Source organism: Rhineura floridana, chromosome 6 (genome assembly GCF_030035675.1).
Source record: "Rhineura floridana isolate rRhiFlo1 chromosome 6, rRhiFlo1.hap2, whole genome shotgun sequence".
Lineage (NCBI taxonomy): Eukaryota > Metazoa > Chordata > Lepidosauria > Squamata > Rhineuridae > Rhineura > Rhineura floridana.
The window spans coordinates 107,712,451-107,834,576 of NC_084485.1; the positions used below are offsets into that span (position 1 = coordinate 107,712,451).

Below are 122,126 nucleotides of genomic sequence, written 5' to 3' on the forward strand. Positions count from 1 at the left end.
CTAAGGCATAGCCTTGAATTAATTTTGAGTCTAATGATTGGCCTGGTGGAGGATTGACTGTAAAATGTGATTTGAGCAAGAAATGACTGGAAGAAGAGAGATACAAAGGTGAGCGTTTTTGGCAATGTAACACAGATTGTGGGTAAAACTAACTGACAGATTGTGGGTAAAACTAACTGACATTAGAGACAGGATTCCACAATACAGGAAGATCAGAAACAGCTTGCCTGGTGGGGCAGAGCCCTAACACTAGCTTCCTGGCAGGGCTGCTTACCTGCAGGGAAGGGAGGAGGAGTAAGGTGCTAACCTGCCCCTCTCCTTGCCAGTAAACAGCAAAGACACCACTGCCAGGAAGCTAGTTGTGGCTCCGTCACACTGGAAAAGCGGCTTCTGAAGATCTGAAAATAATGGATTTTAGCAATTTAAAATGCCAATCATTTATCAACAGAAGATAGTACTCTTATAACAATCCTGCTACTGATGGAGTTCAGGGTGTGGATTGTCTCCCACAGGGCTCAATGACACCCTCAGCAACTGCCTTTCCACATGTTTTTCTGAACATGCTGCAATTCAGTAGAGCCGTTCAACAGCAGCTGAAGCTTTCCTACATTTTATTGGCTGCATCCTATTTGAGGCTCTTCCTTAGGCTCCCTCACAGAGCTCTGGTCTCACAGGAGTGTACCCTAACTTGTAATATTGAGACTCAAAATTCAAATGCCACACTGGTTGTTCCCTGAAGGGATTTTTTAAAAATACAATTTTTTTTGAAAAATTCAATGTAATTCAATAGAATTGGTCCTTCTGGACAAAAACGATAGAATATGAAGGTTCCAGGATAGTAGTGGCAACTGAATTATTCATTGCACATCATTTATTCAACATATTTTTAGTTTATGATATTCAATAATGCATTCAACATGTTTTGTTCATTTTCTGACCAGTTCTAGTAATGTTATTGGTGCCTCTCTATGATGTAAACTGTGGATAAAATGCTAGCTCTGAAATTATTATTATTATTATTATTATTATTTATTTATTTATTTAATTTGTATCCCGCCCTTCCTCCAAGCAGGAGCCCAGGGCGGCAAACAAGGCACTAAAAACACTTTAAAACATCATACAAACAAATCTTAAAATACATTAAGACAAAACAGCATTAAAAACATTTTAAAAACTTTTTTTAAAGGGTTAAAAACATTATTAAAAACATATTAAGCAATTCTGACACAGACACAGACTGGGATAGCTCTCAACTTAAAAGGCTTGTTGAAAAAGAAAAGTCTTCAAAAGGTGCTGAAAAGATAGCAGAGATGGCGCCTGCCTAATATTCAAAGGGAGGGAATTCCACAGGGTAGGTGCTGCCACACTAAAGGTCCGTTTCCAATATTGTACAGAACAAACCTCCTGATAAGATGATATCTGCAGGAGGACCTCACCTGCAGAGTGCAGTGATCGACTGGGTAAGTAAGGGGTAAGACAGTCTTTCAGATAACCTGGTCCTGAGCTGTATAGGGCTTTGTACACCAAAACTAGAACCTGGAACTTGGCCCGGTAGCAAATGGGCAGCTAGTGCAATTCTTTCAGCAGCGGGGTGATATGTTTGTGATACTCTGCTTCAGTGCGCAGTCTCGCCACCTCATTTTGCATCAGCTGCAGCTTCCAGACCAACCTCAAGGGCAGCCCCTCATAGAGCATATTACAGTAATCCAGCCTGGAGGTTACCAGTGCATGGACAACAGTGATCAGGCTCTCCCGGTCCAGAAACGGCCGCAGCTGTCTCACCAGCCAAAGCTGGTAAAAGGCACTCCTAGCCACTGAGGTCACCTGAGCCTCTAGCGACAAAGATGGATCCAGGAGTACCCCCAGGCTACGGACCTGCTCTTTCAGAGGGAGCACGACCCCGTCCAAACCAGACAACTGACCAATTATCCGAACTCAGGAAGCACCAACCCACATCACCTCCATCTTGCTAGGATTCAGACTCAGTTTACTGGCCCTCATCCAGCCCACCACCGAGTCCAGGCAGCTGTCCAGGGCTTGCACGGCCTCTCCCAATTCAGATGTTACGGAGAAATAGAGCTGGGTATCATCAGCATAGTGCTGACACCTCGCCCTAAAGCTCCTGATGACTGCTCCCAAGGGCTTCATATAGATCTTAAACAGCATGGGAGACAAGATGGTACCCTGCAGCACCCCACAGCACAGCTGCCAGGGGCCGAAAGACAGTCACCCAATCCTATTCTCTGAGAACGACCCTGGAGATAGGATCGGAACCACTGTAAAACAGTTCCCCCAATACCCAGCTCATCAAGTCGGCCCAGAAGAATACCATGGTCAATGGTATCAAAAGCCACTGAGAGATCAAGTAAGAATAACAGGGTCGCACTCCTCCTGTCCTTCTCCCTATAAAGGTCATCCATCAGGGCAACCAAGGCTGATTCAGTCCCATAACCAGGCCTGAACCCAGACTGGAATGGGTCAAGATAATCTGTTTCATCCAAGAATACCTGCAGTTGCTGTGCCACAACCCTCTCAATCACCTTCCCTAAAAAGGGAGTATTTGCAACTGGTCGGTAGTTGTCACAAACCGATGGGTCCAGGGTGGGCTTTTTCAGGAGTGGTCAAATCACCGCCTCTTTCAAGTCAGCTGGAACCACTCCCTTCTGCAATGATGTGTTGACGACACCCTGGATCCACTCGGTCAGACCCCCTCGGCAAGCTTTAATAAGCCAAGAAGGGCAAGGGTCGAGAAAACATGTTGCTGGCCGCATCATTGCAAGCACCTTGTCCATGTCATCAGGCTGCATCAACTGAAACCGTTCCCAAGAAATTGCAGCAGACATTGCACTGGACACCTCATTGGGGACTACAGTATATGCAGATGGGGCATCAAGACTGCTACGGAGGTGAACAACTTTACCCTCAAAGTGTCTTGCAAACAATTTACAGTGGACCTCCGAAGGGTCTAAGACTCCATTTCCTGGAGTTGATGTCAACAGACCCCTGACAATACGGAAAAGCTCCACCGGACGGCTACATGAGGATGTGATGGAGGCAGAAAAGTGGACCTTCTTCGCTGCCCTCACCGCCACACAGTAGGCACGGTTATGATGTTTTACTCGTGCCCGATCAGCCTCACAGCACGTCTTTCGCCACTTGCGCTCTACCCATCATCCAGCCTGTTTCATTGCCCTTAGCTCACTGGTGTACCAAGGTGCAAGCCAGGCTCCACAGTGCCAGAGAGGGCACTCAGGAGCAACTGTGTCGAGAGCCCGATGTGCCTCACTGTTTCACAGCATGACAAGGGCTTCAACAGGGTCACCTGCTCTATCTACTGGGAACTCCCCTAGGGCATTCAGGAATCCAGTGGATTCCATTAGGCTCCAGGGGTGGACCATCTTAATCTGTCCACCCCCCTTGCAGGGAAGGATTGGAGCCATAAGTCTAAACTTCACAAGGAAGTGATCTGACTATGACAATGGGGTGACATCCACCCCCCCCTATCTCCAGACCACCCCATCCTTCATCTGGAGCAAAAACCAAGTCGAGGGTGTGCCCTGCCCTATGTTTTGGGCAGTGACAACTTGAGACAGCCCCATGGTCGTCATGGAGGCCATGAAGTCCCGAGCCAGAACACTAGTGGCAGCCTCTGCATGAACACTGAAATCACCCAGCACTATCGTTCTGGGCTGCTCCAATGCCACAGCTGAGATGGCCTCCACCAGTTTGGTCAGAGAAGCTGCCAGGCAGCAGGGTGGATGGTACACCAGCAGCAACCTTAGTTTGCTGTCTCCTCGGCCCAACACCAGGTGCAGGCCCTCACAGCCAGCTCCAAGACAGAGTGATTTCCTGGTGACAGAGATGGAAGTTCTGTAGACCACAGCAACTCCTCCCCCCTCCCGTCCCTGCAGCCTGTGCTGGTGCTGCAGCAAGTATCCAGGTGGGCAAAGTTGGGTTAGATCAACTCCTCCAAGCTCACCCACCCAGGTCTCGGTAATACACACCAAATCGGCACCTTCATCCACAATCAAGTCATGGATGAGAGTGGTCTTATTATGTACCGATCTGGCGTTGAACAACAATACACACAAGCCAGTGGGCACAGCAGATGAGCAACGAGGAACCCATCCATGAGAGGAGTGGCAGCAAGGAACAAGGTACAGGTAGCCTGTCATAATCAAGAGTTCATTGGTTACAAAAAAACTTTCTGCTTTTCTTGATCTCACACAAATAATGTTGGCAAAATGCACTGTAATGAACTGATTTTTAATGAAAAAGTTATATCATGCTCCTGAATACAGCAAAAGCTGAGCAACATGCCTTTCTGGAGTTCAGCTGCAATTTTAAATGACCAACTGAAGCCTCTTTCATCAAGCAAAATTCTGATTTCAGTATGTTTGGGAATGATATACAAAAATAGAGTCTAGCTGAATGTTTTCCAGCAAACATTCTCAGTGTGAAAAGGGGGCTTTCCCAAGTTCTGATGTTGCTGTCTGAATACAAAGTGTGTGGGGTTGTGCAGGTTGCCTGAATGTATTTTGGAGCGGCATATCACTGGCTGCCTATTTGCTACCAGGCCAAGTTCAAGGTTCTAGTTTTGGTGTACAAAGCCCTATAAAGCTCGGGACCAGGATACCTGAAAGACCGTCTTACCCCTTATATACCCAGTCGATCACTGCGCTCTGCAGGTATATATTTTTAAATATATATTTATATATTTTTTAAAATATATTTTAACGTTGTTTTGTTTTAATGTATTTTAAGGCCTGCTTTATGATGTTTTAAAATGTTTTTAGTGCTTCTGTTTGCTGCCCTGGGCTCCTGCTGGGAGGAAGGGTGGGATATAGATCAAATAATAAATAAATATAACATCACCTTCCTCCTGCAGGAAAAAAAGTGAAAAAAGTTCCTTGCATTTTTCAGTTTTTAAAAGAAGGAGTATATTTTTCACAGTGGATAAATGTTTGCAGAATATATCCTCAGACCCTCAGGATCTGATCCTGCTTTTGTATCCTGATTTGAAGTCTGAGATTCAATTATAGTTTATTGGTACTGATGTAACAGGATACTATGGTTTAATAAACCCCAGAAATCTTCCATTCCAGTGCATGAGAAAGGGCAGGATGGAGGAGGAACATGTAGATAAAACTGAGATTGTTACATCTGAAATGTGCCAAATATCTTCTTTGTCAGCCAATACCTTTGTTTACAGTGCTAACAAAAAGTAGCTGTGGAGCTGCCTTGTTACTCTAAATGAATGTCTAATAATTTAAAGCACAGGGAGAGTGAAAGTTTATTGCTTTACACATTTCCTTGGTGTAGTGGTTAAGGTGTTGGTCTACGACCTTGGAGACCAGGGTTTGAATCCCCACATAGCCATGAAGCTCACTGGGTGACCTTGGGCCAGTCACTGCCTCTCAGCCTCATGAAAACCCAATTCATAGGGTTGCCATAAGTCGCAATTGACTTGAAGGCAGTACATTTACTTTTTTTATGATAAGAAACGCCAAATAGAAATTTGCCAGTTTCTGTTTTTACACTGGAAGTTGCCTTTTCGACAACTTAGAACTTTTTTTGTTGATCGTTTAAGAATAATAAGGCATCTAATGTCATAGGCAACTTATGCCAGTGGCATTAATAAGCACAGTCTAGCAAAATTTTAGCACTTCCATTGATCACAATAGGTCAAAAGTGCTTAAATTTGGCTAGACTATGCTCACCGTGAGCCCAATACCCCCGTCAAAATCAGTGGAACGTGAAAATATTTAACTTTGGTGGAATCATGCCCAATATTTTTGACACATTCTCAAAGGGAATACCTTATACTGAACCATAATCTGTCTTTGAGGAACTGAACCTTTGAGATAGGTTAATAAATATCTATTTTAGATCAAGGGGCATTCTGATCTGCAAATTATCATTTGTTGTTTCTGCAATTATAGTCCAATAATATTTCGCTTTCAAGTGGTAACAATTATATCTTCATTTTTTATATTTCTAACAAGTATCAGTTTTATTACTATGTATCTTGACCAATCTCACTGGTGGTGATAAATGCATTGCCATTGCACTAACAATTTCAAAGAATTCTCTATTAAATAATTGGTAGCAGTATATTTATACAGATTTCTATATATATTTCCAACAATCCTCCATTAATCCAACTCCTATGAAAGTTTCACACTTATTCACAAATGTTGGTCCCCTATTATTATTGTCTTTCTTTGTAACTTGATATATTTTTGGGCTTTTGTTTTGTTTTGTTTGCGTTCCCTCCCCCATAATATTCTTTCAAAATTACTCAACTTCCTTAAACATCGTTCTTCAGTTCTTAACCTTATTCATAATACATTTCTAATATGTACATATATAGGTGGGAAATCATTAGCCATTTCCTCCAAAAAATGATAATGAATCTTAATTTGGTTGCCCATTATCCAGTTCAGATATTTGTATCTTCCTCTTTGAAGCCAGTTAATTAAAAAAAGAATTGCACCATTAAACTGCAGATCAAAAGTGACCACAGCTATTGAGGAAATGATGGACTGCCTTCAAGTCGATTCCGACTTATGGTGACTCTATGAATAGGGTTTTCATGGTATTCAGAGGTGGTTTACCATTGCTTTCCTCTGAGGCTGAGAGCCAGTGACTGGCCCATGGAGGGACATAAATTAGCCTTGAATTTGTCCAGACATTTCACTATTACTGTCGAGCTGATTTCCGTCTCAAGGGTTCATCCAAAGTAAAGCACTGAGTGTCATGTTAGTAAAGCTTTGTTCCAAATCAAGTATACAGTTCTTTTTGTCATACTGAAGCCTTAGAGATACCTATGATAAACAAGATGCATAATAATAAAATGTTATGTCTGACAAAGAAAAGCTGCTATTTCAAGTGAAGCTTGAAAATACTTAACTTTGCTGGAATTAGGCCCAGTATTTTTGAAACATTTTTAAAGCAAATAGTGTTTCGTTTTTCTTTATTATATTATTTATTTATGCAAAAGTAAATGCAAAACAGAAAAGGAAACATATAGCAATAATATAATTAGTGATACACTATATGAATTTCCTAAAATACTTCAAAAGTGTCCTTTGAGTGAGGAAATAATGGATTTCTTCTACAGTAGTCAAACAAAATTTTCCAATTCAATGTGAAATTATTTCTGCCCTTGTCCTTTTTCTTCTACCAGCAGATAGTTTGTCAACTTAGCCATTAGGACAAAATGCCACATTTCCCCAAACAATGTACTGTCAGTACATTTTGCAGCCTCCATTCCTTTGCATAGAGTGTTCTTGTCACACCTAACACACATGAAGTTAACTCCTAATGCTCCTCTCTTGCTGAGCCTTCTGTGTAATTCAGTAAAAATAATAGTCCTTCTCCACAAATTCTCCCAAACTTCCAATGGTTTGTTCTTCACTATATTTTTTACCCGTTTAATGGTGTTCCCTTTTAGGTGCATGGGCTATGTATCATATTTCAAGAGTAAAGCATTTATTTTTTATAACAAATGCCTTTTTTTCTATTAATTTCTCAAAACAAGTTACTCCTCTCATTATTTGATTATCTCATTACTTGATTATTTATTACTGATCTTATTTGAAAATACTCATAATGTGGTGGACTGGTATGGTTTTAATGCATTCTAATTACTGAGGACTCAATCATTCTATCTTGTTTGTATCTGAAAAACATTATTTTCTCTCCAAATTTTAAAACCTCTATCCACATATCTATCTAAACATTTTAATGCTGATTGCAGTGGTGAAGTTTGTTGGCCGTTATATAATAGTCTCATATAATGATGCCATATTCTCAGCCAATTTGAAATTGAAGAATTGTTCCTTTGCTTGCTTTGATCTATTTTTATTACCAGTTTATAATATCTTGTGGGGAGTAGCTCTTATTAGTTATTTCTCAATTTTGATACTTTAGAGTCAGGGTCTATTAGCCAATATTAACCAATTAATATAACTTGCAATATAATACAGTTTCAAATTTGGAACAACAGCATCTCAACTATTTTTTTCCACATAAACATTTAGTCTTAGTCTTGATCCTTGGGGTTTTTATTAATCCATATGAATTTCAATAATAGTTGTGGCCACTTGTTAATCTGCTGCCCTATTCTTTAAATTAGTTAATATGATGTAGACCCTACAGTGTAGAGTAATATAGAGTATCTAGATCACAGATATGAAGAGTTTATAAATGTGCATTTCTTAACAATGGTATCTTCTTTCCTTTTTGACCCCTCCTCCATTTACCTTTTCTGTTTCCACATGCTGAATATTAGATTGTCAGTCCTCAGGCCAGGGACCTGTTTTCTTGTACTCCATAAAGCATCGTCCACATAGGTGGCATAATCATGATTGTTATTGTAGTTACCATTCACAAATGCACTGCAGGAAATGGTCCACAACTGAATTTTGTTGTTGTTATGTGCCTTCAAGTCGATTACAACTTATGGCAACCTTATGAATCAGTGACCCCCAAGAGCATCTGTCACGAACCACCCTGTTCAGATCTTGTAAGTTCAGGTCTGTGGCTTCCTTTATGGAATCGATCCATCTCTTGTTTGGTCTTCCTCTTTCTATTCCCTTCTGTTTTTTCCCAGCACTATTGTCTTTTCTAGTGAATCATGTCTTCTCGTGATGTGTCCAAAGTATGATAACCTCAGTTTCATCATTTTAGCTTCTAATGATAGTTCTGGTTTAATTTGTTCTAACACCCAATTATTTGTCTTTTTCGCAGTCCATGGTATCCGCAAAGCTCTCTTCCAACACATTTGAAATGAGCTGATTTTATTTTACAGCTAATATGCACAGACATAAGGATATTGCAAAAACTGACAGCTCAACATGGATATGGTCCTCCCTGGAAAACATTGTATCTAAGGTGATATTGAGTTTTCTCTGTGGTGCTTAGTCTGGGCTGGTACATTTCCATGTGCAAGCTCCATTTGATGCTGCCATCATCTCTTGATGGGTATGCATGTGTAAACCAGCCCTTATAATTTGATCTCATATTTACAATCACTCATGAGGGTTAGAGGTAGAGCTCTACCATAGATGTTTATTAAATGACTGGGTAAAACCCACTATATACTACATAAAACTGTGGTTAGGAAAAGGTTAAGTTTTTTAAGAGGTGACACCTAATGTTTGAGATTTCAAACTCATTCACCCCCAAGGGCAAATATTTAGGACTGGTTCGCAAAATTATTTATTATTCCACACTCTCTGCCATTGCCTCCCACCTTCAAATCTGGTAGAGACTGAGGGTTGCACCATGTTATAGAGAAGGTGATTGATGCTGATTTCAGTACAAGATAATTAGATGCTAATGTCACCATTGTGCCAGGATGAAATGAATGTCACTTAATAACACTTCAGTGTAATACTAATTTCAGAGTGACTATAATGTCACCTTGAAGCTTGTTTGAGGTATTATGATTGTGATAATGATTATCCAATTGCATTGTTACCCTGTATGTGTAGGTGTTCTATTTTGGGGTGGGAAGAAAACCCGTTCACTGTTTTAGAAATACAGACTAGACAAATCCATAATTCCAGGCAGAATTCCATAAAAGAAAAATTCCCAACCATAAAGCAAAAGAAAACATGTAAAATCCTTTGTATTCATCAGCTGTTATGATTCATTCAGAAATCAACTAATTCAGTAAGAATTACTACATTATCGGATCCCTGCTTTGTTACTCTGGAGATAATACAGCAAAATTTAAGCTATTGAATGCAGTAGAAGAACATTTCCAGTTAAAATAAATGCAATTTGAAAGTGCTTATCTTTGGCTCGGATGTGCCCGATATATTTTCATTCGGGGGGGGGGGACCCTCATGAAGTGATGGCAGCCAGTAATTGGGATCCAAGAATTTGTCTGTACCTTTAATAACTGCAAGCTATAGATGTTTGGTGGATCCCAGTTCTCCAGCAAAGACAGCAGATTGTTCTGCTAAGCAGGGATGTAGTCATCCAGGGCCCTAGGGGGTCTTAGATACCTTACTAAGGGATCTACTAAGGTCCCAGCAGGGTCTCTATGTCTTCAGTGTCCTCTCCTGCTGATTGGAGCTAATTACAGTGAAAGGAGGCAAGTCAGCTACCGAGAAGACTATTCTCAGTAGCTAACACGCTCCTCTTTAGTCTTAGTACGGCAATCAAGAAGGAAAACTCAGCAAAGGAAGTTCCTCACTTTACACCATCTTAGTACATTTTCCTAGTTATGTGTACAAAAAATGGTAGATCTAGCTGAAGGGCAAACCATGGAGATCTGCATTAATTGTTGCAATGCATCACTAAGGGAACATACTCCAAACAAAGTAAGAGACTGAAGGTCCATTTTATTGTATAATCTTAGAGGGTTGTATAATGTTAGAAGGGGGAATGGGTATGAGGGAGTGTGGTGTCCAGACCATTGCACAACACACAAATTCAGCAGAATCTACCTGAATGATGAGAACAGCATTTGCATTAGCAAGTTCAGAGCACATTGTATGGACATAGGGCACTGCATGAGGGATATAGAAGGTAGTCATTTGCACCATGACAATAGCAGTGATATTTATACTACTTGCATATGGAAACCTGTAGAAGCTGCTCTGCATTGCTGTTGAATGTGTTGTTCCTAATAAAGAGAAAGATGTTTATGAGCCTTATAAGGGTGTGGGAGCCTGAGTGAGTAGTAGGGCTGTGCATCGGGTTCAGCCAAGGCCTATGTCCCAAGACAGATCAGGCCTATTCAGAGTTTTTGGGTCCTTGGTCAAGGCATGTTGAGACAACTATGGATCACTATGTGTTGGACTGGATGACCCAGAGTGAGCTGGGGCTGTCAGGGGGTGGGGCATGAGGCAGGAAAAAGAGGCAGCCATCAAGCGGAAAAACCCACAAAAAGCCAAGACTAAGAAGGTAAGCCAAGTGCTGTAGCTCTCCATCCTGCCTGAGTCCTGTCCCACAGGATCGAGGCCTCCACTCAATAACTGAAGAGCTGAGGGAGTGTTCTTGTGGGGTGCGGGTGCTGCTTTGTAAGTATTTTCCTTGAAGGAAAGCTGCTTGCAAAACAGCACCCTGCAGAATTGTCTCCTTCCCCTGCTACCCTAATTAAACATTAGCCCCATCCCTGAACTTATTCCAGAGTGGCTCTGAGATGGTGCAGGTGGTCCCCAGGTCGACCCAGGATGGGTTGATCTGATGCTCCCCCCCCAGATCGGAGCCATGGGGCAGATTGGGGGGGGTGTTCACATCCCTAGTGAGTACTCCAGACATTAGGGTTGGGTGAATCTCTCAGTTTTGGTTTCTTTAAGTTTCTCATTTTCCCAATCTTAAGTTTGGTTCTCCACATTTTCATAGCATTTGCTGGTGTGATTTTAAGTCCTCATGAAAATTCATCCGCATTTTAGTGTACATTATTTTTGTATGTTATTTTCACTAACATATACATTTTAATGCACATCATTACCCTAGTCATGCATTTTTGTCCACATTACCTAGGTGAAGAACTGCACTGCAAAATTGAGAGAAGTGCAAATTTAAAAGGATAGCTGTTTTGTTTTGCATATTGCTTCAGAAAGTGTAGATTAGGTATATTTGCCTTTAAATACAAACTGAATTGAATTTTTCCCCGATCTCTAGTTGAACCCACAGGCAAAGAGAGAATATTCACTAACAGGCAAAAAGAACCCTTGCAGTTTAAGAATGTACCTATAGCTAATAGATTTTATAGCCACGCCAGCATGGATTTTTCGCATTCTGCAATGTTAAATTGAAAATACCTCCATGCCATTCTGATGCTTTCCATTTCAAAACAAAACCTTACAAAATATATAGTCCTGAACTCAGAAATGCTTGCTTAACAACCCTCTAAATTTTCATGGCAATACACAAAACAGTCAGAGAGAATCGAGAGTTCAAAGTCTAAAAAGAGAGAGAGAAACCCCAGAGCCCTTTTGGAGTTTTTTCTGCCAGAGTTCTCATAATCTGTTGAAATTCATTAAAAATCAGCCATGTTCACAGAGTACCTGTAATCCTAATACTGACCTTGCCCCATACTCTGACCTTCCTCTTCTGCAGTTTAAAAGTTTTAAAAAAATGCCTACCTGAGTTTTAATTAATTAAAGAAATGTAACATTAAAGTCAATGATAAGCCCGAGCATGCTCAGTAAGAACCAACTGTCAGTGTTCTAAAAGTCAGACTCACAGCTGTTTGGCTTGCCTAATCAGAGGGCCACACCCACGCCAGACTTTTATTTCACGTGAGACAGTCATGGCTTTCCCTAAAGAATCCTGGGAAGTGCAGTTTGTGAAGGATGCTGATTGGAGACTCCTATTCCCCTGACAGAACTCCAGTGGCCAGAGTGGTTTAACAGGCAGTTGCTCTGATTGAAGTTCTGTGAGGGTGTCTCCTAGCAACTCTCAGCACCCTTCGCTAACTACACTTCCCAGGATTCCTTGGAAGAAGCCATGACTGTCTAAAAAGAAATAAAGTTCAGGTGAGAATGTGGCCAGTGACAACTTTGGTTTAAATTTGGGTGGGAGGCTACATGTGCCTGCTGTAGAATAAAAAGGTGGGGGAAACCGTGAAAAACAATGATACTGTTCACAATGTTTTCTTTTTGGAAAGGAAAGGGGCTTCCCCTCTGCCCAGTACCCACCCATCCAATCTCCTCCTGTCCCCTCCCCTTCCTCCTTCCCCCTCCCCCAGGTCGGTTTCACCTATCCTAAGCATGATTGCACAGGATTAAATCCAACTGAACTCAAAAAGCATGCAAATGATCAAACCTGCCCTCCCCTCCTCCTCTCTCTTATCTCCTCCCTCTTGCCCCTTCCCTCCACCTTCCTTCACCCCTCACCTCTCCACTTCCAATCCCCTCCTTCCTCTCCCCTCTTCCCTCTCCTCTTCCCTCTCCTCTTCCCTCTCCTCTTCCCTCTCCTCTTCCCTCTCCTCTTCCCTTCCTTCCTCCTTCACTGTCCTCTCCCCTCCCCCTCCTCCTCCTCACTCATGGTCAGTTTTACCAATCCTAACCATGATTGCATGAGAGTAAATCCCACTGAACTCAATAAACATGCAAATGATCAGATCTCCCTTTCTCCTCCTTCCACTCTCCCTTCCTCCTGCCTTCTTCCTTCCCTGCCCACTCCAGCCCTCATGATTTTAATACCTAGCTTTTAGCAATATGGGTGGTATCCAATGCTAGTCCTACTCAGAGTAGACCCATTGAAGTTAACAGACATAACTAACTACTCTGAGCTCAACCTACTTGAATACAAGGGGTTTTTTTGGGGGGGGGGTTCTACAGTGGTTGTATTGATATTCCAAGGTGTTTTAATATATCTTGTAAACCATCCTGTAAAGTGATAATGAAGGACAGTATATAAGTGTTTTAAATAAGTAAATTAGAACAACACCTTTTTCATTCCTACCAGGATTTATTTGAACCAGAGTAGTGCCATCAGGGGAGCTCAACTGAAAACTATATTATAGGATGTTTTACTCATAACTCACTGCTGCACAAACCTAACAAACATCTATGAAGCAAAGGGTTTCATCAATTGTAGTCCTCATGCAGTAATGTTGAAACCAATGTGCCAGGCATAAAAGAGGAGAGAGAGAGGGGGGGGGCCTTATGGCCTGATCCTTGCAGCCTGACTTTACTTAGAAGTAAATCCCAGAGTGTTTAATGGGACCTGCATAGAAGTGTGTGTAAGACTGCAGCCTAACAGAACTGTTTGAACAGACTGAAATTCCTATGACATACTGTAAATTAGCACTCCTTCAGTGGGCTGGGGAAACACTGTTCTGGTACATGCAGCAAGGTCACAAACACCTCTTCTTTCTCCCTGCCACTTCTAGATGTAGCTGTTACTAGAGTGATGGTTTTATGGAGAGGACCGGGGGTGGGAGTACTACCTGTCTTCCTCCTTCTCTTGGAACTAGAGTTTCTTTCTTTCACCTTTATCACAGTGGTGTGCGTAGTGCCTCTCGTGTATTAATGAGGTTTTCCATCATTTTTTTGGAGTTGTGATTTACAATGAAATAATACAAAACTGATGTATTATTAGGAGGGATAGATAAAACTGTCAGTTTTGGTTTCTCTCAATTTTTCCAATTTTAAGGCACAGTGGTTAGAGTATTGGACTACAATCTGGGAGACCGGGGTTTGAATCCCCACACAGGAAGCTCGCTGGGTGACCTTGGGCCAGTTACTGCCTCTCAGCCTCAGAGGAAGGCAATGGTAAACCATCTCTGAATGCCGCTTACCATGAACACCCTATTCATAGGGTCGCCATAAGTCGGGACTGACTTGAAGGCAGTCCATTTCCATTTTCAAGTTCAATTCTCCACATTCCCACACCAGTTTGCTTTTTTTAAAAAAACTTCTCATTAAAATTCACCAGCATTTCAGTGCAAATTTCTCTTAACATTTTGTATGCAATTTTGTTTAACACATACATTTTTGCAAAGCATTTCCCCCTAATATAAGGCAATTTTGTATGGTATTTTTCAATATTCTATGCATTGTTATGCACACTTTACCCTAGTGAATGTATTTTTGTATACATTGCTTGGCTGGAGAACTACATTGCAAAATTTGGAGAAGTGCAAATTTCCAGGGTCGGCTGTGTTTCAGTTCACATATTGTTGCAGAAAGTGTTTGCATATTGTTTCAGAAAGTGCAGATTCGATAGGTTTGCTCTTAAATGCAAAGTGAGTGTGCAGATTAGGTAAAGTTGAATTTAAATGTGAACTGAATCAAATTTCTCCTCTAACCCTAATTACTATCCCTAATAGCTAACCAGATCCTCCATGTTCTGAATATAGCTCTACCAGATCCTGAGGAAGGAGTAACAGGGGAAGCCTTGTGAGCTTCCTAGACACAGCTGACTGGCAGCCATTGAAAATAGAAGTTTTTATCCAAGTAGGCTTCCACTGATGGCAGTACCCCTTACGTAGAGTTCTGCTCACAGAATAATTCCACAGCTGAAGCAGAGGAACACGTTTAAATTGATTTCCCATTCCCATTGCAGACCCATGTGCCCCAAATATCTACTTAGGAGGGCCAGAGGGTCATCCAGAGCAGCATGAAAGCAGCACAGGGGGCCATGAGGAAGGGGGCATTAGTGAAAATTATTTCCCCCTTCTGCCAGAGAGACCTTCCACTGGAGCTTGGTCCTGTCTATGAACAGAAGGAGCCTGTCCATTTGCAGATGCCTAACTAGGGTCCAAGCCAGGATGCTGGACTAGATGAACTTTTGACTTGAATCAGCAAGGCAGGTTGAATGAGTTTATGTATCCTCTCTATAACACATTGTTGTGAGCAAAAATGAAATTCCAAATGCATAGTCCTGTGTGGTGGACATACTTCTACATAATCTTTTCTTCTTTTTCTCGCAAGCCAGAGGTCTCAAAAGCCAGGAAAGGAAATGGGGGGAGACTGGAGTGGGGAATCACTCCCCATCCTCTAATACTATCTAGATTGGACTACTGTCTAGGAAGGAATTGTCATCTGTCAGTCAATTTTTCTTTGTTCATTATCAGTAATGAAATGAGAGATCCACAAGGTCTGAACATACCGTATGTCTTTTAGATGTCCACAAACGTTGGCTGGCCTTCCTGGCCTTCCAGTTGAATCCAGAAAATTCAGTATTAAGCTGCATAAAAGAACAAAACAAGCAGCATTTACTTCTAAGGAATTAATGAGAGGTCATTGTCCAGAATACAGTCATTTTTTCTGCCTTTCATGGAAGATGCTACACAAAATCTGGTCCCTTTTGCTGTTCCAAACAAAAATATCTTTTAATCTCAGCTGGATTCATTTCTAGTAACCTGCACCGACTGTTATCTCTCATTTTGACACAGAAATCAAGGGAAGTACTCAAAATATAACAGAGACTAAAATGAGAGGAAGAGAAATTTAGTAAACATGTGTAAAATGTATTCAAATATATCTCTAAGCACAAAAGCTGTGCTTTCAAGAGCCATTTCACAGGCAAATCATGCTTGATGTAAGTAGATAAACTTCCCATACTTTTGCCTTGGGCCTTGAGGACTGACAAATGCTGTTTCTTCATCTTCTTCTCATTATGGCTGGCATGTAAAGAAGGGAGAAAAGCCAGTTGAATTGAAGACTAGCCTGCCATTTTGCAGCAGGTCGCATGGGGGCTGAAGTGAGGGAGCAATCTGTTTCTTGATTGGTCAGTGCCATGCCATCTCCTGGGCTGGCACTGACCGCAAAGAAAAAAAGCAGGGGGTGGCTAGCATCCAAAAGAGAAACCAAAAAAGGGGTCAAAGACCAAGATGCTGGAAAATAGGAACTTTTATTATAGATAAAACCCAACGCGTTTCAGCCTATTATCTGCAGGCTTTCATCAGGGGCTATGGTAAGGGACAAGTTAACTCTACACACATATAAAATTATACACACATACATGTCTGAAAAGGAAGAACCCAGCTGACTGTGGAAATGATGAGTAATTTGATTGATAACAAAGAAAACAGTTGCCAGAGTTATTCTTGTTCTTGCCTTGTGGACATGTATATACAAGTATTTAAAGTAACACTTGCTCAATAATTTGCTTTTAATAATGTTATTTGTTATCTAATTTTAAGAATTGTTATTTAATTTTGAGAATTGTATTATTTTATTGAAGTATTATGTTCTATTGATGTATTGTTATGTTCATTTTCTTTTGTAAGCCGCCTTGAGGGCCTTTTGGCCATAAGGCAGGGTATAAATTTAATAAATAAATAAATAGTACATATAAGTCTTTAGGACAATCTGATACTCACATGATGGCTTATAAGATTATAAGACCAGCAAATCGCTTTCTGTACTGTGTACTGTGTCAAAGTCAAATGTCTCAATGAGTAATGCAATTGGATTGTCTGTATATATACACAAGCAGTCCAAAGCGAAGTACAGGTGAATACAATAATGTTCCCTGTAGCATGAGGAACAGCTAACACCTGGATGCAAGAAACAAATGAGGGACTAAGGGAAACTGACCGCAAAGGCCAACAATTGTTTTGCCTGACCTTGAGGGCGGAAGGGCTTGTGGCATACCAAATTCTGACCACTGTAACCACGAATGTTGTGGCCATGTTTGAGCATCATGCTTAGATGTGCATGGCGCACAATAGAGATTGCTGGAGTAAAAGGAGCAAGTGCAGATGTGCAGTGCCCCCACCCCCCTGTGTCTACAGAGTCCTTCTTTTGATCCTGGCATCTATCTTTAAAACTTTCTTAGTTACTGAGCACTTTCAAGGTTAGGCAAATCAAGATGTCAGTAAATAGATGTCCCTGTGGGTTGTGACAACCAAGCCCATATGGTTGAAGCTTAAATGTTTTCTGTTGGGAACTTCATAGAAAGCCTATTTTTGAGAATTAGATTATTTCATGCCTCATAAATTTAATACTAACTGGCAGAAATCAAAAGGAATTAAACTTTTCTCTCTCTTCACAACTGTGTCAGAAGTTGTGCTTCCCTCCCCCCGGTGTGCCAAAAACTAATTTTAAACAGACAAGGGAGTGCAGTGTTAAGTACTTGGTGCTGCTGAACTGCAAGCAATGACATTGTTGTGCACCTCAGTAACGGTTTATGTACCATGCAAAAGGGATGGAATTCCACACTCCAAGGACAAAATTAAAAGCTTGTGTAAAGTACGAGGGCACATCACAAAACCAGCTGATGCCAACAGTAACAGTTATGCTTTTAGAGAAATCTATGGCATAGCCACATTTGAATACTGTGTATAGATCTGGTCACCCCACCTCAAAAAGGTAGGATACAGTTGGGGGAAAAAGAACAGGAAAGGGCAAACCAACAATCAAGGGCTTGGAAGAGCTTGAAGCTCCCCTATGAGAAAAGCCTAAAATGTTTTGAGCTTTGTAACTCAGTGGGATAGGGAGAGAACTGCAGGAGAACAAATTAAAGGTTTATAAAGTGGACAGAGACATTTTTCTCCCAGTTTCATAACACTAGTGTTGACTGGCAGTAGGTTCAGGACAGACAAAAGAAAGTACTCCTTCATTTAACTTACGGAATTTGCTGGCTTAAGATGTGATGGCAAGTGGCTGCTGGTTTTTAGGAAGCTGCCTTATTGAGTCAGCCCATTAGTCCGTCTAGCTCAGTATTGTTTATACTGACTGGAGCAGCTCTTCAGTGTTTCAGAAATGTGTCTTTCCCAGCCCTACCTGGAGATGACAGGGACTTTCTGCATGCAAAGCAGTTGCTCTGTCTCCCTTTTAAAGGGTGTTCATGGAGCATCAGTCAATCGGCAAGTGCAGATGTGTAGTGCCCCCACCCCCCTGTGACTACAGAGCCCTTCTTTCAATCCCTGTCCTAGAGCCTTGGAGTGTTGCTGCCAATCAGAGTAGACAATACTGAGACAGACCAACTGTGTGAGCATGTGTTCAGAGATACAACTATGCATGAAACACCATGGCCACTTCCTCTCAAAAGCAGGATCCTTCATGCATCACCTTCACCCACATAAATCCACACTGCAGCAGGCTACAAACCTAACAATGAGCCTACATGCAGAGGAACTGTTCAGATATTCACTGGGCATTTCAAACCATTTTCTTATTTCAATAATAAAATGCTGTCTTAGCTTCTGAACCCTTCCACAAAGATAAAGGGCACTCTAATACCCAGGAGATGCCTAAATTGAAAGCAGCATTCCCAGATGTGCAGAGCAATCCTTGTAGGTGCCAAAAAACCCATGCACACACACAAACTACACAACTTTTCACAGTTCGTCATATTTGTGCATGCAGCTTTTCATATCAAAACAATCAAAGTAGCCATTTGCACATCTTTGCCACAGGAATCTACTGGGTAATTTGGAGTCTTCTTTGCTCTAAATCAAGAGAGGACAGCACACCCGAGAATTGCTAGCACTCCCATCATAAAAGAGACATTCAAAAAGGGTAAACATAAAGTCATCACCACAGGTATGTGACCAGGTTTGTAGTACAATAGCATCCCACTCCTTGAATGGAGAAGTATTTTGTTTTGTCATTTATATTGCCAAAGGAGTCCTTTGCAAGTTTTTGTTATTATTTTTCTTTAAAAAAAAAATATTGAACAATTCTGGTTTTGCATTAAGCAATCTTTTATATTTTTATGAGATTTCCACTCAATTCTTTAAAATATTTATTCTCTCTCTCTCTCTCTCTCTCTCTCTCTCTCTCTCTCATTGAAATGCCTCTTGGCTCTTTTGTATGAAGTGTAGAAGATGGTATTTAAAAGTCTTGTTGGATTTTCATTTTCTTTATCCTCGCTGTGAAGGTGCCTGATGCCTATTTTCTTTTTACTTAAAGATGTCATAAAAGGGCAAACACAAACATCCAGTGTTTTCATAGGAAATGCCACTGATCACATGCCTTACCCTTCACACTTCTAAAAAAATCATAAATCATTACTGGACTAGATTTTGAAAATAAGCTTGAAACCACCTTTTAGGCTTTCAGAGTAAGAAAACATTTAAGAAATATAGCTTGCAGACAGCCAAAGATGGAACTTGTTGTCCCCAAAATAATTGATAATATTTCATTATTGATTTTCTCCACTTTCTTAGAATTAATGTTAGGTTGCTAAATGAGTTATAACTTTTTTCTCCTTTTTGTAAAATGCATTTCTTTCTATTTTCATGGTCTAAACATATTGACAGCTTTCAGCAGTGCAATATATCTGATATATGAAAAGGAAATTTTCTGTTATTCACCTGATCTCTCTGTGCCTTATACCACAAAAGTGGGTTTCATTACACCTCCAACAACCTCCTCTCCAATGCTGGCAGTTTAATTAGGGTTTCCTATATTAACTTATATAATGTTAAAGTGGGGAAATGCTTCATTTTCTGTACTTTAAACAAAAAACTTCTGTAAAGCTATAACAAGACAACAGCACAAGTTCAAACAACTCAGTGATCCTAAACACAATGGGATGGCTCCAGACTTCACCTTCATGGACAGAAAGAGTCCTTCCTTCCCTAGCAAAGGAGGAAAAGGAGGCTTTTGATTATTCCTCCCTTCCTCTGCAGATTTCAGTATGTCCCTGCATACCCCAAGTCTCCCAATCCTCTAGAAGAATGTGGGAGGTGGTGCTGGAGACTACATGGGAAAGGCGTAATTGACAAAAAAAAATCACCTTCCTTCCATCTGTTCACAGGAACAACATCTGGATCCAATCCAACAAGCTTGACCAGAAGGTGACACCATTTTTAGAAGCTTCATTCAGAGTGGTGGCAAAATGAACTTTTAGGAATAGATGACTCACTTTTAGTGATGACACAAAGTTTGTAGATGTTCATGTTAGATTCTGTTCTCACTCTCCTTTCCCCAAGCTAACTGAGGAAGCACATAGTGCCATAAGCTAAAATGCAACTGGGTAAGAAAAAATGCAGTACAGTGGATCCAGACTAAGCGGCACTTAGCTCCCACTGAAATCAATAGGATTTAAGTTAGTCATGACTTAACTTTTCACATTGATTTTAATGGGACGTAAGTGCAACTAACTGGATCCAACAAAATGTGGTTGACTTACAGTAGCCGTGTTGGCAAGAGTTCATTTTGTCCCGTGCAATACTTACCATTTACAGTATAAAGCTTATTTCAAATGTTCACCTATCCAGTCATCACTGCATCCAGTGATCCTTACAACAGCCTTGTCAGATAGCTCTGTATTATTATCCCTATTGTGGATGAGGGACTGAAGCTGAGACAACAGCAGTTTGTGTAAATCTACCTAATAAACTCATGGAAGGAGTCAGAGCTGAACTGAGAAGAGAAGGGCTTCTTTATTTAGGTACTTATATTCCACTTTTCCAGTCAAAAGCCTCCACAATCCAGCTTCCTGGAAAGTCTATCACCTGTAGCATCCTAAAGTAAGGCAGCTCATTAAAAATCTTACATAGACATTAACTATGGAGAGAAAAGAGGGTTGAGTGGCTGGAGTGAGCTTGAAAAGGTCTCAGAATATCCAGCCTGCTGAGGAAACCCTGGGCATGCAGAACAGATAAAGCAAGATGAACTCACAAGATAAGCGATGCATTGGTTAGAGTGCCAAATGCTCACTTGGCAATGAAATTTGCTAGGCCACCATGTGCTAGTCACTATCTCCCAGGGTTATTATGAAGATAAAATTGTAGTGGGGGAGAACCATGTACATTCCTGTAAAGGACTGGCAAGGACTGCCCTGCTCCACCCTATGGTTCCCACTTATGTGGATGCAGGATCAGGGCCTTATTCTGCCTGGTAGGGCATCTGATCAAAAACACCTAGAGTTGGATACAGCTGTGGGGAATGACCTTGAAAATGCCTCAGAGCCTTCTATAAATCTTGTTCTGGCAGGAACCCCTATCAAACCAGAGACTGATAGAGAGAAGTCTCCTGGGAGATGAATGTGGGTGCCCAGTGATCGGCTGTCCTTTTGTGAAGAAATGAGCTATCCTGAATCTCTTGTTACCTCAATGTTTGCTTACTTAGAAAAGTGGGAAGGTACTGGCATGGGCTGCTAAGAGGATTTCCCCCTTGTTTGTGCCTGTCCCAATAAAAGGCTGAGTTAGAACTGCCAGGAAAGGAACTGCCTTGCTTGAATAAGTAAAGTAAGGACTGCACTTACTGTTTGCAGAACTCTTGAGTGGGCTCACTGGCATGGACTGGGGTACTGAGTGTGTTCTGTTAACACCTAATGCCTAGTAAAAGCTGTTGAGTCTAGCACAGCCTTTCCAAACTAGTGGACCACCAGATGTTGTTGGACCACAATTCCCATCTTTCCTGACCATTGGCAATGCTGGCTGAGGCTGATGGGAGTTATGGTCCAACAACATCTGGTGGCCCACTAGTTGGGAAAGGCTGGTCTAGTATTGCCTTTGATTTTATTAATTTGTTAATTTCAAGAGAAAGGCAGTAGCAATGGAAGCAAGACCCTTCGATGTGCCCCTGTCCATGAATGCCTAACAATCTCATTGAAGGGAAGACAGGATACAAATGTAACATAATAGAATAAAGGAGTTTCTTCATATAAGACTGATTTGCTTTTCTTTCAGTAAAAGAGTGTTGAGGCCAATTCAAACCTTTAAAGTCAAAGTGTTTATATAAATCTCAAGAAGGGATAGACCAGCACGAGTTTGACCATCGTTTTGGAAGGCAGCCTTTTATAAGCAGCCTTTTGCAAGCAGCTGAAAGTGCAGAAAGAATCATGCTTGGAATCTGAGGTGAGATTAAAGTTCTCTTGTGTTGTTAGATCTGTGTTGGTTCAGACATATGCAAGCCCACAGCCTTTAGGGTGTTAATTTAAAAAAAAATGAAAATGAACGGTTCTTCTCTAACTCATGTTATGGGGGGGATGCAAACACAGTAGCCACATTGAACACAATTTTGACAAAGTGAAATAACACAACAGTTCAGCCACTTTTTAAATCTGAAGACTCTGTTGGCAGTTCAACAAATCTAGACTTTTTCAGAAGCAGGGTCTTCGTCTGATGACAGCCCTGAGGAGGAGATGGACCCACTCCTTGGTGTATCCAAAGCGTTTCAATCAGTTTGTGAACTTGGAATAGGCTTATGGTTGCTTTTATAGCATTACAAGAAGCTGCTTGGGATAACAAAGCCCTTGTCCATGTCCACAATAAGCTAACCAAGTTTTAAGCAGAGCTCTGCGGGCAAATAACCGTCAAACCTGGTTTGGCAGTGTGTTACATTGTTCCCTATAGGACAATGAATCATGTTAAGGCAGTTCGGGCCAGGGAGTTAATGCACTCTCCGTCTCTTCCATCACTGAAATGGAGCTGCGTAGAAGTAAAACATAAAACTACGGAGTGAGAGTTTAAAATACTATATACATTTTGATGGGACAACATTTCCTAAGTTCCAAATCTTTTGCTGTCTTGCTATTAGGATTGGAAAGGGGCTGAGGAACGAAAGTAGGGCCTTCTATACCATGCAACAAGCTAGACTACTTCTTTACATAGTCCTTGATGCTAACAAGTTGGATATTTGTGCAATCCTTTACAACCCTGATCATTCATGAAGTTGTCCAAAGTAAGAGGGGTTGTTCACTTATTATCTTGTACCTGTGTTCAGCTGCTCTTAAAAATCACTACAGGCAGTTGTTCACTGAAGAAAGGGGTGTTTTGCTCACATGTGGCCCTGTTTCTGCATGCTCGCCATGTGGCACTGACAGCGTGCAGTTTTTTAGACCTAATCTGCAAAGGGAACTTGTAGGTGGGTCCAGGTTTATCCTAGCTTCACTACTAAAATGACAGGGAAACATACCAGCAAATTAAATGTGCATCTCCTCTTGCTTCACACAGGATGTTTCACCTTTTTATTTGTTAAAAAGCATCTTACCTATGTTCCTTTGTTTAAATATGCGTTCATTGTCTGTTGTTGTTGTTTTTAAAAACTACACATCTCTGAATTTAAATATAGTTGTGAAACTGATGTGTGTGCTGATGAATAGGGATGCCCACCACCACCAATAAGTGATGGCTCAAGCAGAGGGGAGTTAAGCAGCGGTTCCAGACTGGAAGGCAAAGCATAATCAGCACCTTGGGGAAGTACATATATCTGCATTTCAGAACCATGGTTAGCGATCTTGCAGTTAAGGCATTATATATGCCCCAGGAGTATCCTAGAGCAATTGGCAGCTGTTTATTGCCTAGCCTAGTTATTTATCAACTGGAGATCCCACCCCAAATACTGCATCTGCTTAGTTAAAGGCTTTCTTCTGCTGCCACTCACTTTTTTCCAGACTCTGCTGTTTCATATTGTGGGGATATATCCTCAGGACTCTGATTCTCTGAGAAATCTGTGGGTTAATCATTGGAGTCTGATGGCAAAGATGTTTTCTCGGGGTTTAAGCGAGGAGATTTGGGCTTTGGATACACCAAGGAGTGGGTCCATCTCCTCCTCAGGGCTGTCATCAGAAGAAGACCCTGCTTCTGAAAATTCTGGGTCTAGGACCATGACACTGTGGGGATTAGGAGGTGGTTTTGTGATGGTACAGGCTAGGGATGGACAAATATCAGTTTTGGTTTCTTACCCCATCCTTCACACATGCACTAGCTAATCAGCCACACCAAGAAGAGCTGTGGCTGAAAACATACAGAACTGGTTTTCTAAGGGCTCAACCCTGGAAGGGAAATGTTTATTTGGATTAAACACAAGTAGGGTGCTTCAAGATTGGCCTCCCTGCTGTAAAAATGTCAAATCTGTCTTCTCACCTCCTCTTGTGTGTTCTGGTGCTTCATTAGGTTCATCTGTGGTAAAAGGCATCACTTCATCTAATGAATGATGGAGTGGGTAATGGTTTGTATTGTACGTGACAAAGGGAAAGTACTATACAATAGGAGGGCCATTGTCCAGGTGAGCACAGACATCTACCTGAGACCCTGGACAGAATGAATAGATAAGACTAGCCTAGTTAACAAGATAAGGCAGTTTTTGTTTTTACCTTAAGATTAGAAACATCTGTGTGCTTCCTGGAAACCAGTCCAAACCCAAACAAGTATGCATTTCATAAGGGCATAAGATACTTTTCTGAGTTTGTTTTCTCACTCATCTGCTGTGAAATTCATTAGAGATTGCTCTGACCAAACTCAGCTCTCCTCTATGTGCCTCCATGTTTCTACGGTCAAGGACATGACTATTAGTATCATTTTCAGAGTGTTTCAAAAGGGCAGAAAACAGGACTGCAAGGTAAACAGCATTATTACCATGATGGAAATAAAACAGGAACAGTTATCCTCCCCTTTTTAGTAGATTTGCTACCCTGAGGTCACACAGATACATTAACATTTTAAAAGACAAAACAATCACTGTCGTAGATTGCTTCTCAGACAGAGCAATGAAAAGGAAACTGTGGCTTGAACCAAAATGTGTTGAGGGAGAGATTAAAAATCTCTTAAGTGGTGTAGAACATAAAAATAAACAGTACAGGAGGGCCTGCTTTTCAGCGCCCCTTTTGGTGTTCTGCTAATACGGCACCAGCGGGGGAAAACTGCTGTAGCACGAGGGGCTGCAGCTACTGCGCTCCAGCTGACAGCAATTAGCTGCAGCGCAAGATCAGCTGTACTGTACAGCTGACCACACGCTATGTCCCACTTTATGGCAGGTTTCGCTTTTCGGCAGGGGCCTGGAATGTAACCCACCATATAAGTGGGGCCCTACTGTATCATTAAAACAAAAATACAACATAAAACTTGTAAAGCAGTAGTATAAAAGAATAGAATAGCTAAAGACTGGACTTCAGGGAATTCAAACACCTAAAACAAAGCCTGATCTTACAGGCCAGGGAAAGCCTGGGCAAAAATAAATCTTTACAAGAGGCTGAAAGTAACTAACAGATGATGCTTAATGCATGACAGACTGAAGGGCAGGGTGATAGCTGAAATGCCCACCCTGTAATGTGCTGTAGGGTGCGGTACCTGGAGTGGAATTTCACCAGTTGATCAAAGTGATCTTACAGGTTTATACAGAGGCAGGTGGCCTTTCAGGTAGCCTGGTCCTCTGTAGTTCCATGTTTTATGTTAGGGAAAAACATTCCGTCCAGCAAAGGAATAAATGATTCCACCCTAAAGAAAATGTTCAGAAATGTGATTTTGGCTTACTTACCACATTGAATATGGTACCTATGGCTCCACAAGCTAAAGAAATAGTGGGAACTGAAGAGATGCTATGTGGCGGTAAGCAGAACCAAAATTACTACTTATTTTAAAGTTCTAAATGGCACATGATGGATAAATTCACTAATAGGCAAAAAAAAAAAAGCCTTGCGGTTTAAGAATATATCTATAGCCAATAGCTATTTCTATCAAACTTTAAAAAGCAGAGAAATGGGGCAGCTATAGTGAATGCAGAAGGGGAGCAGGAGACCTGACCTCCTCTGAGATATTGTACTGCCCTAAAAATCTGTAAAAATGCAAACACAATTTGGGTTGGTCTTTCACCGTCCAATCCACTTCCTGTGTAGCTTGGAAGAATTTGGTAACATGTGCCTCTGAGCAAATGGTGAGTGGTGGCAACACCTGCCATCTCCAAAGATGGAGAATTACAGTTTTGTATGCTTGTTGGTGGTGGTCTTACTTTGCTTCTTTCCTGTGTTGCTACTGTTTCTACAGAGAATCTGACATAGAAAATTATATTTCTTTCATTATCCTAGAAATCTGTGTCAAATTTATTTTTATTCATTTCAAAGCCTTTTTATTCGTCAGTGTCATATGATGGTAAAGACAGAATTTTGTGTTTCAAACTGGAAGTTATGTTCTATTTGTATGTTGGGTGCATTAACAGTTAAATCTGAAACTGCAGTTTGATATAAAATCAGACTGATTATAATATGCTGCTACTTATGCAATGTATCTAGCTATTGGAAAACACAAATTTAGCCTGCCCAAGATGCACGTTTTCAGCCTGCTATGCTTAAACTACTTCACTTAAGGAAAGGTGGGCATGGTCAATTAAAAACACAGAGCACACCTAGAAATTTGCTAGAATATATTTCATCTCCCACTGTTTTATCTTGTGCAAACCAAGACACTCCTCATGTCCATTGGAAACTATTCTGCAGAATAGTCAGTGCCATTATTCCATAATTGATTTTGGAGTCATTTTAGTATATATTTTGCAAAGTGTTGCTGTACTTCACATATTCACAGAAACAGAAGCAAACGAAAATGATTTCCTATAGGAAACTTCACTAAAATTGCAAAATAAATCAAACATATTTAAAGTGTCTATCTGAATTATATCAACTGTCTTAATAATGTTGCTCCTTCCCTGCTAAAACAAGATTAGCACAGCACATGTCTTGTTTCTGTTATTTGGGCTGATTGCAGGTGTTACCACCACTCACCATATGTTCAGAGGCACGTTACCAAATTCTTCCAAGCTACCCAGGAAGTGGATTGTACTGTGAAAGGCCATCCCAAATTGTTTGCATTTTGACAAATTTGTAGGCAGTACAATATCTCAGAGAGGAGGTCAGGTCTCCTACTCCCCTGGTGCATTCACTATAGCTGCCCAATTTCCTTGCTTTTTAAAGTTTGATAGAAATATCAGTTGGCTATAGGTATGTTCTTAAACTGCAAAGGTTTTTATTTGCCTATTAGTGGATTTCTGTTTGTTAATCTGGGAGATAAGAAATGGGATCCTGTGCAAGGTTTCTGAGAATCTATTGATCATTTGCATACTTACTGAATTCAGTGGGATTTACTCCCCTACAATCATACTTAGGATAGCTGAAACTGACCACAAGTGGGATGAGGAGGGGAGGAGGAAGCACAGGGGGAGAGGAGGGTGAAGGGCAGAGGGGAGGATGGGGATGGAAGCAGGTAGGAGGGGAGGGGAGGAGGAAGAAGGTAGAGGAGAGGGGAAGGAGGGGAGGGGAAAAGCATGTCTGATAATTTCCATGCTTATTGAGTTCAATGGGATTTAATCCCATGCAACCATGGTTAGAATAGGTAACACTGATGGTGGAGGAGGGGGAGGGGAAGGGGGGTGAAGGAAGGGTAAGGGAAGAGGCAAAAGGGAAGGTATAGGAGGGAGGAGTGGAAGACAGTTTTGATCATTTGCATGCTTTTTGAGTTCAGTGGGATTTACTCCTGTACAATCATACTTAGGATAGGTGAAACTGATCTGGGGGAGGGAAGGGGGGGGAGGGGAGGGGAGGGAGGGGGGGAGATTGGGTGGGTGGGCACTGGGCAGAGAGGGAAAGTCCCTTTCCTTTCCAGAAGGAAAACACTGTGAACAGTATCATTTTGGGGGGGTTCCCCCACCTTTTTATTCTATAGCAGGCATATGTAGTCTCCCACCCAAATTTAAACTAAAGTTGTCACTGGCTACATCCACACCAGACCTTTATTTCACTTTAGACAGTCATTGCATCCCCCAAAGAATCTTGGAAAGTGTAGTTTGTGAAGGGTACTGAGAGTTGCTAGGAGAGGGCCTATTCCCCTCACAGAGCTACAGCTCCCAGAAGAAGAGCTGACTGATAAACTGCTCTGGCCACTGGAGCTCTGTCAGGGGAATAGGAGTCTGGTGTTGGTGTGGCCCCGATTAGCCAAGTCAAACAGCTGTGAGTCTGGCTTTGTTAACACTGACAGTGGGTTCTTACTGAGCATGCCTGGACTTATCATTGAGTTCAATGCAAAATTTCTTAAATTAATTAAAAATCAGCCAGGCATTTTTTTAAACTGCAAAGATGAAGGTCAGAGTATGGGGCAAGGCTGGTAAGAGGATTACAGGTACTCTGTGAACATGGCTGATTTTTAATTAATTTCAAGAAATTATTAGACCACTGACAAAGAAGTCCAACAGAGGTCTGGATTCCCCCCCCCATTCTGCACTTTGAAGTCTTGATTCTCTCTCACCGTTGTATCGCCATGAAAACTTAAAGATTTGTTAAGCATTTCTGAGATCAGGACTACAGGTTTTGTAAGGTTTTGTTTTGAAATGAGCTTATGGGAAGTAGCAGAATGGCATGGGGGTATTTTCAATTTAACATTGCAGAATGCAAAAAATCCATGCTGACTATAGTATACAGCCTCTCTTGTAGCTGAATAATAAAATGTATGCTTCTGCTGAAGGGAAGGAGGCAAGAAGCCAGATCCTGCAAGGTCTCTCCTGAATCTCCTGTTTCCACGTCAGTGAGAGGTGATCACTATCACACAGATTAGAGTCCAAGCTTATCAGGTTGTCAAGAAAAACACATCTGCTTAACATATTTTATAATAAAAGAACAGGAATTTTTTTTACATTCAGGCTGTCAAAATCTTAGAGCTTCAATTTGTGCAGCATGCATTTCCTATTTTATGCATAGCGCCTGTGTAAGAAACTGCATATATTCAACATGTGCATTGTCTGATGTGATGAATGCATTTGTTTTGCTTCATGTACATGCTGCTGAAAGCCTCAGATTGCAGCAGCTCCCTTTTTCATGCACTTTCTAATTCCAGAAACTAGTGTAGGAAATGCACTGTTGTGATAGAGTTTGTTGCTACAATGTCACATTCTGCGAGTAGAAGGAATGAAATATTTTAATTATTTGAATAATCCTCCCCTCTTTAAAGCAACAGGACTTTTCAAATTATATGCTTCTAATGAAATCTGAATTAAATACTTCCTATAGGTAACTACAATTCATCATAGCTTATGGAATTATGGAATGATATACCTGATGAGGTGCGCCTGGTGCCAAGAGTTATCTTTTCGGCGCCGGGTCAAGACTTTCCTCTTCTCCCAGGCATTTTAGCATGTGTTTTTAAATTTGTATATTTGTTTTTAATGTTTTTAATTGTTGTAAACCACCCAGAGAGCTTAAGCTATGGGGTGGTATACAAATGCAATCAATCAATCAATCACTAGCTAGCTTGCTTGCTGGTTGATCTTTAAAATAAATCTCATCTATAAAAACAGCAAATTTCCTCCTGTTGTGTTCATTCTTGTTACACAGTATCAGGCTTTTTAAAAATCCTGGTCAGGCAAACAAAGATTCATTTTACAGGTAACTGCAAAATCCTATTATTGTAAAAGTACAGATCTCTACCAATCTGCCCAGTTGTTTATTAACACTAAAATCCAATATTTGGAGACTCCATCAAGCATGGATACCTTTAGCAAACTGCATCTTAATGGCTGTGTTTCTGGACATCTATTAACATTTCCTTCACAATTAAGGGCCATTTCTTTGCAATTTATTCAACGCAGACTTTTAGAAAGACTGAATTTATGCTGCCATCTACTGGAAAGCTCTACTGAAAATTCAAATCTAAAGATTAAAGCTACATCATTCAAGTATATCCTGTCCTATCATATTACTTTGAATTTAAAGAACACAGATATAACACTGGGCTCTGGAAAAAGAATTGGCACCAAAATGTCATCTAAAATGAAATCCAAAGCAAGTTTGGAAACCCCTCTGAAGATGAAACATCTGAGGAATTTTAAGAAATCCTCAATTAAGAGTTTTGTAATAGTGAAATTTCTTAGGGGCAGGGGGAGTCAATATGCTTAGGTTAAAATCAGATCGTATTCAAGCAACATTTGAGGGAATTCAGATGTCCCTTTTCAAGAGTGCCCAATGTGTTCTAAGGCGAGCCAAAAAAGTTTCGATAGAACTAGTGAGAAATTACATTGTAACTACCTGTGGAAAAATATACCTATTCTTGTAAACTTTATTACTTTATACCATATAGCTTTGTTGATCTCATCAAGAACATTTGCATTTTAATTGTGTATGTGGAAATAAGATGTTTCCTATTTTGACTGAGCCCTTTAACTGACTTAGAATGAAAGCCACATTTCCATGTCAATCAAGAACTGATCTGGAGTGAGATAAAGCAGGCAGCATATCTACTGTCCGCATATTATTTGGATGTGTCCCTGATGGCACTGGAATCTCTCTGGGGAACGAGAGCACAAAGGAAACGCTCATTCCTTCATAGGGATGGATAGATTGCTCTATTTCTTATCTGTGTCAACTGTGTATGTGTTTATGCATAAGCCTGTTCTATCCCATTTCTATTTTTTCTTTTTAAAAATCCATATTTAAAATATATCTAGATACCTGTTTATCAAGATATGTATTTAAATGTCTATTTTATCTCAATGTATTTTATATGAAAATATGCATCTGTTTACACATTTTGATTTTTTGAGCCCAGAGGTGTATTAAAAATTCAGAGAAGTGTGAATGTCAAATTATGTTCTGATCCATATATTAGTTGGGGAGGTGTGAATTGAGTTAGTTCACTTAAAAATGCAGACCAGATGAATTTTTTTACAGAGTAGAAAATGGAAAGAGAGAATAAGAAGCCCTTGTGGTATTCTCTTGGATCAAGGAGGATGGGGGAAATACCAGTTCAAACTCTTCCTGGCTTCCAACAAGCCTTCTGTATCATATCCACAAAACTAGTGTCACTCTATTTTTCAAGAATTTCAAATCTTCCTCACAGTAGGACAACAAAGGGAGTCCAAGCTAAGTTCAAGGTCCTGATTTTGGTATATAAACCCTGTGCAGCTTATGACCGGGATACTTGAAAGATCATCTCACCCTTATATACCCAGTTGATCTCTACACTCTGCAGGTGAAGGCCTCCTGCAGATACTATCTTATCAGGTGGTATCAGACCTGGCTATGGGACAGAGACGGCTTTGGTCGCCTTGGTGGATGACCTACGCAGAGAACTGGACGGGGGGAGTGTGTCTCTGCTGGTTCTACTAGACCTCTCAGCAGCTTTCGATACCATCGATCATGGTATCCTTCTGGGCCACCTTGCTGAGATGGGACTTGGGGGCACTGTTTTACAGTGGCTCCAGTCCTTCCTGGAGGATCGAACCCAGAAGGTGGTACTGGGGGACTCCTGCCCGACCCCTTGGCCATTGACCTATGGGGTCCCTCAGGGTTCTGTTTTGTCCCCCATGCTATTTAACATCTACATGAAACCGCTGGGAGAGGTTGTCCGGGGTTTTGGTATTTGGTGCCATCAGTATGCTGATGACACTCAACTCTATTTCTCTTTTCCACCTGAAGCCAAGGAAGCCGTACAGACCCTAAACCAGTGCCTGGCATCAGTGATGGACTGGATGAGGGTAAACAAGTTGAGATTAAATCCTGACAAAACAGAGGTACTCCTGGTCAGTCGGAGGCCGGATCAGGGAATAGGGGTTCAACCGGTACTGGATGGGGTCGCACTCCCCCTGAAGTCTCAGGTTCGCAGTTTGGGTGTACTCCTGGACTCAGCTTTGAATTTGGAGGCCCAGATTGCTGCAGTATCCAGGAGCGCATTTGCCCAATTAAAACTGGTGCGCCAGCTGCGCCCGTTCCTGGACCTGCCTGATCTGACTAGGGTGATGCATGCCTTGGTTACATCCCGTTTAGACTATTGTAACGCGTTCTACGTGGGGCTGCCTTTGAAGACTGTTTGGAAACTTAAACTGGTACAAAGAGCTGCAGCCAGAGTACTAACTGGAGCTGGTTACAGGAACCATACAACTCCCCTGTTACAACAGCTCCACTGGCTGCCAATTTGTTTCCGGTCACAATTCAAAGTGCTGGTTTTGACCTACAAAGCCCTATACGGCTCAGGTCCAGACTATTTGACAGATCGTATCTCCCTACATGAACCTGCCCGGGACTTGAGATCTTTAGGTGAGGCCCTTCTTGTGCTCCCTACACCTTCGCAAGCATATTTGACGCGGACACGAGATAGGGCCTTTTCAGTGGTCGCCCCTAGGTTATGGAACTCCCTCCCGAGTGAGGTACGATCAGCTCCCTCCTTGCCGTCTTTTCGGCGACAAGTAAAGACTGTTTTATTTCAGTGGGCATTTGGGACAGAGAACGACCAGGATTAATGTCTTATAGGCTTGGTGATCATATTATATGGTTTTATTATTTTAAATTGTTCGCTGTTTTAACCTATATTTTGTAGTTTTTAACTTTCCCTGATAGTTTAATTCTTTTTTAATAATATATTCTGTATGTTTTAACGATATTGTTTTTAGTTGTAAGCCGCTCTGAGTCCTATTGGAAAAGGGCGGGGTAAAAATAAAGTTTTATTATTTATTATTATATATTCTGTACAATGGAATCAAGCTTATAGTGTTGTGGCATCTACCCTTTGGAATTCTGTCCCCTTAAATATTAGATAGGTGTGGCCTCTATCTTTTTGGCACCTACTCAAGACTTTCCTCTTTCTAAGTAGATACCTTTATCCTAGTCTGCATCTGTATTTAATTGTTTTAAATATGTTTTTATTGTTTGGTGCCCTGGGCTCCTTTTGGGAGGAAAGGTGAGCTATAAATTTAATATACAGGAAGTGTGGACCTGACTTATATGCCAAAAAGGTTCCTATGCTTTAGCATCAAGAACAATATAGTTTCAGCTTGATGGAATAAAATTTAAGACAATTGTTCTCTGAACCCAACACCAAACACTAAAAAAAAAGGACCACAGTCTGCTTCATCTGGACTGCAGGGCCATTTGCCACCTGATGCCCTGTGGGAAAGAAATAGTAAGGAGGACAGGCAGAGAAGTTATCACAGCCCTCCTCCTACAGGGCCATCTACCACTAGCTACTCATCTCTGTAGGAAGGATACTATTACATCTATATTTTGACATTGCTTATTAAGTTTTAGCTTCTATTTCTGTTGAATTTTAATGTATATTTTAAACTGCTTCTATGGGATGATATCAATGGCTGCAAGCCAACCTGAGTATTCCATACATACTGGAAGGGCGGGACAGAAATTTCTATGGGTTTGTCATACTCAAGCAGACTATTAAAATCAATGGGCTTAAGTAACTTCAGTCCATTGACTGCATTGGGTCTACTCCAAACATGACTTAGTTGGATGTTGCCACACACACATGCACATATATAAAAATATATGGTTTTGTCCAGGAATTGGACCAGATGCTGTGCATGTGAATGTCTTTTCCCTTCAGTGTTTTCCCTCCCAGAGGGTAGGGGCAGGTACACAAGTCAAGCAGCTAGATCATAGTATGGGTGCCTGGCTTAACTTGGCTACTTTGATGCAAGATCTTCCACTGACAAGGGTGGAGGGAGGTCCACCATTTCTGGTAGAACTATCCACCCTGTGCTGTATTTCCCATGCAACATCTAATTTGATTTGAGCCATTAGTAACTTGACCAATCCACATTCTGATGAGTAAGGAAAAAAGAAAACACCATAAAGATACCGAATCACCAATTTATTAGGATACATAAAAATCAATATTCCACTGGTAGTACCACTTCCAGCAGTTAAATGAAAACATTTGGGAAATGTAATTTCCACAGTGGCACTCTCTTTACCTCAAATTGTTCTGTTTTTTCTTAACAAGGCAAAAGATCCAATACAATCAAATTTCTTCTTTTTGTCATTAATACTACTTATTAGAGACACAAATTCAATTTCAATGCTATACCCAGATTAGAAGCTATGATGTGGACCTAGGAGTCTTAATATTTTATAGCCAGCTAGAAGGAAAATGGGTTAAACAGACCACAACTTTATTAAAGGCTATTCATTATTGTCAATATATGCCAGGAATGCAAGTGGACATGTTCATCAACCTTATCCAAAAGTCAGAAGTGAGAGGAGACATGTCAAGAATTAGTTTATTGACAAGATATAAGGTTTTCAGTACATTGTCACAGGAAGCCATACTCAATTTCTTTTGGCTAGAATGGCTGGCTGGAATGAACATGAACCCAACCTGTAGTATTGACAATCCCAAAGATCTAATGGGCAATAATAAAATCCAATGAAAAAAGCTGAGATCCCCTACTGAAAGTACTGGCATGGTAGTAGCAGTAGTCCAATTTTGTTTGTAAAGTATCCACAAGAAAGTAGGACAGGTTTATCATATCAGTCCTCATCATACAAATTTAACCAGACCACCCATGTATACAAGTAACAGTCCATTCCTTCAACACTATGAGCACTCCTTAATAGTTCATGACTGCATAACTAATACCTTTTTTGTCCCACTATTTCAGACATTTTCCTTTTTTAAAAGATTACTCTGTACAGTAAAACAAAAAAATTGAAAATGTGTACATTTTGATAAAGCTGGTCATTGTTAGAAAAATTAACAACATGTATCAAATTATTTATAAATATATATAATTTTTGTTATTTCTTCATGACACAAACAGCTGATAATTGTTGCCATTTTTGCACAGTCCAGTATTTTTATCAGGCCAGTCTCTCACAGCTGGAATCTTCTTCCCCGATACTTCACATAAACAGTTCTCTTCACTCGTTATTACAATGTATGATATTAATTTTCTATCCATTTCTACTGTGGGCAGATTCCACATTCACATGCTCATTTTTCATGTCCAGATAAGGTTCACTTGAAATAGAGAAAGAAATTATTCATGAACACTGCTTTGCATTATTTTAAAAACATATTTAATAACAAGCTGTGGAGCAGACTATAAATAAATTGGAATATTGGAATAGAAAACCTTGAAAGACAGATGTCAAAATGTAACAATTCATCACAGCTTTCTGTAACAATGAACAATAATTCACAACAGTTCAAAGTAAGTACGCCACATACAATGAAATCTAGCTTTGGAGTAAGTTAGTTTAGCTTCACCTTAGAGAAAAAATCAGAAGGACTAGGGAATCAGAAATGTTCTCCTGTTGCTCTACAGGAAAAATACAACAATAATTAGTTCACAGAAGGGGTGTGGTAGCTTGTTACTGAGAGAATTGGGATTATGAAGTGCATTCTCTACAAAAATCATTGGGAACTGGTTTGACAACAGTTTTCTTTATTCAGATACTGGAAACATTTGATAGGAGGGGTACCAAAAATGTACTTGCACAAGGACAGCTAGCTACTCAGCAGGAATTACTTTAGCAGAGAGCATGCAGGATTGCTTTAGGAGTCTCTTAATGAAAATGATGCATTTGCCCCGAAGAATTATTTCCCTCGAAATGCCATGGTCTTTCAAGGACACCCTTTGTGGTTTCCTCTTTTCTTCATACCTTTATAATATCTTGGTACACTCGAATATTGTGGGTCTGTCCCTTTGCAAATAATAGGAGGTGCCATATATATACTATAATACTATAGTATAAAGTAGAACAGGGAAATTCCTTTATACTAGGACTACAGGCTAGGAATATGAAGGAGAAATCATCTTCAACATGGACAAAATATTTTCAAAAATGGCATATGTGAAGGGTGCAGGAAAATTTGCATAGATTGAGATGCTCAGCAGAAATGTGGCTTTCAGAATTGTATCTGGGGACAATAATTAGAATTTCTGTGGCCGAGTAACAAGGAGGTAAAGGAACAAGATCTGAAGATCTGAAATAACACCTTTATTCAATTAACAGCAAAAAGGAAAAATGCTAATTATGAGCAATCAAACCATAATGACTAGTGAAGATGCATCATAGTAAAATAGCAATAAGGAAATTAGGAAGGCATATCTGTTTAATATTAAACATCCAGATCAATACACAGTGTATATACGAGTAGAATATATTATTAAAAAATGACCAATTATGTGGGAAAAGTTGAAAAACAAATCAGAAGGCAAAAGGCAGGCATTCATTTAAAAAAGAGATTTGATGGTCAACCTCATAGATAAAAGATTAGAACAGTAAGCAGGTCTATGCTACCACCCTTTTCTCAAAGACAAAGCAAGGAACACAATGCTGGAGACCAGTACTTAGATTTTTTGGTTTTTGATTTTTTTTTAGAAAGAAGCAGTTTCCCTGATTTAAATCCCATCCCTGGGAAACAATTGGCTAAGGAAGGGGGAATATACAAGTACCTATTTTGTACTGTAGTTTCATTGGCCTTGGTAAATATTGTCTAGAGGAAAAGAATGAGTTGTTGAAGGTACGCAAGGTGAGCTAGGAAAGAAAGAATGTAAGGAGGTGCATGGGTCAAGAAAAATGTTGTTGAAGATATTGTTGAATTTGGCCTGAAAAGGACCACTGGAAACTGTAATAACAGCTCTTGATATGTGGGGTAGAATGGGCAAAGCTGGATTGGGGAATGAGACAAGCTTGAAGAAAACATGAAGCTGCCTTTTATTAACTCAGACCATTCCTCCATCAAGTCCAGTAATGTCTACTCTAACTGGCAATGACTCTTCAAGGTCTCAGAGGTCCTTCTTCCTGCTTACAGATTTTTCCCCCCACTAACAATACCATGGACTAAACCTGAGGTTCTACCACTGATTATGTTAGATAATTGGCAGAGTGGTAGAAGTCAAGGCAACATATATTAACCATTCATTCCATTTTTGAGATGGAAGGGCATAAGCCATCCAACACTTCTTTTAGGATCAGTGCTACAGTGGACAAACAAGGTCTGAAGACTGAAGGGTTCTGATAAACTGTGGAAGGAGACATAATTGAAACAGACAACAGTGTAGTTCAGTGAAAAGCTAGAGTTAGAAACCATGAAGACATGCAGAAGGTCCCAGGTTCAATTCCCACAGCATCACCAGATAGGGCTCTGATAACCCTGTCTGAAATATTTGAGAGCCACTACCAGTCAGTGTAAGCAATATTGAGCTAGATGGACCAATGGCCTGACTCAGCAAAAGACAGCTTCCTACATTCAATGTAATAAAGTGGTGGCCCCAGTGGTGGCCCCCGAATTGTGGAATGATCTTCCTGACGAGGCACGCCTGGCGCCAACATTACTATCCTTTCGGCGCCAGGTTAAAACTTTCCTCTTCTCCCAGGCATTTTAGCATTTTAGTATTTTAGTATTTAGTATTTTAATATGTGTTTTTGTCTGTCTTAAAATGTTTACAATTTTGAAATTTGGATTTTTAAAATTGTTTAAATATGTGTTTTAATTGTAGATGGAAGTTTAGTTTGTACACCGCCCAGAGAGCTTTGGCTATGGGGCGGTATAGAAATTTAATAAAATAAAAATAAAATAAATAAATAAAGGTTAAAAAAAAAGACAAAAGAGACCCAGAGCTGGTCAGGAATAACAAAGTTCAAAGGCAGACAGGCAATCCATGGAAGCCAAAAGTGGAAACTGGAGACTGGGGAATGATACAGACTGGAAGCCAGACCAAAAGGGAAGCATAGGAAATATATCACAATCTAAATATAAGGTCACATGGCCAACTACACTGTTGATCTAGTTCTGACATGGAAGCTTTTATTGTCAGGAAGAGTGACCAATCAAAAGAGCATTGGGCAGAGCTGGCTAGGCAGATTGGGAAGGGAGAGCAAAGATTTCTGTTGGTGAATCCTGCAACCCCAGTGACTCAGTCGGATGCTTGGGGGGGGGCATGATACAGGTGTATAAAATTATAAACGGTGTGGAGAAAGTGGACAAGGAGAAGTTTTTATTTGTCTCTTATAATATTAGAATCCAGGACCATCCAATGAATGTTGGAAGCTTCAAGAAAGATAAAAGCAGATACTTTTTCATATAGTTATATAGTGTAGTTTCATATAGCGTATAGTTAACTATGCCATTTTCTTCCCAAAAATCTAGTGACGGCCACCAACTCAAATGGCTTTAAAAAAGAAGCCAAATTCATGGAGGATAATGCCTACTTGCCATGATGGCTATGTTCTACTTTCAGCAGAACCAGTACTAGTAGTACCAGTTGCTGGATGTCACAAGTGGGGAGAGCTTGCAGGCTTCCCATTTGGTTGGCCACTGTGAGAACAGGATGCTGGATTAGATGGACCTTTGGTCTGATGCAGTGAGGCTCTTCTTAAGTTCTTAGAATGGACCATTGGCCTCACCTGAAGGGTGATTTTCCCAGGTATCCTGCCATCACTTTTTGGGGTATTAGCGCCATCTAATGTCCAAAGGCAAGAATGCACTGAAGTCAAGACCTGGGGCATCAAGCCCCTCCCACTCCAGTTCATTCGCAATGAGTCCGAAGTGGTATATCTGAGAAGTACAAAAGGCCCAGGGGCCTACCAGCAAGGAAAATAGAGACAATGTCCCTAATAATAACACGAAACCACATGCAATGTAACAGATCTAGAAAGGTCTTGACTTAACCAGACAGTGCAAAACAGTACACTTTGAACAGAAATAATTGGAAAGGTGGTACAAAATATCCAGACATACTCCAACAGGAAGGGCCGTGATGGCAGGATACCTGGAAAAATCACCCTTCAGGTGAGGCCAATGGTCCATTTTCCCCAGGTAGCCTGCCATCATTTTGGGATGTACCAAAGCAGCCCCCCAATAGGGAGGGACCACCACTGATTACATGTCAGAAAGAACCTGTTGCAGAACATGCCTCCCCAAAGAGGCTTCGGCAGAAGCGTAACAGTCAACCTTATGTTTTCTAAAGGAATCTGGAATAGACCATCTGGGGCTCTTTTCACCAAGGTGACCGCCACCAGGAACAAGACCTTGAAGGATAACAGTCGCAATGGTGATACACTGGTGAAGAAAGGAGGGCAGCTGCCTATGGAGAACCTACGATCATCGGATGTGAGCCCATTGAAACACTCAAAGGGTAATCAAACCAAGTCTGGTGAAGCAAGGTGTCAGTCTTAACTGTCAGCCCATCTTCTGCACTCTATGAAGACACTGTCAGACTTGTTGTAACGTGGCTCGTGAAGAGCTGTGAACGCATACCGTCAGAGAAGACGGGCCATGTAGCTTGGCAGATGTGATTTGTTGACGGTCTTCTAGACGCCGCCAGCAAAGTATCAGCACACTTCCGTGATAGGCCTGTGCAGATCAACTGTGTCCGCTCCAATGCCAGAATGTGCTATTAATAGGACAAGTCGATTGGAGAACCGCAGTCAACGCAGCCAGTACATAAAGTTCTACAGTGACGAAACTCCACAGTGCTCTGCCCAGGAGGGAACCAAATAGGAAACCGCCCAGTCAGGGAGTCCCAAGGACCTCTTCGGACTTTGTCCTTGTGTCTAGGTACCAGGAGAAGTACCAAGGAAACCAGCAGGTGCACTATCAAACTGTTGAAACTAACAGGAGATGTAGTGTCCAGACCACTGGGATCACTTGTAGCCTGCTCATCTAATCTGATGAGTCCAACAGAAGTAATCTCTCTTTGAGGACCAGGGATGACTCGTGGCCGAATATAATGACAGCATGATAGCACAGTCTCCACGCAAGGGAAAGGAGCTGCCATGCCCCCTTACAAGCTGTATGTAGATCCATGTCGGAGCCGTCATGACTGAAAAATGCATGTGTCAGGTGGATTGCTCTCAGCTCGAAAAACACAAGATAGACACTGAAAGAGCCTGACTAAAATGCAATGCTTAGTAACTGTAAATAAAAACGTTAACTGTTAAAGTTAGCCGGGAAAGAACTGACAGCGGCACTGATGGGCAAAACTCGAGTGGACAATCCCCACCTACGAGGAGAACTGCACCTCAGAACAGACATGACTATGAAGCAGCCGAACTTGGGCTGCGAGACCAAGCTAGAGGGAAGTTACGCAAACAGCCGAAGCTTGAACTATGGGACGAATCTAGAGGGAAGTTACGCAAACAGCTAGTGGACAGGGTCCAGTTTGCTGAACATTGGAATGAGCCTAATAAGGCTGCATGGAATTTGAAAGAGACAATATCCCCCAGGGAACTGCAGGTAACGAGTTCCCTAGCCACCAAGTTCATAGTGTAATTCTGCTAAACATCATTTACCACAATAAATGCTACCCAGTCAGTCTGAGGACCTGCAAGGTACACACAGAGATAGGGAGGGCTGAAACGTAGAACTGAGGCTGATGCAAGTTGAATAACTGAGGCCCCTAGAGGAGGCACCACTGTTGCCCCTGGAAGCGACCTGCTATAGTTCAGGCCTAAGGCAAAAGTGGGAAAAAACGATATTGCTTTGCATGCAAAAGATTGGACAAAATTCCAGCCGAGGAGATTGCCATCTCTCCGGCCAAGGCTGGAGAGATAGCTGGACGCCTTTCCCAGTCACTAGAGAGAATGGCAGGAATTCCTCAGCAGAGTGCTATAACGTTGTCTGCCCAAGGAGACTGGGCAGCGAGCTAGGCCCCTTTGCCAGGGTTCTGAGTAAAAGGCTAAACCCTTCCACAGTCACTGGACAGGCTGAGAGAGAGCCCATTACGTTCCACGAGCAGTCTGAACACCAACCTTGCTGAACACCAACCTTGCTGCTCAGATGCAATTGCAGAGGAGGAATACCTAGAAGTTCCAAGTTTGGTCACTATACTCACCGTAGGACTGCCTCGCCTACCTAAGGGTCAATGTACACCTTGTGAAGGCCAAACTGCATGCAACGTTCCTCCCCGCAGAATTCTTTCTGATGTGGGCTGTGCAGGACATAGAACTGACGGCTGCTGAAAGGGCTACCGCTGCATATCACTGACTGTTGCTGAAGAGATTGCTGCTGCCTATCACTGCCAGCTGTGCCTGAATAAAAACAATTAGAAACCAACACAGGATGATCCGGGCACAAAAATGCCCACACAGTAGAAGGAAGCCAGCCCAGACCATATAGCAACATCCGCAGGGGAAGATCAGCGGAATGACAAGGAGCAAGATAACTCCACCCAGGGAGTGTGGAGGTCTGATCTTTCATGAGCTGTAAATGCAGGCAAAAGCTGTATTGGAAAGGCCAAAAGGGACCCAACCCAGGAGAGGGGAGAGGTCGGGGCCCAAAGGAACTCTGAGAAAGCTACCCAAGGTAGAGGGGAGCAGTAATAGCTCAGAAACTGCCCAACAGAGGCAGAGGAAGCAGTTTGCCTCTAATTAGTTCCAAATACCAGGAAAGACAAACACATAATCACTTCGGTAGAGGGAGCATTGCCTCACAAGGCCAGCCGGGGCAACCTCTGAGGGCCAAAATAATTGCACTCAGTGGAGAGGGGCATGAGAGTGTCCTTCCACACTGGTCTTGTTTCTGGCCTGACAGGAACCATAGAAACCTAACATGGTTCGTGAGAGGAGAGGAGAAACTCCTAAGGGCTAAAAGAATCTCATGCAGTGGGGAGGGACATTGAGAGTGTCCTTCCACAATGGTCATGCCTGTGGCTTGGCAGGAACTGTGGACATTTATCATGGTTAGAGAGGAGAGTGGAACCACCACTAAGAGCCAAACTAATTACACAGTGGGGAGGGACAGAGAGAGTGTCCTTCTGCACTGGTCTTGTATCTGTCCTGACAGGGACCGTAGATAACTTATCCTGGTTCTGCAGCAACAGCAGCCCACTTGTCTGGATATGTCAGCAGTTTGCAAGCTTCGCCAAGGTGCCCCCTTTAGAGTTGTAGATGCCGCCAGGAAAACCAGCCAAGGAATAAAACAATTGTGCACAGTAGATGGGATCGGTTAACCTGTGAATGTAGCCCAGAGATGTATCCAAGGGCGATATCCAAACACAAACTACGGTCCAAGCAAGGAACTTGCTGCCAAGAAGTGCTTCTAAGAACCACAATAATCGCACACCTGTGGCCTGGCCTGGAGTACACTCACCTGTCGCCTGTCCTTAGTGGGTGCGGAGTGAATAGGGAACATCAGTACATGTCCACGGACAAGGGAAGAGGTACAACCTCAGCTGGGTGGTACCTCGAGTGGGCACTGATCCATCATAATATACACACACGGGAAAGTATTTGTTGTCAACCCACGTCTGGCAGCTGATCCACCATCACATACATCCACAAGGTGGGGGTGCAGTATATGTCACCAACACATGCACAAAGGTAGGGGGTGCGGTGTGGAGGGAGACCAGTACATGCACACAATGGGGAAGGTGCGGTACTGCTCCTGTGTGCTATGTCTCAGTACACGCCCATGAGTGAGGGGGGTGTAACAACCCCAAGTGCACTACTGGTGACGAAACATCATGAAGAAAAATGCAGGAACAAGCACATAGAGGAAGGAGCACAGTACTGCTCCTGTGCACTTATGTATCTGGTCACCTCTGTGGCTCCTTGTACTTGATTTGTTGGATATCCAGGCCAGGGAAAACAGTCTTGATTCAGGATGGCACCAGACAGGTAGATACACGCACACAATGGGTAAGGTGCAGTACCGCTATTATACACTGTCCAGGCAGGAGTGCCAAAAGAAAGTCTTGATTCAATATGGCACAAAAGCAGTTAGTCACATGCACACAATGGGTAAGGTGTGGTACCATACAGTGTTAGCCACTTCAGCTCTTGATTAGCTTCAGCTCCTTATTAGATTGCTGTAGCCAAGTATTATAATATATTCAGTAAATGTAGCCACTTTAGCTCTTATTAGCTTCAACTCCTTATTAGATTGCTGTAGCCAAGTATTATAATATATTCGGTATATGTAGCCACTTCAGCTCCTTATTAGCTTCAGCTCCTTATTAGATTGCTATAGCCGAATATTATATCTATATCTTTTTAATAGGTAAAAAACAAAGGAGAGACTAAGGTGAAGCTGGGAGGGGGAGTACGAAAAGGGCGGGAAAGGAGAGGAAGTGGCAGGCAGCAAGAAGGGCGGGAAAATACGAGTAATGGCATTCGCCAAAACTCAGCCGCTCAAACAGGAGACGACTGAAGTTCCCCTTTAGACTGCCACGAAAGGCACAGTCAGTTTCCAGTAAAAAAAATAAAAACTTATTGCTTGGGGAAAGAACAGGCAAAGAGACAAAGGCACTGCAAGTGCGAGGCCCAGCCAAGTCTACTCCCCTGCGGGTGGGAGGGAGAGTGGGCGCCGCTTACAGCGGAGAAAAGCCGCATCGCGAGCTCCTGAGAAATAAGGGGGAAACGGCCGCAGCCAGCGAGAGCAGGCGAGCCGGCACTCGAAGGAGCTCTTAACCAGCCGGGAGGGAGGCAGGAGCTGCAGCCAAGCTCCTGGAGGGGGAGAAAGAGCAACGGAGTCCCAAAAGTGGCTGCTGCAAACTGAAGAAAAAACAGGGAAATGTCTGACGGGTGGGAAACGAACGCTACACCGCCACCTCAAAGGGGTTGGAAGGGAAGGGAGAGAAAAAACAAAAGCTGGAAGAAAGGACGTACAAAAAATAAAGGATAGGGAAACCCAGAAAGGGCCCCCAGTCCGCCCACCCCTTCAAACACAAACACACTTTCACACAAACACACACAATAACACAAACTCCTAAAAAAAATTCCTCACACAGAGAGATATGTTTAGCCTCGGACGAAGGCAAGAATGAACTGGAGAGGGAGAGGCTTGATGCCCCAGGTCTTGACTTCAGTGCATTCTTGCATTTGGATGCTAGATGGCGCTAATACCCAAAGTTATGGCAGGCTACCTGGGGAAAATTACATCGTTGCTGGAGCCAAAAAGACTCACTGAGGGCCCTCTACCAAAATCACCTTGCCACAAACGCATACTGACAAAAATAACAGGCAGTAAAAACTAAGCATTAAAAGAGGCTACTTCAGACATAATTAATTTCCTACATAGGTATCACTTTCCCATAGGGAATTGCATGTACACCATCATGTGGGACAAATGCACACAGTATCTACGGTAGCAGTGAAGGATGCTGCTCAGCTGAAGTGTATGGAGAAATTTTGAGGGAAGTTCCAATGATTTTAGCCACATTTTGGGGGTGTTTAAGACATCCATTGTCAACTGGGCTTCATGTCAGACACATTAAGTTGCATTAGAATGCACACTGACTGTATTATGAGCATCTGCGATTTCATCCAAGAAAGTATTATCTACCTAGAAAATGCATCATGTTGAACATTCCTAAGAAAAGAGAGCTTTCAAATACAGACAAAATCATTTCCTTTGGAAATGTGAAACAATGAATAGAGACCTAGTTTTGTTTTTTTCTGATGAGAAGCAATGAGAAGTAACAAGAGAGTGTCACTGTCTATCTTACATTTTATGGTCTTAAAGCTCTGCAAAATGTGGGAAAACACTCAGCTAGAGTGTAACCTCCATTTTATTTTCCTAGTCTCCCAAATCTGTTAGGAGTTGCATTTACTCCTAACTTGTTTAGCAGCTTCTATGAAAATCACACCCCTTTATTAGCCTTATCCCCCACCACCCTTATCCTTATTTGTTTTTACCAAAGTACACATTAAGAAAGACTGCTTTGATTTGTTGCTGTTTCACAGGTGGCCCATCTTTTACAGGAGGAACATACAAGTGAGATGCTCAGAAAACTGTATTCAGTTTCTTTGCTCTTCACCCTAACACAGCTCAGGACCCTTCTGAGGCCCTTCTCCAGGTCCCCCCTTTGAGGGAAGCTTGGAGGGTGGTGATAAGGGAGAGGGTCTTTTCAGTTGTAGCTCCCGATCTGTGGAATATGCTCCCCAGTGAGATTCACCTGGCACCATCACTGACATCTTCTCAGTGCCAGATGAAGACATTATCTTTTCTCCCAGTTTTGAAAGATTGAGATGTTTTGTTTTAATATGCTACCAAACCTTTCAGTGGCTGTGTAGGGGTAGTTATTGTTATTGTTTTACTGTTGTTTATTGTTATGTTTTTATAGTGTGGTGTTTTTTTTTCATATTGTGTACATCGCTTGGGGACCGTCAAATAATGATGCACTAACAGGCAAAAAACCTTGCGGGTTTAAGAATGTACCTATAGCCCACAGATATTTCTATCAAACTTTAAAAAGCAGGGAAATTGGGCAGCTATAGTGAATGCACCAGGGGAGCAGGAGACCTGACCTCCTCTCTGAGATATTGGACTGCCCTACAAAGCTGTCAAAATGCAAACACAATTTGGGTTGGTCTTTCATACCCCAATCCACTTCCTGTGTAGCTTGGAAGAATTTGGTAACATGTGCCTCTGAGCTTATGGTGAGTGCTGGCAACACCTGCTATCTCCAAAGATGGAGAATTAATTTTTGTATGTTTGCTGGGGGTGTTCTTACTTTGCTTCTTTTCTGTGTTACTACTGTTTCTACAGAGAATCTAACCTAGAAAATTATATTTCTCTATTATTCATCCTAGAAATCTGTGTCAAAATTATTTTTATTAATTTCAAAGCCTTTTTATTGGTCAATGTCATATGATGGTGAAAACAGCCTTTTGTGTTTCAAACTGGAGGTTCTGCTCTATTTCTATTTGGGATGCATTAACAGTTGAATCTGAAACTGCAGTTTGATGTAAAATCAGACTGATTACAGTAAGTTGCTACTTCAGGAATGACTCTAGCTGTTGGAAAAAACAAATTTAGCCTGCCCAAGATGCATGTTTTCACCCTGCTATGCTTAAACCATGCCACATAAGGAAAGGTGGGCATGGTCAATTAAAAACATAGAGCACACCTAGAATATTGCTAGAACATATTTCACATCCCACTGTTTTATATTGTGCAAACTGAGACACTTCTTATGTACATTGGAAACTATTCTGCAGAACAGCCAATGCCATTATTCCACAATTGTTTTTGGAGCTTTGCTTTTAGTGTTGCAAAGTGTTGCTGCTGTACTTCACATATTCACAGAAACAGATGCAAACAAAAATGATTTCCTATAGGAAACTTCACTAAAATTGCAAAGTAAATCAAACGTATTTAAAGTGACTATCTGAGCTATATCTACTGTTTTAATATTGTTGCTTCCTCCCTGCTAAAACAAGATTAGCACAGCACATGTCTTGTTTCTGTTATTTGGGCTGACTGTAGGTGTTGCCACCCTATGAATAGGGTTTCATGGTAAGCGATATTCAGAGGAGGTTTACCATTGCCTTCCTCTGAGGCTGACAGGCAATGACTGGCCCAAGGTCACCCAGTGAGCTTCATGGCTGTGTGGGGATTCGAACCCTGGTCTCCCAGGTCGTACTCCTAGGATAGGTAAAAATGACCATCAGGGAGGAGGAGGGGGAGGGTAGAGGCCAAGGGAAGGAGGAGGAGGGGGAAAGAGGGAACTGGAAGGGGATAGGGAGGAGATAGGAGGGAGGAGGAGGGTAGGGCAGGTTTGATCATTTGCATGCTTTTTGAGTTTAGTGGGATTTACTCCTGTACCATGATGCTTAGGATAGGTGAAACTGACCTGGGGAAGGGGCAGAAAGGGGAAGGGAAGGGGAGGAGATTGGATGGGTGGGCACTTGGCAGAGGGGAAGCCCCTTTGCTTTCCAAAAGGAAAATATTGTGAACAATATCATTCTTTTTGGGGGTTTCCCCCACCTTTTTATTCTGCAGCAGACACATGTAGCCTCCCAACAAAATTTAAACCAAGGCTGTCCCTGGCCACATCCACACCATACCTTTATTTCTCTTTAGATAGTCATGGCTTCTCCCAAAGAATCCTGGGAAGTGTAGTTAGTGAAGGGTGCTGAGAGTTGCTAGGAGAGGGGCTTCAATCAGAGCAGTTGACTGTTAAACCACTCTGGCCACTGGAGCTGTCAGAGAAATAGGAGTCTCCTCTAAACACCCTTCATAAATTACACTTGGCAGGATCCTTTCGGGGAAGCCATGACTAACTAAAGTGAAATCAAAGTCTGGTGTGGGTGTGGACCCCTGATTAGGCAAGCCAAGTAGCTGGGAGTCTGGCTTTTAGAACACTGACAGTTGGTTCTTACTGAGCATGCCTGACATTATCATTGTGTTCAAGCCAAAATTTATTTAAATTAATTAAAAATCAGCCAGGCATTTTTTTAACTTTTAAACTGCAGAAAATGAAGGTCAGAGTATGGGGCAAGGTCAGTAATAGGATTGCAGGTACTCTGTGAATATGGGTGACGTTTAATCAATTTCAACAGATGATGAGAACTCTAACAGAAAAAAGTCCAAAAGGGGTCTGTTTTTTTCTCTCTCTATTTTTACATTTTGAACTCTTGATTCTCTCTGGCTGTTTTGTGTATCACCATGAAAATTTAGAGGGTTGTTAAGCAAGTGTTTCTGAGTTCAGAACTATAGGTTTTGTATTCAAATGAGCTTATGGGAAGCATCAGAATGGCATGGGGGTATTTTCAATTTAACATTGCAGAATGCAAAAAATCCATGCTGACTAAAGTATACAGCCACTCTTGTGGCTGTATAATATTTATCTTAATTGCCACTGAAAAGTTGTAAGCATTATTTTGCATCCAAATAATCCATGACTATTTCTTTACAATTAGCACTTCTCTTCTTACACCTAGAGACTTGTAAGACAATATTGGTTTGGCTTTTTAGAAATACTCTGTATCTTACATAATAAAAGAGCTTTCCGAGGAAGAACAGTGGGGCAAGAGCTGCCCTGTCCTCCTGGCCTGGATGTTGTCACCAGCTCTGTTTCTGGATCTGATGTGAAAGTGTTTCAGGTGAGAGACTGCTCTTTATCAAGGCCAAGACAGCCAGAACCACCACTAGCATCAGTTGTAACTGTAAGAACTTGTGCTTGAGCTTGCTTTCCCCTCCTTCGTACCATTCTTTCATCCTTGAGTGTTGTGATTTTTAAGATTGTGAGTCTGAGGGCAGTGAGGATCTTTGGATATTTTTTAAGTTGCTCTGAGAGCCTTTTTTGGCTGTAGGGTAGGATATAAATGCTATAAATAAGTAAATCCAAAACAAGAAAAATGGTCAGGATCCATATTTGCAGTTGGACAAAGTGGCAGTTAAGGGCTGTGCAGAGGTACAAGGAGAGGGACACAGCCTGGGGCAGTGCATACCAAACGGAATGCAAGTGAAGCCTCAAAACATGCAGGGGGGGCAGTTGAATGTTGATTTTCTGTAGCCTGTGCAAGTCAAATTGTTATATAAGAACATAATCTGAAGATTTTTCAGGTTTTTAAAATGTAAAATGGTTATTATTAGAGATGTGAAGGCCCAGGAAAAACCACAAACATGGGGGGGAAATGGCACCCCCTCCAATTTTTCCATTTTTTTCGCAGGCCTTCACATCTCTAGGCATGATCTGAAAATATGGAATGCACATGTCTACATTTCTGAATTTGCATGGAGGAATAAATGAAGTTGATTGCACTAGGAGGAACACAGAGAAGAAACACGAGGATATGCACAAACATAAAAAAATGATGGTAAGAAAGTTTGGGCAAATATGAGATTGCTGGAACTGACAGGCAAATAATTTTTTTGGGGGGGGGAAGCAACAGTTAATCACACCCGGTATACACTCTGTGTGAGAATGGATGCTTAGAGAATGAGGCAGAGACAATTGCCTGAAACTGAGCAGGATGGTGGTGGCAGGGATGAGTACAGAGATATAAAATAGTCTACAGGCTGTAGAAAATACAGCTTTTTTTTTGCTTCCAATACAGATAGCAGGCAAGGGGCCTCCAATCATCAGGATCACAAGAGGGAGCAAAGAGATATAGCCCCCCTTCCACACCAAAGCTCTGATTTGGAATGGGTCCCTTTAAACTGTTATTTGCTTTTCAAAAACCATTTATGAAATTGTTAATTGCATGAACGGTGTTCACATGTAGTTTAGCCCTAGTTCTCTAAAACACTATTGCATGTCTCAAGTGTCAGATGGAAGCAACAATTAAAGGAGATCTCACCCCATCTACAGTGCCATACCTGAATTATAAAAGGGTGCACTCCACAAAAAATGCAAGGCATATATAAAATTATAGAAATTTCTAAAGAGACTGTTTAAAATAAAGATTTTCTGTTAGTGAGCTGGGAGGGATGAGGAAAGACCTCACACCTCTCCTAGTAACTGCCCAAGTCTGATCTCCCTCTGGCTCAGCACACACAGAGAAATATATATACAAAGAATTAAAGTAGAATCAACTAGAAGCATAATTAATTACACATAGGAAAGCAGCTAATGAAACTAATCAAAGTACACAGCATGTTAATGAAAGTTAGCAGCTGGGACCAAATTATTGCATTAGGCATAGCCAGAGAGCAACTGAAAATACATTCTACCGAGAGCTAATGGCTTATGGCATTGTTGTATATACAGTTACTGAGGAATCACTGAGGCAAAGCTCCAGCAGTCCTGTCTGCAATAAGTGTAGTCAACATGCTTAATTGCACTCATGCTACTTGGCTACATTAACAACCAGTGAATTCTTCCCCAATTATTTTTATATGGCATTGAATAATTTAATTTTAAAGCTAAATACAGAGGTAATTCTATGTACACTTGAAATGTTTGGTGCTTAAAAGTCAACATTTGCGAACAATTAGCACAACAGTCTACAACTATTTTCTTCTTCTTCCTCACATGGATATACCAAAATATTTCAAATGATGTACTATATCTGCTCATCAAAAGGTCTTGTGTTTCAAATACCTGATGGAACGCCTCTCCCGGCATGAACCCACCCGTACACTACGCTCAACATCAAAGGCCCTCCCCCAGGTGCCTCCTCCGAGGGAAGCTCGGAGGATGACAAGAAGGGAGAGGGCCTTCTCAGTGGTGGCCTCCAAATTATGGAATGATCTCCCTGATGAGGTGCACCTGGTGCCAACACTGTTATCTTTTTGGAGCCAGGTCAAGACTTTCCTTTTCTCCCAGGCATTTGAGCATGTGTTTTTAAATTGCTTTTTAAAAATGTTTTTTTAAAAATTTGTATATTTGTTTTTAATGCTTTTAATTGTTGTAAACTGCCCAGACAGCTTCGGCTATAGGGCGGTATATAAATGCAATAAATAAATACATACATATATACATACATACATAACTAACTAACAAACAGAAAAGCAGATTATAAGTTTATAAGACACTAACGTTTTATCTGGATCATTCAAAGAACAAATCCCAACTTGGCTTATGTTCACTTCCCATATTATACATTACCATCTTAACCAGCATACTCTGCTACAGGCACTGCAGTGCCAGAACTGCCAATCACAGGCAATGTGTACAGTTTTGTCACTCTGGGTTTCTTCATAGCTTCAACTTTTGCCTGGGCTTGCTTGAATCTTTCTTTAGCCATTTCATGAGCCACACATTTCCTAAACCTTTTCTCATCTGTGCTGTGTTTTTGCAACATATTTTGCCTGGAGGGGGAAAAGAGGGAAAAAGAAGCCTCCATAGCCTTTCATCACTTCTAGACTGCTTGTATCTACATATCAGTTCTTGGTTCTGTTTCTCATTAATAAATTTTTTCACATTCTTTATAATATACAGTACTTGGCAACACATATAAGTTCAATGTATGATTTTTCTACTTCTCCATTTTAAGAAAGGCCACATTAGAACGATCTCACCATCCGTGTAAGCCTTAGGCAACAAATGAGAGGCAGGAGCAACCACACAGCACATCACAATGCTGCTTTCAGTTTCCAGTCTCAAAATTCTTTTCTGAACTCTAGAATGCGGGATGCCTTTAGCACATAGTCACTATTTGTCAACGAGACTCCATTTCAACAGCTCTTTTGCTGCACCTTTGAACTATCCTTTAAAGAAAAGGTCCCAAGGCATGGTCTGGGGTTACATGATGCAGCCATCTTGCTGAAGCTAAGCATATCTAAATCTAGTCAATGTCTGGATGGGACACTATCCAGGGACCCCATGTATGCTTCCTTGACTTCCATGATGGAAGAAAAGAGGAATTTAAATGGACTAAATAAACAAATTGCTTGGGAACTGGAGGGCAGTGCCAATGAAAGAACTCTACTGTGGGCTATGCCTGTGCTGTTCTGAGTCAAGTCCAGTGCCATATAATGAGACTTTTTCAATAAAAAAATGCAAAATGTGAAACATCTATAGGGGTAACAATCTTGTGCAAAACGACATTTCTTGAATGGGAAAATATATTAATCAAGTCTGAAATTGATGTCTCATTCCTCTATTTGCTTCACTATTAGGGTTGCCAGGTTCAATCCCTGAGACTGATCCTGTATCTTTAGGAGAAGAGAAAGTCAGCCAAGTGCAGGTGTTCTTGCAACTCTGTAATGGGAGAAACCACAAGGTGGAATTCTCCCTTCCCCCTGCACAACTTTTAAAGATACAAAACACCTTTTGTATCTTTAAAAGTTGTGCAGGGGGGAGGGAGAATTCCACCTTGTTGTTTTTCCCCATTACAGAGTTGCAAGAACACCTGCACTTGGCTGACTTTCTCTTCTCCTAAAGATACAGGATCAGTCTCAGGGATTGAACCTGGCAACCCTATTTACTATTAACCTGTAATCAACTATGCAAAAATATAACAATAGCATTCAGTTAATTAAATTCACCTTTATGGTCTTATGCTTGATTTTTAATCTGACACACTACATCAGTGTTCTATTAACTTCCTTTCCCAAAAGTAACAATAAATGCAGGTATTAGCTTAATACATTCTCTACAAAACACAACCAGAAAATTATTGCACATGTTTCCTATCACTAGGGAACAAGCAAATGCAGGAAGTGTGGAGAAAAATGTATGCCAGTTCATATTACACTCTAGCCAAAGATCACTCACTGACGTGCTTCAGCTAAATAGAATCCTGCTGAAAACAGCAGAGTTGCCCAGATGTCACTAAGGTCACAATTTAAAGATAATGTGATTGTTCAGGTGTAAATGGGCCTAATTTGACATGCAAGGCCTTTGTTGTTTGCAAGGATACAGAACCTGAAATGTTACTAATTCTGAGGTCAAAGATTGCAGTTAGAGGAGAAAAAAAACCCTCGTGGATACTTGTAAATCAAGCAAGAAACTAACAGAAAAACAATGGCTATAAACACACTAGTTGCCTACAGCAAAGCATTTCCTTTATCCACACCTGGAGGGAGAAGGAGTTGATCTGCCCATCAGTTGCGAAATCTTTGAAGCTATTTTTAAAAAAACCATTCAACCTGCTCCCACAAAGTTTTATAGTAAAAAGGGGAGGGGACTGACTAGCACCGTGCAATGAGTGTGTTTCTACCCTTATTGAGATCACTTCCAAACACCCTGCTTATTGAGCATTCATGCTGATTTGTTTATGGGGAGTTTAGATGACATTGATCAAAGAAAATGTTTCCTGGATGTTTTCCCATGATTTTCCTTATCACAAAAAATCCACTATTTGGGGGGAGCAGGTTTGTTGCACAACAGCTCCAAAATGACTTTAATTGCACAACCTGAATTTGCCAGTATGCAATTGAATCCCACACGAAAACAGCAACAATCTGGAAGCGCCCTGAGTCAGTTTGCAAGACAGAATTACATGCACTCTTAGATTGCAAAGAGAGGCTGGGAAAGAGGCTGTGTCCACACTATGGCATTCATGCATATGTGGGATGTTGTTTCTGTCTGTATGTTCATGCACCTTCATCCATACATGAGCACTTTCCAATTTTATGCCTCTGAAATCTCAATGTTTCCCACTCAAACTCGTGGGTGGCATTGATGGGATATATTCATGCTGTGAATTCGACTCAATTAATCCTTTCTCACTAATAGTGATATTCAAACCAATCAACAACAAGAAGAAATAGATTGTTTCATTTAAGCCAGGGCAAAGAAGAGCACAGCAGAACATATTTGCAATGCATGGCTCAGTCCTGAAAATGTGACATAATATATCCACTCATGTACAGAGTACATCACACCAGAGTAATCATAATCAGCCTCTTAACATCTGAGATTAGGGAGAATATCTTCTAGGTTTGGGGAAGAATGTGGAGGCAGTCAGTGAGGTATCCAGACAGGCACAGAGCCCAAACATTTCATTTTAGAAATTCACTGGTAAACCCACAAAAAAGCAAGCAATAAACAATAGCAGTTTTTTTCTCCGTTGTGCATCCAAGATATTTTGAACTTAAGCTAGGGAAGGGGCCTGTTGGAATCAGATCCACACATCTTTTCTGAAAATACTCTGGAATTGTACATGGCTAAGATCAACCTGCCCTGCCTCACCAAGCACTTTTAATGAGTGAATGCATGTGAATGTTTAATACAGAGTTTGTTGCAACACATACACAAGCCATCTGCCATTTCTCCTTCCAATACTGCTGAATAAATGCAAAGGATTAAGTAAAATAAGAAACACTCCCTGGTTACCAAAACATGCTAAAAGTTATGAGAAGATGTGACCGAAACAGCTCTGAGCATGCTCAAAATGGATATATGATTCTGATACGCTTACCAGATGGTGCACAAGATTTCCAAAGCTTGTGTTAAAATAGAAGTAGGGACATAGAAAACAGAGGTCACTCAAATTTCCTCTTTCCCATCTTCTTTGTAAAACCTGCACTTGTTTTAAGTTTGGCAGTCTTTCACAATCAAGAAAAACAATCCTTTACCATAGTAAATGCAATTAAGTGATGTCAAAAATTCCTAAATTCACAGTGTTTCCTGATAAAATATTATTCACTAAACCCTAACATTTATGCTTGCTGAGTCTTGTCTAAGAGATGCAATGACAACTTTATAAAATAGCATTCCTAGCTGGATATGAATTTTGTACACAAGGCAAAAAAACTAAGGCAAGGAAATTATCAGTTGAACTACAATTACAATAAAAGATTTTAAAAAAGGAAATAAGTAAAATGATTTAAAATAAATACATTTTGTATAGTCCTGCACATATAATGCATGTTCTACAGAAACCACACTACCTTATCCAGCTTTTGAAACAAGCTAAGCTATTTGTCCTTGTCAAAATCAGTATTAAGGAACAATTTTTCCAAAAGGTTTACCCTATCTCAATACCCATGAGACAGATGCCACATAAGAACCCATGATATAGATTCCCATGAGAATGCAACATTATGGAGTAGTACTGGATGAGAACTCTGATTTCTATACTTAGTAGAAATGTTAATTTAACGTTAATTTAACATTAAGGTATTTGTTACCATACAATATTGTGATGGTCACCAACTTAACACAACTTTAAAAGTATTTACAGAGCAATCCAACCACTCCCCACTTCACCAGGTTGGGGGGGGAGAATGAGGGGGGCATCCCTCTGTCCAGCTTGCCCAGCTAAGTCAAACCTTCTGCCAGCCACTGAATGTGATGTGATGCCTGCCACCGGTACTGAGTGGTAGGCTCTTCCAGAAGTGAGGTTGAGCCAGTCTGGGTTCTGTTGGATCCAGAGTGTTTCACTGGCATCCAGGCTCCACAGCAATCTGCCTGCCTCCCCCACCTTCTGTCTACTCCAGCCTCCCCAGTCACTGTGCATGTCAGTATGGCCGTGGCAGTCCCACTGTTTCCTACAGCCCTGCAGAAAAGGTGAGGAGGTTTGCACTGGGCTCATTTGAGGGAACAGACAAATTCATGAAAGATAAGGTTACCAATGGCTGTACACTACCTTCAGGAACAGAAACAGCATGTTTCTGAATACGAGTTGGTGGGGGAAAGCAGGAAAGGGCAATTGCACTCATGTCCTGGTTATTGGCTTCCCACAGGCATCTGATTGGTCACTGTGGGGCAAAGAATGCTGGACTTTGGTCTGATCCAGCAGGCTTCTTCTTAACTGCTTGTCAGAAAAAGTAAGAATGGCTTTCATCGGCTTTTATTAGAAAAAAATTAAACGGAGGAGATACAGTTATGGTGGCAGAAAATTTCCTCAGTCACTGAGGTCAGCAGCAAGTGAGGTGGAAGCTAGGCTTTTCCCCACCTCAATATCTTTGCTTTTCTACATAAAACTAAATAGCTTCCATTGATTTCTGTGAGAGAAAGGAAAGGCACTGCAGCTGAGGACTGAGTAAGGGTAAATCTTATCAGATTATCCAGATACTGTTGAGTGCAGTATCATGGGAGGGGGCAAGATCTGTTCTTATCTCAACTTCTAGAAATAAACTTTTTTTATGTCTATAGGGGAAAAGAACTGTGAAAGAGTCTTGTAGTTGGAGACAGGGCAAGGAGGTTTCATATATCTACACACATATACACACACACTTCCTTTCAGCCTAGATGCTCCATTGGCACCTGAAACTTAATGACGCCCCGCTCGCTGCACAGCTGACGAGCGGGGCATAGTTGCAGATGGGGGGTGAAGCTGCCGCCTCCATCTTGATTTGGGGCAACATCGCGCATCATGCCTATTGAGCACACGCGACATGCAACATGGAGGGGCAGGGCTTCTGGGCTTATTTAAGTCCAGCCTCCCTCCTACCTTCCTCTTTGCAGCACGACATCGAGGGACAGAGCAGCTCGGAGACGGAGCTGCAGAACAATGGCAGCGGCCATTTTGGCACAGCCACGTGGTCGGCGCCATTTTAGGTGCTCGGTTTTTGTGGCGCAAGGAGCCTTTTGCAGGCCGCTTTCAGCCTCCTTATTTCCCCATTAGGGGTGTGGGCTGCAGGCAGGGTGGTCGCGTGTCTGGAGGAGCGGCTGCAGCTGGCATGGGCCTCATTAAAGGGGCCTACTCAGCCAAATGCGGCTGCCCCCCCTGGCTGGTGGGGGAGGGAGACGCCTGGTGTACTCCAGCAGCGCCACCTCAAGGCTGCCTTGGCAGCCAGTTAAACAAGAACACAACACAATTATAATCTGAATTACACAATTAGATAGATTCTATTGAATATAAATAAATTATAGGTGCTGCATGGTTTATGATTAGGGGTTTTATACATTAAGCAGTGTCTTATAATAGTTTAACAATAATATTGGTATTGCTTTCTTTGACACTGATACTGTTTGTGTATTTATTGTTGTGAACTAAGAACTGCAATAAGTTAATTTCACCATACAGTCAGTGGCTTGTAATAATAAGACTACTTTGACTGTGGTGATTATTGATAAACGAAAGCCTGAACTAAGTGCATTGCATCATATTGTCAGTGGCTTATAATAATAATAATAATAATAATAATAATAATAATAATAATAATAATAATATTTTTCATAACTATTATTGTAGACCAGGGGTGGTGTAAGTAGTTATGCCAACCAAAAAAGGGAAAAGAGGGCAAAAGGTAAGGGCAGGGCTGTTAGGCAGCACAAAAATGGCCTCCCCCGGTGCCTGGCTCTTCAGATGAGGAGGAGGCGCCACCATGGGCTGCCATCCTGGCGCGCCTTGAGGCTTTAGAGCAGTGGGGGAGGGTGGCACCAACCCCTGCTCCTGGGTTGCCACTGCCTGTTTCAGAGCAGGCGGCCACTCCGGGGACTTCCACAGGGGGGGTCACCAGGCCAAAGCGAACAAAAGCCAAGGCTCTGGGTAGCTCAAATATAGGTCAGCGGCAAGGGTCTAACAATAATATCCTTGCATTGATTCTAGCGAGGCTTGAAGCTCTTGAAACCAGCCCTGACTCTACCCAGATGGTGAGCGATGGGCCAGTGACTCCTTCTGCACCGGCAGCAGTGGTATGGACTGGAAGAGAGGTGGCTACACCCCAGGCTGGCGTGATATCAACAGCTGCGGTGGACTGCCAAGCTGCAAGTGTGGCTGGGCAGCTGGTGGGAGCAGGTGAGTCTCCCAGGCCGGCTCAAGCAGCTGGGTGGACAGGTTTGGGGTGGCCTCCTCAGGATCCATGGGTCACCAGTCCTGGGACAGTATCTGCTATTCCTTCTAAACTAGAAGTAAGTAGTACGTCTCAACCACCGCTCCAGGCAGCATGCAGCCAAATTTGGCAACATGCAGGCAATAGACAGGTGATGGCATCAGCTGTTTCACCTTGTGGGCCGGCTCCAACAGCCATACAGGTGGAGGTGCAGCAACAGCCAACTGCAATGGCAGGTCAGGGTAATTTGTCAGACCCTTTGGGCGCTGTTGCTGCTAATGCCATCACTTTTGGGGAAACATCTGTCACCTTAGGCTTCCACCTGCTCCCTTCGACGAAAGACAAAATTTGGCGGGGGGAGTATGTTGATGTCTTTTCGCTACTATATAGGGAACACCCTAAATGGGACAAAGACAAGGAGGCTGAGGGAGACGTTGAGAGGCCCAGGCATAGGAGGGTGGACCGCACATGGGCCAATTGGTTGCCAGCGTACTTAATATATGCTGGAGTGCTGATGGAGTGGCAGCCTCAAAAGGGTCTGTCTCTCTTGAAGTACTTGGATATAATCTACAGGGCTTATGTGGAGTTCTCAGGACTGGACTGGCTATCTTATGACGAGGCATTTTGTATGCGGGTGGCATGCGATGGGTCCTGCCATGGCACAAAAAGGAACCCGAGTTATGGCTGCAGTTCATGACTGTGACCCAAGCCATGATGGGGGAAAGGTGTGATAGCAGGCATCTTCTGAGCAGGCAGTCGAACACTACCCTTCACCGCGTTAATGCGGGGCAAGGGGTTCAACAACAGCTGCTGTACTGGGACTTTAGTTCCCAGGGAGTTTGCACACGTAACCCGTGTCGTTACCGCCACGAATGTTCCATTTGTGGAGCAGCACACCCTTGCACTGCCTGCCCCAGGGCAGATTTTATAGAGGAGGTAACAGGGATCAACAGGGAGGCAGAAAGCAGCCCCCACCTGGTACTGCTCAAGGAAAAGGGCCCCTCACCAACTAAGTTACAGGTTTTGCAGTCTTTACTTGCTGGTTACCGAGTGGTGGGTGATGCACAATTTTTGTTTCAAGGGTTTCTGGTTGGCTTCCGCATTCCTTATAACGCCCCACGGGTCACCTTCATGTCACGTAATTTGAACTCCATACTGGGCATGGAGATAACTGTACAACTGAAAATTGACAAAGAAGTACAGGCGGGATGAGTGCTTGGTCCATTCCCCTACCCACCATTATCTACCCTCAGAGCTGGGTATTGTGCCCAAGAAAACAGCAGGGGAGTTCAGGCTGATTCACCACTTGTCCTACCCGTGAGGGCAGTCAGTTAACGATTTCATTCCTGACAATCTATGTACAGTCCACTACACCTCCTTTGATGCGGCAGTGCGCATGGTGCGCACTTGTGGCCGAGGTGCATTCTTGGGTAAGTGCAACATTAAGTCCGCTTTCCGCCTCCTGCCTGTCCACCCTGCAAATTTTGAGCTGCTGGGTTTTACTTTCGCCAACAAATTTTATGTGGATCGAGCATTGCCTATGGGATGCTCAATCTCTTGTGCAGTGTTTGAATGTTTTAGCACCTTTTTGGAGTGGGCGATCAAGAGATGGACGGGTCTGAATGCAGTGGTACATTATTTGGATGACTTTCTGTTTGCGGGTAGGGCTGGCACAGGTGAATGCCAACACCTTATGCACAGTTCGAGGACATGGCAGGGGAACTTGGGGTCCCTCTAGCTATGGAAAAGATGGAGGGCCCAAGCCCTATTTTGACGTTCCTGGGTATAGAGATTGATTCTGAGAGGCAATACTGTAGGCTTCCCAGGGAAAAAATTGAGGTCCTCCACATTAAGAGAAATAATGGGGGCTAAAAAAGTTTTCCTCACCACCCTCCAGGAATTGGCGGGTCACTTAAATTTTGCATGCAGAGTCATAGCGCCAGGCAGAGCATTTTTGAGGCACGTGTATGATGCTATGGTTGGGCTTTTACGCCCACGCCATAGGTTCAGGGTGACGGTTGCATTGTGAGCTGACCTGGCTGTTTGGTCAACCTTCCTGCAGGAATTCAATGGAATATCCTTTTGGAGGCAGGACCGCCTCCTTGAGGCTGAGTTACAGGTTCAATCAGATGCCTCTGGGAGTTTTGGATTTGGGGTAGTCTTCGGGTCTTCCTGGTGTAACGGATAATGGCCACAGGCATGGATTCTAAAAGGCATAGACAAAGATCTGAGCTTTCTGGAATTTTTCTATAGTAGTGGCAGTGTATTTGTGGGCCGAGAAGCTGCAGAACTCTGTGGTCCATTTTTGGTGTGAGAACATGGCCACAGTCCATGTTATCAACTCTCTTACATCCAGGAACGCCAGGGTTATGGGCCTTGTCCAGGCTTTTGTTCTCCAATGCCTGCATTTTAATGTTCTTTTTTGGGCACAGCATGTTCCTGGCATTGACAATAGTGTTGCTGATGCTCTGTCATGGAACCAGATGGACCGTTTCCGTCAGCTGGCACCGATGGCCAGGGCTCAGCCAGAAGCCGTGCCCCCTGTGATTTGGGAGATTGGAGAGCAGAGTCAGAGAGGGCCATAAGCCTTTCCATTGCCCGCAGTACACTAGCCAGTTACCAGAGAGCAGGTAGGTCGCTTCAGGAATTCTGGGCTGGCAAAGGCTATGGCACCAGAATGGCCTATTCCAGTGAGTCACCAGCTGGAATTCCTGGTGGACGGCAGGAGGCGGGGCCTGTCAGTCCAAGCACTGCAAAGTAAGCTGGCGGGGCTTTCCTTCTTAGCAAAGGCAGGTGGTTTTCTGGATTATGCAGGGGACTTCAGGGTCCACCGCATGTTGGCAGGGTGGGCTAGATAACACCCTGCCAGACTTGATTCCCGTCGACCTATCTCAGTAGACATTTTACTGGACATGAGTGGTCAGTGGAACACACTTTGCTCTTCCAGCTATGAAGCCAAACTATTCCAGGCAGTGGCCCTTATGCTGTTTTTTGGAGCTTTTCAAATAGGAGAAGTGGTAGCTGGCACAAAGCGAGACTTATCTCGTCGTGCCCTCCAGTTTGCTGACGTCTCCATGGAAGGAGTTTGTGCTTGCATAAATCTGAGAAGGTCTAAAATGGACCAGAGGTGTAAAGGAAGGCATATAGATAGAGGTGATCCAGTGGACATAGTGTACTTAGACATAGTGTACTTAGACTTTCAAAAAGCGTTTGACAAGGTACCTCACCAAAGACTTCTGAGGAAGCTTAGCAGTCATGGAATAAGAGGAGAGGTCCTCTTGTGGATAAGGAATTGGTTAAGAAGCAGAAAGCAGAGAGTAGGAATAAATGGACAGACCAGGAGAGAGACCTCAGGGTTGTAGTGGACAGCACGATGAAAATGTCGACCCAGTGTGCGGCAGCTGTGAAAAAGGCAAATTCCATGCTAGCAATAATTAGGAAAGGTATTGAAAATAAAACAGCCGATATCATAATGCCGTTGTGTAAATCTATGGTGCGGCCGCATTTGGAATACTGTGTACAGTTCTGGTCACCTCATCTCAAAAAGGATATTATAGAGTTGGAAAAGGTTCAGAAGAGGGCAACCAGAATGATCAAGGGGATGGAGCGACTCCCTTATGAGGAAAGGTTGCAGCATTTGGGGCTTTTTAGTTTAGAGAAAAGGCGGGTCAGAGGAGACATGATAGAAGTGTATAAAATTATGCATGGCATTGAGAAAGTGGATAGAGAAAAGTTCTTCTCCCTCTCTCATAATACTAGAACTCGTGGACATTCAAAGAAGCTGAATGTTGGAAGATTCAGGACAGACAAAAGGAAGTACTTCTTTACTCAGCGCACAGTTAAACTATGGAATTTGCTCCCACAAGATGCAGTAATGGCCACCAGCTTGGATGGCTTTAAAAGAAGATTAGACAAATTCATGGAGGACAGGGCTATCAATGGCTACTAGCCATGATGGCTGTGCTCTGCCAGCCTAGTCAGAGGCAGCATGCTTCTGAAAACCAGTTGCCGGAAGCCTCAGGAGGGGAGAGTGTTCTTGCACTCGGGTCCTGCTTGCGGGCTTCCCCCAGGCAGTTGGTTGGCCACCGTGAAAACAGCATGCTGGACTAGATGGGCCACTGGCCTGATCCAGCAGGGTCTTCTTATGTTCTTATGTCCGGTTGGCTCCATCCTTGGTGCCTAACCTCTTCCCAGTGCAGGCTTTACAAGCATTTTTAGGAGATATGGGAGCTGGGGATGGATATTTATTTACCCATGTAAATCAGGATCCCCTCTCCATATACCAGTTTTGGGCATTAACAAAGCGAGCATTGCTGAGGTTAGGGTATGACCCCTCACAGTTTGGAACCCATTCATTCAGAATTAGAGGTGCTTCTACGGCAGCAGGTCTTGGTTTTCCCCAAGCAAGAGTACAGGCAGTTGGACGTTGGTCCTCTGGTGCCTTTAAGGGCTATATTCGCCCCGTTTAGGGAGCTTGGGAATGCAGAAACCTAACAAGTTTTATTTGTTTCGACAGGTTGCTGGACGGGGATGGAGCAGACACGCATCCTAATATGCGGCCACAGCATGATCTTCTGGGCAGCCTGGAGGGCAGCGAGGTCAAGCATGGGCTCGCAGCTGGGCCTCAGTCAATGGGCTGCAGTACAGTGTCTTGACTGGTGAGGAATGCGTTGGGAGGGGCTCCTACCCGCTCTGTTCCAGCTAGGGGTAGTGCAGACAATTCTGCAGGTGGTGGTCATTCACCTGGGTGGTAATGACCTTGGTTTGCTGCAGGGCAAGGTCCTCAGGGTTCAGGCATGTAAGGACATGCAGGAGATAAGGCAAAGGTGGCCTTCGGTACATCTGCTATGGTCAGACATGCTCCCACGCAGGGTGTGGTGTGGTGTATGGGACCCATGGGCAATAGATAGAGCACAGAAGAAGGTCAACTGGCAGATTCTGTTGGCTCTTGGGCATGGGGGGTTAGCCATTCCGCATCCCCACATTCAGCACTGGAAGGGTGAGCTATACAGGGCCGATGGCGTTCGCCTGCCAGACACAGGTAACGACATATTTTGGGAGACCTGCAGAGGTGTATGCGAGAGGTGCTTCTCGGCAGTGGGGTAAAGGGGGACTAAATAGAGATTTGTCCCCCTTTTGTGGCAGGAAGGTGCCAGAAGAGAAATAGGTAAGTACAGCTAGGTGGCCTCCTTAGGCACCTTTGGAGGTGATTGGCGGTTCCAGAGGCCTGTCTGTCAGGGCTTTTACGGCTCCAGGGCAAGATATGGGCTGCCTCTGGAGCCAACTTATCTCATCTACCCAAGGGTTATCCAGCCCTGGGTGGGGATGATGTAGGAACCCCCCCCTACTCACCTACAAGGTGTGGCCAGGGTAAGGGGTAAGCAGATGGGCTTGCCCTTGCCCCAGCAGGGGCTGGTCGCCCGAGAGCTGTGTGGCAAGCTACTTGCTTATAGACAGTTCCTGCACCTAGGTTTCCCTCTGCAGGTCACTTTAAATTGGGTTTTGTTTGCTGTAATTAAATAAAGTGGCCCTTGTTCAACCCAAGCTGATGTCTCTGTGTTTTATTTCGCCCCTCAACTGCAAATATGGCAAAGACAGAATTGCTCATCTTTCCTCCTAAGCCTTCTTCGCAATACACATTTTCCATCACTATTAACAACATCCCTTTCTAGCCTGTGGAGGAAGCATGTAGGCTTGGTTTTGTTTTTGATTCTTCTCTTTCTTTTGTTCCCCACATTAAACATGTAGCAAAGTCACCTTCCCTATTTGCAACCAGGCAGCAGTTGTGGCAAAGTTTAGGGTGGGCTTCTTCAGGAGCGATTGAATAACCACCTCTTTCAGGGCGGCTGGAACCACTTCCTCCCGCAATGATGTGTTGACCACACCCTGGATCCACTCGGTCAACTCCCCTCGGCAAGCTTTAATAAGCCAAGAAGGACAAGGGTCGAGGGGACACATTGCTGTCCGCATCATTGCAAGAACCTTGTTCATGTCATCAGGCCGCATCAACTGAAAACATTCCCAAGAAGTTGCAGCAGACCTTGCACTGGACACTTCACTGGAAACTACAGTAGATGTGGATGAGGCATCAAGATTGCTAGGGAGGTGAGCAACCTTATCCTCAAAGTGCCTTGCAAATAATTCACAGTGGGCCTCTGAAGGGTCTAAAACTCTGTTTCCTGGAGTTGATGTCAACAGACCCCTGACAATACAGAAAAGCTCCACTGGACGGCTACTTGAGGATGCAATGGAGGCAAAGAAGTGGGCCTTCTTTGCCGCCCTCTCCTCCACACAGTAGGCATGGTTATGATGATTTACTCGTGCCCAATCAGCCTCACAGCACATCTTTCGCCACTTGCGCTCTAGCCTTCGTCCAGCCTGTTTCATTGCCTTTAACTCTCTGGTGTACTGGGCTCCACAATGCCGGAGAGGGCACTCAGGGACAACCATGTCAAGAGCCTGACACGCCTCACTGTTCCACAGTGTGACATGGGCTTCAACAGAGTCACCTACTCTATCAATTGGGAACTCCCCCAGGGCATTCAGGAATCCAGTGGATTTCATTAGTCTCTGGGGGTGGACCATCTTAATCTGTCCATCACTCCTGCAGGAGAGGATCAGAGCCATAAGTCTAAACTTGGTCTGACCATGACAATGTAGTGATATCCACTACCACCCGCATCTCCAGACCACCCCTTCCTCCATCTGGAGCACAAACCAAGTTGAGGGTTTGCCCTGCCCAATGTGTCAGGCCGGTGACAAATTGAGATAGCCCCATGGTTGTCATGGAGGCCATGAAGTCCCAAGCTGTAACACTAGAGGCAGCCTTAGCGTGGACATTTAAATCACCCAGGACTATTGTTCTGAGCTCCTCCAATACCACAGCTGAGACAGCCTCCGCCACCTTGGTCAGTGAAGCTGCTGGGTAGCAGGGTGGATGGTACACCAGCAGCAACCCTAGTTTACTATCTCCTTGGCTCAACACCAGGTGCAGGCTCTGACAGCCAGCTCTAAGACAGAGTGGTTTTCTGGTGACAGAGATAGAAGTTCTGTAGAGCACATCAACTCCTCCCCCCCAATCGCTGCAGCCTGTGCTGGTGTTGCACCGAGTATCTGGGTGGACAAAGCTGGGTCAGATCAACTCTTCCCAGCTCACCCACTCAGGTCTTAGTAATGCATATCAAATCAACACTTTCATCTATGGTCAAATTATGGATAAGTGTGGTATTATTCTGTACTGATCTGGCATTAAACAACAGCGCACACAGGCCAGTGGGCACAGCAGATGACCAATGAAGAATCCATCCATAAGATGAGTGGGAGTGAAGAACAAGGTGTAGATAGCCTTGCCCGCGTCTTCTGTGGTAGTTCACCACCTCCCCATATCTATACACCCTCCTACTCATGATCACTGAAATAGGGGTGGCATTAGCCATGATCCTCCTTACTAAGACTCCTCCTAAATACCTGATATGAACCCAACAAGAGACCACCAGCAAAACCTACTTCAACCAGTTTTCCCAGAAGGCCTCTGAGAGAAGATGGGAACACTGAGACACACTCAATATTTTTCACACAGGGCACATCTACTCCCCCCCATCTAACACCCAGGGAGGGCCAGCCTTCTGCTAGTTACAGACTCTCACTCTGAAGGCATCTGGCAATTTTCTCCTATTGTTCAATTCATTGCATAGGCTCTCACCCTGCGCAGGAAATACACATGTGCCGTACATCCTCCCCACTATCAATCTCCTCCAGATAGGTTTTTTAAAAAATAGAAGGGGGTAGCCCACTCACCCTCGGGACTCCCTAACCCCTGACCCAGCCAGGAGCTGATGCAAGAGGCTGCAAGATCGACTACAGCCTTTCTCTGGAGTCAGGGTCAGGCAGGGGGTCCCAGTCCTTGCAGCACTTACCAGGAACTTCAGTGTCTCAAGGGACAGCAACCCTGAGGAGCAAGCAAGCAAGGACGCACCCAGATGCTCAGGTACTCACTCCCAGGTTAGGTCTTACCCAGTCTCCCAGTGCTGCAGCTGTTCCCCTACTTTTGCAGTAGGCAGATGGATATGCCTATCAAGTTATATGTTCCCCCACATTTAAGGAGCTAGAATATAAGAGAATAACATTCCTACAGGAGTTGTAGCAGCCTTTGCTTCACAATGAGCGGCCAAAGGAAATATTACCAGCAGCATCCTGATCTAGCAAGCATAGTAAACTTCTGAAGTCTAATCATCAGTACAATACAGAGTATTATAGTCAAAACTGGACAATGATTTTGAAAATCAACCTGAAGATTGGGGTGGGGGCCACTGCATTGGGCATAGAAGAAAACTGGCAGTAGAACTGAAAAAGTAGAGATGGTGGTTGATTTACATGTTTTAAAAAGATTTCTGATTTCATGGAAAATATATACCAACTTTTGATGAGTGCAAGTCTCAATATTCTACATCAAAACATCTATAGTTAAAATGAACCAAAGAGGCATATGCTTCACCTATAGAAAGGGCTGGGTTTTTTGTCTTGTATTCTTTTCTAAATATTTGCATGTACATACGAGTATGCCCTTCCACTCAGATCAGTGGCAGGGGCACTATATAATGTATTGGTGGGAACCAATGGGAATTGATAGAAGACAACTTTTTCCATTGTAATGATGAGGCTGTGGAACTCCCTGTCCCCAGGAGTTTAACCTGTCATCCTCCTCAATGGTGTTTGTTTAGAAAATAAAGACCAACTTAAAATTCAGTGGCTGGCCTATGAATTGTTATCCCCTTGTTGTTTCGTTTGAAAATTTTGAGTGTTGTGTGTAGTCTGCTCTTTTAATATAGCGATTGGGTTTTTTTTAAAAAAATGTTAGCCATCTTAGGCATCTTGGACATGAGACTGAAAGGCCGATTATAAATATTTTAAATAAATATTTATTGGGGTTCCCATTCATTCAACAAGTTTTCCTTAAAACTTGTCTATCTGTTTTTGAAAACTCCACAGGTTAATATGAAGCATTCATAACTCCCACAGTGAATAATTTGAAAAAGTGAACTTACCTTTCCTCATGAAAATTTTTATACACCTCTTTTCGCTGTTTTTGTTCTTCTACGATTCCTTTAATGATATGCTTTCTTTCCTTTATGGCTTCTTCATGATTCCTCCACCCATCAAGTCTTAATAAGCCTTTTGTCAAAGAAACATGCTGAGCGCTGAAGCGCTGAACAAATGTGTTTTCTATTGCTTTTCTCTCCTTGGTGTTTAAAAAACTAACATATTTTTGGCTCATTTTGTTAATTGACTTTGATCTTTTATGCTTGTACTCTGTCAAAGAATCATTAATCATGAACTTTTGGTCTTCATATTTCCTCTGAACTTTCTCAGTTTTTTCTTCCTGGATACGATGCATGTACTCTCTCACTTCACATCTTGCAATCTGCATCCGCATAACTTCCCGCTCCTTTCTAAGTTGGACATCCCATTTCTGACTTTCCAAGTACGCTTTATCGATGGCACACAAGGGGCGAAGTCTTACAGTTCCAAATGCTTTAGCAAAGGCTCTTTTATTTATGCTCCCTGGCTCATGTACAGGCATAGTTTGTGGGATAGGATGCATGAAATAACGCAAGTCATGGGCAGCATCAAAAAATTCTTTGTCTCTCTCTTGATACAATTGCAGCTCATCAGTCAATGAATAAAAAGGTATTTTACGTACTGAAAGCCTGAATTTAGTTGCCATCTCATCAGCTTTCATTTCAGTTTTTTTCCAGTCCAAGATATCTAACATGAAATAGTTCAATGGTTACATTAATATTTCCCAAATGTTTTCAATGTTATTAACATTTTCATTAATAAAGTTACAATAAATCATAGTTTAGCATTTTCATATAAACAACTGAATCTTATCCAAAGGACTAGATAACGGAAAAGCAACAACATTATTCCAACTGATTTGGGGCCATACTTAATGGGCTTGCAAAGATAGAATTCTAAGGAATTAAATCACTAATCAAAATAGGTCCTGGAAATCCTGAAACTGCCTGTAACCCTAGCTTAAAATTCTTGTTAACTGCTGCCTTGACAATGACCAGTTTTTTGTTATTTACTCTCACTCATCTTCATACAGAATGATCCCAACTCAACTAAACTTAGGTTTGACAAAGTCTCACTGAAATCAACAGAACAAGTTAGTCATGACAAACAAGTTCTATTGCTTGTTTGTCACGACTAACTTGTTTCAGGGGGATTACAATGGGATTTAATTTCAACTAACTTTACCTGGACCAGGGCATTGTTTTATAAGTGCATTTATGTTATGTTAGTCCTGGGAATCAGGTGTCAGTACTCATTCCTAAATTGTATCTGCTGCGCTTGGAACAAGATGCACTGTTGCCCTATTCTGAATGGCCCCAGCCTCCTCCAGAAATCCCCACAAAGGAAGGAGAGACTATCGAAAGGCAAGTCAGCAAATTGATGGGCATGTCTGACACAAAGCTCCACATTTCAGATCTGGCCATACCTGCTTGGTTTTTTAACCTATTCCTCCACTTCCATGCGCCTTCTGAACCTTGTCATTGAGCCTGCTATATATCCTGAATTGATTCTAACTCTTGTTTATATGCCTATACCCTCGCATTCTGAGCACCCACTTATGGCCCAAGTTGCTTGCAAATTGTTGTGTGTTTCTTTTAAAAATCCCAGTGATATGCAAACATTATACGCAAAAACTATTTTAGTTTCCCATGTCATACTATATTCTTGCAGCATAATTTTATAAGTATTAATACTTAAATATTTTATACAGTTATATGCACTGTTGTATGTATCTGTTTACGTGTATAACATTATACACATAGTTCATATGAGTGAGAGTAGTTTGTATTTTTAGGGGAACATGGAAAAACAGCAACCTCATTTCTCATCAAAATCAAGAAATAAGACAGGAATTAAAAAAGGTCTGTGTGGATAAGCTTGACATCATGATTTTCAAAAAAATCCATCCCTAGGTGATAGCAGCAGCCAAGGGGGAGGACTATATTTCAGGGGGGCTTTATTTCTCCACAAAATCAGGAAGCACACAGTAGTTCCATACTTATCCATGTCACTCTAGATATCAATTCTTTTATTAGTGGTCTAAGAGATGGGTCTGACTTGTATAGCATGCAAAGAGAAGTAACATCTTCACTTATTTCCGTGTCATAATTATCTGGCATTGCTTGGTCCAAATCACTTTCTGCACCTCATGCAACTTCTCGCTGATAATGTTTTCTACTTATTCATCCTTCATCTTGTCTCGGTATCCAACAGTATCACTCTTATCCCAGTTCCCTCTCTTCACCTAAGCTCATCTGCTATTGGCCTTTGTTAACAGCTTTCTTCCATTTCCTGTTTTTATGCCATTTCCATGCCTCTGTATCTGGAATAATCCATCCTTCTGTCAAGCTACTGTCTGAATGGTTTCAAATACCTCTTCAAAGCATGTTTCTGCAACAGTAGCTTTCCAAAAGCAAGGTAACTCTCCCTTTTCTATACCACCTACCATCAGCTACACTGCCCTGACTGTAGTCTATAAGCTCACTAATGTTCTTTAACATGCCCAACATTGTTCTGCTTTTAATAAATGTGACAACAGCTCACCAAGGTATTGGAATAAAAGTGCTCTAGAATATTTCTCATGAGAGAAGGATATGAGATGTTAAATTTAAACAGGCCATTATCTGGATCTTTCCAGTAGAAATGCAATGTTGCAGATAATGAAAACACTGCTAAAGATAAGCCACTCTTCTTGGGATCATCAAAGTTATCGAGGGAAATAGAAAGAATTCTTATGGGGATAGGAAAGGTAAGCCATAAATCAAGTTGTAAGAAAATAAAAAGACCAAGAAAAATTACCAAAACTACACAATTGGAAGTTGAGTGCTATACCAGCTTCTTGTAGACACTGTTTGCAAAAGTATAATTTTTAGCTACTTCACTGAGTAAATGTTTTTCTTGGTTGTCATAATACAGTGTATGGCATGCTACAATGAACCATACATTGTCTGCTTTCTGAAGGTTACCTGCAAAGACAACACCACCAAAAATAACTAGAACAGATGAAACTGAAAATGTAGCTATAAGCTCCTCCAACTTTCCTTTAACCACCACAGTAAGACACTACTAAGCAGAGTACTTAAGCACATTTGTATGCATAGAATTTCCTCTTCATTAACACAACATAAAAGATTAATAATGAAACTCACATTGTACATCAGTAAAATCTTTATGCTAATAAAAATAAAATATAGCAGACATGAAAATAGCTATGTAGTAACAGTTCTGTATAATAGTAATGACATTTTTGTCAGCTCAAATTTGATCCATTAACTCAGGGATGGCCAATACAAAATGGTCTGCAGCCCCCAAATAGCCCCAGTATACTTACAAAAATGTTCTGAAATCCTGAGAATACCAAATGTCTGTAGCTGTTTCTTTACCTTTTTAGCCCTCATCAAAATCCATGTTTTTCAAGTTTCATAATTTGAGACCATCTGAACCCATGGGTCAGTGCAGATGGACTGTAGTTTATTCATGGCAAGGACACAAAAGCCATTTTATTCCGGGTCCATCAAGGAAAGTCTCTCCCTCTTTCCCTACTAGCCCTGTTCTCACAGTGGCCAGCCAGATAACTATGGGGACCCTGCAAGCAAAACCTGAGCATAACAACATTCTTCCCACCTGTGATTCCCAGCAACTGGTACTCAGAGGCATACTGCCCCTGACACTGGAGGCAGAACACAGCCATTATGGCTAGATGCCATTGATAGCCTTTGTCATGGCCCCTTCAGAGGACACGGAGGAAGAGGCAGAGTTGGCAGATCCAGGAGAAGGAACTAGTGGAACCCCTGAGGACACAACTCTGGCTCTTCCCCAGCTGGAGAATGTCCAGGACCTGGCTGAAGCCCCTCAATTGGATTCTGGGTATGAACAGGAGGCTCCCCTCCCCCCTGCAGAAAGGAGACGCCAGCAAGTAGCACAGCAATGAAGGAAGAGCTTGGGTCGTTTAAGAACAAGCAGCTCTGAGCAGCTGGGAGACTAATCATGGGCACCTGGCTTAGGGAGTCTGTTATAAAAGGCAGTTCATGGCTGCAGCAGATGGCTGACTACAACATTGGTTGTGACCCCTCGTGTGTAATGCTGTTGTTAGCCTCTAGACCTTTGCACTGGACCCCTGGCTTTCTGAACTCTGCTTCCCTACCTGGATGATGCTCTTGGACACTGCTACTGGTTAGTTTGTCAAGCCTTTCTTCTGCCAGCCGGCCTCCGTTATCTGCCTGGCCTTGACTGATTTATTGCCTAGCTAACTGACGGCTGCTTCGTTACTGCCCAGCCCTGAAGCTGACAGCCTTGTCCTCCATGAATTTGTCTAATTCTCTTTTAAAGCCATCCAAATTGGTGGTCATCATTACCTCTCCTGGAAGTGAATTCCATAGTTTAATTAAGTGCTGTGTGAAGATATACTTTGTCTGTCCTGAATCTTCCAACATTCAGCTTCATTAGATGTCCCCAAGATCTAGTAGTAGTATAAAAGAGAAAAACTTCTCCCTGTCCACTTTCTTCACACCACCTCTATCATGTCACCTCTTATCCACCTTTTCTTTAAACTAAAAAGCCGCTTAATGTTTTTATTTTTATTCATTTATTACTGCATTTATATTCCACTTTTCCTCTATGTTGTAACCTTTCCCGCATAGGGGAATTGTTCCATCCCCTTGATCATTTTGTTTGCCCTTTTCCAGTTCTACAACATTCTTTTTCATGGGTTTCAAAACATCTCTGCTCACTTTAAACTGGCACCTTTGATGCTTTTGAGAATATTTATTTATTTATATCCTGCCCTTCCTCCCAGTAGGAGCACAGGGCAGCAAGTTCAGCTGAATATGCTTAGAATTTCCCTTCAGATCTTCATATCACATGAAGGTCAGAAGTGGCAGGGCCTACACATGTGGGATTTATGTATATGTGATTGGTTTATCTCCTTCACCTCACTATGTGTTTCTTACACCCTTAATGTTCAACAAATTGTCCCATGCTTTACCCAAACAAATATGCAACCAATTCCTAATTCATTTTTAACATGCCTTGAATTGTGGAGATCAAAATGAAGCTAGTGCCTCATACTGTTCAGTTGAATTTCTTTGTGGTTCCCATAAGGAGAAATACACTAAAATTAACTTGCAGGCTATGAATGCCTCAGAACAGAGGTGGCTAACGTATGGCCCTCCAGTTGTAGCTGAACTACAACTCCCATCATTCCCTACCATTGCTATCCTGACTGCAGTTGATGGGGAGTTGGGAGTCCAATGACATCTACAGAGCCACGGGTTATCCACCTCTGCCTCAGAGAGGGGAGCTAGAAAACCCCAGGGTTTTTTTTCACAAGCAGGAACTTTCTATGAGAAACTGTTTATCACATGTTCCCCTTTTTTCTTCTTTTTGTACCTGCTGTTGGTGAACTAGCTCACTATAACTCATTCCATATATACGTCTGCCTTGGTAAGCCAACTCACTGGGACTCATTCAATATATATGTCTTAAACATATATTTCTGTCACTTGGATCTTTCAAGCCTATTTTGCTTTTTAAGCCCTTTCAGTATGCCATACAACTAGTAGATTGACTAGAAAAGTCTAAATTATTCTGCTGCAAGGCATTTGATTCTATACCCAAGGTCATTTTCCCTGCACTGAAATGGCTAGAAATAGCTGAAAGGTCACTGATGATGCTGTATATGCACAGGAGATACAGTACTTATATGTCATATCTAGCATCTGAGGACTAGCATTACACCACTTGCCTAACATTATGAATTGTTGTTTCCAAAGAAACAAAGAAATGGAGAAAAATTACCACCAAGGAGTGTATTTATACCTGTGATCAAGAGGGTGATAAGAGCATTGGAATAGCTCTGAGATGACACAGTGCATTCACAATTACCATTCCCATATCAGGCATGATTGTTCTTAGACAACAGACTTATCATACTAGTTATATGAGAAATATCATACACTCCCCAGTCAGTCTTGCAGATAATCAAATGCTTTTGTGCAAGGACTAGGTGTCTGCCACTTTGCAAATATCTGGTCAGAAGCCTGTAGTGTACAGAGATGTGCAAAGTATATTCCAAATTATGAACTCTAGGATGTGGCTAATAATGGCTCTACATGAATGATACTGATGATGACCGTTTAAAAAAAGTTTCCAGTATCATATGTCTATGTCAAAGTGACCTTTTAAGAAATTAGCAGAGGTTCTCGTCATTTTATGAATGAAATGCACTCACGTGTTAAGAATTCCTCCCTGGAATATTGCAACAAAAATTTAGATTCTATAGATTTTTCTAAATCACATGACACCTCTCTAATCATCCCATCAGAAATTTGCCCACAAAACTACACTTGCTTCCTGACTTCAAAACAGAAATACATACGATGCAAATATTTGTCCATAACATGTCCAAAGATTAAACTTTGATAGCATGAACAGAACAGCATTCAAATCAAATATATACATTTTGAGATTATTGTAGACAAATATGAAATAATCAGAAATCAAAGCATAAGGATATCCATAAATCTGTATGAACTATAGAAATGTCAGACATCTCCCAAAATATCCCTAGTACTATAATTATAGAAAATAATTGTTACTAACCCTTCCTTTGTGACCTTTTTGATTTTTTTTCTTTCATCTTTTTTTCTTCTTCCAATCTGAGTAAGGCCGAGAAAACAGGATGTTTTAATCTTCTCAAATATAAATGAAGCTCCTTAAGATCTTTTGCTTCTATAATCTGTTAAAAATCAACATTTCTTCTGTCAGACTTTTTTTTTGCTATATGCCTTCAAGTCGATTACGATTTATGGCAACCCTATGAATCAGTGACCTCCAAGAGCATCTATTATAAACCACCCTGTTCAGATCTTGTAAGTTCAGGTCTGTGGCTTAATTATGGAATCAATCCATTGTCAGATATATTATTATAGCAGTATTCCAGAAGTTTTCCATCAAGTAACACTCATTTGGCTACATATTCTTACTTTCATGCTACTCATTTAATGATACAGTAAAAAAATGCTAATTCTACTTTTCTTCATTTCTGCCCTTTCTTGAGAAATTATTTGTCTCTCTAGGCAACATCAGTGTTTGCATGGATGACTGAATACTTGTTCCAACCTCACACCTCCATGCTCCTTGAATAAATTCCAGCTTTTAAACTAAACAATCATTTCACTCATTTGTTACACCAAGATGCATTTCTCTGCAGCTTGCGGGTGACAAGGGCACCTTAGCTTTATCTGTGCAAACAAACAAGAAAAATTCTCAATTTGAGCAGAAGCATATGCTTCTCTTAGGGCATTTAAAAATGACTCTAGGGCAACTAAATTGAAGACCTCTGATTATGAACATATCCAGTGCCTTGCAAAAGTAATCAGACCCCTGACGAATGCTCTCATATTACTGAATTACCAATGGTACATTGTAATTTCATTCTGTATATTTTATTTTGAAACCCTGAAACTCAAAATCAATTACTGTAAGGTGACATTGGTTTTATGTTGGGAAATGTTTGTAAGAAACATAAAAAAATGAAACACATTGCTGGCATAAGTATTCAACCCCCACCCCCACCCCACATTAATATTAGAGCCACCTTTCGCTGCAATATCAGCTTTAAGTTTTTTGGGTTAGGTATGTACCAACTTTGCATACAAAATCAGAGGGATTTTGGCCCATTCTTCTTGGCAGATTCGCTCCAGGTCATTCAGGTTAGTTGAACGTCATTTGTGGATCACAATTTTCAAAGAGCGCCAGATTCTCAATGGGATAGAGATCAGGCCTTTGACTGGGCCACTGTAGGACATTCACCTTTTTGTTCTCTCGCAGTATTTCCCCGTATTTTGTTCCATCTGTTCTTCCTTTGATTTTAACAAGATGCCCAGTCCCTGCTGATGAGAAGCATCCCCATAGCATGACGCTGACACCACCATGCTTCACTGTAGGATGGTGTGTCTTGAGGCATGGGCAGTGTTAGGTTTGCCCCACACATAGCACTTTTGAGTTTTGGCCAAAAAGCTCTATCTTGCTCTCATCTGACCACCAAACCTTTTCCCACATCGCAGCTGGGGCATTCTCATGCTTTCTGGCAAACTCCAGACGTGGTTTCAGATGGTACTTTTTGAATAACGTCTTCTTTCTTGCCATCCTCCCATACAGGCCATTGTTATGCAGAGCTCTTGATATGGTTGACTGGTGCATCATCACTGCCAGCTATTAGATTAATGTTCGTTATATTTCATTATCATTAAATTAAATTAGTCTCTTATTTGGGCTAATATGGATTCTTGCTCTGGAAAACCAGCTATTTTATAGTGCATAGATATTTGCGGGACTACAGCTTGCACTCACTTTCTACACAAACAGTAAAATGACTCTCAGTTTTCAGTATTTGTATGTTACTTGTATGACCCAGTACAATTTTATGGCCCTAATCCAGGTGTGGGACATCTTTGGCCCTCCAGATGTTGCTGGACTACAACTTCCACCATCCCTGTCCATCAGCCTTGCTCATTGGGGTTGATGGAAGTTGTAGTTTAGCAACATCTACACCTGCCCTAGACCACTGAGAGGATCTAGTTATACCTATGAAAGCTAAATTCACTAGAACTTTTAGTCCTCATCCAGTGAGAAAGATCCATGAGCAGGAACAGTTATTTACCTCCAAACACCCCAGGCAGAATGGAAACCTCATGAAAGATTAGAAAATATAACAGACACTAAGAATGTAAAGGGGCATAGTTTCAAGGAAACTGATTTTAATGAACCTATAGTAAGTGTAATTACTGGACAAAGAAATGACAAGTGGGTTCTATACAATTCAATCACTTTGTACATGGCACAACATCTCCAAGCACAAAGGAACTTCCGCTCTTCTCCTCCCCCTGAATCTGCTCTGGGTGTCCCCCAACCCACTGGAGCAGATTTAGGAGCAGGCACAGGGGAGAAGAAGATAGGAAGTTCCATTGCATTGAAACTTGTTCCACGTGTGCAATTGTTTAGTTGGATATAACCCATAATACACTCTTTCATTAATACTTACCTTCCTTTTTTCCTAATGTGACTCCTCTTAAACCTTAGACTGTAAGCCTGTGGGCGGAGCTTGTTTTCATTTTTAATGTTTGTACAGCACCTACTTATAAAGTGAGGTGCTTTATAAATAATAAAAGGATGTAGTAAAGTCACATGCCAAAGAGGTGCAAATTTGGTGGTTCGAGCTTATGCCAATTCAGAGAAAAGATAAGATTATACTAAAGCAAGCTTATAATCAGGGGAATCTTTCCTCAGTAGCCTGGCGCTTAAGGAAAGATGTTGAAAAAAAGGAAAGCAAAATTCCTAATGGAGTTATGCACAGGCATATTTCTGAACTGTATACTAAGGCAATTATGCCTGCATATTGGAGCCACAGGCCACCATCACAGAAAGTGGAAGCAGATGTTGCCGACCCTATCTGAAGCCATTTCATGTCAATTGAAAATATATAATTGCAATTCCTAGGAATGGAACAAGTCTTTTTGTTTTGTTATATTCACTCTAACACAGATTGCAGCCAAATTGCTTTAATAATATTTGCTCTTATTTTTTGATGTAATTTAGACACATCAGTGCTGAAATTCATTCCACTAGTTTCTCCAAACAACTGCCAGTATTATTTTGAATCAACAAAATAAAAATAAAAGGGATCAATTAAAACTTAAGAAAATAATGCAAAATGCTTATCTTTCCTTTTTGACAATTCCACTTTATAAAATTGCGTCTAGTAGTGCAAAACTCTCCATTTGTCTATTTACTTTATAAATAATTTTCTATGTATTTTTCAGGGAGTTCTACTATTAAACAAATTGCAATCCACAAACCAATAAATTCTGCAGAAAATCCTCCACCAACTATGCATATGTGTGTGTGTATATTTCACTGTGACATATTTAATCATATCAGAATAACAAGAAATGAACAAGTAAATAAGATTATTTAGAAACGTATATTTTCTTACTCAAAGAGACTTGACAAACATGTGAGGAAGGCAACAGTCATACTTACCTCTCCTAGGCCAGCATTACACTGAAAGCCCCACCCTCACAATCTACTTCCTTCAAACATTACCAAGAGTGGTACGAGACAGCCACACCACAGTTAAATGGCTCCCACCCCACTTCTAATAACACAGGAACAAGCACTAGCAGACAGCCTATGCTGAATATGAACTATTTTGGCATGCTTTCTATTTAAAAGTGATTGCATGCATTTTTTTGTCACAGCTCTCTGGATTAAAAAAAAATTATAAAGAAAGAGGGGACCCATAAAAGTTTCATTCATGTTAACTTCATGTTCCTATTGGTAATGGTTCTATTCTGGCAAACTGTCTTTGAGGTGGGGACTGTTAGTCCCCACCTCAAAGACAGTTTGCCTATATATATAAGTGGCAAGGCGAGGGAAAATAATTAATCACTTGCAATTAGAGCTAAACCCTGTATGAGAGTGAGAGTACAGAAGTAGTGAGTTCATAGATAGTAAAATGCAAGGGTGTAAATAAGAATGAATTTTCTCAATAGTTATCAAGAAAAAGAGATTGGTGACTTCCGGGAAGGGTGACTTCGCTTGTGCCTGCTTTTGGGACGGGCTCCCGCCTCAAAAGAAGCTTATTCAGATATAAATCAGTCAGAACATTTTTTTTTTTGACTGATGAAATTTCTCCCGGGCAGGGAGAAACGTAGAGATCAACCTCAAAAGCCTGTTTTTGTTGGGAGGACTGGATTTCATTAATTTATGAGATAAGGTCCAGCCAACAATGCCGGACGGACTTTCGAACAAGCTCTATCTGCTTAAGCGATACGTTTATCTTTTCTTTAAAGAGAGAACGGACTAACAGGCAAGCACCCTTCTTTCTATTATTTTTTTTACTTGGTTTAAATTGTTGCAGCAAAAGGAGATTTGTCAGATTGATCGGCTTTGGACAGCTTCTGGGTGAGCTATAACTCTTCTCTGTTATCCACGAAATTAACAGCTTATCTCTGTTTCTGTCGCAAAAAGCTGTCCTGGAAGTGCATTCTAAAGATATACACAGAAGAGGGATTTCTATTCCTGATTTCTATTCCAAGGAATATTATATTGTCTGGGACTATTCTCTTTTTGGTCTATTTTATCTTGACGAATCTGCTTCTTCACGACGCCACTAACTGTTTTGATGCTGGGAACTAAATTTGTTTTGCATTCTTGAACATAGAGAGATAAGGCAGGTTGCTCTGTTTATACTGTGATGTCATCAAGCCTGGAATATTAACCCAATTGTTGCTGAAATAAGAAGTGGTTTTTCTTTATTTTTGTTTTGTTTTGTTTTCGTGGTTTTAAAAATGGCAATCAAGAAAGTGGCTGAGAATCTGGAAGTAACTATGTTTCAGAAAATAATGGATGAGATTGAGATAACGAAACAAACCCTGCGACAGGGTAGTAAGGAGCTGAAAATTGAACTGAGCAAAATGACGCAGGAGTTTAAAGAAATAGGGGATCCTGTGAGAGAGGAGAATGAGATCAGAGATGAGAAAAGAAAAAATAAAGGGAAGATACAAGCCCTGGAGATTGGAACAAATGTGGAATTGGAAAAAGATCTGGAGTTTATGGATTTTAGAAATAAAATCTACTGTTTGGAATTTAACGTTATCTCTGAAGAAATTAATGAAGATATTAGAGATAAAGTTATCAATGGCTTGGATAATCTTCTGGACTGGAATGATGTGATGGAGCTTGATATAGAGAAAATCTATGGAATTAACTGCAGCCATGTGACAATGGAAAAACTCTTAAGAGATGAGCCAGTGCATTTTGTAAAAAAGAAGAACACAGATATGACTTTACAACAGTATTTCAGCAACTTATTCAGAATGGATGGCAAGAAAATATTTGGGATAGAGGAAATTCCCATCAGACTCTTATTATATGACTATGGCTACAACAGCAAGATTATTATGGAATACTGATAATGGAAGATTGGACACTGAAATTACTGGACTTAACAGGACTATTGAAGATGGAAGATGGAACTAACAGGGATAATGGAATAATGGCTATTGAAATTATTGGACCTAACAGATTCTGATGAGATGGATTAATCGAAATGTTTATTTGGACTATGGTTATGACAATAAGATTATTATAATTATTAACGAGATGGATTAATTGACATGTTTATTTGGAGAAAAATTGATAGATATATTTCTTAAAGAATTGAAACCTCTCTTTGACTTTTTGTGGAAAGAATAAAGTAATGTTTATGAGATTTGATGATTAATTAAGATAACTACTGGAGGAAAGTGATTTTATAATATGATTTAAGAGACAGGATTGTTATATATTGTAGACCTATAACTGATTTGATATGTGACAAATGGGAAGTCAACATTTTATTTTTTTTTGTTTAATCATTTTTGTTTTGTTTTGTTTTTTGTCTTTGAATGTTTTATGATTTTGTTTTCTATGTTTTATGAAAATTTGAATAAAAATTATTGTAAAAAAAAAAGAAAAGAAAAAGAGATTGGTGACCTATAACTGTGGTTCTTTGTATGGTCCTTTGGGCTGTCACATTTATGGGTTCTGCATCTGTGCAGACCAAAGTTCAGAACCCACTAGAGCTAGGCAATACAGATTTTTACTTTGAGTTCTGCTCCCAGCTCTCAGGACACACACTTAAGGAGGCATAACCCCTGGCTTCCCACCAAGGTCCTAAACAGACCATCACAGCTCCATTCCTTAACAATCTGTATAATGAAATAACAGCTCAAAAGAAGTTCCACCCACAGAAAGCAGGGTCCACAATATCCTATGGTCCCTAGGGATGCACACAGGATTCTACCCTCATATTCTTTAGGGTTCTAATGATTTTCCTTGGACCCACAGAATGATTCTTGTTGCTACATGTAAAATGCAGATTTTCTATTATAGTTTCTAAATTAATATATAAATAGCATACTTACTTGGATCCCAGATGTATGTGCTTTGACCACAGTGTGCTGTTCTGGCATAGTGGTGTGAAACAGAAAGCTTTTACTATCATATACTGAAGGCGATAGTCGAATGGGTGTGCGTTTTATTCCTTCTCTGATGTAACGTTTGTGTCGCAAAACTTCCTGTACAGAAATCAGGCTGTAAAAAACAAATGCTTGGCAAATTTATGTTAAGTAGGCAAAATGTAAGCTCAAAACAATGTAATTATATAAACATCTATTTCATATTGCTCTTATTTTGGCCCAACACCTTTTCTGTATTTTCCCAAAACAAACAGCCAGGAAGTTATATGCCAAAGCGTTACTCATTGTTATTGACAATCAAATAAATAGCATAATATGTGACATCAAAAATGTAACTGACAAAATACTGAAATCCGATTCCTTAATTTTATTTTGTGATCTCACTCATCCTCACACTGTCATTAAAATTCAATCCAATGCATGTTTATTTGGAAATATGTTCCACTATCTTCAATGAGGATTACTCCCAAGTAAGAGTGGATAGAATTGCAACCTTTGCCACTATACGTATATTACTAATTTGGATACATATTACAGATACATATGATGCAAACATAATGTCTGATAAAGCTGGGTAGAAACACTGAAAAGGGGGCAAGAATAGTGCTCATAGCTGCCTAAAATCAAGAAAGAGCTGAAAGAATTGCTGCATTCAACCTTGGCTTCAAATCTAATATAATTTTTCTCCACTAGGAAACAGAATGTGAGATTACACATGACCCCCAAGAGCACAAAATACCACTCTACCCAGGGATAATCCCTGAATCTAGCTTTGCTGCTGTGCTTGTGAAGGGAAAGGAAGCCCACCTTGCCACTGTCCTCAAACATGTGTTTTGTGGCATGAAGGGAGACTACAAACATGATTATATGTCCAGATCTTCAGATTGGACTATGCTGTTTTAAAGAAGAAATGGGATATATATGTTTTCAAATCATATCTAAATGTATTAAGTTTATTATCATTAGAGAGAATAGAAGTGCAATTATTTGTATGTTTACTCAGAAGTGCATGCAATGGGCCTTCTGCTGAGAATAGTATGCATTGGATTACAGGCTGAATCTCAAAAATAGTGTTATGGTTTTTTAAGCACATTAAATGTGGCACTGGGATTATCATTTTTAACATATTAAAATAAAACTGGGGGTAAATCTTAGGCAAAACAATTTGAATGTGATCTTCAAAGTTCAAGGAAACCCATGCTGGCCATTGGCAATTACTTACAAAGAGTAAGCATATAATTAAAAAAAGAGTGACAAAACATTATCTGCAGAGGGCTTCATATTAACTTATTAATGAACCAGTTTTGAAGACATTGGAGAGGTGCTGACATTTTTAGTATAATATACTATAGGCTATTAATAACCTGTAAAATACATGAGCATGAAGGACAAAATATGTAAGGTGAATACTTTGAACAGCTATTAGTAGACTACAACTATGCTATGATGTATTTAGGCATTAAGACTTAATCTCTTCCTGAAAATTATTAAGATTTTGTAGCCTCTTCTTACAGTTTTCTTTCTATAATACTAAGGAGTTGATGCATGAAATTCTGAAAAAGCAAGTACACAACTATATTCTTTTGTAAACAACATTTAAAAGTCTTACATCCAATCCAAACTATAATGATTTTAAATAATTTTTTATGTTAGCCATTAAATGAATATTCAAACCTTTGAGACTGAGTCTTCAATATGGGGACAATAATATGTGGACTATAACTTACAGGGCTGTAGAAAGGTTGACTGAGATGATATGAGTGAAGTGCTTTGAATACTCTAAATATCAAGCATTATTATAGCCCTCAATTTAATTCTTAGTTGATGTAAAATTGAGGGACTGAGATGGACATCTGAATTTACTCTGACAGATACCACAATGTACTATGAAGTTAATTTTTAAATGTCCCTTTCAATCACTTATTTGTTTAACTAAGTCCTTAGTTTAGGGCTCAGGAAAAGTATCAGCAAATTTACTTAGAAAAATGTGTTCCCTGAAAGGGTCATAATAATCTACAGCTAAGTATTCTTTGGTGAGTCCTCTGCAACCAAACTCCAATGGACACAAATACTGTATATCTACTGTTAGTTTTGACAAATTGGCACATATTATAAAAATATTCTATTACAATATGAGCTGGAAGCACACAGTTTCTAAGATATTTTCACTCTGATCTTAAAACACTTATTTTGGCATATATACCTGCAAAGCCACTGAAATATTCCTGTAACTTCACCATTGCTGGAAGAAGTGATGTTGGTATTCCTATTAAACTTCTCAAGAGCACACAGGTTTTCTGTAGATGCACACCATGGTGTCAACATGTAAAGGCATGCATTTAACATTTCATATTTTGTGCACTCTCTCTTCAAAATACATTTGGCTCAAGGAGGGTGCATTTTGCAGACTTTTCATTAGTTGAAAAAAGGAAAATTGTCACTTCCCCAAAGAAAACTTGACCTGTCTGCTGGAATAATGCAGAGTCTGTCACTCTTCATAAGACTAGTAGCTTGACAAAATTATCCTTTAAGTAGTTTTCACTTTTCATGCCAAATGGCTGTGTATCAAAACAAAGATGGCTGTCAACATTCAGTTTTGTTTTAAGCCAAAAGATATGTAGATAGGGAGATAGCAGTACTACATGGACCTCAGGTGTGCTGTTTCCACAGGAAAACAAAGAAAACTTTAAAATATAGAGAGTTGCTACAGTTGTAAGCTGCGGTGCCCTGCTATAAGAGACATGTCACTGTTTCCATCACCTTTTCACAACACCACCTCTGAGTCAACCTTTGCTATTTGCTGTTTTTCCTTTCCACAGCTACCATTCCCTCTTCACTTCCTCCTTCTGGCCAATTCAAAAGCCCCAAGGGATTATCACAGTGCTGCCATTACTTTTCCCTCCTCCTATGAGGAGGAGTTCCAGCATGTGTCAGTCCCAGCATGTGACTGAAAGTGATGTCAAAGGATTCAAGAGATTGTCCTTATAGTATAGTCTTATTGTGGACTTCATCATTCATTTTATTGATTTACCAAAAAATTGCTCTTGAACTAATGAAATCAGTCACATGCAGCTCCTGAACCAGTTGGGCTGTCCCAATCCATACAAATGACCAGTCAACCCAACGTGGTAAGAGAGTCATTGATCTAAACTGACAACCTTTCAATTACTACTCAGCACAGGATGCTGGAATTGATGGAGAGTGTTTTGACAGATGTGGTTTGCTTGCTTGCTGAATGCTTCACAGAACACCATCTGTGTACAAATAATACAAAAGCACAAGTCACTGCTTTTCATCTTAGAAATTATGATGCTAAGCATGAATTTATCATCATCTGGTATGGGGTACAGTGCACCCACTACATGAATGCAGAATGCCTCGGAGAATAGACTCTCTTTCAGATATCACACTGAAAAGACCAAAGCAAACTTTAACATCTGAAGCAACATCGTAGTAAGTTGTTCTCTTCACTTTGGCATGTGCACTTACCACAACAAAGGCTACAAACTTTTAGTATGCATGTTGTTCCCTATCATGTATAGCAGTGCACCTTTACTGCACCCGTTCTTGCTCTTTTGGTGGCATATTATCTTTAAGAGGTTCACTTCCAACAGACGTTTGGGATTTGCATTTGCACCTCTGGTGGAGAGCACGATAACAACCCAAGTCTTCTCACGGGAGGCACATATACAAAGGTCAGGTCAATTATGCCAATATTTTGCTACTCTTCCCTGAACATGTTAGTGCAATTTGAAAACTACACTCATAGAAGCTAAACAGTGTACTCCATATGTCCAATTGCTTACTATTAGCTATATTATTTGATTATTGTTGTGCAAATGAAGTGTCTACAGCTGACCAGTGAATGTATATTTGCTCACAGATACCACAAGTATGGACACAAAACAGCAAGCATCTTATGTTTCATTATCTTTGGTCTCCTAAAGAGCACAACACAGTTTTACCCATTCTCTTCTGAAAAAGAAATCACTCACAAGAACCCATAATACGTAATAAATTTGTGATCCAGTGCTGGGATTTCTAGGGTATACCTCAGTAATACAGCACATGCTTTACATGCAAAAGGTCCAAGGTTCAATCGCTGGTGTCTCCAGGTAGGGCTGGGAAGACTCCTGCCTGAAACTCTAAAGAACCATGGACAGTACTGATAATGCTGGGCTAGATGTACAAGCAGTCTGATTTGGTATAAGGCAACTTCCTATGTTCTCTGAACAAAAAGCCCTATAGTGCACATTGTTATACTAGTGCTGTTTAGCTATTTTTTTCAGCCATTTGCAAGAGGGCTTGGAGTGAATCAAAGCCCCTCTGAAATTGTGGAATGAGAATTAGTTTTTCCAAAATCTTTGCAAGGGGTGTGGGCTCCCACTTACCTTAACTACATAAGTTAGCCAAGGGATTTTTGTCCTTTTTCTTTTACTTTAATTCAGTGCCACTCCCTCCATTTCCTAGAAGGGCTTCAGAGCAATGTATGTCACATCACTCCCAGACCACCTCAGGAAGGATGGTCAGAGGGAAGCATTACATATTCTGCAAAGTGCAGGTGGTGGAAAGCCAGTGGCATGGAAACCTTGTTTTAAAGTAACAAAAAGAGAGCAAAAAATCCCTTGGTACAGTTAAAGTAAGTTACAGCCCACCCATCCTCACACAGAGAAATTTTGGAGAATATTATTCCTCTTCCAAGAAATCAAGAGAATATTGCACCCTATATTTGTAGAGATGCATTTTTTTCATGAAACTTGCCAGACAAATTTGGCCCAGCACTATACTACCCACCTTTTTTATATAACCTGAAGTGTTCAATTTAAAAAAAAAATGTAAGAAAACTTTCATAATTTAACCCTGCCATCTGAAGTGGCCCAGCCCTAGAACTCTGCCATTTTGTTCATTCAGCACAGCATCCACAATAGCAACAGGAAAAAGCAAAAGGTAATTGTTTTCCAGCTCTCATTAAGGAGAACAATTTACCATACCATAATTGTTTTATTTGTTTAGCAATATGCCATTACAAACATAGAGTATTCAAAGCTGAGACACAAATTTAGCTCTTAAATTCCTAGCTGCCAGGGCAAAAAAGGAAACACGCAATGGCGTATATATTTCTTTGTCCGATAACAAAAAATACACAAACTCACTTGGTGAAACAAATTTTTTCCTACGGCTAAATTCAGACAAATATTTCTAGAAGAACAATTTAAGAAGAACAAACGCAACCTGCAACAAAAGTTTGCAGTGTTGAGAGCGCCTTCCTGTTAACTGTTCCAGTCAGTCAGCAATGCCTTCTTATGGTATACATTGTTTAAGGTTACACATGTTCTTATTCTGAACTTGTTAAGTGAATTCCAGTGCCATAATTCTGCTTGCGGAATAGCTTTTGATCCAGTGGAGGTGTCTACTAATGTAAGAGAAGGGGAGGAAATTTTTGTCAATTCTCCCTTCCACCTGTGTCCCCCTCCCAAATCTGTTCCAGAGGTTTGGGAGACTCTTCAGATCAGCATGGAATGGGGAGGGGGTGCAATGTGTTTCATATTGAAATATTAAGATACCTAATATGTTCCTTAAAATTCCATGGGTGGACCCCATTAAAAGACAAAGTTAATACCAGTGACACTTATTTCTGGAATATTATAGAGTGGAGCTATTCAGCTCTGACAAATTTGTCTAAATGATCCATTGTTTTTGTGCATATATTACTGTATGATTTAGGTGTAGTGTATCAATGTTGATAGGCTCTATATTTACTTGCCTTTGATGCCTTGTTATGTGTTTATAATCTGTTTTGCAATGTCCTATATATGTTTCATTACACCTAATATCACATCTGTGCACGCATCTGAATGATAGCATATTTTCATTAATTAGAGGTTATAAAACAGGGAACCACTACAAGCTTGTGATAATTAGATGAAATAAATCCTCCATGATGGGACTAGCATCTTCAAAGCTTTTCATATTCCAAAACTGTCATTTTGTTCAGTAACACAATCCAAGTGTTTGCAATAACTGTTTTATCCACTTTTTAATGTACGATATTCTCACAACATTCAATGAAGTCATTTAAGATATTTACCTAGTTCTAGACAACTGTGAGAACAATGGTATGTTAAGTTACCAAATACTAAGCAGACATTCAGGGTTCAATAAGTGTTTCTTCCTAGATGAATGAAGAACCAGGAGGTTCTACTACCTCAGCCCCAAAACGACAGAGAGAGTGTCTCAAGATGCTGAAAAAATACGAGGATGCTCTTGGTTTTTGCATTTTTTCCTACTACTGCAGCAACACCACAAAGAAAAAAAAAGGTAAAAAATAGATATACAGTTCACGCTCTTTTCCTTGATTGGGGTACGTTCTACATATCAATTCCTGTTAAGTATTCAAAAATGTTTTATGAGGTTGCCTATAGCCTATTTCTATTCCGACAGTTTCAAATAAAATACAGGCCAATCAAACGCTAATTAATGCTTGTGTACTTAGGTTTCCAAAATGTTTACTTCTAAGAATTACTTCTAGTTGTGGTAATACCACCTGCTCTGGAACTAGAATCTATGAGAATTCACAACATATACTTTTGGAGCAAATGCAGAAAATAGGTTACTTAGTATGTGCAAGGCTTGTCTAGTGAAGACCCTACCAGCTCTATCACCCTCTTGCTCCTCTACACTTCTAATAATACATTCATAGCAGGCAACTACTCCGCCTCTTCCTCACACCAGAACATAAGTCTTAAAGGATCTGTTGTCTGAATCACATGCCAATTTATTGAATCAAGTTGATATTCTGATTGGGAACATTTGCACAGCACTTCCAGTATTCAAAGCACTTCACATATAACTGTAATCTTCACAACAATCCTGTAAGGCAAGTACATATTATTATCCACACTGCAGATGTGTCAGGGGGGGGGGGAGCAGCAACCCTACATCTACTCAAAAGTAAGCTCCATTAGGTTCAATGGGACTCACTCACAGGTAAGTGTGTACTGGATTGCAGCCTTAAAGTCTATAATTTTTTTGTCACTGAAGCATCTACAACTAAAATTATGTGATATTTTATTACTTTTCTTTAAAAACACAGATTTAAATGTGCAGCTACCAAAGCACAGCAGTTGTTGAACTAACCAGCAGGAGTATGATTTCAGGAAAGATTTGCATGAACCAAATCAAAAATAAATAAATGTATAAATAAAGAATAAGTATAATTTCAGCTTTTTTGATCCAAACCCAAGACAGAAGAACTTTGAAATCCTTATTTTTAACACAAGTAGAATGGCAAAATTTTACAACTCACTTTTTAAAATACTTTGGCTATGATATTATTTGCGAACCAGTATCTGTGGCAGAGGCCTACAGACAACTCTGCATAAACATCAACTCATTTCTTATCAATATGTTCACTGAAATAAACGTTTACAGTCAAGAGTTCTGTGCAATGTGTTTTTTCAGTTTGCAAAATAGAGTTCAATTTATAGACCAAAGGGTCCAATCTTAAGACCTGAAGTCAAGTATTTTAGTCCAAATATGACTGAGGATTGTTTGTTATACCAGCTTAACGTCACTAACTATGACTGTGCACAAGCAAAAGGACATTACAGTGATACAAATGTTGAGCTGGAAGATTGTAATGGCATAACCATTACATATAGCAGATACAACCCAGAACTATTAAAATTAGTATGTGCTTTGCCATGGTCTTTTAATGGGATGTGGATTGCAGAATATTGGTCCCACAAAACTGCAATAATACATGACAGAAAAGTACTCAACAGATCGAGAAAGCAGCAACTATGCCCTTCATTTATGAGCCATTCTAGTAATCTGCTAATCAGTTTCACCATGTACAATATTTAGAAATTAAACTGCCCTAACATATAACAATGCCCAAACATTCATTTTAAGAAAGCTTGCAATGTGTTATGTTGCATTACAGGCATATTTATATGTGTACAGTAAGATGGTTGACAAGTCAGCTTAAATTAGCCATTCTGCTCTGCATGAAAACATTTCCTGATTAAAATTAAGTAAAAACATACTTACCACAATATTCTTCTAATTAAATATCCTCTTATCCATTTCTGAATAATCAGGACTGGTGAATGACAAGATAGAACATAATTTATCTTGGAAATTATCTCTCTTACCATTTTCATTTCTTCCTGAAATGTAGTTTCCTACCAAAAAAGAGAATGTTCAGTAAATGTGTATTAAAACAGATTTTTCTGAAAAGTTATATACTTTTTTAGATTACATGTTATGGATTAGGCATATTGGCCAATGCATATCCCCTTGGTTTTCACCCGCAAATGTTCTTGGTATATTGTTAATAAACTGTCTTTATTTGAACCTCTATCATTGAGCTCAACGAAAAGATCATAAATCTTACACTCTCCACATATTCTTTTTTGCATGGGAGCAGACATTAAGGCATTCTTCCCTTGTGATTCTCCACACCCTTCACTTTACATTTAGCAGTTAACTAGTGAGGATAACCATTCCAGTGCAAGTACTGCTGCCCTCACCAGCTGGGAAGTGGACTAGGGCAGGAATACTCACATAGCTGCTGTCAGAGTTAAAGGTGCTAAATGTTACAGCAGGGATGCTGTTTTTGGAAGCATCTCAGCAGCACTGTGATGTCTACTCCTGTCTTGGTAGGCAGGACTCAAAGAGCTACAGCTTATCATTGACTATGGAATTTTCCCTTTAGATCTAGCAACGTTCCATCATTTTATCATCTTGTTCAATATATATGAATGTTCTAGGTAAGAGAGTGTAGAGATCTGGAGTGAGATATGCTGGCAGCCCTCAATTCATGCCTGTCCAGACCCCACTTCTACAGGTTCTCTTATTCAGACCTGGTTGGCATGACACAAGTGGTGGAGAACCTCTGGCCCATAAGCCCATCTTGGCCAGGCAGGGAGTCCAATTTGGCTCTCAAGGCTATTTTGCCCGAACCACATTCCCCTGTTAAACAGCTGATGTCATCAAGTGATGAGGAGGGGAGAAAGAAACCTGCCTTTTGATAGCATCAGCTGCAAGTGAGACTTCTCCTGCTTGCTTCTGATGCTTGCAAAAAGCAGGGTTCTTTCACCCCCTTCCAAGGCCCATTCGAATGTGACAGGGGGGCTTGGAGATGCTTTGCTCCTCCCTGGTCCTCTTTACGTTTCCACAGCACCGAGCTGAGCCAAGGTGTGGCTTAGCATGTCACCCAAATCCAGGCTCTTGTTGATCTTTCTCCTCACTATCTGCAAGCTCAGCTTAACCATTCAGATGACACACTCAGCACAGGGGAAAAAGCATTGGGGAGGACACAAACAGCTGCAAGCTTCTCTCCAGGAGGCTGCACATTCATACAGTCCTAATAAGCTATGGTTTGCTTTGCTATGTCGTATGAACTAGATTTCAATGTATTATAATGGCTGTCTTGACCCCACCTACAAGCAGCATTCCAGACAGACAAAGAGGGAAGGGAGCAGAAGACCTGTAGCACAAACTATGGGAGCATTGGTCCTGAGCCATGATACTAACCCCTACCCAACAGGCAGAGACTCCCAGAGCCAGTAACCTTTGAGCCAGGTGTCCCAAGCACTCTCACAAAGGGCCTCGTGTTCCCTTGTCAGTGCAGGCAGTGCATCCAATAGGAGCCAAAGCAGCAAAGACTGAGCACTAGGATCCAAGCCACAGTACTATTCCTTTAAAGCTCTATACTTCTCAGGAAAAAGTCACCACCCTGAGCTCCTTCTGGGAGGAAGAGGGGGATATAATTTGTTTATTAGATTTATATTGGTTGGAATCTGGATAGGGAGAATAGTCAGGAAAATAAGGACATTGGGGACCTAGGAACATGTTGGAACAAGTTTTCTTGAGATTAGTCTGCAGCACTAATGGACCTGTCTCTGGCTGTCCATGTTTTCTAGCCCATGATTACACATTTTTCTCTAGAGTTCCTCCTTTATGCTTGTTGAGTACTGTCACTATCTACCTGACTCCTCTTGCTGGATCTGTCCTCTCAAAGGTTCTGTGGGTTTGGCCAAGCCAGGGCTGGGCAAAAGGAAGTTGCATTAAACAGAGGCAGACTATTGGTCCATTTAGTTCATATTGGCAACACTGACTGGCAACAGCTTCCCGGGGTTTCAGGCACAAGTCTCTCCCAGCCCTACCTGGAGACACCAGAAACTGAACATGGGACTTCAGAGTTCAAACATGATCCTTTAAAATATCCATGCTCCTCCTTGAAACGTTAAGGGCCCTCTCACTTTAAAATGTCTAAATAAATAAATGGGGTTTTTTAACTAGCATATATTGCCAGGGATATAGCCCATTCATACAATAAGAACTTCAAAACAAAATAAAATGTGTACTTGTTTGTTGACACTGAGCAGGGAAATTATTCTTAACCAGAAGCTATGATGAGTCCATTTTGTCATAGAAAATGCATATTGAAACTATGTCTACAAAACTACCCCATCTGTTATATAACTGTCAATCATTTCAAGTGCAGCAAAGTCATTTACTTTTCTGAACATGAGACAGGGAAATGGAAATGGACTGCCTTCAAGACGATTCCAACTTATGGAGACCCTATAAATAGGGTTTTCATGGTAAACAGTATTCAGAGGTGGTTTACCATTGCCTTCCTCTGAGGCTGAGAGGCAGAGACTGGCCCAAGGTCACCCAGGGAGCTTCATGGCTGTGTGGGAATTCAAACCCTGGTTTCCTAGGTTGTAGTCCAACTCTCTAACCACTACACAACACTGGCTCTCTGAACATGAGACAGTACTGTACTCTAATAACCTGGAGCTATTATCAACTTTTAAAGGACAATAAAAACAGTAGGGTTTTTTTGCACTGAAATGTCTACGAGTAATCTAAGAGTATAGTTTCTAATGAAAGAAAAATGAGTTTACTTCTTTAATGTTATTTATATTCATTTTAAGAATTCACACTTCTGGTAAAGCTTAAAGCTAAAATACGTTTATCTAATTTGTCTCTAATTTTTTTCCAATGTTCTTTAAGAGCCAATTTAGATGTTACTCAGCAATAAATAGCAAGGTACAAAATGAGCTGTAAAAACATTGTGGGCTCTCTACCATGATCTAGATGCAGATCTCACAGTTCAAAGAGCATTGTTCTCAGCACATTTTTAAACAAATGGCTTCAATCAGCCTTGTATTTAACAAATTGCCTGGTATCCATAGGGGCGTCTAGGAATTCCATACAGGCTCCACCAGTTTGATTAGTTTCTGTGCTGACTATAGAAGAAGGAAAGGGAAGTCTGTCATTCAGCTCTGTTCTCTTCTGCCAGCCTGTTTGGCAAAAGGCTTTTTTTTATTTTGCTAGTGTGCTTAAGAGGCTAATATCCTGTATTTCCATGCTAGATGTGAAAGAGGGGACCCCCCTCCTCTGGGGCCTGTATTAAGACACATGCTACAAGCTTCTTAGCAGGCTAGTAAAAAAAATGCAGCCTAGTCATTTTTGAAGGCTTATTTTCAAGGATGGCTTCAATGAAGAAACAACTATATTTGCATTTGGAACATTTTATAGCACCAAAGAAAGAACCAATACTGTGATACCAAACACAGACATGAATTCTAAACTCAGCACCTGTACAACCATTGTTTCCTCCATCTCTAAATGTTTTTGTTAATTAAAACATTTAGAAGTTTAAATTCTATGAAAACATTCATTAATGTTGCAGATATCTGATGAGCAATAATTGCAACTGTATGCCATGATTACTTGCCAGAATATATGAATACTTGCATGCAGGGTTCCCATTTTCTTCTACAAGAAGCAAACTGCCCAATGAAATCATTACATTTCACAAAGCAGATACAGAACTTTGAATGCACAACTGGAGTCACTGGATATCAGCCAATGGCTACATGATTATTATAACATAGTTGAAGCTTAATAGTCCTATGAAGGCATGCCTAATAAAACCAGATTGCTTACCTTTTCAGAAAGAGGGCAAAAATCAACATAAAGGCTAGGTGTAAATGGTTTATATTTTTCAGGAAGCCTCCAGTCCTCTATTATTTCCTCATCGGAAATGACATAGTAGTCCAGGGCCTTGAGTGAAAAAATGCTGTTAACAACAATATGCCTATAGGCTATTTTCAGGCACAGTGGAGTGTTGAACAAGGTGAGCGCAGTCAGCTTAGGGCAGAAAGATAATGAATACACATTTTCCAGTGTTGAAATGCCATTGTCATGAAGATACAGTAGTTGTAGCTCTGCCATGTTTCCCCAAAATACCGGGCCTGGAAGCTCTTCTAGCTGAAATAGCATTGAAACATAATTTTGGAAGAGGGGAGAAAAAGCAAATACATTGTTAAAAGTGCAGTGTAAGTAACCCCTCAAACTAAAATTGCCTCCTTAGCCAAGGAAAAGGCCCAGCCAATGCTCATCTACATATTGTTATTTATATAAAAGTATGCCAGTGTAAAAAACTTCACTGAAAAACATTCAGGATGAGCATGTCTAAAAAGGGGGGTGGGAACTCACCAAAATCATTCAATTTAAAGCCAGTCAACTGACAGTCCTATATGATGAGATCACGTGGCTAAAATCAATGGATGCAATCCTAAAGGCTGCACAGGGAACCTGCAGATAGATACACACCAGCTTCTGCATATGCATCAGGAGCCTCTATGTTTATATTGGGATTTCAGAGGCACCCTGTCCCTGAGCTATCCAAAAAAGTTATTCCTATTAGCAGGGAAATCCCCTGCAGTAATATTTTACTGCGCAAGGGACTACACTCAGTGCTGGAAACTGGGGGAGACTTGATGCAGGGCCAACATCAAAGACAAGCATCACCGGGCACCTACCAAACCCCACATCCTTACAAGTGTCCCACTGTCAGTCCCCAGAGCCTCCAGGCACTCCTGCTCCTTGCTGTGCTATCACTGCCTTCTCACTTGCCCTTTCTGAGCAGGCAATTGGTAACAAGAATGAAGAGAAAGAGAGCAGCATCCTTCATATAATGTTGCACTTTCCCTCTGGCAGTTGTACACATTTAGCCCAGCGGAAATGGACAAAAGAATGGGAAGTGGGAACACTGAGGTGATGGATCTACTTAGGGAGGGAAGAGCACTGAGGCGGCCTTGTTCATGGACCCTTCAAAGCCTGGAGACCGTATTGACCTGATGCTCATTCACAGGCATCATTACAAATCCCAGGTGAAAATTAGAGTTATGAATAATATAACGCTATCTAATTTGTCTGTAGGATATAATTTTAATAGGTTGCATTCAACTGGCACCTTTGCACAAGTCCCAACCCTCCAGAACTGATTTTTTTGGTGGGGCACTGGAGGCTACAAGAAAAATTGGCAAAAATAATATTTTCTCTTCCATTAGCAATAGCACTTGGAAAATCAACTGAATTCCACCAAATGTAATGATTCTTTTTAATATAATTGTTTAGCAAGTCTAACTCACTTTAAATGTCTATAAATGCCTATATACAATTTGGACTCTGAAATATGTTTCCACTGAACTTTTTATTTCATGAACCAAACCATCACAAAGAGAAGGGAACATCAAAGATGTGAATCATCACTGAAAACATCTTATCCCATTTTGTTCTGACACACATATCAAAGACAAGTTCCCCATTCACTTCAATTGGAGGGTCAGAGCCAGCAAGTGAGAAAATGGACATGAGAATCTCAAATGAATGTTTCAAAAACAACAGGTAAAAAAGTCCAGACTTCACAGAAACATGTGGAAAAATACAATAAAAGAAACAAGGAAGACTAGTATAGGGTGTTTTTTCCCCACTGCCATTTTGGCCCTTAATATCAACATTTTAGGATATGACTCAGAGATAGAGGAAAGATCTATCAGTTTATAGTTCTTCAGACAGCTAATTTCATACTATCTCCAGAAATACAATTTTCACAGTACTGAAATGGCTGCATTTCTATTACAATAATGGCCAAAAGAAACATGGAATGCTACACTACCCGATTCTAACTATGGCACACCCTGTTGTTAGGATCAAAAATAATAAATCATGGAAGCACTTGCAGCATAGTATAAGTGAAATCTACATCAATGATCTATACATGCAAACACAAAAAACCTGTTATTTCACCAAATTATACTTTTTTACGTTTATCTTTTAAAGACACTGTTGCTCACCTGATTGTTATGGAGATCCAGTTTAATTAAACTAGTGCAACATTCAAGTGCATCAGCATTTGTAAGGAAATTACCAGACAAATCACATATTTTAAGCGAAACACAATACTGTATGCCTTGTAGATTGCATAAATACTGAGCATGTAGTCTAACCATAACAAGATCTCGCAGCTTCTTTACATCATTTTGATCAGCAGTTTGTCCATATTCAAGTAACAGCTTTTCAGAAGCAGAAACAAGGTATTCTGTAAATTCCTCCTCCATGGTTGTTTATCTCTTTTAAGGTTTATCCATGAGAGATCTAAGGGTGGGAAAGGATTACACAGTAGGTTACATTTATTCAACTTTCAAAAGAAAAACTTCAAATACCCTAAGTAAATATCCAACTGCTTGTTACAACACCTCCTGCTTTATAAAAGGACTAGCCACAACAGGGAAGGCAAAGAGGGGGGGAAATCTATCAGAGCATTTGAAAACATGTAAGCAAGTGACAAATTCTGCTGTTTTTGCATGTTATCAGAACAGAGAACATTAAAATGCTATGCCACTAAAAATAGATAATATAATAAACTGGTATTTCATGCCTACAAGCTGGAAATTCTCATACAAAAACACACCGAATTGCATTCTAGACCAAAGTATTTTCCAGAAACACCGCAAGAGCTTTCTACTCAGATAAAAAATTAGTGGTTGAGGATGAGCAAGGTTTTTTTTTGTTCGTTCAATGGTAGTGTCATTTAAATATATTTCATATTTAATCTTTTTTGTTATCATGCTTTACTGCCCTACATCTGTGAATATGAGACAGGTATATGTGTGTGTATATGTATATACACACATATATATGCCACACATATACAGAAAGAGAAAGATCTGGAGTTTAGTAAACCAACTTCATTAGGAAGTATATCATGATGAAATCAATATGTGGAATTTGGCAGCTTCCAAGTACTCTCAGAAATACATCCTATTTTCTTGATTTAAAAATCCCAAATATTATTTTGAGACAATTGCTAATATAACTTGGCCTTTATTTAAAGAATTAGGAGTACTCAACAGATTTACAACCTCTACATAATCCTCCCATCTCCTTGCATCTAGGGATCATAGAATGTCTATTATATAGAATGGCACTCCCCCAAAATAATCCAGTGATTTATGTCATCTTGGCCACCCCAAAACACAAGCTCTTCTCACAAACCCACTGCCTCTTATCAACCAGGAAGGCTTTTGTAACTGAATCAATAGTTGCCCTTTAGAAACCACCCTCATTCTACATTCAGTCAATATTATTATTATGACAACTCCATTATCAGCTAAAGCACTGTTGTCAATAGTACTTTAATAAAGTATATGGTTCATCTGTTTTACCTGCTGTCTTGTATATTACCCTATCTCACCTGCCAACAGATGGCTGTCCAGCTTTTCCTTAAACACCTCCAAAGAAGGTCTTATGGCACCACACTGTTAACTAACACATGTCATAGACCCTTGCTATAAACTTCAGAAAAACTGAAAAGTGACATACTCCAAACAGCTGCAGACATACCATAGTGGAATCGGGGGCAACAGAACACAACATACAGATGTGTACTGCTAATATCATATGCCCGTGAAGAGAAACACTTGACCTGCATGGCATGTCCTCTTGTCTCCAATGATGCTGCCCAACACCTGCCAGTAGGGGCACATCCTCCTTCCACCCTTGCTAATAGTCAGTGAAAGCAGACATTTCCTACCTGCATCACCTCTTTGGCCACTGCTAGAACCCCTACAATATCCACACTGAACTAGTAGCTTCTTAACAATCAAGATGGGCATTCTGTTTCCGTCATTACTTCCAACCAGTGAGCCATATAGCCAGCCCAATGCAATTAAGCAGTCAGCTAGCAGCTGGGATTAGGAGGTAGCATTCCTGTCTTTTATCTATCATCAAATATTGATACTTGGTGACTGTATATTATATATTTACACTTAAATGTCACCTCCCCACAGCTCAAGGGACTAACAACAAAAAGTAATTTAAAAACACAATGGTTTGGATCATGAATTTGCTCCCATTGGTGGAACTGGAAGGATGTGATATTGATCAACTCTTCCTTCCCTCTGCACCCCCTGAAAATCTGCTCGGGAAAGTCAGGGCACTGTCTTGAAGACTGGGGGTTGAGGGCTCCAGGGGAAAGTGGCAGAACTCCCCCCGCATTCCATCAGTTGCATGCTTTGTGGGATTAAACAACTTCTGTGAGTGGAAGAAGCCTTCAGTGGCACCCCAGGAGGCAGCCCAAGACCCAAGCTTTCATTTATTATTTATTTAAAGCTAGTCTCCAACCCTCCTATAAAGTAAATTATGGAACAAAATATGCAGGTTGCCTTTTAAGCGATTTCTATGAAATGAGCCAGTCTGGCTGCTCCTGACTGCCATGGGTGAAGTCAGAACTGTGATTGATAACTGAGTTGTTTGGACACCAGGTGATAGAAATCTCTGAGGTCCTAAAGAGCTGATGTTCTTCCCTCCCTTTTAGTGCATTTTTCCTGCTTCTGTCTTTTTTCCCTACTCTTTGGAATCTCCAGTTTATTCTTCCATTTTCCCTAGCAACCAAGATGCATCTTTCTTGTGCTGGGTTCATCTGAGAACAGGTAGTGCCTAGGAATTCTTTTCTGCAAGTACTAGTACACAGTAAGTGTGGTTGAATGTTAAAGAATTCCCCTGCCCACAAAAGGCAAATGTGAAAACTTTGCAAAGAGGCTCAGGCATATTTGCCACTTTGCAGGAGCTAAAGAATCAGAAGTAAGTCTCTTTGTGTTTAATAGGGCATACTTCCAGGTAAGTGGGTACAGGATGGCAGCCTAGGCTTTGGTTTAGGGTCGGCATTGGGGAAAAGAGGGTTCTTGTGCCTGTAATAGCTGTATGACAGGCAGAAATTCAACAGGTCAAGGCTTTTCTAGTATGGAAATAAAATTATGGGAAAAGCTTCACCATGACTACTCTCTAATCTTGTGTTATGCCATGCTCCCATGGCAGGCATTTTGTGACTGCTGCCCCCAGCATTCTTTCAAAATTTTGCTGACTCTTCCTAGAAGAAAGGGTGGGATATAAATTTAATACATAAATAAATAATAAAATTTTAAATGTGCCCTCTGCTCCAAAAAGATTGGCAACCCCTACTCTATCATGTTGTGTGGTATCCTTTGAAGCAAACATGTAGAATGGGTAAAACAGAAACGAATAGAAGCTATTAAGATATGATATTGATCAAAAGAACACAACACATGTAATATTCTAAAAAATAATGGGAGATCTTCAGTTTAATTATGAACCTTACTACAATTGAACTGGATAAAGTAAACAAGTACCAAATTAAGATTATGAGTTGTTTTTGCTGTGGTCAATAGATATTTGGCATTGATTTTAAAAGATGAAGATTTGACTTAGAAACATGCATTGAAAGTAATGTTTGACTGGGAATGTTACAGAACCACAGGTTCAGGAGAAAGCACACCATGTGCTTCCAGCTGCATTTTCAATTCTCTATTGGGATTTGAGTCAAAATGTGTCAAAGCCCTGATCAAGGTGGAGCTAAGGAAAAGGGGCCTGGCAGTTTCTGGGTTACTTTGTGCCTTTCAAACCTAATAGCAAATCAGCGCTGTGAGGGGCTGTCAGTGTGAAGTCCCTTATAGCACTGATGCCATTAAGCAGAATGGAAGCTGGGCAGGGATCCATCAGGTTGAATCCAAGGGCCCCTTCTCCCTATTTCTGCTTACTCAAGAGTTGATCAGCATTGTAATGGACATCAGTCAAAACTGCCTCCAACATCTGCTGATGTATGGCAGGCTGGGTGCTGAAACTGCACCCTATCCCCAGAGACCTGCGCTGGGCAAACAGTCAACAAAGTGGATAGACTAGAGCCCCCTGCAGTCCACTACATCCCTATTATTCAATGGACAATATGAGCTATACCACATACACTGACATTTAGTTGTTTGTAGTATATATGTTGAAAAAATTAACAAAAATAGTTTTTAAAAATCTTTCTTCCACAAAGACCACCATCACTGAACTGGCTAACTAAGGCATGAAAAACAGGCTCCTTTAACCTGCATTCCTACCTAACTTTGCACCAGCAAAATTCCACTAGGTCACCGGAGATCTGCCTGAAAACTAATTTATGCTCTTCAGCCTTAACTGAGCAAGAGATAAATTAAATAAGGCTATATTTTAAATTAATTTTTATACACCCACCTCATGTCAGTATGCTTTGACATGGTTTAAAGAGATGTCAAATTAATATTTACTGGATTAGTGCAGAAATTTCAGAAATATATTACTTCTATTTTTAAAGAAAGGAGACCATCAGCACGAATAATTTCAGTTCTTATTTTAAAGGCTGGATAAAGTAGTCTTTTTGTTATGACCAAGACTGGGGTTTCATGAAGTTTTTGAGCAATTCCTTACAGAGGCTTCTGTCTTATTTTTAAGACTTCTTTTATTGCAGGATTTGTGCATAGTGAGACTATATCAAAGGGCACCACTGCTTCATTGTCTTTCATTTGCACTTTGTACTGAAGACTACATTTGATCTGACTCTTAAAATTAAAAAGAAAAAAGAGAGTAAAAATATGTCAGGAGCCACATTATAAAATCAGCAATGATATAGAAAAAATATCTCCACACATTTTTATACATCAAGAAACTCCCAACAAATATCAAGACTGCTCACCTAGATGGAATTGCACTCTAGAGCCAACTCACCCCCTAAACAACATTCAGGTTATATCAACTGAAATTAACTAACATACTTGCATTGCAGCCTGAGTACTGAAAATGCTTTTGAATATATGTATATAGGTCAGTGTAGGGAAAGAAGCAAGCCAGAAAGAAAGTGGCTCCTGGTTCATCTTTTCTATGGTTGATTGTTAGGAAGAGTAAAAGGGAGCCCTGATTTGTTGCAAAGAAGTTAAGTCAATTGTTCATTGACAAGTCTGTAAAGGAAGAAGTGGTTTAACCAAGTGATTGCAAGAGACAAGTGAGTAAACATACCATCTGAAGTCACTAGTTAACTAAGCTAACTAATGCCACTTATACTTTCTGGAGTCAAGTAAATACATCGGTGGACAGAAATTATTTTGCCTGGTAAGAACAAAAGCATCAATAACTATTCCTCAAAAGGCCAAAGGCGAAGCAATCACCTCCAAGCAACTCACATTGCAATAGGTGTTGCTGTTTACAATGACAAGCCTTCTTCACTGCTGTTAATCCTGCAAGAGCTGGTCCCTGTTCGCTCGCTCGCTCCGGCCCATTTCCACCTGGCCTGGGACAGCATGGTCCCCAACAGACTCCAGCAACAGAGGCAGCTCTTGCTGCTGAAAATGTCTAGAATGTACTTGTTTAGAGAAATGTTCTGTTAGCTTGAAAATATGGATATAAAATGCTGTATTTATGAAATGTACTTGATATATTTACGACTATGTTTTGTATCTACATGATTTGTTTACTGTTCTTGTGAGCTGCTTTGAATATTATTTGGAAAGGTGGCATGCACATAAATGTGATGATGATTTATCAGTAGCAATAGAAATGAATCTGTGGACCTTCCAGTTCTAGATCTAAAACACTTCTTCTATTATGGGCTTTTCACTGAACCATTGGCTTAACCTCTTTCCAGCCAATTAGGGCTGTTTTCCACTCTTTCTCCACCACCAAGAGCCACATACTATATGCCATGTAGGAGAAGAAATCCCACCCTTGGGTAATAGTTTTATCTGCTTCTGCCTGGCAGCACATTTCCTAGAGGGGGCTATTTCCCCTCTGCCAGTCACAGGCCCCAAAGAACAGTGGCAGCAGGAATGCCGGAAAGCTGGAGAAAAGCTTTAATATCATGCTCCCTTAGCTTCTCTCTTCACTACTTCATCACTGAGACAGGTGAATAGCTTTGTATGCGTTGTATAACTATAAACACTTGCACACCACTGTGGTGAATGGTGATCGTTTGAAGCAAAAGGCAGGGTATGAATCTTGAAATAAATAAACAATACATTTCAGAGGAACTGAAAAATAAAAATTCTTCCTCAGTTCCTGTCCCTCACCTATCCCTGTTTCATTGTCAGTGAAGAGATCTACACACACACATGCACATGTCAGGCAGTAAGTCTTGAATCTTGGCTTGGAGCAATGTATGTGTTTCTACCAGGACAGGTTAGAACAACTGAAAAAAACAATATTAAAATCAGTTAAAATAAATTACGGTCAAGAGAATAATATCCTAAAATTCTATATATCTAAAATATATCTGTCTCAGGTGTCAAAGGCCATTGTGAGTTGCTTGGAGGTGACTGCTTCATCTCCAGCATATGACAGAAATTGCATAACAAAGTTGACGGATGTACCTGGATGCTCCGTGCAAGAGTCTACAAATATCAGCTTTGCTTAGTAGCCAAGTCTCTATTCATCTTGCTGCCAATTTTATTGGCAAGCACTGGGTTTGGGGAACAGGCAGGATCTGGTCTGACTCTGGGCTTATCCAAACGGAGCAGGATAATCCACCGTTTCCATATTTGGTTTGTCATCTGATAGTCCTCACTTTGCCTTTTAGTTCGCTCTTTCCCAATTAAAAAAAATGCTTTTTTGCACACGCAGTGGTAAGACCCCTACATTCTTTTCGCTTTTTCCAAGCTCCGCCTCTAAAACCTCCCCCTATCAACCAATTGGTCAGCAAAAAAATTACATATGCTCCTCTGCCCCTTTGCAACGAAGCACAGTATGGCTGTAAAGGAGTTCTCGCCTCAGAAGGAAAGGCTGCTGGTCAGTTTCACGCCTGCCTTCCCACCAGAATGAAATTGACAAAACTTTCTGGAGCAGGCTTGAAACCAACCAGAAACACTTTTCTTGTTTGCATTTGCGAAATTACACTTAAACGAATGGATGCTTTTCTGCCTTTATTGATATTTAAGGAGATACACACACTGGCAATGCATTTATTTCTCCAAAAAAGCAAGAAATGTGTCACACACACACACCCTTCTCCCTTTCCTTCCCACAGAGAATGAAATTGACAAAGCTTTCTGGAGCAGGCTTGAAACCGACCAGAAGCCTTTTTCTTGTTTGTATTTGCATATTACACTTAAACAAATGTATGCTTTTCTGATTTGAAGCAAAATCCCCAGCAAGTAGAATGAAATTGACAAGGCTTTCGGAGGCAGGCTGAAACCGACCATCCCCCCTTTCTCGCTTGCTGTGCATTGCAGATCTCACCCAGAGCGGCCACCCAGTTTGCAGGCTGGCAAAAAATAAAATGCATCTGCGCAGTAGTTGCAGACCCCCCCCAACACCCCACCATTGCAATGATTGGTTCAATTTTCCTGGGCTTATTCTCGCACATGCGCAAAAGTGCAGATACGTGATTGGCTGGAATGAGGAGAAGGGGCAAGGGGAAACGCCCAAGAACCGCCCATCAGCTGTAAAGTCCGCAGTATTGCATCCTAACTCCTGAAGGCACAGCGGATGATTCCCGATTTTAAACAGCAAATCACATTTTTGCCGGTATTGCAAGGAGCGGATTTAACCCGCGAAAATGCGTAACAGCGCAAGACGTCATTTGGACGACCAAAAAATAACGAACACACATAGCGGGCGTGTCACACATTTTGCAGTCGTCTGGATGAGCCCTTGCACAGATGGGTGGATAAGAAACAGCGGGAGAAATGTCTGCTGCTTCTTTTCTCACCTGCAGGATGCTTTGGACAAGGACACATTTCTCCCATTTCTATTCTTCCCCACAGCTTCCTAAATGGGAAAAATATCCCACCTCTACCTCCTGTGAACTAAAACACACAGAAGGTTTTAGGGAGAGGCAGGGTCTCAGTTCAGTTGTACAGATAGTTCAATAAGAACAGAAACACCAGGAGAAATGCTCCCCTCCTTTCTCTCCTTAGCCTAGTTAGTGCATGAGTGAGAGCCTGTCTGAGGTTCCCATGGGTCTCTCTCTCTCAGAGAGTAACAGGAATTCACTCCTGGAAAGAAGGTGGGTGGATTTGACAGTGCCTGCTCCATGCATTAATATTAGAACCATGTGCATAGACTGTCACACACATAAAAGTAGAGGTTTTAGTATAAGGAAAAGTCTTTGGGTATTTATATTTGGAAAGACATTGGTCTGTATCATGTACAGTGTCAACCCAGGCTTAGACATGATAAGCCTCATGCTCACATGGTGCTTTGTCCTCTCTCTCACACACACATACTTTTATTTATTTAGTACAGGGATTTATACCCCGCCCTTCAATTCAATTCCCAGACCAGCTTATAAAATTTGAAAACACAATACAACAAATCGAAAGAAAAATATACCAAAAGCAGCAAGATCTATCTGAGCAGCATAAAAACATAAAACACACCAGTCAACTGATCAAATTAATTACTAGGCCTTATAAAATAAAAAAACTATTTGCCTGGCACTAAAATAACATCAAAGTACATGTCAGGAAAACCTCCCAGGGGAAAGCATGTCACAATCTCTTTCCCTCCTATGGCCAATTGGTTACTTACACTTTTACACAAACCAGTTTGTTGTTATATTAGAACCAGCAACCAATGGTTAATGCTCGCCTACAAACCAGAATAGCAATCCATCTTAAATGCGATTTGCAAACTGGATTTAGATGTAATGGCAAACTATGACTTCTGTTCAAGCTGAAGTTAATTAACTGAAGTGGGCAAAGAAATACAGAAATACACAATCAAACCATTGTGTTGCATTTCATCTGTACCAAGCCATTAAGAGGTGCCAGATGCAGTGTCAGCATCCAACCATCACCTTCTCCCAATATTCCAAACCTTCTTCTCTTCCCTTTGGGATCAGGGAGAAAGGCTGTATCTCAGTGGTAGTGAGCACATTCTTGGCATACAAAAGATACTACTGAATTCCAGGTGGATTTGTCACGGCCTGCTCCATACATTGATATTAGCACTATATGCATATCAAAGCCTATTCCAGAGGAAGAGGGCAGGTGAGCGGGAGTAGATGACGTGACTGCTCCTTCCATGACCAATCCTCCATGCTGCAGGGCCTGGAAAGAGGACAAAGGTCAAGGATGGGCAGGCCTTAGGTTTGTGAGGTTTAGGTTGGTTTTTTTCCCCCTACTAAAACCCCAAGGTCCAACCAAAGCTGGTCGTTAAATAATGACCTAGGGGGTGGGAACAGAGCATACACTTAGAATGAAGAAACGCTGCCTCTTCGCATATGCTCAGCCAGGAACACGTATTTGGTACCAGAACCGATGCAGTCCTTTAAAAATCCACTCGTGGTTTCCTCCACCTCCCAAGCTGTCTTTGTTCCAGCAGTCTAATTTCACACAGGTCGCCTTGCTCCTTCCATTTTTAAACAATCCAAAAGGAAAAAGGAAAAAAAACAACTGCCTGGTCTGATGCAGATCACCCAGAGATCTAGCGTTTATCTTCCGCCCACCCGCCCCCTTCTGCTTCTCCGGGGTTCAGATCTCCTGTGCCTAATCGTCCTTCCCCTCTGGGTCTTTTCTCCCCCTCACCCCTTCAGTCGCCGGCTCCTTCCCAGACGCACCCCAAAGATCCCGCGTCCGCACTTCGCGATAAGCGGAAAGTTGGGAAGCCTCAACAGGAGCCGGCCTAGCGCGCCTCCTGGTTACCGAGGCAACCGACTTCTTAGGCAAGGCCAGCCCAGCCTAGTAAGAGGAGGCGGTGTCGGCTGCCGCAGTCCGGAAGCAACCGAGAGGACGACGACAGCGGCGACGGCGGGCATGATGCCAGTCATAGGAGAGGCGGAGGTTTTGATGCGACAAGCCACACGGGAGAGGCTGCAGAAGTTCGCCCAACTAAGAGGTGGAGCTGCCCTGCGCTGCGGCATAGAGAGGGGGCTTTGTTGGCTGGGGGCTGTCTATTCCCCCCCCACCGCTACTCACATCCCCTCCGTCCCGGATCGAGATGGCGGGGCAGGCCTGAGAGCTTGGCAGCCCATGGTGCTGCTCATGTGGGAAGGAGCCTTCTCGGAGTAGTTAGAACTCCAAAGGCCTCCCTCTCCCGCAATTACCCCTAGCAGGCAAGGAAGGCTGGCGTGGCTAAAAGCGCCAGGGCCGCTGTCCGATCTCCATGGTCAATGCTACTGGGCATACTCAAGTGCGACCAGCAGCCGCGGCACAACACCCCTCCAACACACACTTTTTATCCCTAGGCTGCGAATGTGTTGTTTGCGCTCTGCGCAGGAGAGCCTGAAGCTTGAGGGAAATATGACAACATTGTTTCCTTGTGAAAAGTGTAGGGCCTCCAGAGCTTGCTCAGTCTGTCGCATTGTAATCCCTGCCAGGCTGTTTAAAAGAGAAGCGGTACGCTGATCATAACTTCAGACAAGAGTTTGGTAATCTCCTTGTAAGTATGAGCAGAGGGAGAAAGCGAATAGTTTTGATATCTGCCATCTTGTTTTAAAGACTCGCTGCTTGGAACCCCACCCACAATCTGATAAAGGGTGAAACTGCCCAAACAGGGCTTCAGTCATTGTACACAGAAACCTCTTAACAAAATGGTCTCAGTTCAAATGTTTCCAACAAGATATTTGCTTGGAAAAGGGACATAGCTCAGTGGTAGAGCATCTGCCTTGCATGTAGAAGATCCCAGGTTCAACCCCCAGCAGAGAAATTCTGCCTGAAACCCTGGACAGTGACTGCTAGTCAGTGTATACAATCCTGAGCTAGATGGACCCTTGGTCTGACTCATTATAACATGCTTCCTTGAAGGAAAGTCTGAGCTCATTCAGTGAGCTTATTTCCAGTAAATGGGCACAGGATTGCTTCCTACTTCTGTAACTCTCATGCTACAGAGGAATGTACAGTGGCAGCGGTAATCACTTATTCCTTTCCCAGTGGGACAGTGTGCAGGCCCTAAGTAAGGGAGCAGCAAGGTGAGGATAATTTAGGTCTCTCTTTTTTTCTATTTAGCAGTGTGAGTTAGGGATATCACTGGAGCGTGTTTTCATGGATGACTTAATGGAGACAGATTTTGACAACAACCTATAGGATGCATGGACTATTTTATCTGACCGACACACCATAGCCCCACATGCTCTCTGTGGCTGTACTAATGCCTTGTGAGGAAAGACTGGCTTTTCTGGGTATATTTTTCCTCTGTATTATGTTGAGCTGTTGAGTAAGTGCATCAATGTCCAGAGACTTTTTGGGAATATGATGCTATAATGCTGGTAAAACTAAGCATGGCCAGTGGCTAGAGAGAGTCTGGGGAACCCTTGTAAAAGAAGTATGGGATATAGGTCAATAACTGCGAACCAGAAAGCTGAGGTAAGGATTACTAAGTAGCAATAATCTGAATGCAAGCACCAAATTTGATGGGGTGCTGTTTTTGACAGGTAGGCCATCAAAGGAATAGAAATAGCTCCTTGCCTGAGGGAAACAGTCATGTCTCTTAGCTGCAGCCTGTGCTTATTCTTTTTTACCTTTTGGCATTTAAGGTGGGAGGGAGGCATTAACTCTCAAACTGCAAATTCTCCTGATGAACACCATGATTTTTTTTTTAAAAAAATACAAAACAAAACCAGCTGGCTAGGAAACAACAAACTAAATTCTTCCCTCAGGCAACGAGCTGTACCTAGTCCTTTGAGTCACTAGGAGTCTTTCTTCTTGTTTGAAGTCCAAGAAAGATGAGGGGTGTGGCAAGCAGCTTTCTTTACCCTCTGGATAGTTGTAGGGGGGAGCTTTGGGTTTCTAAACACAGATAATATATAACCAGGTTTTTACATTTCATCCTTTGCTCTTACCTGAGTAGATGTCCTTAGGTAGGCATCTAATCCCCTCCCACTGTTCCCCTTCTGCAGGTATTTATTTATTTTTAAATTTATATCCTGCTTTTCCTCCCAAAGGGAGCCAGAGTGGCAAACAAATAATAAAGCACTAAAACAACTTTAAAACAAAACATTTTAAAAACAGCTTTAAAACAAAACATCTTAAAAAACAATTCTGGTACAGGTGCAGACTGGGGCAAAGTATCTATTTACAAGCCAAGTTGAAACCTTCCAATTCTGTATGTACAATCACCAACTTGAATATATCTTCCCAGATCCCTAATCTGACCACAAAACTGTTGCTTTTTCGCCCCAATGATTGGTTGATTTTAATTGCTTGACTTTGGCAATTGTAGCTGTCAGATCTCTGTAGACAATAATTTTTATATTATTTTGGTTTTCCATCCCTACCAAACTCAGTTTAATGCACAAAGTAATAATTGCTATTAACAAATGAATCTGATCTAACCACTCTAAGTAAACCATATACTTTCACAAACCCAGAGGCGTATAACGAAAGATTTCACTTTGGCCATTGTAATATCACCTTTTGTTTCAGTATGTACAGTCACTGACTTGGAATACCAAAAAGCAGAGAAATCCATGTTGGTTCATCAAGTTTCAAAATCCACAGTCAGACAATACCTTTATTAGGATCAAGCAAAATGTTACACACTTGCAACATTTTGAGCAAGCTTGCAAGTTCATAGTTCATCTATAATTATGTTTTGAAAGGGTGGCAAAAATGTGCCCTTGCACCAATCTTTAACTACCCTGATGAGTACAAAAGGATGGCTAAAAGGTATTCAAGAACAATTAATCTTCATTATGATCTCTTAAGGATGCACTAGAAAAATGGGACAGAGTACTGTAAAGAGCATCATGGATTTTTCTGGATCCTGTTGTGTGATTTTTTTCCATGGTCTCTAAAATCCACATGTCCTCCAAAATCTATTACTTATTTATGTGTCATATATGACTGCTCTGACTTTTTGTAGTTGTTGTTTCTGTAGTGTCAGCAAAGTGCTGCATGCAGACAATTACATTAAAAGAGTATTTGGTTTATGCCTATAAAATCCCCCATGAGAAATAAGGCAGCTTTTTTTCCTTGCTGGAAAAAGATGTCAAGGTTCATACAAGTTCTCTTTAAAGGGCAGCTTCTTCAGTGTGGATGCCTATTTTGTGTGTGTGTCCTTTGGGGATATATACAGTTTAGGATCTGAGTGGGAATGGAATGTTATTAGTAATTTGAGGGAGAGGGAAGATTAGATGGTGTGTGTCTTTGGATGGTAAATATAGGGTGGTTTGATTCTATGATATATTTCTGATTTTAAATAAAAACATAAATGAAAATTTCATGTGATAGCCCCCATATATGAGACTGCTGGAAGTGCTTTTTTGATGCCGAAGTTGCACATGGTCACCCTAAAATTTGCATACCACTTAGTGCATGGGTAGCATCTCCACCTAATTAGATCAGACAGATAGATAGGTAAGAAGCTTGCAAGAACTATAGCCTATATATAGGGATACCACCACACTGAAATGTGTTTCAGGAGTCTCCCTGCCACATAGGAACTATGAAATGAGAACATGTCTTAAGTAGATTTGCCTTCCCAACCTATCCCACCACACACCTAGCATTTTATGAAGGAGGACCGACAGAAGGATCAAAAAGGAATAAGGAGGAGAAATACCTCTCTCATTGCCGCCCTTGGCTCCTGCTGGGAGGAAGGGCGGGATATAAATCAAATAATAAATAAATAAAATTGCTGGGGGATTTTTAAAGTCCTTAGGCAAATCTTCAGTTTGCAATCTGACAACCCTAAATATTCTTAATGTAGTTTAAGTTCAAATGACACATTACCGCAAATGCATATCGTTGTAGCCTGACAGTCCATTTTCTTTTGAATTTTGAAAGCTGCTCCATATGATGCCATCTCTATAGGGAAAGTGTGTACGTGTGTTTAACATATAGTTTCTGGGGGGAACTCCTTGGAGGGTATGAATTTGACGAAGGAAATTGTGGTCAAGAAAAGGATGAAGGCCCTTCTCCATTATCTGTCTCTTCCTCCAGTGACTTCAAACAAAAGAAGGGAAGCTGGGCTTCAGTTACGTGTGTGTGATTGTAATGTGTAAGGTGTGCAATTCATAGAAAATTACAGTGCTAATTAGAGACTAAAGCACTTTCTTCTAGTGTTTAGTAATGCTGAACCAGCACACAGAGAACATTTCTGCTTGAGGGTGCATGTGCTTTTTGCAAAGTCAAGAAGGAGTGATGCTATAGATAGCAAGGAATGATAAATGGACAGCCATTTGTGGAATGAAGTGAACTTGATGCCACTAAAGAAGCATGGGTGAGTGAAGAGCAGTAGCTTATCACAGCCTGTTGTTAGAGCTTTCCAAGGGGCATGGAGATAGGGATATCAGCCAGGGACAACTAGCATGTAGTAGGGAGAGAAGAAAGGCAGAGAGGTCTGATAAGCTTTAGGATGTAAGCTCAGGGCTAGGGGACCTTTTTCAGCCCAAGAATCACATTCCCTTCCAGGCAACCTTCTGGTGGTCGCATGGCAGTGGCAAAAGTGAGGAGAGCAATGAATGTGAATTTTATCTTTGTACAGTAGGCTAGTTTCTATTATTATTAGATTTATATCCCGCCCTTCCTCCCAGTACGGGCCCAGGACAGCAAACAAAAGCACTAAAAACACTCTAAAACATCATAGAAACAGACTTTAAAATATATTAAAACAAAACATCCTTAAAAACATATTTTTTAAAATAAAAAAAGCTTTAATATCTTTTTTTAAAAAGCTTTAAAAAATATTGAAAAGCAATTCCAACACAGATGCAGACTGGGATAAGGTCTCTACTTGAAGTCTTGTTGAAAGGGTTTCTACACGCACACACACATCCATCCAGGCACACAAATTCAATTCAAATATACATTCCAACCCGGCAAAAACACCCAGGAAGGGTGCAAGTAGGACTAGTCGGGGGTGTGACTGTCAAGGGGGTATGGCCTGGGGGAAGTGCCAAGGGCCAAATAAAGATGTCTGGAGCAGAGCTTGGAAGTAACTCGTTAGAAACAACGAGTTACTTGTAATTTATTACTTTTTAAAGTAATGAGTGGGTAACTTCATTACATTTTACTAGTAATAGAACGGCTAGTAATTTCCCTACTTTTTAGCAGCAATCGTAATGTTTCCAGCATTACATTTGGACGTTACTGGGGGGGGGGACAAGCTGAATTCTTCTGTTCCTGTGATTGGTGGACAGAAGACAGGTGCTTCAAACTGGGCTTCTGCTCAGCCTCGCTCTTCCCTCGTGCTCTGTGTTAGGAGGCACAAGGGAGGAGGTGAAGAGGCATAGGGTGGTGGAGCGCAGGAAAGAGAAAAAATGGGCGGTGGAGAAGAAAGCCAGGGCAAGGATGACAGAGGAGAAGGCAGCAGCAGAATGGAGGTGAGTGATGATGGTGTATGTGTGTGTGTGTGTGTTACCCTCCACCGCGCTCTCTCCCACGCTCGCACAATCACCCTGCCACCCCACCCATGCTCTCTACCCCCGCCTGCCCTTCCCGCTTGCTCAATCGCCCTGCCCCACATTCTCTCCCCCTGCCTGCCTTCCCCGCTGGCTCAATTGCTCAATTGCCCTGCTCCCCCACCCTGTTGTCTCCCCCGCCTGCCTTCCCCGCTCGCTCAATCGCCCTGCCCCCCACCCCCATTCTCTCCCCCGCCTGCCTTTCCCGCCAGCTCAATCGCCCTGCCCCCCACCCCTGTTCTTTCCTCACGCCTTTCTTCCCTGCTGGCTCAATCGCCCTGCCCCCCATGATCTCTCCCCTCACCTGCCCTTCCCGCTCGCTCAATCGCCCTGCCCCCCATTCTCTCCCTCTGCCTGCCTTCCCCGCTGGCTCAATTGCCCTGCCCCCCACCCTGTTCTCTCCCCTGCCTGCCTTCCCTGCTCACTCAATCACCCTGCCCCCCACCCCATTCTCTCCCCCGCCTGCCTTTCCTGCCGGTTCAATTGCCCTGCCCCCCACCCCCGTTCTTTCCCCCGCCTGCCTTCCCCGCTGGCTCAATTGCCCTGCCCCCCCATGCTCTCTCCATCTGTTATGTTATGTTATGTTATGTTATGTTATGTTATGTTATGTTATGTTATGTTATGTTGGTTATGACCTATAAAGCCTTACATGGCGTGGGACCGCAATACCTGGTGGAACGACTCTCCCACTATGAACCTACCCGTTCACTTCGTTTGTCATCGAAGGCCCTCCTCCGGGTACCAACTCATTGTGAAGCCCGGAGGGTGGTTACTAGATCTAGGGCCTTTTCTGTGGTGGCCCCCGAGTTGTGGAATAGCCTCCCCGAAGAGGTACGCCTGGCACCTACACTATTATCTTTTCAGCGCCAGGTAAAGACCTTTTTATGCTCCCAGGCATTTTAATCACTCTAATCTTTTTAGCTTTTTAATCTTGTATACTAAGTCTTTATTTTTATTTTCTGTTTAACTGTATTTGTTTTTATGTCATATATGTTTTTGTGATTTTATTATTGCCATATATGTATTTTACCCTATGCTGTTTACCGCCCAGAGAGCTATTTGCTAAGGGCGGTATATAAATGCAACCAAATAAATAAATAAATAAATAAATAAATAAATCTACCCTTCCCGCTCACTCAATCACCCTGACCCCCGTTCTCTCCCCCTGCCTGCCTTCCCCGCTGACTCAATCATCCTGCCCTCCCATCCCTGCTCTCTCCCTCCTGCCTGCCTTCCCCACTGGCTCAATCGCTCAATCACCCTGCCCCCCCACCCCACTCTCTCTCCCTGCCTGCCTTCCCTGCAGGCTCAATCGCTTAATTGCCCTGCCCCCCACACCATTCTCTTCCCCCAACTGACTTCCCTGCTCACTCAATCGCTCTGCCCCCCCACCCCTGCTATCTACCCCCACCTGCCTTCCCCACTGGCTCAATCGCCCTGCCCCCCACCCCTGCTCTCTCTCCTCTGCCTGCCTTCCTTGCTGGCTCAATTGCTCAATCACCCTGCCTCCCCACCCCTGCTGTCTTCCCCCACCTGCCCTCCCCGCTCAGTCGCTCTGCCCCCCACCCCTGCTCTCTGCCCCCGCTTGCTCACTTATCCTGCTGCCCCCACCCCCTCTTTTTGCCCCTGCCTGCCCCCCACTCACTCATTTGCCCTGCCGCCGCCCCCCCTTTCTCTGCTATGCATGCTTCACTGATGAGCATTTTTTTTTTTTTAGGTAACAACACTGCATATTAAGGCACAGGACAGGTGCCTGCCTGGAGGAGCTTACCATCTAAAATTGGATATGGGGGTCAATTTGGTGGATTACTTCTGAGCATAAAAAAAATTAGAATGCATAGGATTGGTTCGCAGTACTTAGTGCACAGGCCTGAACACACTCGGAACTAAGTTGCATTGATCTCGCTAAACATACATAGGATTGGGCTGCATGGTGACTGGAATCATAAGTACGCTTGTTTGGAAGCAAATCCAATTGAACTTAATGCTCTTGTTATAGAACTCTGGACCCCCCCTTCCCCCCAAAAAACCCTCCTGCTCTCTGGTGAAATATTTGCTTTCTTCCCCACAAATGGTCAAGGACAGATGGCTCTGGGATGAGGCTTGCTTCTGAGTAAACATGAATAGGGTAGACTGTTAGTTCTCCAGGTTCTGAATGAAGGAGGAATTATGGATGTTTTGTTTGGGTCCTAAAAACCCAGAAAGTTCTGTCAGGTATTGAATTCTTCATAGGGGAGAGTGTATATATCATGTTTGGAAAGTTCTGTGGATTTGAAAGGAGATGCCTCGAGTTGAACATGTTTTCTGAACATAGAAGACTGCTTTATACTGAATCAGACTAGTGGCTCATCTAGCCCAGTATTACTGCTTCTGACTGGCAGCCGCTCAGGCCAAGGGCTTTTGCTAGCTTTGTCGTCTGAGATCCTCTTAACTGTCAGGGATTGAATTTAGGACCTCAGCTCATGAAACACGTTTCCTCTGCTACTGAGATATGAGCTCTCTGGAGGCTCCTAGCTTACTGAAAGTGTTGAGGTAGTAGATGGACTCTGAAAGAGGTGGTTGAGCTATGTTTCTGGAGTTGCCTTCGCATATGTATGTGTGTGGTGATATTGGGGTATCTGGCAATAATGTTTCATTAATGTAGCAGATTTCAAATGACTTATCGAGGACCATTAAGTGAGACTGGAACTGGGGATCCTGCAGCCAGCTTTTATCTGGATATTTGGTGCTTTTGTGAACTGACGTTAAATGAAACTGTCAAACTTACAAATCAAAGCCTCAGATCTAGGAGCCTAGGGGGAGTGCTGGCATTCAGAGTATTTATTTGCAATAATAGCTCCAGGAAGTCACTTGGTTATAATGGTTGTCTTTTTTGCAGTCCATGGTATGCCCAAAGCTCTCCTCCAACACCACATTTCAAATGAGCTGATTTTTCTCTTATCAGCTTTTTTCACTGTCCAACTCTCACATCCATACATAGAGATTGGGAATACCATGGTCTGAATGATCCTGACTTTAGTGTTCAGTGATACTTCTTTGCATTTGAGGACCTTTTCTAGTTCTCTCATAGCTGCCCTCCCCAACCCTAGGCTTCTTCTGGTTTCTTGACTATTGTATCCATTTTGGTTAATGACTGTGCCGAGGTATTGATAATCCTTGACAAGTTCAATGTCCTCATTGTCAACTTTAAAGTTACATAAATCTTCTGTTATCATTATTTTAGTCTTCTTGATGTTCAGCTGTAGTCCTGCTTTTGTGCTTTCCTCTTTAACTTTCATTATCATCATGGTCTGTGGGTGGGTAGGAGACAACAAGGGAGGAGGTGGAGAGTGAGACTGGATGGAGTGGAGAAAACAATTGTTTAAAAAAATGGAGTGGAGGGAAAAAGGAGCTGGAGGTCAAGAACATGGATAAAGGAGGAGAAGGAGGCAGCAGCAGAATGGAGATAAAAAACTGTGGAGGTGAAAGATGACAACATGTTTTGGCACACAAAGTGGCCTCCACCACCCTCTCTGGCTACTGTGCTGCATTTGCAGTATTTTAACTTTTTTGCATCTCAGGGGAAAATGTTTGCTTGGGTGAGTGTCCCTTAGTTGCTGACACAGCAGGGTCTGGGAGGTGGTTAAGAGAGAGATTATGCTTGCTGGGGGATTATGAGTGGGGGGTGGCACTTGGTTTGATGTGCAAAGATCTGAGTAGTGGCCTCAGCCTCCCTCCCCATCTCCCTTACCAGCAGAGAGACCACCATTGCTATCTTATGGATAAAAAGAATTATTCTACTACCTCTGTATGTGTGTGTTTATTTTTAATCAGTGGCATAGCTAGGGGTGGTGGAGGGGGCGGTCTGCCCCGGGCGGCACTTTTTTGGGGGCGGCACTTTTCACCCTCTGAGTGAGTCACTTGGCACTCCACCCCGGCCGCTGGCCTTGTTCTCCTGCATCTTGCCCGCCCTGCTTTGCCTCACCTGCCCAGATCCTGCCTCGCCCTTGTCTTCCCAGTCATATGGCGCCCGTTGCCTTCTGCCAGCTGCTTCCGCCGGCCACTGGTTTCCACGGGCACCCGCTTCTCTCGCCTCCAGAAGCAAGCGCACCTGCACAGCCGGCACGCCGCGCCTTCTTTCTCCAAGGCACAAGGCCTGCAGACAGTCCCTGCCACCTCTCCCCAGCGGCTGAAAGGGAACCAGAGGGTAACATTCAGCCGACAAACACCTCCTCTCCAGAGCGACAGGCTGCCTTTCTCGGCGGGGCGGGGTGACAGGGCGTCTCTCTGCAGAGTAGGAAACAGCGCGATGGGCCGAAGGAGAGGGGAAAGCGGTAGGTGGGAGTGTGTTGTACAGTGAGAGGGCCTGTGTCCCCCCTCCGCTCTGAGCTTTTCTGCTTTGCCTCATTCCCATACTCGAAGGTTACGGGCGGAGATGAAAAGGGTTCCAGGGGAGATTGCAGAGAGGTAAACTGCGCGTATGGGGGTGTGTTCGTGTGTGGGGGAGGATTCCGCGCCCCTTACCCACGCGTCGCAGTGCAGGATCCAAATGGGAAATTGGTCTATCCTTTTTAAAAAAAACCAGAACAGAGCCCCCTTTGGCCCCTTAAAAGTTCTGTCGTGGCAGGAACTTTGGTACTTCAAGAGACCCATTTAGGCCACAACATGCTACTTTTTCAGGCTCCTTGAAGGGCTGCTTTGAATGCCGGCGGTTAGATGCAAGAATCAGACAATCGGGCTTGGGCTGTTCCCATAAAATTGCAGTCGGAGGCCAGCCCCCGCAGTGGCGTAGCTGGGGGGGGGCAGAGTGGAGGTATTTTTGGAGTGTATTGAGAGGGGTGGCAAACTCAGGGATGGCCCTGGGCGGCAAAAGCTCTAGCTACGCCACTGTTTTTAATGTTGTTTTAGGCTACTTAGATGTGCAGCAGTCAAGGCCAGCATCTTGTAGGCGTTTTTTTTTTAAGTAACTGAAATGTAACTGTAGAGATTATTTTTGAGAAATAGTAAAGTAATCAGTTACTTTCAGAGTAGTTGTAATTGTAGCAATAATTACTACTTTTTGGGGCCAAGTAACTGTAAATGTAATTTATTACTGTTTAAAAGTAATCTTCCAAGCTCTGGTCTGGAGGGTCACATTTAATCCCCTGACATTTCCCATCCTTGGTCAGACAGGCAAGGAAGCCTCCAAACTCTATGGTCTGTTGGGGAAGGGATCCTTTTAAAGCATTTTGTCCCCCTTGGCAATTGTATCTCTTGTAATAAAATGTTCTTATTTTCAAACAGGCAAAACTGTGCAGCCTAGAACATTCTGGGATATTGTTATAATAACAGCAGTTGACAAAAAACAAGAAATAGCTTACCAGCAACAATTATCTGAAAAGCTGAAAAGAAAGGAGCTCCCTCTTGGTGTTCATTACCATGTTTTTGTTGATCCTCCTGGACCAAAAATTGGTGGGTTCTTATAGCATTTCCTGGTAATATCAACATAGAAGTTCTTTGTAGCAAAATTAAAAGTGTAATCCAAGCTAAAATAGGCACTATCATTCTTTTCCATTAAAACTCATAGGTCATAACCTTGCTTAACCTTAGTAGTAGTAATAATAATATTTTTTCTTCTACCTCTCCTTTCCTGTCATAAGAGCCCAGAGCAGCTCAGAAGTATATTTTGCCCCACTTAAATGCTTAACTTTGGCAGGCTTAGGCCTCAAGTTTGCAAGTCTCTAACTTTTCAGTCATCTGGTGAGCAGAAACTGAGCCAGTTTGTGGTTTAAATATTCAGTATAATTTGATTAATTTTCAGACAGATAAAAAGGTTCTCCTTCGGGTGCATATTATGACAGCTGTATTTCTTTCACTGAAAGATTTCCAGAATGCCATTAGAAGCTGAATTATATTAATTAAACCTCCAAAAATATGTTCAAATACTATTATTATGCTTCTTTTGATTCAAGTGCGCAACTCCCATCTGTATTAATGAGACGGATGTTCTTTTGGATGACATGGCAGTTGAATAGATTTATTAAGGTTATCCTAGTTAGGTAGCATTCTCTGCATTTTCATCAGATTGTATAGTGTCTTAAGATTGTAAGGCTATTTCATTTACCAAACATTATGGCAGAGGAGGAAGAACAGGATATGGGGTTGGTGGTTTTGGCCAGCAGCCTCCATGATCAGTGTGTTCTGCCCTGTGAAATAGGAACATACATGTCCTAGGAAAAATGGCCATTTTATGTTTTACATTCTTCAACCCAGACTAATTTCAGAATTTCTCCAGGGTAGCCTTCGCACATCTTGGTAAACCGAAGATCCTGGCTTAATAAGCCTGGATATGCATGAGCTTATTTTGTATCCATTAACCATAGTTTCTGGAGTCTCAAATAACTGGAAACTTTAAGTGCTGAATCCTGGTTTGTTTTGTCGCTTGCAGAAAGAGAGGCATGAAAGGGCTATATGCACTTGTACGGCGCTCATGTATATCCCGGCTTATTAAACCAGGAATTTTAGTTTACCAAGATGTGGGAACACAGCCAGTGAGTTTTAATTTGACAGAAGACAAGACTACTCACTGCAGGGGATCATTCAGATGTCCAGAAGATAGTTGGCCTTCATATTTCTTGCACGACTTCACAAATAGGTGACATTTTAATGGCTGATATTAGTAGAGTTAACAGAGAGAGGTCACAAACCAGTGAGTCACTATGCAGACAAACAAGGTTTCACAATGGGTAGCTATAGAAGGATAAACAGTCCAGGCTTGATGAGACTCCAGATTTCAGCCATAATAAAATTTTTGTCTGTTTTGGAAATATGTCAGTTGTTTATTTTAGTCTTTTATAAATATTACTGCATCTCTGACTCTGAAATTGATCTATGAAGTTAAATATTCTATCTAATTAGTCATTCATCAGTTGTGTTGACCTAGACATTGGTCTTGACAACTTTCAGGTAAAATTTAAATATGAAATTTCTATTATGCAAATTACAATGAAGTTTTTAAAATCAAACAAAATACTTTGAATTTATGTCAATGGGGTGGAGATAAAAAAGGCTAATTGTATATTTATTTGATCACATTTATTGTATTCCATTCTTCCTCCACATTGCTCAGGACAGGTCATGGGTACTCCTATTTTATCCTCGGCAGTAATGCAGCCGAAGCTCTGCTCACAGCAGGACTTCGATTCCAACGGAAGGAGGAAGTCGAATCTCTGGTAAAAGGGGTTGAGGTCCACTCAGCCTTCCATCCATCCGTGGTCGGTAAAATGAGTACCCGGCATATGCTGGGGGGTAAAGAAAGGCCGGGGAAGGAACTGGCAATCCCACCCCATATATACGGTCTGCCTAGTAAACGTCGCAAGACGTCACCCTAAGAGTCAGAAACCACTCGCACTATAAGTGCGGGGACACCTTTACCTTTTTATGACCATGTGAGATGGGTAAGGCTGAGAGATGGCGACTGGTCCAACATCACCCAATGAGCTTTGTGAGGATTTGAACTGACATAAATTCTACCCTGTCACAAGTGAGCCCATTGTCGACTCATAGAAATGAGTGGACTGAATACTCATGGCATATTAATTGCTTCCTGTTGGTACTTCTAAATTGAAGTATATGTTGAAATGTTTTGTAGGAAACGGTGGATCGACGCTTCATGTCCTTCAGTGCTTAGAAGAGCATTATGGTGATAAATGGGATTCTTTTACTGTCATATTAATTCATTCTGGTAATCTTTTACATTAAATTACACTTCTCTTGCATTATGTAGGACATTTTTCTTCCTTGAAGAAAAGATAGCAGTGAAGATGAATTGGGGTTTTCCTTGCTACAAAATTAAACTCAAATTGGATTTGCTTATTTAGGTCAAATCATCCTTAGCATCATAGAGTGTTCAAAACCTTGACATGAAGAAAGGGAAAAAACATATAACAACCAATACCAACATCAAACAAAATCTCACTCCCCTATAACTCACCTAAAGTTAAAGAGAACAGTGTGTAACTTGTGACACATAGTGCTTGGTTCAGAAAACCTGTGCAGTCCTCAGTGCCTGATGAGTGTTCAGTGCACTAGAAAGTAATAATCACAGTGCTAGACTGTCCATTAACATGTAATGAATTGTATGCATACAAGTATATACTTTGTTATAGGCTTTCCTTTGATTCAAGCGAACAGTGAAACATGCACACTGAAGGTTACTTTCTTAATACATTGCTGGTTCAGATGTCACACTACAGTTTGTTTTAAACCATGGAATAATTGTGAATGTGCCTCTTGCCCTCTGTATGACTTATGCCACCCTGATGGATGTTGCACATAGCACAAACAAGCCATTCTGTGGCTTGTGTCATGTGAACCCAGATTGTGGTTTGTTTGTTTCAATTTATAGCTGACTGATTTGAATTATGATTCCCCAAATCGTAGGACCAATATACATCTGGGCTTATTATTTGCAGAATGGTTGCAGAAGCCAATGTTTGTGGAAGTCCTTATTTTAAATGTGGCAAGCTTTTGAGTTCTCCAGAACTCTTAATTGCTATGTAAATTTGTATAGCTATTAGCAGAGTTTGTCAACAGTCTGAGATGCTGTGTGCCAGTGTGTGCATTTACCTAAGAAAGCAGGCTTTTACCCTGCATTGAGATCACTGACACTTAAGACTTAGTAAAATAAGAAAAGCTACTTTATTTATAGAAATACATAGTAGATAGGAAAGGCAAACCTAGTTCTAGCTAGCTAACTAAGTTGGAGGCGCAACGCCCAGACGTGGGGGTTGCCCTCATGGCTCAGGAGAGAGAGAGCAGAGACAAAGGGATGTCTCCTCTCTCTCGGACAGTCGAAGAAGAGAGGAAATGGCGGAAAGAAGAGGGGCAGATAAGCTTCCCTAAGCATATCAGTCTCGTGGAAGGAAGTCAGTCAGAGCATCACAGGTAAAGGTAGTCAAGCCTATGCATCTGGAGGACCCTAACTCTATTTCTTTTCTGGAACATAAACAAAAGAACAAAACAGAAGCTGCTCTTGCCCCACTTCCAACATTAATCAGGCAAGATGTTGCACAAAATGGGGAATGGGGTGGGGATGAGTAGGGGTAAGTACAGAAATTTGGCTGGATGTTGTAGCCAGGGCCTGCACCAGGCATGCTGGGGCCCTTGGGCGCCAGCCTGCCCAGGTACACACGTGCACAGCCCACCTACCTACCTGTCCCTTGGTGAATGCTGTGCAGGCATGCCTGCCATCAACCAATATGGTAGCCGAGGCTTCCCTAAGGGGCTGATGCTTCCACTGCCATCTTGGTTGATGGCACGTGTGCATGCTACATGCACGCATCCCTGCCATCAGCCAACATGGAGGCAGGGGCTTTAGCCCCTTAGGGAAACCTTGGCCGCCATCTTGGTTGATGGCAGACTTGTGCCCGCAGCGTAACCAGCATTTATATCAAGGGAGAGGTAGGTGGGGTATGCAGGCAGGCCTGCACAGCGGTAGGAGGGGTGCCTGGGAGCTCCCTCTCATGATCCATGGCAGGGTTGAGAGCTGACACGGATTGCGGAAGGGAGCACTACCCACCCACCCTAAGGAGGACCCCTTCAGGGGCCCTTTGGGACCCAGGAGCCCTCGGCCAGTGTTCAACCTGGCCGCCCCCTGGCCCTGGTTGTAGCTATTGGGTCAGCCTACAGACTCTGGTCCAAGGAATAGATTGCAGTTGAATAAGTCCCTCCCAGTTATTAGAGACTAGCAGTTCCCCAACTTTTTTTCCCTACAGACCACTTGAAAATTGCTGAGAGCCTTGACAAACCACTTTATAATTTTTCTGCCTGTTGTAGGAATTGTAGTGTTCTGTGCTAGATGCTGTATGATTTTAATTGATTTTAATTTCTTATATATTGTATTTTATGTATTCCATAGACTTCAAATGGTAATACAATAAAATGCAAGAAAGAGACTAATTTAAGATACAGTTCAAATCAATATGCATATTTAATGCGATGGAAGTGCTATCTTCTGTCTTCAACCACAATTCCATAGACACACTACGGACCACCTGAATGAAGCTCGTGGACCACTGGTTTGGGAACCCCTGCTATTTATTTATTTTTATTTATAAATATATTTGTATACCACTATTTCATTAAAAACATGAAAACAATTTACAAGAAGTTAAAAACAACAACCATGCAATAAAAACAAAGTCAACTATTGCAAAAAGACATCTTTTTAATTGCCTACGTAAGCCTGGCAGAACAGAATGGTTTTCAGCAGGTGTTTAAAACTTAAATCGGAAGGAGCCTGCTGAATAGATACCAGGTTTCTCATGTAGGATTCTGGGATAAAGAAGCAATGGCTACTCCCCATTTCTCAGAAAATAAAGTCTGGCTTGCAACCCAGATCTGGGATTGGGGACCAATTGTAAAGTGTAAAGTGAGGGTAGCAATTAGAATTTAAAAAGAGATTTAAGCTTTAATTTCCCTGTTCAAACAAAATATGTTTCCTAAACGTTGCAACCTGGTCTGACTTCTTAGGGAAAGGAAAAAGGATAAATCTAAATAAATTCCCACCTGCATCCTATGGCTTTCCACCTCAGATTGCAGATAATGACTCCTCTAATAGTTGTCCTTAACAAGTGAGGGTGTTTTTACAAAACTGTTTCACCAATCATACAAAAACTGTTATATGAAATGTTATATGACTCAGACTTCTGTATATGCATGAACACATATCTGCATTTTGTAAATTTTACTTCTATCACATTAAATATTTTCTTGGGTTTTTTTGTTTTAAAGGTGGATATAGTCAACGTTTACCAAATGCAAGTGCCCTGGGAAAAATATTCACAGCTTTGCCTTTTGGGGACCCAGTTTATCAAATGCTGGATTTAAAATTGACTATGTACATTGATTTTCCCACCTACATGAGTCCAGGCATCCTGATTACTTGTGCAGATGATATTGAACTTTATAATATTGGAGCAACAGAATTCATAAGATTTGATCAGCCTGGATTTACTGCATTAGCTCATCCTTCCAGTTTGACCACTGGCACGACTCATGGTGTGTTTGTACTAGAGCCGTCATCACATTTGACAGAAAAAGGAGAACTCGAATACAGAACTTGTCATCATTTCTTACATAAGCCTAGCATTGAAAGGATGTGTCAGTCTGGAGCAGTATGTGAAAGAAGTAATTATCTGGCATCTTCTGGAGGACCGGAAAACTCACTAGTCATTTCTAAGTATGTATATACAGATAGTTTATTTTACATCGATAACACCACTGCAAAACTACTTCTGGCATTTTATAAACAGATGGGCACACTGTGCTGTGAAATAGATGCCTATGGTGATTTTCTCCAGGCATTAGGGCCTGGAGCAACACAAAGTTATACAAAAAGCATAGAAAATGCCACAAAAGAAGAATCGGGACTAGTGGAAATAAGGGAGAAAATATTTGAACTTTTAAAAGGATTGCCCCTTAATGTCATACTGTTAAATAATTCCAAATTCTATCACATTGGGACTACTTGTGAATATTTGTTTCATTTCACTTCTGATAGCAAGTTAAAATTGGAAATGGGGTTGATGCCAAATGTGTTTAGCATCTGTCCAAACAATGTGGAGGACTTGGGGAAATCAGCATGTATCATTCATAGTATACTCGGTTCAAGGTGTTCTGTTGCACCTGGCTCAATTGTTGAGTACTCTAGGCTGGGACCAGAGGTTTCAGTGGGACCTAACAGTATTATTAGTGGCTGCTATATTGACACAAAAGCAGACATCCCTCCTAATACTTTCATAACTACACTAAGCATAAGGATTGATGGAGAACTAATGTATGTGAGCATGGTGTTTGGTACAGAAGACAACCTGAAAAAGAAAGTGACAAATTTGGCAGATGCTCACTTACTAAATTTTTTGGGAATCAGCCTTGGACAGTGCTTAGAGCTCTGGGGCTTGAGCATTTCAGACAAGCTCTTTTCCGGTGACAAAACATGCCTGGGTTTATGGACAGTTCGGATTTTCCCTATTTGCTCCACTTTAAGTGATTCAGTGAAAATGTCATTAGGCATATTAAACTCCGTGCAGCAAAAGTTGCCTTTTAAATTGAATGGTTGTAAGCTCTTGTCTGTTGAAGAAATGCTTCGCCACAAAGATGTAGAAGACATGTTGAAGTTCAGGCAGCAACTTTATGAAGAAATCAGTCTGCATAAAGTGAAAAAGAAATCTGATTTGTAAAAGTGTATGAAAATAGTACATTCTTTAATTTGAAGAGGATTGATTGCTTTCAAGCTTGCAGAAACCCAGAAGCAAGCAGTACACATACTTTTTTTTTCATTGAAGTAGAAATAATGAAACTGCATTAACAGTGTTATTGTAGCATAACATTAATAATGCAAAAATGCAGATAAACTATTCTTTTGATAAAAAAATAATGAAATATTTCAAATCTATAAAAACGCAAAGAGGCAAATAGCTGTCCATTATTGTTGTTATGTTTTCAGTTTTTATTAATTCAAGTGAGGAATGGAACTTATTTAGAAGTTTGATTGAAAACCACTTAAAACTTTTTCAAAGAAGAGTGTTACCTCTAGCAACACTTTCCCTCTTTTCAGGCTTGTTTGGTTTAAGCAGGCAAAACACTTGTGCATTTGAATGTGTCTGTTCAATCTTTGTTGAACAACCATTAAGCTATCAGAATGACAGTTGGTATGCCTGTTCACAGCATCATTCTACATTTCATGTGCAAACATATTTTCAAACATTTGCCTGTAGCTTTAATATATTTTAGGCACCAGCTGTTTATTAAAATCCTAAGCAGGTCTACTCAGAAATAAAGCTTTTAGAGGACAGTTGGATTTGCTTTCTAGTGAAATGTGCATGGAATTGTAGCATAACACAGCAATCCAAAGCATGTGTATTCAGGGATTTACACTTTTCCCCAGTAAGCGTGTTCAGGATATGACAGACTTATTCACCAAAGTTTTAGGCTGGCTTTTTGGACTTTTTATGTGTTGTGATGCTGCCATTTTGTGATTTGTTTTGTATAATGATCTTACTTTGATTTTTGTTGTGATTTTAAAATGCCTTTGTAAATTGTTTTGGGCATATATCTGATCCAAAAGCAGAATATAATGAATTAAGATAATAAAATAAAATTCTTTAACCAAAGGAAATTTATGTGGGATTTGGTGTGTTTTCGTTTTGTCTTTGTTTTGTCTTCTTCTGTTGATCTTTCATACAAGTAGATTCTGAAGAGAGTGTAGTCAGAAAGGCTAAGCATTGTGACTAGCCAACAGCTAGATTCTGTACAATGTCAGAATACTACAAGTGGGTATTCTCAAGTTGCAATATTAAAACATATTTACAGTGAAGTAACTCTTGGAAGGATTCATTTCCAAGTGGATCGGCTTATGTTGGGATACTTTGTGTGCAAATTGCGGCAACCATTGGCTTAGTTAATGAATTGACTTCAATCGTTTTTGAGGAACCTGTTGCCAGGACTCCTGTGTTTTCATTTTCATCCAGCTGCCTGAAAGTCATCCCCTGCAAATCATCAGTGATGCTGCCAATCACCTGGTGAAGGAAAAACTAAAACCAGTTTCCTTCTGGAAAAACCTACTGGCAGTGTTTGCCAATTTTCTGACTGGGATTTTGCACACCCAGGCAATACAACTGGGTAATGCTTTGGATCATACATGCAGCACCTGTTTGCATCTGCAGTTCCTCATCCAGCTAAGGATACACACAAGCCTGCTTCCAAGTGTTTACGCTTTCTAGCATGGGGTCATGTGCTTTGAGACTTTTGTTTTGGCTACTTTTTCAGGTTAAAAGAAAAG

The 122,126-nt window shown here is 41.5% G+C and overlaps 2 protein-coding genes across 12 annotated transcripts; one reads left to right on the plus strand and one right to left on the minus strand.

The window, feature by feature from the left end:
• Positions 1 to 33,731: 33,731 nt before the first annotated feature.
• LRRIQ3 (leucine rich repeats and IQ motif containing 3) lies at positions 33,732 to 103,278 on the minus strand. Of its 11 annotated transcripts, none has more exons than XM_061633427.1 (10): positions 102,903 to 103,278; positions 99,057 to 99,175; positions 92,973 to 93,273; positions 90,778 to 91,101; positions 86,863 to 86,996; positions 78,757 to 78,925; positions 72,389 to 72,524; positions 65,755 to 66,475; positions 50,151 to 50,353; positions 34,796 to 34,882 (listed from the first exon to the last, which is right to left on the minus strand). In XM_061633427.1, the coding sequence occupies exons 3-9, from the start codon at positions 93,234 to 93,236 to the stop codon at positions 50,155 to 50,157; spliced, it is 1,947 nt and encodes a 648-aa protein (XP_061489411.1). In that variant the 5' UTR covers positions 93,237 to 93,273; positions 99,057 to 99,175; positions 102,903 to 103,278; the 3' UTR covers positions 34,796 to 34,882; positions 50,151 to 50,154. The 11 variants fall into 11 exon arrangements, 9 of the variants coding, with proteins under 9 accessions (XP_061489416.1, XP_061489411.1, XP_061489409.1 ...); XM_061633425.1 differs by having other exon boundaries at positions 102,545 to 103,278; XM_061633424.1 differs by having other exon boundaries at positions 102,513 to 103,278.
• Positions 102,588 to 121,442, plus strand: FPGT (fucose-1-phosphate guanylyltransferase). Its single transcript, XM_061633433.1, has 4 exons — positions 102,588 to 102,822; positions 113,588 to 113,755; positions 115,935 to 116,027; positions 119,078 to 121,442. The coding sequence occupies exons 1-4, from the start codon at positions 102,741 to 102,743 to the stop codon at positions 120,523 to 120,525; spliced, it is 1,791 nt and encodes a 596-aa protein (XP_061489417.1). The 5' UTR covers positions 102,588 to 102,740; the 3' UTR covers positions 120,526 to 121,442.
• The last annotated feature ends 684 nt before the right edge of the window (positions 121,443 to 122,126 follow it).

Bases quoted from the DNA above. Each gene is read 5' to 3' on its own strand.
- LRRIQ3 (XM_061633429.1), bottom strand. From the start codon at position 93,236: ATGGAGGAGGAATTTACAGAATACCTTGTTTCTGCTTCTGAAAAGCTG. The intron at 72,525-78,756 runs GTAAGTATGCTA...GATTTTTAACAG, and splicing joins CACATACATCTGGGATCCAA to ATTATAGAAGCAAAAGATCT. The intron at 66,476-72,388 runs GTTAGTAACAAT...ATTTCATGTTAG, and splicing joins AAAAAGGTCACAAAGGAAGG to ATATCTTGGACTGGAAAAAA.
- FPGT (XM_061633433.1), top strand. From the start codon at position 102,741: ATGATGCCAGTCATAGGAGAGGCGGAGGTTTTGATGCGACAAGCCACA. The intron at 102,823-113,587 runs GTGGAGCTGCCC...ATTTTCAAACAG, and splicing joins GAAGTTCGCCCAACTAAGAG to GCAAAACTGTGCAGCCTAGA. The intron at 116,028-119,077 runs GTAATCTTTTAC...TTTGTTTTAAAG, and splicing joins TGTCATATTAATTCATTCTG to GTGGATATAGTCAACGTTTA.